This window comes from Phyllostomus discolor, chromosome 2, assembly GCF_004126475.2.
Source record: "Phyllostomus discolor isolate MPI-MPIP mPhyDis1 chromosome 2, mPhyDis1.pri.v3, whole genome shotgun sequence".
NCBI lineage: Eukaryota > Metazoa > Chordata > Mammalia > Chiroptera > Phyllostomidae > Phyllostomus > Phyllostomus discolor.
Genome location: NC_040904.2, coordinates 138,749,170 through 138,893,038, shown reverse-complemented (window position 1 = coordinate 138,893,038; position 143,869 = coordinate 138,749,170). Strand labels below are relative to the sequence as shown.

At 37.2% G+C, this 143,869-nt stretch overlaps 2 protein-coding genes across 3 annotated transcripts; one reads left to right on the top strand and one right to left on the bottom strand.

Annotated features, from left to right (window-relative positions):
* Positions 1–23,104: 23,104 nt before the first annotated feature.
* CCDC59 (coiled-coil domain containing 59) lies at positions 23,105–31,235 on the bottom strand. The gene is made up of 4 exons (XM_028532880.2): positions 30,930–31,235; positions 29,668–29,980; positions 26,305–26,404; positions 23,105–24,169 (listed from the first exon to the last, which is right to left on the bottom strand). The coding sequence occupies exons 1-4, from the start codon at positions 31,081–31,083 to the stop codon at positions 24,008–24,010; spliced, it is 729 nt and encodes a 242-aa protein (XP_028388681.1). The 5' UTR covers positions 31,084–31,235; the 3' UTR covers positions 23,105–24,007.
* METTL25 (methyltransferase like 25) lies at positions 31,235–133,991 on the top strand. Of its 2 annotated transcripts, XM_028532881.2 has the most exons (12): positions 31,235–31,518; positions 58,893–59,057; positions 59,541–59,647; positions 67,324–67,923; positions 70,316–70,463; positions 92,243–92,337; positions 95,969–95,998; positions 99,768–99,841; positions 110,746–110,839; positions 131,215–131,289; positions 131,851–131,922; positions 133,699–133,991. In XM_028532881.2, the coding sequence occupies exons 1-12, from the start codon at positions 31,260–31,262 to the stop codon at positions 133,789–133,791; spliced, it is 1,812 nt and encodes a 603-aa protein (XP_028388682.1). In that variant the 5' UTR covers positions 31,235–31,259; the 3' UTR covers positions 133,792–133,991. The 2 variants fall into 2 exon arrangements, with proteins under 2 accessions (XP_028388682.1, XP_035874507.1); XM_036018614.1 differs by lacking the exon at positions 58,893–59,057.
* Positions 133,992–143,869: the final 9,878 nt, after the last annotated feature.

Genomic DNA, 143,869 nt, shown 5'->3' with positions numbered 1-143,869 from the left:
TTTCCGCTGGGTAGTATTCCATTGTGTAAGTGTGCCTCAGTTCTTTGATCCACTGATTTGCTGATGGGCATTTAGGCTGTTTACAGCATTTAGCTATTGTAAATTTTGCTCCAATGAACATTGGTGTGCATAGGTTCTTTTGGATTGGCGATTCAGGATTCTTAGGATACAATCCCAAAAGTGAGATTGCTGGATCAAAAGGCAGTTCCATTTTTAGTCTTTTGAGGTAATTCCATACTGTTTTTCACAGTGGCTGCACCAGTCTGCATTCCCACCAACGGTGCCCTAGGGTTCCCTTTTCTCCACAACCTCACCAGCATTTGTTGTTTGTTGATTTGTAATGATGGCCATTCTGACTGGTGTGAAGTGGTAGCTCATTGTGGTTGTATTTGCATCTCTCTAATGGCTGGTGATGTTGAACATTTCTTCATGTGTTTATGGGCCTTCTGTATACCCTCCTTGGAGAAGTGTCTGTTCAGGTCCTTAGCTCATTTTCTAATTGAATTGTTTGTGTTCCTGGTATAGTCATGTGAGTGCTTTATTTTGGAGATCAAAACCTAGTCCAATGTATCATTGGCAAATATATTTTCCAATACAGTTTGTTCTCTTTCCATTTTGTTGATGTTTTCTTTAGCTGTATAGAAGGTTTTTACTTTGATGTAGTCTCATTTCTTTCTTCTTTCCTTTATATCCCTTGTCCTAAAAGATGTATTGGTGAAAATATCGCTACATGGGATATCTGAGATTTTCCTGCCTATGGTTTCCTATAATTTTTATGGTGTCATGCCTTATGTTTAAGTCTTTTATCCATCTTAAGTTTATTTTGGTGTATGGTGCAAGTTGGAGGTCTAGTTTCATTTTTTGCATGGAGCTGTCCAGTTCTCCCAACACCATTTGTTGAAGAGGCTATTTTTACTCCATCGTATGTTCCTTCCCCTTGGCTAAATGTTAACTGACCATGTGGACATGAAGTTTTTTTCTGGGCTCTCTATTCTGTTCCATTGTTCTATGTGTCTTTTCTTTTTCTTTTTTACCATTCTTTGTTGATTAATTATCATAATTGTTTTTAATATCATTATTTTATTTTAATCGTAGTTTAAGTACAGTTTTCTGCCTTTTACCCCCATTTTTTCTTATGCCAGTAGCAGACTGTTTTGATTATAGAGGCCTTGTAATATACTTTGATGTCAGGTATTGTGATCCCTCCTACTTTGTTCTTCTTTCTCAAAATTGCTGAGGCTATTTGGGGTCATATATGGTTTCATACAAATTTTTGAAATGTTTGTTCTGTAGCTGTGAAATATTTCATTGGTATTTGGATGGGAATTGCATTGAAACTTGGTTTCTAACATTGAAAACCTACTGCATGCTATGTGCTAGGATACTGCAGTGGACAACACTGGTGACCTTGCCCTCATGCAGCTGACATTCTAGTGGGGAAGGGAGGAGCAAGCCCTCCACAGGTACAGAGATGTTACGTAGGCACTATGGAGATCACTCCATAAGGCAAGGGGGGAGGAAGGGCCAGAGGGTGTTGGGGTGTCCCTTTGCTTGGGGACATAAATGAGGGAGTGAACTGTATGACTATCTGAGGAAAAAGCACTTGACATGTTCAAGGAAGGACAAGAAGATCAATGTGATTTGCATGCAGTGAGCAAAAGGAAGGGCAGGACATGATGGGATCAGAGAGAGCAGTGGGACCAGAATCATGGTGGCCTTTAGCCATGGTAAGGATTTAGGATTTTACTTGAATTTAAGGGCACACCATTCAGTACAGTTCTTGACTTTCCTAATGGGGGCCAGAAGGGGTTTAGGGTGCTTGTGATAGGTGGTGGGTGTTTCGACTGCCTGCTGCAATGAAAGCCCAACTAGTGAGACAGGTGCTGCCAAAAAAGGAAAAAAGGTTTTATTCAGGTACCAGCAGCCTGGATGATGGGGGTCTTGTCTCAAAGCCCATCTCAACATCTAAGTGCAGGCAGTGGTTTTTATAGAGAGGGAGAGGGACAAGGGGAACAAAGAGGTTGGGGGAGAGGCTGTGGACCTGCAAGCAGTGTCCTTGATGGTCCCAATATGTCTAGTTAATGGCTGCATTGTGGAGCTGGTCAGGGCAGCCTGATTCCTGTAGCTGGGTGATCTGTCATCAACTGGAGTCCCAGTCAAGGCCAATCCTTGTATGAGCAGGAATTGAAACTGTGGAGCCTACAATAGGCTTACAAAGAAACTGTGAGTTCATTGTAAGAAGAACAATATGTGAGTTCTTTTTATCAGTTTGTTAGTACATCTTATATAATCTCTCTCAGATGTACTAATTCTGTCTCATGGTAAGTCAGAGTGGTATCAAGTTTTCATTCCCTGTTAGAGGACCAAATGGCAATTATTTTTGGATGATTTACTCTTCACTGTTTTCCATGTCACAGTTTCCTTCCTTTGCTGTGGAGACAAGAAGAAGAGAGCATTTGCTTTTACAATTCCTATTGCTTTGTCTCAGTCTGTTTGTATTTAAGAGGGTTTGTGTATATTTGAACATCCTGACCTGAATGCCACAGGTTTGCTGCTAGAGTGCTGCAGATGCTTGTCCTCAGAGGGTTTGCCTCAGAGGGTGAGCCCAATTAGAGTTCCCTGGTGCCTGATTTGAGGAAATATTTTGTATATGCTGTTTTTTGAGGTAATGGTGGAGTCATATCTCAGAGGAAATCCCTGGCAGAGGATGGGAGATAAATAAGCCTTTGTTTCCCTTATGGTTCATTCACAGCTCTCTATCTAGAGGGTAAAATGGTAAATGACTTTTAAGGGTCCCGTCTTTCCTCAGAGTCAGTGCTGCAGTGGAGAACATGAGCTCCAGCATTAGCCAGACCAGTTCCACACACTGGATCTCTTGAGAAGGAGCCATATGAACTTGGGCAAGTTGCTTTGTCTCTGTGCCTCAGTTTCTTCGTGTGCATCACGAGGGTGCTGGTGTTGCTCTTAGACGTTGTTGTAAAGATTGGAAACAAAGCTCAGAAAGTACTGAGCTCTGCTGGGCACATAGAAGTCCCACAGAACCTTTTTGTGGAGTTGCCTCAGGCTTCTGGGCTGGGGCAGGGGAGGGTATCAAGAGGGAGGTGGGGAGTACACTTGGAGCTAAGGGCAAGGGAAAATCAGTTTGTTCACTGCTTCACAGAGAATGGCCATGCTACTTCTAGCACATTAATGATGAGGCAGTAGCATCTGTCCCCTGAGGGCTTGAACCCTGGCTTTGGTTCTGACTCTGACATTTTGTACCTTTGCTGCCTTGTCCTAGATTTTACAATTGAGCTCTGTCCTGTGTAGTAGACACCTATTCCCAGCCACCCCAGGGGAATTTCAGGGAAAGTACAGGTAGAATGGGAATCCTAGACTACCTAGTCTACCAGAGAATCCCCCTTGCCTTCTTCATCCCACCCAGACCCCAAGAGAGACTGTCTAAATACCTAGACAGCAGGGAAGATTTCTCCAGGAAAGTAATTCTAATTACACTTCCACCCATGGCTAGTGCCTTCCATAAACCTTGTGGTCAAGAATCGATTCTTTAAAGGATTGTATTTCTTTCTGCACAGCATAAGCCCAACTCTTTTTTTCTGTTGTAAATGAGATCAGCATGAAGCTGTAGACTTGATGGGCTTGAGGTCCCTTTGATCCTTTGCACTGAGCAATTTCCCATCTCCACATACTCTGTTCCCCCCTGAATCTAGGCTATGCACCCCCATTCCCTAACTGGACCACTTAGCCCCCAAGACCAGCTCCCTCTCTCTACACCAGGCTCCATGCAGCAGCCAGGTTCTCAGTGACACACTAGGTCATGTCACCACCCCTTTGTTTGAACTCCTCAGTGGCTTTCCACTGCCCTTTGGGTCAGTCTGGTCCTTTGCCCTGGACCACAGGCCCTGACAGATCTGGCTTCTGACTTCTCTCCACCCTTAGCCTACATCATTCCCCCTGCACTAGATGGGGGGACCACACTGGCCACTTTCTGCACCTTGCCTAGACCCCTGCTTCACACTGGCAGTGCTTTTGCCCTTGTTCTTCATGGGGCCGGCTTGGAGGCTGGCTCTCTTCCTTCTGATCTCAGCTCAGATGTTACTTCTCTGAGAGCCATTCCTTGACTGGCCTGTTTAAAGGGGCCCTTCATAGTTATTCATTCTCAGCACCCTGTTAAATTTCCTTCTTTGTACTTAGTTGATGTTGGCTTGTTTGCCTGGCCTTTCCTCCTCCAGAATGTTCCCTTCTTGACTGTGGGAAACCTGTCTTTCCCACTCACCACTGTATCCCGGACACATAGCACAGTGCTTGCTGACAGCAGATCTCAACAAATAGTTGTTGAGTGATTTCATAGTTATTGTTCATTCACAGTGAATCATCTCAAGTAACCTGATTATTCATCAGTAAGGGTTTTGTCAAAGAAATTATGATAGAATCTTGTACTTGGGTATTATGTTGTATGTAGGAATATTTTATGGGAAGAAAAAATGGTAATCCTACTTTTGTAAAATAATGTTTCTATGTTAGATATTTAAGAAATAGTACAAGGATAGGAATGAAAACACTAATTTTGTTTATTCTGGGAGTGAGTGCTTTTATTTCCTTTTTAAAAAACAATTTGTATTTATACACTTTCTAAAATAAAGCAGTATTACTTTTGCAGTGATAAAAACCTTCTAAATGAAGTTATAATCTGACATGATGGGTGGGTAATAAGGGGGTTTGGTTAAGCAGTCCTCAGAGAGTGAGGATCTGAGTCACCTCCTTTCTGGTTTCAGCTATTGAAAGTATAAGAAATGACCTCCACAGAGACACACAGGAGGCTGCCAGCACCATTCTGGCATGCTGCAATGCATCTGCCAAGAGAAGACCAAGAAAGAAGAGGTTATTTAGAAAAAAAGGACAAAATAATTGGCTCCTCGGCCTTCTAAATTCATTATGCAGCTGCTGCAAGGAAGGATAAAAAATGCAGTCACAAGCACAAAATTCCAAAAGGCCCCAGAAGAATCTGGGCCTGTCGTCCCATAACCAATTCCTGAAGAGTCACTGAGAACTGGGATGCTAGAGCCTTTCCCAGTTCTTTATCCAGATGGCAGTGCTTGACTCCACTGGATTCTCTCCCACCTTCTGTCCGATTGGATGGCAACCCACATAGGTAGTTTTTTTCCTTAAAGGTGTAGTATGTTCCTTTTCCTTATCTCCCCTAGGTTATAGATTCTTAGCGATAATCATAAGTTGTACAAATAAAATTTATTTGTACTAAAACAAGGTGGCATCTATCCTAGTTTGGGGGGCTACCGAGTAAACCTGAGTGACAGCAACCACTCTGGATGCAATTTCCTTAAATCTTCAGGCAAAGTGCCAAAAGGGAGGAGAAGGGTGGTTGAATGACACAGTACCTAGTTTTCCATCTTTTCTCCCCACCTCTGCATGGCTTGCACGGAATCCCCACGCCTCCTGACACATTTGCATGGAGTATTCAGATTTTGGTTTGGAGCCTGAAAGGCGGGCTTCAGGTTACATACAGTGAAGAAGCACTAACTTTAACCCTCTGTCACTCAAGAAGGCGCATCACATTGCCACAAAATGACATTATTGTTGAGATGACTTTGAATCCACTTTATTTTTGAAAATCATTCTAAAACTAGATTTGAATCCTGGCTGCCTCTACCACATAACAGTTACCACTGACCAGTTCTTTATACTGTACTAATTCATGTTCTATGCTTCCTTTCCCTGTGCTTGGGTTCCATCTACAAAATGGTATTAACTATCATACCTCCTATGGTATTGTCCTCCAATATCCATTCTCCCCTTTTTCTTTTTTTTAAACTGTGCAATTATTGGCCTAGAATAAAGAATATGTTTGCCATCCTCTCTTGCCACTAGCTGTGGCCATATCACTGGGTTCTGAACAAATGGGTGTAAGGGCCAGTGCACATGCCACTTCTGAGACGGGTTCTGGAAGGGCAGAGGCACATCCATGGTTGCCCCTCCTGTCTTCTTGGTGACTAGAATGTACACATGACGGTTGCAACTAAGCATCTGTCTTGGACCTTCAGAAGGAAGTGGTATGTTGAAGAGAGCAGAGCCAAAAGATAGAAAGAACCTAGATGAGTTATGAGAATAGAGTTGTTTACCAGTTTGGAGAGCTTACCATTGTGGACTTTGTTTACCTGGTGGGGGCATTGGGTAAAGATAAAATTTTATCTATCTAACCAGTGTTGCATTTTCTGTCACCGCCAAATCCACTTCTGATGGGTTTACTTAATTCCACAAAATTGCTCTAAGGACTAAAGGAGACAATGAATATAAGGTGCTTAGCTGTTTGTCTGGCATTAAGTAAGAAAGCAATAATCCTTTTTCCAAAGTCGTGAGACAGGTAGGCTATTGGAATGTGATTCTGAAACTTTGAAAAGTGTGTGGAAAGACCAGAGAAGTAGTTCACACCCTGGTCTAATTGACTAATTTTATTTATCTGAAGTTATCAATGATTAGAGTGATTTGATTGCTTCTAAATTTTATGAACTATTAGATAACATCTTTCTGAAACTTGGTTCCCTCATATACAAAATTAAGAATATTTAAACTGACTTCATAGGCTTTACAGAATTAAACAAAATAGTGTCACATACTAGGTGTATATTAGGTACTTAATAAATGGCTGTAGTTATTAACTAGGTATGATGATTAATTTTATGTGTGAATATGGCTGGTCATGGTCATATTTGATCAAATGTTATTCTAAATGTTTCTGTGATGGTGTTTTTGGATCAGTTTAACATTTAAATCAGTGGACTTTCAGTAGTAGAGCAGATTATTGTATCCAATTTGGATAGGGGAACTCAAGGTTTAAAGATTTTAGTCTTAGTTATAGCTGAGAGGCTTAAGTGATTAATGCACTTGGAAATCTGTTATACCAGGAACTGAAATGCATAACCTATGTGATTCCAGAAGGTTGACAAACAATTCAACCTCTGTGCCCAGCGGGTCTGCAAGTGATGGAGATGGTATCTGGGCATTTGCGTATCATGGAAGGAAGGCCCGAGACACAGATAAAAAAATTTGTCAATCAACAGGTAAAGAAATAATAGGAAAATTACTGGGGACTGCAACTCTTATCTGACTAACCTTTTTTTCTAAACCCCTTCCCCACCCTTTCTTCACCTTATAGAAATGCTAGCTTGAGATGCAATATTGAGATGGTTTTTAAGGGCACATAACCCTCTATCTTCTCAGATCACTGGCATCTAAATAAAGTGCTCATAAACATTCAATCCTTGTCTCCACTTAATGTTTCTGGTAGTGACAGGCAAGAATGCCAACTTCTCCAGTTTCATTTTTGGTGACTCTGGTGGGATAACTTCAGGACTCTTCAGCAAGTCAGAGTATTTGGTAGGTGTCTCATTAGCATTGTAATTCTGAGCTTCTAAATGCAGTGTCTCCCATGGGGTGGACGATTCTTCAGTTAATGACAACCTTGTGCAGGAGTGTCAGCCTTGTTCAGGATGCCCCTCATTCCCTGGGATGTCAGAGAGCATAGACATCTGTGAAAGGTGAGGCTGAGATTGCAAACAAGCAAGCTCACAGAATACCTACTGATAATCTCTTGACCTATAATGTCCCTCTGCAATAGCCCTTTGGACCAATCCAGAATTAAGCTGACACCCTTCTGTACAGTAGGGAGCACAATGTGAAAGCAAGAGATGTCCTTCCCTCCACAGTGAGCTCTCCTAGTACTTAGTGCTACAGATTTTCTTGTATGAAATTATAAGAAGAAAACACTCTGAGCAGAATTGCAGAACATAAGGGTGCAGGGCCCATGTACCCAGAGTGGAAGGACAGAAGAAAGAAGCCATTATTCTCTCTCTGGGGCAAGACTTTGCAGAAAATCTAATTAAGCAGATCAAAGAGCCCTATGTCATCATGAAGGAAATCTGGCTCAGTGGATTCGGTAACCTGGCACTGCTACCAAGAAAACTATTAGTGAGGGGACCCAATGAGAATCAAGTGTCAATGTCCTTTTAATGTACCTCCCTTGGATCTCTTAGTTACCCAGGGCTTAGCTCTGTCTCTGAGCTGAATGTAAGAGTGTTTAACTGGAGAGCACTGGCATGTGAATTAATGCATTTTCTGGAAAAGGAAACAAAGACTCATAGAGGGTAAGTAACTTGCCCAAGTTCACTGCTAACCTAGAACAAGGCCAGAACTGGAATTCAAGTTGTAAGACCGGGCCTGGGATCTGACAAAAGAGCATCCTATCGAGTTACAACTCTTAGCACCAATGAAAAGAGAAGAGAAACTTGAAGATCAGCAGACTTGCTATGCCAGAGATGGCTGTAGCCTGGCTCAGCCCCATAAATGCAAGAAAGTAAGGGAAAGGATCTTCAGGAACCTTCCAGTCTAATCTCACATGTGACAGATAAGGGAAATCTGTCCCAGAGAAGAACAGTGACTTGTTCAAGGCCACACAGCTCATCAGTGGCAACATCCAGGCTTGAGGAGAGATCACCAGAGCTTGGTTGCACTGCAGGCTCCTACCCTCCCCAGCAGCAGCTGCAGTCCTCCTTCCTGGCCACCAGGGCATGTTATTGTGCTCTGCCTGAGGCCCATCCTTTTAGAAAAGAAACTTCTGCCTACAGGGTGACTAGTTTTTCCCTTTCATCCAGGTGGAATTTCTCTCATCATATTTCATTAGTTGCAACCTCGAGATTTCTTAAGTGTATAAGGTTATATCAGCCACAGAGATGAGTTATAAAATAATTCAACTCTCCCGTGGGCATAGTCCTCACACTAAAGGGAGATGAGAAAGCAGCAAATACAACACTCGCAGGAGGGCAAGCCAAGACTGCTGTCTCCTTTTGATCCATCTCAAATCATCCTGAAAAGTGAAATTCCAACTTTCAGGGTCTATTTATAACTGGATCATCATGTTCCTCCCCTGCTAAAACCCTTTGATTATTCCCTATGCCTTCAAAATAAACCCTTAACTGATTATCCAAGGCTCCCTGTGCTCTTGTTTAAATCCACCTCTGGTGCTAGTGCCCACTCTTTCCTCCTCAGGCACTCAGTCTGCCTCCAGCTGCTCAGATCCACAGGAAATAACTGCCCCTCTTTCTGACCCCAACATGTTATCCCTCTCTTGACAAATCACTTTCAACCCAAATACATATACTGGGTCTTCTCTTCCCTCAGGGGCAAGCTGTCTATTTTTGTTATCCTCACCTAGCAGAGAGCCCAGCATATGATAGGTCTTAATACATATTGAATAAATGAATTAGTGTTTGTTTGGAAAGATTACATGTATCTTTCCCTTTTGTGTCTGGGTACACTTGACTGCCACTGAAGAGAAAGGAGATAATGTCTTGAGATTTTCTCAACAGAATGTCCGCATAAAGCTCAAATGAGATGGCAAGTTGAAGAAAGTGTGACAATGCTTTATTCATAGATTATTTTTCTCTGAAATAAGAAGTACATTACATTAGGAGTAAAGAAGATGCTATCGACTATCTTCGTGGTTTGTGTGTACTCTTTCACCAGGATTCATGGCCAGGGAAACAAAAGACCCTCTTTGCCTGCATAATTTTACTCCCTTCCTTAATTGCTTTAAATAGGCAAGATGTAGTTTGCAGTCTTTTCACCATTAATGTTTGTTTCGTGTTCCTGAACAAAAATTGCCTGTCCTCAGAGGTTGTTCCTAAAGGTTGTTAATATTGCTCTCAAAGGTGTTAAAGATCCCCTCCCCCTTACGCATTCCACTTATTTGTAGTCAGGGTCCTGAGTGTTGCTAACTGAGGCTCCCTCCATGCCCTACCTTCTCTGATAAATATCCTTAGGTGGTGGGTCTAGTTACATTAAACACCAGTAATATTGGTGTCCTTTAGCCTTACTATGAGGATCCTAAAGCTGGAAGGATTACCTGTGTGTACAATTGCTCTAGACAAGGATATGCAGCAACATCCCAGGAGTGTTAAGATCTGTCACCATCACCACTGGAAGGCAAGAATCGCTCTTATAGTTTACATGTCTTTTTCTGGCTATTCTCCCTCTTAATCAGTAAAAGCACCCAGCAGGATAGGTAACCCCCTAGAGCACAGTCAGAAATGTTAAATGGCTCTTTTTAGAGCACTCAGGCTTGGCAGAGCCAAGATTAAAATGTAAATCCAGTGCCTTTGCCTCTATGGCATGGTGAACATCCTGTAGCATTTTATGGAAGTCCAGCTTCTTGGCAATGTGGAGAAAAAGCAACGATAACCTTCCTTGATATTCTAACCTAGCTAACAATCTTCAGCCCAGAGGAAATTTTCCAACAGTCCAAGACAGATAGGTACATGTGCATACCTGTAAATGTACACATTCACCGATCAACCATAACCTTAAATCTGAAGCCAGAAACCAGAAGAAATTCTCAGGGTAACATTGTTATGATCTGGGTTTGTCTCCATCCTCCAGGTGTCCTGATTTTTCCATAAAGAAACCCTGAATCCTAGGGCCTTCCTTCTGCTAATTTCACTCTTTGCATACAGATACTCCAGGAACTTCCACCACTCACCACCTTCTGAAAGGTACTGATCTCTAAACTTCTGCAGTGATTCATGCTTTCCATGTCTTTTCCACATACACTAGCTGGGTCTCTCTAACAAATACATTTCTGTGTCTTCACTGGCTTCTACCATTTCAGCCCATAAAGTTACAGTACTTTTTGATGCTGGTTGTGGCCAAGGGCCTGTTGACCCTCCCTAAGGGCTTTAATCCCTTTGCACACCCTCTTCTTGGCTTCTACCTGACCCTGGCAGCATCTCATCACAGGCACTCATGTTGAGGCACACAGTGGGATGAGAATGAAGGACACAGCTCAACTGCCTTCTTGCTTTCAAACTTGGACAGCACATGAGTTCAGAAAACAACCTAGAAAGGGAGTAATTTTCCACTGACCACAGGGATAAGCAGAGTGCTACCCACAGCAAGGGAAATGCCCACAAAGACCATGAAAGCCATCTAAAGCAGATATTGACTTAATTATTTACCAAACAATGGGGGAGTCTAATTTCATTCAAAAGATCAGGAAGATTGTCTGAACTGAAGGACAAAGGGATGGAGATGATGTAGAAAAAGCAAGTTTTGTCTGAACTCCTGATTAGATCAGCAAGCAAATTGTAAACCCTCTCTCCGGATTGGTTGTGGTTCTAACTTTGTGTCACAGAGGCACGGCCTGGACAGAACATGGATGAATTTGTCATGTGCGGCTGGTGTACGTGTCTGATCTCATGTCAGTGAAAGTTTTCTTTGACACCTACTTTAGTGAAGAGGAGCCTTAGGGGTTCTGCCAGTTGCTGTGTGACTTGGTACCCATTTCCCTAGTTCTCTGATCCTCCCTGCTTCTATTGGATGAACATGCCTCTCTCCTTGGTAAATAGATGAGAAAACCACATGAAAGAAGTTGGATCATTCTGTTAGCAGGTAGCTATATTTTCTAAAGAGGAAAAATGAGGCACAGAAACCTACGCCCCAGTAAGTTGGGGAATATATGGTTAAAATGCTGCAGAATTGTAAGGGAAAGGCTGACTGGAATGATATAAACAAAGGCTAACATCACTTAAATCTAGGTGGTGGGATTGCATATGATTTCTGTTTCCTTCTTTTCTATATTGGCTTTCTGTTATTCTTTCCTGTAACAGTATTCTATATACATGAGGTCTGTCCAGAAAGTATCAAGCCACGTACTATGAAAAATAGAACTGTTTATTAAGGAAATTACAAGATACAAGAAATATTGTATGTAGGGCAATGATGCCTCAGTCCCCTTCAAAGTAGGCCCCTTGGGACCTCACACAGCTCTCCCAGTGTCTCTTCCACTGTTCAAAACACTCTATTAAATCCTTTGTTGGAATCTCCACCAGCAACTCCATGGTATTTTCCTAAATCTCATCGATGGTCTGAAATCTCTTCCCTTTCAAAAGTGACTTTGGTTTCAGGAAAAGCCAGAAGTTATAGGGCACTAAATCTGGGTGTTAGGGAGGATGAGTCACCTGGGTGATTTGATGTTTCACAAAAAAACTACACATGATGTGATGCACGAGCAGGCATGTTTTTGTGATACAATCACCAGTTGCCCATAGCTGTGGCCATTGTCATCATATTGCATCTCTCAACTGATGAAGACCATTGAGGTAGTACTCCTTACTAATTGTTTGGCCTGGGGGGTGTACTAGTGATAGTCAACACCTTCCCAATCAAAAAACACAGTGAACGTGGTCTTTATCTTCCACTGTCAGTCACCAGTCTTTGTTGATTGCAGCCCATATAAATTCAACATCATCAGGTGTTCTGTTTCTTGCAGGCCTTCCAGAACATGGATCACTTTCAACAAGTTCTCAACCATCTTCAAAGCATTTGTGCTACACTTTTATTTGTGCTGCACTCATTGCATTAGCCCCCAAAGCCTTCTGAATCATCCAAATAGTTTCTGTGGAAGAATGTTCAAGCTTAGTGCAAAACTGGATGCAGATTCATTGCTCTACTCCCTCAGCATTTTGAATGTGATGGCCACACAGTACACATGCTCACTCAACAGTGTCTACCATCCCCACTGATTATACAGTGAAGTGGTCACTGTTCATGCATGCACATGCATGCCTACTCTTCTTGGCTGCCAGGTTACATCGACGTCATGGGAACTGTTCTCATGATATTAACAATGGCTGGACTTTTTTTCCAGACAGACCTTGTGTTCTCTAATTCTACTGTGTGTGGTTTTGAAATATTTTTTAAAACAATTTTTTTGATGCAGCAAGGATGAGCTTAAGGTCAAGGTGGCTGTAAAGAATCAAAGGGTGTGTGCTTAGCAAAATCAGGGCTTTGAGCATTCAGAACTTTCAGCTGAGTCTGGTGCCCCCATGGGGGCTAGAGCCAGGGGCTCTATCAAAGCCAGGTAGGCCTATCTCCTTTCTCTCACAGCTCCAAAACTGTGGCAGTGCTCATGCCCCGAGCTGCCCTTGCAGAGTGCACTCAAATCCTGACCAAATGGTTTCTTGTCTACTTGAGCAACCTCCTCTGTGAAACAAAAGCTTAGAGAGGGCTACTTTGTTCTCTAAAACTGGTGGTGGCACAATCCCACCTAGACTCTATTTCTCTGGCCTTAGTGTTCCATGGCAGGTATGGTCAGCAAGGCCAGTTCCCCCACCTCCACGTCTCTAGGACCTGAGCCGCACCAAGAAAACTCAACTCTGTCCTATTTTGTGTTTTAAAGCCTTTGAGTTAAGAGAGCCTACAGCTTCTGTCATCTCGTTTGCCTACTTTCCCTGCTAAAGGAAATTGATTAACAACGATGTATATACCCACAATATTCTGTCTGATAATATTCTTTTATATATATTTTTTCTCTCCTTAATCAATCCTTAGTCAAGGGGGAGAGATTATGGCTACTTTCAGGTTTTCATCCCCTTCTCATCTGATCCTCACTGTTATCTCTCTGGCAGGCCAGGCCAACTCAACCCTATAACCCTCCATCCAAGGTCTCCTTCTCAACCTACCCCATTGGATAGATTCAGAAGGATCGTCTTGGCCATTTCATGAGGGAAAGACTGTTTGTAAATTGGGAAACTATTGGGCTATCCAACAAAACACTCATGATGTTGAATTCATGCTTGCATGTCCTGATTTTCCATGTGGTGGAGAAGTTTGCATGTGGCCCCGGAGATTCTGGGAGTCTCCTGAAATTCTATAGAATTAGCATGGATATTTATGTGGTTGTTAATTATTTTTTTTCTTGGGAGGCAGACCCATAACATTCATTAGTTTCTCAAACAGAATGTCAAGAATATGTCTTGAGACTGTCTCCCAGAAGAATGTAAAGGACACTTCATGGGATAGCTCTGCCTCTTAAGTTAGACAGTGATTAGTTTCTAGGAGAAAATATATTGTGGGCCAGAGAGAATGGTGCAGCTAGAGGCAGGACAGTCAAGAGGAGGTTGCCAGATGGCTTCAGGCCAAGATGGAGGCATAGGTAGACACACTGTGCTTCTTCATACAACCAAAAGAAGGACAACAACAAATTTAAAAACAAAAAATAACCAGTACTTCCATAAAATCAAACTGCATGGAAGTGCGACAATCAAGAAGTTAGAGAATAAACAATAATTAAGACTGGTCAGAGGGGCAGAGACAGGCAGACAGGGTGGAAAGGATGCGTGGCAAGGCAGAAGCTGGGGTATAGGAAGAGGGTGAGGTGTTGGCTGGTGGACTGGAAAGGGCAAGGCCTGGTGGATGAGACAGCCTCACATTTGCATGCAGATAACTGGGAGGAACAACTGGGGAGTGAGACAAACCATGCAACCCTGGGTTTCAACGTGGGAAAATAAAGCCTCAAAACCACTGGCTGTAAAAACCTGTGGGGGCTGTGGCAGCAGTGGGAGAAACTCTAAGCCTCACAGGAGAATTCACTGGAGAGACCCACAGGGTCCTAGAATGTACACAAACCCACCCACCTGGGAATCATCACCAAAAGCACCCAATTTGCTCTTGGGTAGTGAGGGAAATGACTAAAAATCACCAAGAGCTGAGCAAGTGGCATTGTTCCCTTTTAGAACCCTCCACTACAGACAACCCACAATGCAGTGGCATGGGTTGCCCCACCCTGTTGAATAACTAAGGCTCCACCCCTTATAACATAACAGCTGCACCAAGACAAAAAAAAAAATGATCCTAATGAAAGAACAGATCAAAACTCCAAAAATAGAACTAAGCATTGAAGAGATAGCCAACCTATCAGATGCAGAATTCAAAATACTGGTAATCAGGATGCACACAGAAATGGCTGAATATGGTTGCAAAATGAAGGAAAAAGTGAAGGCTATGCAAAGTGAAATGAACAGAAATGTTCCAGAGAAATGTCAGGGAACCAACAGTGAAAGGAAGGAAACCAGGACTCAAATCAATGATTTGGAGCAGAAGGAAGAAATAAACATTCAACCAGAACAGAATGAAAAAAACAAGAATTCGATAACATGAGGAGAGGCTTGGGAACTGAGGGATAACATTAGCTTTCTAACTTGAGGATCATAGGGGTGCCAGGAGAAGAGTGAGAGCAAGAAATTGAAAACATATTTGAAAAAACAATGGAGAACTTCTTCAATCTGGCAAAGGATATAGACTTCCAGGAAGTCCAGAAAGCTCAGAGAGTCTCAAACAAGTTGAACCCAAGGAAGTACATACCAAGACACATCCTAATGACATTACCCAAGATTAAAGATAAGGAGAGAATTTTAAAAGCAGCAAGAGAAAAGGAGACAATTACTTACAAAGCAGTTCCCATAAGAAAGCCAGCTGATTTCTCAAAAGAAATCTTGCAAGCAAGAAGGGGATGGAAAGAAGTATTCCAAGTCATGAAAGGCAAGGACCTACATCCAAAATAACTCTATCCAAGAAAGCTATCATTTAGAATGGAAGGGCAGATAAAGTGCTTCCCAGGTAAGGTCAAGTTAATGGAGGTCATCATCACTAAGCCCTTATTATATGTAATGTTAAAGGGACTTATCTAAGAAAAATAAACCGATCAAAAATATGAGCAGTAAAATGACAACAAACTCACAACTATCAACAACTGAACCTAAAAACAAAAACTAAGCAAACAACTAGAACAGGAACAGAATCACAAAAATGGAGATCACATGGAGGGTTATCAGCTAGCAAGAGGAGGAGTTGAGAATGGGGAAAAAGGTACAAGGAATAAGAAGCATAAATGGTAGGTACAAAATGGATAGGGGGAGGTTAAGAATATTATAGGAAATGGAGAAACCAAAAAACTTATATGTACGACCCATGGACATGAACTAAGTGTGGGGGGGGGGAGGTGCAGGTATTGGGCACAGCAGAATAAAAGGGGGAAAATGGGACAACTGTAAGAGCATAATCAATAAAATATATTAAAACATTTTTTTAAAGCAGGAGGTTGCCATGTCCTCTCTCCTGGCTAAGTAGATGAGATGACCACAATCTCCTCTTGAGAGGTGGTGTGCAGTGGGGCAGCCTTAGCACACTTTCAAGTGCTCGTTGGGAAATGTAATTCAAAGAAGGGAGGAGATCAACATGTATTGAGCTAAATAAATGTTTAGCTCCATGGCCAGGAGCTAAACAGTTTATATACCTTTTCTTGCTTCAACCCCAGACATTCTTTCTTAGGTGAAACTTACTATCCTCTTTTTGTAGATGAGGTAACAGACTCTGAGAAATCAAGAACCTCCCCTATGTCACATAGCTCACAAGAGACAACTGAATCCAGGACTAAAACCAGGATTTTGTGGTCAAAAGATCATACTCTTTTCACTCTATTCTGCAGCCCTGTCACATCTCCTGTGTCCCTGGTGGGGTGGGGAAGGCGCCAACAGGACACCTAACCTCCTGGAGGTTCAAGTTCTCATATCTGCACAATGGAAGTTCAGTCAGCCCTTCTTCTTGCCTGGCTCTTTGCTGGAGAGCAATTAAGAGTCAGGAGGACCTAGCTCAATTCAGTTTAGCAGTCTCCGCTCTGTTATTCCTCCCCCAACCCTCTGTTACCAGAAGAGGGACTGGAGGTTAAGGCCTTCAGCCAGATATGCCCTCAACCCAGAGAGCACAGAACCCAGAGAGCAGTGACATTGCTACCTCCTTTCTATAAATTGGGGTGGTGGTTCAGACACGAATGGGAGAAAGGCCCTGATTGCAAGGTGGATTTGTGGCACCAAAATTCCCACTGAACAGCCCTCACTAGGGGTGTGCAAAAACCTCCTTGCTGCTCAGTGAATGGCACTTTCTTTGTGGAGGGTGGCAAAGAGAGGGGAGGATGGAAGCAGGAATAAGGGGGGCACCCCACCTCTCAACCAGTTTACCCACTCCCTCTGTCTTGTTTGAGGCTCCTCATCTTCTGCATTGTTATGTTCCCTACCCCACAGGCTTGGAAGTACCTTCCCCAACTTTTATCTTCCATTTCCAATCTGCCAGCCACAAAGGCTGAGGTATAGGACCAGGAGCCCCTTATTCCTTTGAAACTTAGTTTCCCACTTGAGAAAGGTTAACAGTGGCCCCCCTCACCCACATCTTCCCTTAGCCCCTATCCTCCCCTTTCTTCAACAGCTAAGCCATGAATGACTTCCTCTGTGATGGGTTTCCCTTCCTTGCCATCTCCCTTCACCTGCAGCTCTAAGATGCCTTCACACAATGTGGGCTTTCACTAAAATTGGTGATTCATTTCCCAGAAAACTTTGAATATTCCCCTCTGAAACAATTAATTCTGACTTTGAAGTGAGCTGTGTGGTGGCATTCTCGCCTCTCTCTGGTTCCTGCTGCCTCCCACCATCCCTGTACAAGTTCTTAAAAGGCCAGTGGGAGAAGCCTTGATAAGTGAACCCACCGCTGAATCAGGAGCCTGAGCTGGGGGAGGGGCTTGATACAGGCATTTGGATCCAGGAAGTTCTGACACCCTCAGCGGGAGACAGGGTGACACTGGGGTGAATGACTGCATGTGGTTACTGACCATCTTACCCAACTCCTACTTTTTGAAATCTTTTAAGAACTTGTGGTTGGCATGTATGAGAACTCTAATAACGTGGGTGAATGTCCTGGGGGCTTTTCCACATACAAGTGGAGAGGTGTATATGGCTATACCTCAAGATTTGGTGGATATTACTACCAAGAGCTTCAGACAAGGTCTGCACCCTGGCAATTGACCTCATTGTGCCCTTGGCCCTTGGTCACAGCTCTCTCATCGTGCCTTTGGCAGCCTTTCCTTAACACCTCTCTTCCCTCTCAAGTACATGCCTAGGTCTGAAGAAAGCAGCCACGAGCCATTCCTTACCCACTCGTCATCATGCTTTGTAATGTATCCTGTGAAACCACCATCCTGGCTACAGATGTTTGGGCCTGGGATTAGTGCCTGAGCCAGTGGTGGACATCTCGAGACTAAATAGCAGGGTGGCCTTGATGGGGACCCAGCCCTGAGGAGTCTCCCTCCTAGGGGTTAGAAGACACTTAGAGATACTGACAGGAGAGCAAAGAAGTCACAAGGCACACCGGGGAGGCACTGAGCCAGATGAGACTAAAGAGATGGCAAGTGCTAGAGGCATACAGAGACCAAACTCATGGTTAGAGTTGGTGTTCAGCGACTGGGGCCCTTCAGGTTTCCCATGATGGTTCAATTTCCTATGAGGCTAAGAGATAGATTATTGCTCACATTAGTTTATTTCCTCACATTTCCTTACAATAAGCCCCCATGACCGGAGGTCACCTGACTGTATCACCGCTTCCTAATACCTGGAAAAGCCTATCATACATTTTCTGAGAAACACATGTGCTATAGAATTGTACACCTGAATCCTGTACAATGTTATTGATCAATGTTACTTCAATATAAAAAGAAAAAAGCAAAGAAAAAAGAAACGCATGAGTCAACACACATCGAGCACTGAAGACAATGCTGCTTTAGAGGCTGGGATTACATTTAATGGCCGGAGCAGGCGGATGTGAATGACCAGACTTAGGTGTTGGGCCTGAGAAACAGACTTAAGTGAACTCCAGCACAAAGGACCCAAATCACAGAGGACCTGATATGAGATGTGTGCATGGACCCACTGGAGTGGCTGATCCCCAGCACCCAGCTGAAGCTCAGGGCTCAATTCTGGGACCAGTCAGAACAGGTGCAGCAGCCTCCGGCTGAGCTGGTTTAGGCCTGGTCCTCCCTCATGGTGGAAGCTCAGAGAAGGGAGTTCATCGTCTGATGATGTCCCTTTATTCTGTGCTCCCCAGTTCTTGACCCCACTTCCAGGTCACATTGGCATGTAGCGTGCAGCCTTGAATGTCCCAGTAGAAGGAAAGGTGTTTGACTTCATAACCCCAGCAGCGGTGACCTCTAAACTAAAGCTTTGCTGGGGCTGGCCCAGGATTCTGCATTTCCAACAAGTTCCCTCACCTGCTGACCCTAGTACCCAGCCAGCATGTGCAAATGGCCACCCTTTGGGAGCTGGCACCAGGCCCTCCAACCTCAGGAGACCTAGAGATGTTCCTTGGTTGTATTAAATTATGATCCCATCCAGGAGTTTTTACTTCTTTCCCCATCAGGTTGAAACTTTGAACAAGTGGGTATGTGGTTGTTTGTTTTTTTCCCTTTTAAATAGCCAAACTAAACTGCCATTCCACAAACTGATATATGGGACTGGCTGAGCAATCCTCTGATTGACCTTTCTTATCTCCCTGCCCCCTGCCTGCCCTTTCCCCAGAGATGCTCACTACTCAGGTCTGTAGGTATTTCTATAGCATCCTCCAGGGAAGCCAGCACTTTGCCAAAGTGACCAGGGCTGTGGCTCTAACTCTCCTCTGCCCTTCATGGTCCCCAGCATTAAGTTTTACAGCCTCGGAGCTTTACCATCTTGGGAGGCCTGACCTGGGAAGCCACACCTGGTGAGGCAAGAGTCCTGGGAAGAGTCCCAGAAGCTCACAGATCCCATCCCTAAGCCTGGGGGATCTGGGACACCAGGGGAGGGGGCACTGCTGCAGGGGTGTTTGTGAAACAAGCCACTTTGGGGCCACACAGCTGCCCTTCATGTCACAATCCTCGATGTGGGCCCGCATCTGGTAGAAGGATCCGAGTGCTTGGGTGCCGGAAGAGGCCTCCCAGCCCAGCCTCTGGCCCTGGACAGGGGGACCCCAGCCCAGGGCAGCTACCGAAGAGACCACTCGGGATATTAACACTCAGATCAACACTCAGGAAAATGCAAGGAAAACATGGCTAGAAATAATTTTAAAGTTCTATTTCAGACTCTTGTAAAATTTTCTGTGCTTTTGCATTTTGCCAATACATCCTCTCTTCATGGTGCTTGAAAGCAACCAAAAGAAAGCATCCCTAGTTTTCAGCCCCATGGAGTGAAAACCAAGCAGGTCTGGCACTTTCTTCTTAAAAAAACAAAATTGCAGGTTACTGGAAAGATGTTTTCCTCTCAACTGTCATTAATAATTTGACTTGGTGTTCTGCAGCTTATTTATGTGGAGAACCACATCTACCCTATCTAATTCTAAACTGCCAGAGAAAAATGACCACAATTTTCTTCTGAAATGCCTTGAGGCACAAAATACCAGAGTGATGGCTAAGATCAAGGAAATAAGCAACCTCAAGGCACCTTACTTAAGGCAGTTCCCATGGAAAATGTTCCAGAGGTTTAAGTGAGCCAAGATGCAGGTGGAAAGGTGGAGTTCTTAAGTAATCATAAATTGTGGTATAGCCTAATTGAGTGGGAAAATCCACAGGGTTCTCTTGGTTAACCAATTCTACTGGAGGTCTAACTGTTAGAGCCCAAAGGCTTACCTAAGTAGCCAATTAAAATAATTACAGGTCAAGCAGCTTGAGAAAATAGGCCACCTCCTGAATGTTGGGGGGACAAAAGCTAGCATAAACCAACATTAAATATGCCAATAGGAAAGCCTTGTTCACTGAGTACAAGATCTTTTTGCAGGTAGATATGTGTCACACACTATACAGAGTGCCTAAGATCAGTGAAGCATGGGAGAAATAGCACCGGACTGGGAATCAGAAGACCTGGGTTCTAGGTCTGGTTGTGCCGGGACTGGCTGTGAGGCTCTGGGCGAGTTCCTTCCCCTCGCCGGGCCTACACATGCTCATTTGTACACCGAAGGGGTAGACCATCTCCAAGGGCCCTTCCAGCCCGAAACTTTGAATCCACAATGGTTTCCTTGACAGTTCATGAGCTCATTACATACATGGAGCTGCTGTTTTCTCAAGACCGATGCTTGCCACAGTTTAGTGCCGTGATGAAAGTAAAACATCACTAGCAATGTCATCTGGCTCCAAAGTCCTGTAGGGGTCAGCGAGAGCAACGCTAGCGTGTTATTTGCCTTTGTCGCTGTGCTGACACTAACGCTGACACGGGTGGCGGGGAGTGTAGGGACGGTGGACGGCTGTGCCTGAGCTCCAGACGAGGCAGGGCTGGCCACCAATGCTCCCCACACAGGGGCTTGCGGAAGGAAAAAGCCACTTTTACTTAGGACTGTCCTCGATGAAGCAGTAAACATTAATTTTGTTAAATCTGAACTCCTGAGCACACTCTTTGAAAGATTCTCGGTAACAGAAAGGGAAGCGCACATAAAGCCCTTCGGTTGCATGTCAAAGTGGTGATCTGGAGAAAAAGCCCTCATGCGGGTGTGTGCGCGCAGCGGACGCAGCCCTGGCCACTTTTACATGGGGCATTGTTCTTACTTGAAAGAATGAGTCATGGTCTATGATTATGTAGACGTCGGTATCTGGTGTCAAAAAGAAGTGGGCCAGTCACTTCAACAAATACAAATAACAGTATTTTTTGCCAGCAACAAAATTTGAGCAAATTTGAATTTTGGAAAAACTGCATTTGCCTTTGGGACCTTGATAGCTTTCCAGCACTTAATTTCTTCCTAATAAAATGAATAGTAACAAATGTATTTTCTTTTATATTGTATAATGAGATATGTCAATATGAAAAAGAGCTCCATAAACATTTCCCAAGGAATGTATATGCTACAAAAGTGGAAATGATCCCTTCAAAGTTGAAGATAAACTAACATATCTAATGTCACGGAACAGGAAAAGGTCATTAATAGGTTTCAGATTCCACATTACAACTAACCTTTAAGAAACCACTTTTTTTTTGTTGAGTTTCACTGTAGTGTCAAAGAAGACTATGCACAAGTATTTTTAAAAGCTAATAGAGTATTTTCCCCTTTTCCAACTACATAGCTGTGTACAGCCATAATTCTTCATATACATCAGTCAAAACAACACATTGCAACAGACTGAATGTGGAAGCAGAATAAAAATTGACCTGTCTCTATTAAAAACATTAAAAAGACTTGCAGAAATATAAAACACTGGTTCTTACCAGGGCGATGTTGTCCTTATCCACCCCCCAGGTGATGAGGAATCGCTTGGCCATCCTAACTGGGAGGAGGGGGTGCTACCAGCATCTACTGGGTGGAGGCCAGAGATGCTGCTAAACACCCGGCAATGCACAGCCCAGCCCACAACAAAGAATTATCTGGTCTAAGCTTTTGATAGTGCCAAGGCTGAGAAACCGTAATACAAAATAATGCCACTTAAGTTTTGTGTTTCAAAAATATTGGTATTAGCATGTAATGGGCTTGTTACTTTTAAGGGACTTTATAGTTTTCTAATTTCATAGTTTTGATTTGTAATTTAACTACTAATAGATGTAACTCACATAAACAAAAGCTTTTTGGTGTCCTCAATGACGGGTAAGATTAGAAAGTTTCTGAGACTAAAAAGTTTCAGAACTCCTGATACAGACAATAGAGTGTATAGATGACAAAACCACATTTGCTGAGCAGCCCTGCACAGCAGCCACTCTAAAGAAGAGAACATTTCATGGCAGGTGTGCCCAAGGGCATGCAGTTTCTTCTCAAGGAAGGGAGGTCTAGAGTGGGCAAAGTAAAGGGGTCAGTGTGCAGAACAAGAAATACCAGTTCAAGCCTCTTCTGTGTCAGGGTTTTTCTGATCACCGTTAGGAATGCCACCATGACTAAATGCAGTCACTATTCCCAAACAGCTTCCTGTCTAGCAGGGAAGAGAGACACAGTAACTGAAATTTTATTTGAAATATGGGTAGGAAGAAAAGAAATATATGCATGGGGTGTGTGAGATCAGTGGGGATGAGCCTTAAGTTAGGGTTGTGGGGGTGAGGGAGGTTGAGTCAGGCAGGGTTCCCTGGAGGAAGGGACATCCAAGTTGAGTTTTGAAGAATGAGTAGGAATTTGGTCACTGAGAGTGGCAGGGACACTGGAGAAGGTGGTGGTTCAGGTGGTGGGACCACCATAAGCAAAGGCACAGAGATGTGAGACAAGATGATAGATGTGGAAAGATATGAAAGGGTATAGCCAAATGTAGGTTTCCTGAATTGCTTATTTTAAATGTAGTATTACATATTGCAAATTTCTAAGCACTGTTTCTCTAGGCAATAAAGAATTACCTTTTCTTAGTACATTGCTTCCTCAGCATCTCCTCTTACACTTTTAAATGCAGAGTGATCAGCAGAATGCAAAGACTCCCTAAAACCTTAATGCAATTTCAGGCTGTATCTAATATCTTAAAAACTTTATTATGCAATGTTTTACAAGTATCATTGTACAATCAACTATCTAAAATGACAGTCAAGCCTTTCTCATTTTGTAGACTGCAAGATGGCAGGAGCAGTACTAAAGCACTTTGTCTCAGCTCACCAGTGCACTGACAGAGACCAGGAATGCTCCAGTGAGTGTTCTTACATGGTGAAGGGGTCTGGAAAGCTCAATTCTTGCTGTGACACTGCTGGGCTCTCAGCATCGGACACTAACAAACTATGTATGCACAGTTTTGGAATGTTTATAAACATCAGGCTTTCTGAGTTGTTACCCCAAACTCTGCTTTATGAAGACCCCACTGTTAAACGGCGGGGGCAGAAGGCAGTTTCAGCACTCAGGCACAGTGCTCTCAAGTTTCAAAAAGTCCATTCCCCAGTAACATGTGCTTAATTTTAAAATAAGTTAAGTCCAAGACAGTCTTTGCCTCTATTACTAAAATGAATTTTAAAACTGTTAACAGTTGATTACTAAACTGAAAACCTTCATGGTAATGCTCCATTGAAAGCTCTGCTCCCTTATTTTCAAACATTTTATTTCATCTGAATTTTATGGGGCATGAAAGTACTGAACACTTGAACCTGTAATGCAAATAGAAGGTTCTTTCAGTTATTCAGGCCACCTTTTCTTCATGGCCAAATAAGTAACAAGCAAATCATATTACGTAGAGGACATAGAGAAAATTTTCCTTTATATGAATAAAAATATTTGGATACTTTACATCTAGCATAGCATAGCACAGCACAGCAAAGCAATCCAGTTTATGTTGACAAATGTAGTGAATTGTTAGAAAGTATATTACATATACAAAGGACCTTGATAGACAGATCTTTTAACCCTTGATTTTGAGAACAAGATGTCCAATTTAATTGTGTTCTTGTATTTTTTTAAGAAGATACTCCATCTGTAAATTTAAGTTTGGTTGGCCCTTTTTAGTTTTTTTGCTCAATATTTTAAACACTTCCATTTTCTTCTTTTTGTAGAGTCTTTGAGCTTCTTCTCTCTCTTGCTTTCTCCTCTCAAATTCCTGAAATTATCAACATATATAATTTTCTTTAGTAACAAACAGTGGATATAGTCCAGAAATTGCAATGAAATAGGTATCATCATATAAGCACTTTAGGTTTGTTCCTTTAGTTTTCAAAATATTGTGTTACCCATTACTAAAAGTAGTGTACATTTTGCATTTTCACTATAATACATACTATAACATAAAGTTATTAAACAATTTCAGTTATCTGTATGCAAATAAAGTCAGAGCACAGAAGAGAGAAGACATTTTTTATGAATGATTTCATCATTTAACTAGACCCAATGAAGAATTAAAAGGGACTTTAGAGTTTTTCTAGTCCATATACAACTAAAATCTTCATTTCATGAATATATTTGGTATTTTTACTTTGCCATGTGAGAGACTTCATTACAGAAAAACTTTTGGCTACATACCATATATGTGCAAAACACTGTGCTAGGCATTATGATTTTTAACCATTTAAGAATTATCATGCTCATTTCATTTGCTGAGACAAAGACTCAAGTTCATTTGAGTTTAAGGAAAAATATTTCAAAGTTATATGGTGTACAGACCAAGAAGCACTACTTGAAATGTATGGTAATATTTTTACTAAATTGAATATAAAGTTAAGTAAAAGTCTTTAAATACTGTATTATGTGCACAGTTTTTCAATTTTCCCCTGTAATGCATATAGCCCCCAAATGACACAGCCTTAAATTTGTATGGTGACTTATTAATTAACCAAGTACTGTCATATACATCATAGTACATTTTATTTTTTAAAACTTCTATGCTAGCTTTTTATCTTCATCTTACAGACAAGGAGGTGATGGTCAGTGATATGGAAAGTGATGTGACCAAGAACTGGTACAGTTATGTCTCATATCCAGATCTTGTAAAAATTCAAAATCTGAGCAATTCTCTATCATGCTACGCCATTATCACTTAAACTTATGTTCTCATGTGGTATGGCACCTCATTTATTTTAATAAGCACACAAACAGCTGGAACTTATTTGTGAATTTAGGTATCTGGAGTGTAGTTTATCCCTATGGGGTGAGTTTCACTACACAAAGTAAAACAAAAAAAAATAGTAAATAATCTTACCATCGATTATGGGTCCTTATTTAATTAATGTTCTTAATTTTGATTTCTCATGATGGCTATTAACATTTGAAATCTAAGTGACTGTTAATTTTCATAATTACAAAGCCCTAACATTTATCTAGGAAACCTGATATAAAGGAAACCTGAGGATATTAAATTTTTTCCAGTATAGTGGTCCTTACTGTACTTCTGGTATACTATGTTCAAAGGTGGCAGAAATCAGATGGGCAGCTGAAAAAAGGCAGAAAGTAATAAGCTATGAAACAAAGGTCCACTATTTCAATGGAGAAATGTTTCTGCTTCATCTTAGCCTGCCACCAGTGTAAGAATAATCATAAAAATTTTAGATGTGAAATTTCCAGATTTCTTAATTACATAAATTCTAAAGCTAAAACATTAAAAAAAATTATGTATCAGTGCCATCTTTGGGGAATTTAAAGTGATAGATAATGATAACTTTGTTGAAGTAGATAATTTTGTTTTCCTTATTGGAAAAGTCTATTCTAATTTTGGGTTTCTTAATGATTACAGGGAGTAGTAACTTTTTTCTAAGTTAATCTAGTAGGCTTTTTAATTGGTAAGACCAACTCTTTATAGTAAAAACAAAATTTTTATTCATCTCCTGTCTGGCTTTTACTTGCTTCAATGTAAAATTATGAAAATCATCTGTAAAATTATGAAAGTCATCTGTATTTTTCTCATGTCAGTGGTTCTCAAATTTTATTACACATGAGAATTTCTTGAGTTTCTCGTTAAAAGTGCAAGCTCCTGGAACAAACCTTTAGTAACTATTATTCTAGAAGCTCATATGATTAACCTATGAGCAACATCTTTAAAATCCTATTTTTGACCACCTCTCTAGGATAATATAAGTAATCAAGGAATTTGAATATGTTGAAATTCTCCAATTCTGCTCATGCCATTCATTTACTAAACAAATATTTACAGGGGCATACTATGTGACCCATGCTCAGAAACAGTCTCTATATACGTTTTGCATAAATAGGAAAAATGAATCTAAATATTTTTAAAGATCTTACTTGTTTCTTAGCATCACGCTTAGCTTGTATTTGTTCATATTCTTCTTGTGCTTTTTGATTTGATGTTTTCTTTTTATTTTTCTTTGGAATTGTAACAAAGCTTTATAAGATAAAGAAATAAGTCACAATGATTAAAAACAATATAACTAAAATTATGACAACTTTGTCAACTATAGCACTTGTGTAGTAAAATCTAACTAATGCAATTTAATAGAAAGGAAGAGAGGAGGGGAAAGAGGACATTAATTTTATCAACAAAATACATAACATTATTAAAAGTGTAGTTACAGCTTTCAAGATAGATTACAAGGTGGTAAGTGGAGACTTTTGGAAAAATATTTTACCAGGGAATATACAGAAAGATCTGAAAGATCCTAGAATGTTAAAAAAAATTTTTTAAACAAACAACAGGAAACCAGCATATGAATGGCAGGAATAACAGCCTAAAGAAGGCATTAAATTGATGGACATAATGGAAATTGTGGGTGTACATGAATTTTAAATCCAAAGTTCTTTGACCACTTCATCTCTACTCCACTTCACACACTTAGTCAAAAGTGACCACGCTTCCACTTAGAACTGTTCTATCTTGAAGTACTTCTCACCCCTCTGAAGGTGTCCTACCCTGCAGGGAACTGATGTACCTGTCAATGGCAATTGTAGCTCAGCCCCGGGAGAAAGCCCATAAGCATGCGGTGGCATGCAGGATGCCAAACCCACAGATCAGCTTTCCAGTGGGAAGCCAGGCCTGCATTATAGCTAGCCTGCTTTGTGACTTGTTCTTGCTAAAACTCCCTCACCCTGAGTTGAGGCAGCAAATGCTTACTGCATACCTTTAAAGTAACTTCCTGAAGTCTGTGCTAATTCTCCCAAGGATTGACTGAAGTGTAACCAGACCAATTACACTTTTTGTTCCCTTGCATTTGCAACATTTTTTCCTTGTTAATCTGGAAGGAGTAACCAGTAACATCCTTTTCCCTGTTATCTGTGAAAAGTAATTACCTAAAGCAAACCTAAGCATAATGAATGAAAACCTTCTTTGATGTATGCTATTAGAAAGCCAATAAAAGCTTGTCAAGGCAAGGGTTGGCGTGCTCTCCCCTTGAAAGAGTGGCCGTGCTGTCCCTTTTCCTCCGCAGGACTTCAGTGGTCCATGTGATCTTGTCTCGTCTCATCCACAACGCCAGGGACACTGTGGGCCAGTGTCCGCATCACCACCCTGCTGCTACTAATTCAACTACTTAGGCCCAGACTCCATTCCTCAGGCTACCTGATTCATTAATAATCTTCATTTTTCCTGTCTCTCAACTTTTCACTACACCAACTCCATAACAGAGTATAAAATATTTCAGCAGTTACCTTCTTAAAGTAAACAAATATATAAATTACCCATCACCAATCTCTAGATCCTCTCTAACAATCCCCCATTCCCTACCCATTCATAGTCAAGTGTCCAGAAAGAACAGCGAATAGACTACGAAAGTCACTTCATATTCACTTCTTAACTCTGCAACCTTATTTCTGCTCTCACACTGCAATCAAAGCACCCATGCCAAAACAGTGATGACCTTCCAGCCAAACACGATGATCAACTCAACAGGCACTTTCCAGTCTCAACTGACTATTCACTACTTTTGAAAATTCCATTCCCTTAGTTCTGGTGACATTCTGTTCTCCTGATCCTAACTGCCCCTTCTCAGTGTGTCATGCTGGAGCCTCTTTCTCTTTTAACTCCAGGTTTTTCCCCAACTGTTGTTTGGTCTCCACATTCTTCTTGGATAGTCATATCCATGACCATGGCTTTGGATGATGCTACATGTAAGGGTAAAAACTTCATCAGGGTTATCTATTGAAAATCTTCTCTCCAAGGTCACTAACAACTGGTAGGACCACAAATACAAAGACCTGTTCTCAGTCTTGTTTTTCTTGGATTTGAAGTATTAGAGAGCTGACTAATCCTCTACCTTGCACAATTCTATACTGACCTAGCTGTCACTGTATTTCCCTCTTTTTCCATTTAAGGCAGTTCTACCGAACTCTAATGACAACTTTTCTCCACTTTCACTTTGAAATAAATCTTTAAAAATGTTATTTTCACCTAAGAAGATCAGAATCTTGTGTCATGATTAAACCCTCCTCACTTCAATTAACACTGGAAATGATTTATTCCTACATTTCTAGCGCTAATTTTCTGCCTGAGATTTATTATTAATTTTCTGCCATTACTCAATAATATGATGGACAAACCTACTGAAAAACTGAGTTTTTAGTGTCTCTGTCTTCATGCCCAAGTATACTTTTTCCTGGTGTCCCAGTTCCTATTACATTTAGCACAAATAGCTCACAATTTTAAAAGACAGAATTTTAGTGAAGTAAAAGGTATGGTGCCACCCTGGCTAGGTAGCTCAGTTGGTTAGAGTGTCATCCCAGTAAGCCAGGGTTGTGAGTTTGATCTCTGGTCAGGGCACATACAAGCAGTGATCAATGAGTGCATAAATAAGTGGAACAACAAATCAATGCCTCTCTGTCTTTCTTTCTCCCCCCTTTCCTGTCTCCCTCTAAAATCAATAAATACAACTTTTAAAAAAGTTATGGTCCCAAATAACACCTGGCTTCTTTGCAAGTTTGGATTTTAGCATTTTTTTTTTTAACAGTGGGATAGATGCGGAGAAAGCTTTAAAGGCAGCACTTATAAAAACAAAGCGTTAGGGAGTTATGCCATTTCTGTTTTAACTGAGACTAAGTCAACATCCTCTAGGGGAAAAAAATAACCTGGGTTGATAATAGCAGTAGCAGCAGCAGCCGCCAGCCCTCATATAGCGCTTCCCATGTACCATACACTTTTTAAAGTACCTTATAACAAATAAGCTCAGCTAGTCACGATAGGCCAGAGACACCATAGAGTCTGTGAATGATCCCCCCTGATGAGGTACAAGATGGCAACTCTGAATTACTTATTATCTTTTCCATTTTAGAGAAGAGGACAGTGGGTACCAGCATGCTAAGTCCATCTCTTGAGTCCATCCATCCACATTGTTAACCACCACACTATACCTCTAAAAAAATATTTTAAAAAACATTTATTAACAACAAGCATTAACCACAAATAGGTTAAATGTACTTGAGAGGCTAAATCTAAAACCCAGATATTTTCATTCCCATTCCATTACTTCTCCAATTAAACTAACCTAGCCTAATTTGATCATTTAAGATAAACAGAAAACCTCCACGAAAAAATTTTCACCTAATTATACTTCCAAGATGCCTCAAACGACAATTCTAATTTCTACATAAATTGCCCTATAATTTCTTTCATAAAACAGTACTTAAATTTAAAACAAAGGATTTCAAAATAATACATACTTTACCCTTTCTTCTTTACATTGTTCTTCTAGTTGAGGCTGGTCAATGCTACCATGTTCTTCTGATAAAGCCGGGTCAACGTTACACTGTTCTGCTGGCAAAGCCTGATTAATTTGTTTTAGCAAAGGCTGGTTAACTTTCCTAAGTTGCTTCCTGAGTCTTTTCTCTTCAGCTAAATAGAGATGTTTCAGATGATCTGGATATCGATCTGTGAATTGGGAATCCTGTGAAGTTTGAGCCTTCTTTTCCCTCCATAGCAATTTCTTGTAATTTTGCTGAATCTTCAATTTTCTTCGAAATGCAAAACCTTGTCCTACATTTAAGAATAACAATCAATTACCTCCTCAGAAAATAAGTTGTATGAATGTAGCTGTTAATTTTAGACGGAAAACCTTTTTCACCATCACATTCAGATGCTACAATGACTGTTTTGCTTTGAGAGATTTCTGCAAGACACAAGTTTAAGCTAACGGAGTGAACAGTAAGGTGGTTCTCTGCAAAAAGAGCAGGAAACAGTCGCACAGTCACTTCAAGTAAGAATCTCAAGTAAGGTAATATAACTACGGTGTTGCACAACTCGTTTATTGAACTCACAAATGAAAACAATTCATTAAATTATCTACAAGACTTAATCTAGGTCTTCAATCAATACTTAAGGGAAAAAAACACACATCACAGCTTTTTTCTTTATTAGAGGAACTACTACACGCCCTATTTTTAAAAGTAACTCAACACAAAAGAGAGAAGATGGTGTATGACTGTCTAAACAGCTAGCTGAACTTACTAATGTCTATACGTTCCAAACGAGATCTGAGGAAACTCACGGACAAGACAAAGTGACAAACACAAGCTAAAGCGAAGGAAAGAATGACCAATAAAGACTGGAGAGCTCTGGGTTATTTGTAATCAGCAAGGGTACAGGGCAGATTTTTGGCCCTATCCTATTCTCTATCCTTTTCCAGAATACATGCACAGATGGACCCGTAGATGCTCTCTGCTTACGGTTTCGTGAACTGTAGAGGAAGAGCCCTGATCAAGAACCGGATAAGTCGGGAAAAATGTTTAAAGATAAAACGCTAGCAAAACTACCTCGTCCTCCCACCCAGAGCCAGGACACCCACGTACTCAGCTGGTTTAGGAATGATTCCGTCTGCCCCAAACAGGGTCGGATCTAGTTCCTAAATCCTGCGTCCTGCCCCCGCACGCCTCGTATTTTAAGACTTCACAAGCCTGAAGACTTGAATGACTGCCTTCTTACATACCCTCGCGAACGCTCCCCACGAAGGGCTGCCGATGGTTAGGTCGCCACGTCTTCTGTTTCACGTTCTTATTCTTGAATCCGACCGCAGAAATTCCTTCGTCCTGCGTCCCAAAACTTCCCTTCCGCCCCCTCGCAGCAGGCCTCACTGGCGCCATTGCACACCGACGCCGTCGCCAGAAAGCCACCACGGGCGCTGTCAAAATACGTCATCAGGCCGAAGCAATCAATCGCCCAACTCCAGTGTAGATCCGAGCTCTATTTACCGGGCTTGTGTTACTTTTTCGCCTCACCACCACATTTGCGCCACCTGCAGCTCGGGAGGGTGAGCGTCATGGAGGCTTTTTGCTCTCTCCCAGTGACCCCGGACTTGTCCACGCTGCGTGCCAAGTTGCAGGGGCTGCTGCAGTTCCTGAGGAAAGCCCTGCCCATTTCCAGTGCACATACAGTGGACTTCTACACGGAGTCCGTATGGGAGAAATTGGTCGACCTGTCTCCGGAAACTGTGCTGGAAGTGCTGAAGAGGTCGACGAGGGAGGCACTGGCCCGGCCCTCGGACACGCGCCCCCTGATGGAAGCCGGGAAGGAATCAGGTGCAGGGAGGGTGGGAGGACCGACTGGGAGACGGAGGTGGTCGGGAGCCGCCAATCCTGCCCTCTAGCGGAAACCGAGCAGTACTGTGTGAGCCGCGGGGCCGGGCCGCGAGGCTAGCCCTAGCGGAAAGTGGAGACGGGGATCAGATTATCGGAGGGGTGGTGCGGACACACTGTCTGGGGATCTCAACTTTCGTTCCTGGGTGCTTGTGTATTTCCACAGTTTGAAGAGAACTGTTTGAAGAGAACTAGAAACAGACAAGGGCTTTCATTCATTTAGTAATTCAGCAATATTTTTTGACTGGGAGGAAACAAGAACAGTGTTCTCATAGTGCTTATAGGTTCCTTATGGAAATACGAACGAAGGTAAATCAACACTTAAGACATCAGGATAATTTCAAATGATGATAATGGAACAAGAAGAAAATGAAAACAGGCAAATAAGATAGCAATTGTGCGAGAAGGCTACTTTAACTTAGGTGGTCGGGAGTGTGAGAAGGCGCCAGCCCAAATTGAGCCACAGGAAGGGATTTCAGGCCCTGGGGATTGCAGAGGCCCTGAGGCTGTAAAGGGCAGGCCTGACAGGTCCTGGTAGAGGCTGGAACCAGGTGCGGAGCAGCGTCCGTGTAGAGGTCTGGGAGGTAGGCAGGGGCTGGATGCCCAGGGCTTTCTAGGTAGCCTTGGGGGGTAAAGGTGATAAACTTTGGAGCCATTTAGTCAGTATAATAACCTAACTTACATTTGAAAAGACAACTCTGATAGTTATTTGAAGAATAGACTAGTGGGGCAAAGCCGAGAGGCCAGTTAGAAGAGATTTTCAATACTATTGAATACAAGAAAGAGATGATTATATCCTGGACTAGGTTGGTGGCAGTGAAGATCTGGAATATTTTCTAGCTTATTGAACATTGTTTATAAAGTATTTACTATGTGCCTTGAACTTTTGTAGGCTATGGAGTTTCTTAACCTCAAGAAACTTAGATTCAACCAAGACTAGTATATTTCGGAAGTAGAACGTTGGGAGGACAGTAATGAGCTCCTGTTTTTTTCTCCTACTTTGCTTCCAGGTGCTTCTAACCTTGCCCTTGCTATTCATTGATCATTCTCTGAATGCAAAGCACCACTAGAGAAGTCTCCTAAAATAGGACTTGGTAAATACTGGTTTCTTTCAAGTGACAGTTTATTGTTGGAAACTTAGGCACATTTTCAGTTTTCTCTCCCAATATCCACTACTTATGATAATATGGCAACTTAAACTGCAAAAGAGCAGAGACTGTGTTTGTCCTATAAATACATGTATTCCCAGTACTTAGTAAAATAACTGGCATGCATTAAATGCTCAATGAATATTTGTTACATGAATGAATGAATAGGAGCTTCTGTAACCAGAAAAGACACCGGTGTTCGGGCTGCCTGTCACTACCAAATCCAATAAGCAATGACAGTGATTGAATCTTTTATAGGCGCTTTATTCAGATGGCCGGCAATCCGAGAAGATGGCGGGTTCATACCCTAACAAACCGTCTTACTCTCTTTCCCAGCCAGATCTTTTATAAGGGGGTTGGGGGAGGGCAAACAAGGTGTCAGCGAAAGCCTTTGAAATTCAACAGTTGCCTCCAAGGGGGAAGGGTAGTTGCTTGCTTCTTCCTGGTACAGACGTCTCCAAGAGGTCATCTGCTTACTCTTAGGCGCCAAGATAGGCCTTATCTGTAGTTACTGAAACAAAAACTTAACATACAACATTACTTGCTAGATTTATGACTATTTACTTTAAGCTAAATTTTCCCAAGTCTTAAGCCCCTATCACTTCCCCACAAAAGAAAAGAAACTACCTTTTTAAAAAATATAAAGCCCAAGACTTTCATATGGGTTTAACTTTGTCTTCATGCAATGGAAGAATTAGATTATCTTACATATTCTAAATAATAATAATAGGATTACTTGATAGTTATTATTTACTCTGCAGTATATTAAGTGTTTTCTTGCACGTTTTCTCTTTTAATATATACATCAGCCTTGCAGGATGGGTTCTGTTTCTCCCAGGTTATGAAATTGCAGCTTGAGAAGTTAATTTGCCAAGGGCACAGCTCTTCATGGAGTTTCAAACTTTGGTCATCTGGCCATAGAGTCTGAGCTCTTTGCCACCATGATAAAAGTCTACTCTGAATTATTTAGGAATGAATTCCGAAGGTCATGATTATCAAAACTGATATTTTTGTGACACTAACACATTCTTATTTTTTGTTTTATTTTTATTGTATCCCTTTCAAGAATCTAAGCATTGTTTTGTTCACTGCTGTATACCTAGTGCCTGGAATAATGCCTGGTCAGAGTAAGTGGTTAGTAAATATTTGGCAAGTGATTAAATGAATGAATGAATGATACCACTTATTTAGGCTAGAAATAAACTTCTAACATCTTTTGGGAAAACCTGTTGATCAATTTTGTATCTCTCCAACAAAGGTAGAATCTAGGCTCAATTGTTCAGCTATGAAATGTCTTTGGCCCTTCAAACTCTTTTATAGAAAATACTCATTTTTACAGACAGTCAGCTGCCTATAGTGTTAAAAAGAATATATTTTTATAATTTATGTTTATAAGGAATATTCCATCAGGGACTCACAAAGAGTAAGGTTTTGTAATAGGAGTTACAAATAAACACAATTCCCAGAGCTGCAACAAGCTAATGCACAGTGTGTGGAAGTACACTAACAGATGTTTGGCACAATTATTTGGTGTTTTATAAACCAAGTATTTTCTGAAAATCCTCAGTGTGGCTATTTCGGTAGATTTCTCTTGCCAGGTGATCTTCTGGCCCAGTCAGAGTCCCGAAAGTTGTTCTCTGTTCAACTAAAAAGATCTAGCTGAAAATAATCTTGATTCTCCAAAATAAAAAGGAAATATGTTGAAAATAATTATATTGCAAGGACATAAAGTGTGGGTGTTATGGATTGAACTGTGTCCTCCAAATTTTATACGCTGAAGCTCTAACGCCTAAATGTGACTGTCTCTGGATATGGTCTCTTTAAGGAGGTAATTAATGTTTTAACGAGGCCCCTAATCCAATAGGAGGAGGAAGAGTCACCAGGAGGGCACACATAGAGAAAAACAATGTCAGGATATAGCGAGAAGGCAGCCACTTATAAGCCCAGGAGAGAGGCTTCACCAGAGATCAACTCTGGCAGCACCTTAATGTTGGACTTTCAGGTTCTAGGACTGTGAGAAGGAAAATGTATTTGTTGTTCAAGCCACCTTGTCTGTGGTATGTTGCTAAGAGCCTGAGCAGATGGTACAATGGGCTTTGCAGACAGGCTACCTGGATTCAGGTCCTGGCTCCCCCACTTGAAAGCTTTGTTAACTTGGCCTTTAACTCTTTGGGATAATTACAGAATCTACTTGATGGGGTACTATGAAAATTAAATCAGTTAATACATAGAAAGGGTTAAGCTTGTGCCCAAGAAATAGCAGCACTTAATCCACTCATTTATTTGACTAATGTTTATTGAGCACCTTCTACCTCCCAGGCCTTGTTCTAGGCCTTACGGTTATGGTCTTGAACCCAACGAAGTCCCGTGTGGAGCTGATGTTTAGTGAGAGTATAGACTTAGTAAACTCTCTGTGTAATATTAGGTAGCATGGATACAATAAAGAAAAGCATGACATACAAGGGGTAGCAGTGCAGAGGAATGCTATTTTAGATACAGTGATCATGATCAGGAAATCTTACCTATCAAGACAAAATTTGAACAGAGACGTGAAGAAAGTGAGCAAGCCAGTCGTGCAGCCGTCTGAGGGAAGAGTGTTCAAGCTGAGGGAAGAACAGGTGCCTAAGCTGGAGCATACTGGGTATGCTGGAAGCACCGCACAGCTGTTCAGGGCAGATTGGTAATAGATAAGGTTGGAGAGGTGGCGTGAGGCAACTTCGTGTAGGACTTGTAGGCCATACCGAGGGTTGGCTTTTACTCTGAATGAAATGGCATGCACTCTAAGGATTTTGCTTGATGGTGTGATGTGATTTATGTTTCAAAGAGATGACTCTGGCTTCTGTGTGAAGAGGTTATTGAAAGGTAAGGGAGGAAGCAGAAAGACAAGATAGAAGCTATTAAAGTTGTCCATGGAGGCTTCAGATAATGGCAGATTGAAGAGGTCAGGCAATTTCTCTAGCAGATAACGATAAATCCTGGCCAGGTTCCTTTATGTGTGCATGTGTATGATTAATTTACCATATTTTACCTGAACAATACAGAAAATCTATGCCCACAATAGATTATTATTTTGTGGAGTTTTCTCTTGAATTATTTTTATTGCATTTAATAGATTAAATTTCTTTCTGGCCATCCTATGTCGTTTTTGTTGGTGACGATGATGGTGGTGACTGGTGCATTGAAATTGCTCTCACATGTAATTTGGGGCACATGGAGCTAGAAAGCGTGTTGGAAATAGAAAGTGAGAACAGAGAAAGAATGAGTGTCATCTGTTTAGCCCTATTGTATTTGACTTCTGTTTATTCACTTTCCTTATATATTTTATCCTGGGTTACTATTGCAATTATAAGTGAGGTTGAGCAAAACATGCAAATAAAATCTGTGGAAACTCAGGATAACTTGTCAACATACTTTGTTTGTTATATAGAAAGTGCTTTTATTTTTTTAGATGAGACCATTTAGATTTGGAATTTATATTCTAGTTTTTAATAGTATAAACCCACGTCTGTTCTCCACCTCACCCGATACCTTTCAAGTATTAAAAAGCTCAGCAAAACAAAGTTCATGGAGCGTACTCTTCTCTATGGCATTTTTTCCCTCATTCTACTTAAATTCCACTTCTGTTTAGCCAATCAGAACAAACTTGAATATCCATTTTATGTTGTTGTTTGTTTGTTTAAATTATGTCAAATCATTAGCCTTGCAGTTATAGTAACCTATCTTCATGGTTTATGATAATTTAGATTCTTTCCCTTATTTACCAAAAAACAAACAAACAAAAAACAGCTTGCCTACATGGCTTAATGACTACTAGGGTTTGTGTTTCTTTTATTTTTTCATCTCATCACTTCAGTAACCTCCTCCATAAACAGCTTAACAACCTTCCTGTTACTCAGGCTCATCATTTCCCAAGTCTTCTTCCAAGTGGGAGAAGGATCTGCTGTTTCTTATTCCCACAGCAAACAGATTCGCCCCCTCCTTTTTTAAACTTGCAGCAGAATTTTAGCAATAAGGCTGAGCTTTTGTTCTTGCCTTCAGACTCTATATTTCATTCAGATTAATTAATCTCCAGGTATCTGTCAAAATCATAGTTCTAGTCTTGTTATTCTTCTGTTCAAGAGCCATCACAGGTCCCCATTTTCTGAAAAACAAAGTTCTTCACCTTCTGACCTTATCTACTATCTACTGGAACCTCCACTATTAACGTAAGCAAACAGGAGGCAACACAGAAAGAATATGGGTTTTGTGGTTATCATGGATAGTTTTGAATCCTTGCTCTGATGCTTTAGTGCTGTCTCATCTTGTGTAAAGTAGTTAAGCTTTTGAGCCTCAGTTTTTTTAGTTTAAAAAAATGTAAATCATACAAGCCCAATTCTGGGTTGTATGATAGTAAATGAGATAGATGTTCAAACCTACTCAAATAAGTGAGTAGGTATAATAAATATTAGTCACCTCCACTGTATTCTGCTCCCCTTAGGTAGAGGCAGATGAAGCTAGTGTCAGAAGACCTGCTTCTCTCCGCTTCTGACTCTGACGAGCTGTCTGTCTTGCACAGGATATTTGACTGTAGTCCTCAGTTTTCTCATCTAAGAAGTAACTGCCTGGGGTGTTCCAATAACTGAGGTGGAAAAATAGCCACCTCCTAGTCTCACATGGCTTATAAGTGTGTGTTGCCTGACCAATACGTATTTACATTTTTTAATATTTTCAAGCAAACATTTCAGAATTGACACACAAATGTGGATTTGCAGCTTCTTTTGAAAAATATCAGAAAATCTGGCCATTTTGTTGTATATCTCTGTGTGGTAAATACTTCCCTTTATGGGGGTGTATCCCCTTCCCCTACCTAGCTTCGCAAACTGTAGTAATCATCCTGGCCCCCTTGAGTACTAGAGGTTATGGCTCTTGGTTTGTGGGCTTCAGTCAGTTTCCCTGTAACCCTTGAAAGTGATTTCAGGAGTTTGCTTCTCATTTTCAAAAGAGACTGAGGACTGAAAAGAGTTATGCGCCATTTGGCTCAAAGATGTCTAGGGTTGCTTCCAGTGCTCAGATCCTATGGAAATAATAATGATTTAAAGTTTTGACTCCATGCCTTAAGTGTCCCTGCTCTGAAAGCCACAATCATGTTGAGAGCTGAGATCAACCTGAATCTTGGGATGAAAAAGCCTATGGCAAGTCATTATTGGGTCAGCCAAGTTGATAAATGATTGAACTTCCTACGTGGTCTGACTCCAGATCAACTTTAGTGATGAAGGTGACTGAAATAATTTGTTGTCAGTTCTCAATTTTTAAGATATGTTTTCGACCACAGTTGAAGGGAGAGAATATGAGGGGGTGGTATAGCTTTATCAATGCTTCTTTTGCTATTCTTTCTCTACCCACATACCTTATTCTTCAGCTGCCTTGTTTCCTGATAACACCATGCATTTTCCCCCTCTCTGATTTTGTGCATGCAGTCCTCCTTGCCTGGAACTCTCCACCACATCTATTTAGTAAACATTCATTTATTTCTCACCTTCTTTCAAAGCCCAGGTCTAATTATCCTAAATTAATAACCAAAATAGTCATCTGCATATTCTTTTATTTCTACCTTTATTAGAGCACTCAGCACATTGTGTTATCATGATTAATATTGCCTTTGACTCTCTGGTCTGAGTTCTCATATCTAGTATATAATAAGTAGTAGAATCTCATTCATTAAATGTTTGTTGAATTTAATATGGCTAAATAGAGAGTATATAGGCCTTCCAGGTAAGTAGAAGAGTGTAAGCAAAAGAGCCAAAGATATTTGAGGACAGTAAGGGAAAAAGGGCAAAGTATTCATCAATTTATAAGTAGCTAAACATAAGGTTATAAAAAATGTTGTTTTGGGAGACTGGTCTGTTAACTTATTTGGAATCATCCTTCCATGGGGACCCAGGTTAGGATCTCTTAGTGTTAGTCTAGAGATGAACAATGTTCCTGCGGCAAGATGGAAATGGAGGGGGAGCGATGGTGATTACCAGAGGGAAGGGAGGTAGGGGGAGGTAGAAGAAGATAAAGGGGAATAAATGTTCATGGAAGGAGACTTGACTTGGGGTGGTGAACACACAATACAATATACAGATGATGTATCGTAGAATTGTACCCCTGAGACCTACATAGTTTAACTGATGTCACCTCAATAAATTCTATTAAATAAATAAATAAATAAAGGGGAAGTGATAGTTTTAAAAGATATTATACAAAGAAAATTGGTAGTTATTGGTAACTGATATTTATATAGAGTTCAAAGAAATGGAGGAGTTAAAGATAATGCTATGGTTTTAAATGTGGAAATGTCTTGAAGAATAACAATGAATAATTCTATTAGCAAAATTAGGAAAGTCAGCTGTTTGGGAAAATAATGCATTCTGTTGTAGAGGTTGAGTGTGCGGTGACCCACGTGGAGCACCCCTGCTCACAAACAGGCACAGAACGTTGCACACCACTTTAGGTGGTTCACAGGGCCCTTTAGGTCATACACCTTGGCGTAAGAGGTTGTGCTCATTCTTCGTGTTCTTCTGTTTGCTCCTTATTATGGTATGTTTACATATTTTCATATTTTCAAACATTTGTTTAACTAATTTTAGTCAAGTGCAGAAGTAGTTCCTCTCTTTGTGAGGGGAATCAGCACCAATTGTCAATTACTAAAGCTTAATTCTTCCTTCCTATTTGATTATTTAAATCAAAATGGCAAATTTAAACTTAAAGTTTAGGCTGACATTTGATATGTTTAGTCTCTATACAGTAACAACCTTGAATAATAGCCCCTCAAGAATAAAGCTGATTTGATTTCTATGAGTTATGTGCATCATTATGAAAATTAAGTGAAGGACAAGATCTGTTGGAAGTACAGTAGGAGCTAGATAGAGAAAAATGTGTATTTATTGCAAATTCCTTTTGCATGTGTCCTTTACTTGGAGAATGATTATAACTGAATTTAGTAATGAGACAGCAGAATAGATAGGCATGTAATTTGTATTAATGTTGAAATATAAGTAATGGAGTTTAGACTAATAAGAAGTTAAACTCGATATGCACAATGGAAAAAAAGTGCAATTTTAAGGGAGAGTTGTGACTTTATTTTATTCTCTCAAAATTCCTTTTTAGTAATTTAATTATACTTAAATTACAGTTTACCTGGGACAAAAAAAGTCTCTTATGTGTCTTGCCTCAATAATAAAAACCTGAAAAGCCTCTTTTATTCTCGAAAGCCTGAAAGTCTAGGCCCATGTCAATGTATAGAAAAAGAAATACTGGTCTTCTCAGTGAGAGGTCAGTCCCGGAGTTAGTTGCTAAGATACTGACATGGCTGAGGCACCATGCGGGCAGAGCCTACAGTGGTGTTCAGAAACTACAATGAAGGAGCAAAGCTGTCTGTGGTAGGAGCAAGCAAAGAACAAGGGATTGCCTTCAGAGCACTTACTGCACTGAAATAGATCACTTTTAAACTATCCTTCACAATTGTAGCATCAGCTTTTGAAGTTTTACAATCTAGAGTTTATTTTGTTTTGTTTTTTTACTAACACATTGATTTATTAACTTTAAATTTATTTTTTGGAAAATAGTTACTTAATTCTTAAATACTTCTAATTTAAATTGAGTTTGAAGTTGTTGAATTTCTGACAATCTACTACCTCTTGGTTTTGGTTCTTTTCCTGAAAATAGACTCTCGATCATAGGAAACTAAAACATTGTAGTAATGCAAACTTGAAACTCTGCATCAGGTCTTTAAGGTGTAGTGAAGATTATAACCTACCTGCCAATTTTCACATCAGAATCAGCAAGAAACATCATTAGTACTAAAATTCTCTCCTGTACTTTAACGCTGATTCTATTCCGGAGCCCAGTGCTGCCCACCACTGGGCTCCGGAACACTAAGTCGTTCTTGCTTTCATTCTGCCTAGAACAGAGTGCTCGGTGTTGACCATTGGGCATCTCTGTTGTATCTCAAGCTGCAGTCGTGCCTTCATCCTAATGATGGAGGTCTTCCAAACTGCCTTTCTCCTGGCAGGCCTTCCCTTTGGAAACTGAGTATCTGTATTGGTCTTGGTGTCAAGGCCTTCTCTAGTAGCCTCTATGATGTTTTGGGCTTAAATATTTCAGTATGTTCTACCTCATAAGCCAATGAAATCCTAAGGGTTAGGAGACTCAGTTACTTTGTCTGGACATCATGATTTGGGGGTTGCCACTTGTTTGGGATTCTGTGTTACGACAGAGGTTGTTTATGTGTGCATGCGTGCACGCACACAGTCACATCTGCGTGTATCATTAGATGTGTGCATGCATCTGTATGTGTGTATATGTGTGCAAGTATGTGTATGTTCTTTAAAACAGCATTATAAAATAGGCATTTCCTCCTATTTTATAGACAAATCAAGTATTGAAGCAAATAAAAAAGTTGCTCATGGCCACAGAGGAATAAGCAGTCTAAAAACCAGAATTCAAACCAAGCTCTTGTTGATTCATTTACTCATTCCCTCAGTGAGTACTTCCTGAGAACCAGGCATTGTTCTCTGTTCTGGAAGTATGGCAATAAAGAAAAACCTGTGTGCTTTTGGATTTTACTTGCTATGTCAGATGGTGTAAGTGCTAAAAAATTTACAAAGGATCAAAGAGGGATAAGAGTTGAGTGGGGTTGCAGTTTGAAATAGGATTGTCAGAGAAGTTTTTACTGAAATGGTGACATTTGAGCAAAGACCTGAAGGAAGTGAGAGAGTGAGCCATGGAAATGTGTGCTAGAAGATGGTCTCAGACAGAGTTAAAAACAAGGGCAAAGGCCTGAGTAAGCACATCCTATGTGGCTTCTCAGTACAGTTCTAACTGGGAATTGCCGATTCTCCTGGAATCCACACTGAACTCTAGCTGTCCTCATGCTTTGTAAATGATAAGACAGGATGTCCAATAGACAGGTCACAAGTTGTAACAAATTAACCTTATTCAGATTCAGTTTTTACCTTGTGAATAATGGGTGTCTCTGAATTGTTTCTTTTTACAAGTTTATATTTCATTTAGCAAATCAATTTCCAAATTGCTGGGATTTTTGTATGATTTATTTGTCTTCAAATTAAATGATGGAAAGGGTCTCTGGAGTTAAAACACTGTGGTTAGATTTCCCATTTTTATATTTAATTTTATTTTTACAAATAACAGTTAAATGTGAAACTGCTTTTGAAGTGTTTACATGTACTTTATTCAGTCCAATGTTAATATTGGCACAATAAGGACACGTGTCAATTCTTTGTTAATTATACCTTATTCTTACTAAGAGCATGGTTTACATGTTGAAATAACATTTTTTTTCATTTTATATGCAACCATAAATTAACATAATGTAGCTTTGACAAAAAGTTTCATAGCACATAATGGGGTGATATAAATTGATTTATTTAATTATTTTTTTAAAAGAAACAGTATGCTATTTTATTTCTCACATAAATGATATGATTATAGGTAGATTAAGCATTCATAAAATTCAACACATCCCACCTATAATTTTCATAGTTCAGCAAGTCAGACCCTCACTTTGCATTTACGTCTACAAAGCAAGTATAAAGACTTGAAGCCTAAAGTCAACAGAATCCAAAGCTTTAAACTGTTATTAAATTTGCACTGAATATAAGTAAATTGCTATTTTAGAAAACATGTCTAATTCAACTCAGCCAACACTTACTGAGCATTATGTTATAAGAGTGTATTTTAATTCTATTTTATTGTTTATGCTATTACAGTTGTCCCTACTTTTTCCCTGCTTTGCCTGCCTCTACCTGCTACCCCCTCCCGCAGGCATTCCCCACACTGTTGTCTGTGTCCATGGGTCATGCGTATATGAGGTTGGTCTGGAAAAAGTCCAGCCAGTGTTAATATAATGAGAAAGTTTTGGACAATATTGAGGTAACCTGGCAGCCAAGGAGAGAGGACTGGAATGTGCATGAGTGAACAATGACAATTTCACTGCACTAGTCAGTGGGGGTGGTAGATGCTGAGTGAGTATGTGTACTGCGTGGCTGTGACATTCAAAATGACTGAGTGAGTAGAGCAATGAATGTGCATCAAATTTTGTGCTAAGCTCCAGCATTCCTCCACAGACACTATTTGGATGATTCAGGAGGTAGCAGATGGGCAACTGTTGATTGGCTGCTTCATCATGACAACGCATCCCCTCATGCATCACATCTCATGCAGGGTTTTTTGGCGAAACATCAAATCACCCAAGTGACTCAGTTCTGCCTCTTCCAGCCCAGATTTGACACCCTGTCACTTCTGGCTTTTCCCAAAACTAAAGTCACCTGTGAAAGGGAAGAAATTTCAGACCATCGATGAAATTCAGGAAAATACTACTGCAGCTGATGGCGATTGGGAGAACTGTATGCGGTCCCAAGGTGCCTACTTTAAAGGGGACTGAGGTGCCATTGTCCTGTGTACAGTGTTTCTTGTATTTATATCTTCTTCAATAAATGTCTCTCTTTTTTTCATAGTACTGGATACCTTCTGGACAGACCTTGTTTGTTCTCTTGCTACTCCCTTCACCTTCTTTCATCCAATCCCCCATCACCCCTCCCCTCTGACAGCCATAAGTCTGTCCATGTATCTATGCCTCCGTTTCTATTTTCTTTTTTAGTTTTTTTGTTCATTAGATTTCACATATAAGTGAGATTATATGGTGTTTGTCTTTCATTGACTGGCTTATTTCATTTAGCCAAGTACTCTAGGTTCATCCATGCTGTAGCAAAAGGTAAGAGTTCTTTAATTTTTGCTGCCATGTCGTGTCCATCCTGTAAATGTACAGTTTTTTATCTACTCATCTCGTGGTGGATATTTAGGCTGTTTCCAGATTTTGATATTATAAATAATGCTGCTATGAACATAGTGGCACATATATTCTTTTGAATTGCTTGTTTTGGTATTCTTAGGATATATTCCAGAAGTGGAATCACTGGATCAAAAGGCAGCTCCATTTTCAATTTTTTGAGGAAATTCCATGCTGTTTTCTACAATGGCTACACCAGTCTGCGTTCTCACCAACAGTGCCTCAGGGTTCCCTTTTCTCCACATCCCCACTGACACTTGTTGTTTGTTGACCTATTAATGATGGTCATTCTGGCTAGCGTGAGGTGAAGTCTCATTATGGTTTTAATTTACGTATCTGATGATTAGTGATGTTGAGCATTTTTTCATATGTCCTCCTTGGAGAAGTGTCTACTCAGGTCCTTTGCCCATTTTTTAATTGGATTGTTTGTCTTCCTGGTGTTGAGTTATATAAGTTCTTCATGTATTTTGGAAATTAAACCTTTATTAGATTGACCAGTGGCAAATATGTTCTCCCATACAGTGGGCTCTCTTTTCATTTTGATGATGGTTTCTTTAGCTGTATTTGATATAGTCCCATTTGTTTATCTTTTCCTTTTCTTCCCTTACCCTAGGAGATATATCAGCAAAAATATCTCTATGCAAGATAATCCGAAATTTTACTGCCTATGTTTTCTTCCAGAATTTTTATGATTTCACGACTTAAAGTCTTTCATCCACTTTCAATTGATTCTTTTGTATGGTGTAAGTTGAGGTCTGGCTTTATTTTTTTGCATGTACCAGTCCAGTTTTCCCAATACTATTTATTGAAGAGACTGTCTTTATTCCATTGTATGCTGGTGCCTCCTTTGTCAAATATTAATTGTGGGTTAATTTCTGGGCTCTCTGTTCTTTTCCATTGACATATATGCCTGGTCTTATGCCAGCACCAGGCTGTTTTGATTACAGGGCCTTATCTCAATAGTTTGACATTAGATATTGTGATACCTCCAATTTTTTTTTTATTTCTCAAGATTACTGAGGCTATTCGGGGTCTTTTTTGGTTCCATATAAATTTTTGGAATGTTTGTTCTAGATCTGTGAAATATGCCATTGGTATTTTAATAGGAAGTGCATTGAATCTATAGATTGCTCTGGGTAGTGTGGACATTTTAATGTCAATTCTTCCAGTATATGAACATGGTATATTATTCCATTTGTGTGTGTCTTCCTTAGTATCTTTCTTCAGTGTCTTATAGTTTTCAAGTACAGGTCTTTTACCTCCTTGGTTAAATTTATTTCTAGGTATCTTTTTTTGTTGTTGTTGTTTCATTTTAAATGGAATTTTTTGTTTCTTTTTTTATTTTATCATTTTTTATTGATTATGCTATTACAGTTGTCCCATTTTCCCCCTTTTATTCCCTTCCACCCTAAACACCCCCTCCCTCCCGCATTCCCCTCCTTTAGTTCATGTCCATGGGTCATACATATAAGTTCTTTGGCTTCTACATTTCCTATACTATTCTTAACCTCCCCCTGTCTATTTTCTGCCTACCATTTATGCTACTTATTCTCTGTACCTTTTCCTCTTCTCCCTCCCTCCCACTCCCCCACTGATAAGCCACCATGTGATCTCCATTTCTGTGATTCCTTTCCTGTTCTAGTTGTTTGCTTAGTTTGTTTTTTTAAATATAGTTTATTGATTATGCTATTACAGTTGTCCCATTTTCCCCCCTTCACTCCCCTCCACCCTGCACACCCTCTCCCACCCACATTCCCCCATTTTAATTCATGTCCATGTGTCATACTTAAAAGTTCTTTAGCTTCTACATTTCCCATACTATTCTTACCCTCCCCCTATCTATTTTCTACCTACCATCTATGCTACTTATTCTCTGAACCCCTCTCTCCTCCTCCCACTCCCCTGTTGATAACCCTCCATGTGTTCTCCATTTCTGGGTTCTGTTCCTGTTCTAGTTGTTTGCTTAGTTTGTTTTTCTTTTTGTTTTAGGTGTTGTTGTTAATAATTGTGAGTTTGTTATCATTTTACTGTTATACCTTTTATCTTCTTTTTCTTAGATAAGTCTCTTTAATATTTCATATAATAAAGGCTTGGTGATGATGAACTCCTTTAACTTGATCTTATCTGGGAAGCACTTTATCTGTCCTTCCATTCTAAATGAAAGCTTTGCTAGATAGAGCAATCTTGGATGTAGGTCCTTGCCTTTCATGACTTGGAATACACTTTTCCAGCCCCTTCTTGTCTGCAAGGTTTCTTTTGAGAAATCGGCTGATAGTGTGATGGGAACTCCTTTGTAGGTAACTGTCTCCTTTTCTCTTGCTGCTTTTAAGATTCTCTCCTTATCTTTAATCTTGGTTAATGTAATTATGTGCCTTGGTGTGTACTTCCTTGGGTCCAACTTCTTTGGGATTCTCCGAATTTCCTGGACTTCCTAGAAGTCTATTTTCTTTGTCAGATTGGGAAAGTTCTCCATTATTTTTACAAGTAAGTTTTCAATTTCTTGCTCTCCCTCTTCTCATTCTGGCACCCCTATGATTCAGATGTTGGAGTGCTTAAAGATGCCCTGGAGGTTTCTAAGCCTCTCATTTATTTGAATTCTTGTTTCTTCATTCTGTTCTGGTTGACTGTTTCTTTCTTCCTTCTGGTCCACACCGTTGATCTGAGTCCCGGTTTTCTTCCCGTCACTGTTGGTTCCTTGTACATTTTTCTTTATTTCACTTTTCATAGCCTTCACTTTTTCTTGTATTTTGTGTCCATGCTCAGCCATTTTTGTGGGCATCCTGATTACCAGTGTTTTGAACTGTGTATCTGATAGGTTGGCTATCTCTTTGTCACTTAGTTGTATTTTTTCTGGAGCTTTGATTTGTTCTTTCATTTGGGCCTTTTTTTTTTTTTTTTGGTCTCAGCACACCTGTTATGTAGTAAGGGGTAGATCCTTAGGCATTTACCAGCGTGGAGCAACCCACATTGCTGCGTTGTGACATTGTATGTGGGAGAGGGGTCTGAGAGAGAACAATGGCGCTTGCTCCGCTCTCTGCCAGTTTTCAGTCACTCCCCTGTTACCCACCAGCAAATTGGGTTCTTCTGGTGCTGATTCCTGGGTAGGTGGGTTTGTGTATGTTCTAGGACCCTGTGGGTGTCTCCTGTGAGGCTGGGGGTCTCTCCTGCTGTCTCATCCCCCACAGGTGTTTTCAGTCAGAGGTTTTGAGGCATTATTTCCCCGAGCTGGAGCCCTGGGTGGTGAGGACTGTCTCACTCCAAGTTGTTCCTCATGGTTTTTCCGCACACAAATGTGGGACTGCCTGATCCGCCAGCTGCCACCTTGCCCACCCGTCTACCAGCCACCGCCTTGCTGTGAGTCCTCTCTGCCCGGCTGCCAGTCTCCGACCCTCCTACTGGTCTGGATGAATGTTTCTTCTTTAACTCCTTGGTTGCCAGACTTCCATACAATTTGATTTTCTGTCAGTTCTGGTTGTTTTTGTTTTTAAATTTGTTGTTGTCCTTCTTTTGGTTGTGTGAGGAGGCACAGTTTGTCTACCCATGCCTCCATCTTAGAAGTCTAGTTTCTCTTTCTGATAGTTTATTATTGGTGTATAAAAATACCATCAATTTTTGAGTATTGATTTTGTATCCTGCTACTTTGCTGAGATTCATTTATTAGGTCTAGTACAGTAGTAACCAGCCTTTTTGGCACCAGGAACCGGTTTTGTGGAAGACAGTTTTTTCACAGACCTAGGGTGAGGGCAGGATGGCTTGATAGCCTGCTATCAGACGCAGCTTTATTGTCACTCGCCACTCACTCATAGGGTTTTTATATGAGTTTGCAAGCAACTGGCTTATGGTCTCTGTGCAGTCACACCTCTCTGCTCATGATAATCTTATTTGTAGTCGCTCCCCAGCACTTGCATCACCACCTCGGATCATTAGGCATTAGATTCTTGTAAGGAGTGAGCAGCCTAGACCCCTTGCACACACAGTTCACAGTAGGGTTCGTGCTCCTATAAGAATCTAATGCCACTGCTGATCTGACAGGAGGTGGAGCTCAGGTGGTAATGTGAGTGATGGGGAGTGGCTGTAAATACAGATGAAGCTTCACTTGCTCTCCCACCATTCTCCTTCTACTATGACCCAGTTCCTTACAGGCCATGGACCAGTACCAGTCCATGTACTGAGGCTTGGGGATCCTGGTTGAATAGTTTTTTGGTGGAGTATTTAGGGTTTTCTATGTACAATATGTCATTTGTGAATAATGACAGTTTTACTTTTTTTGTTTCAACTTGGATGCTTTTTATCTCTCCTTCTTTTCTGATTGCTGTGGCTAGAAGTTCTAGTACTATGTTGAAAAGAGTGGTGAAAGCTAACATTCCTGTCTTGCTCCCATTCTTAAGGGAAATGCTTTCAGTTTTTCCCCTTGGGTATGATGTCGGCTATAAGTTTTTCATATTGGTCTTTATTACGTTGAGGTATGATCCCTGAACTCCTCCCCACTTTGTTGAGAGTTTTTATCATAAATGAGGGCTGGATATTATTGAATGCTTTTCCCGCATCGATTGATATAATCATATGTTTTTTATCTTTCATTTTGTTTATGTGATGTATCATATTTATTGATTTTTGAATATTTTACCAGTCTTGCATCCATGGAATAAATTCCACGTGATCGTGGTGTATGATTTTTTTTAATGTATTGCTGGATCAGATTTGCTAACATTTTTGGGGGGATTTTAGCATCTTTGTATAACATTGGCCTATAATTTTCTTTCTTTGTTATGTCTTTATCTGGTTTTGGAATTAGGGTAATACTAGCCTCATAAAAAAATACTAGCCCCTTCTCTTAAATTTTTTGCAGTAGTTTGAGAAGGATAAGTGTTAGTTCTTCTTTAAATTATTTGCAAAATCAATTGTGAAGCCATCTAGTACAGGGCTTTTGTTTGCTGTGAGGTTTTTTTTTTATTATTACTGCTTTGGTTTCATTAGTGGTTATCCGTCTATTTGGGTTTTCTGATTCTTCCTGATTCAGTTTGTGAAGATTGTATATTTCTAGAAATTTATCTGTTTCACCCAGGCTGTCCATTTTCTTGACATATAGTTGTTCATAGTATTTTCTTACAATCCTTTGTATTTCTATAATATCACCTGTTATTTCTCTTTCATTTTTTATTTGAGTCCTCTTTTTCTTGATGAGTCTCATTAAAGGTTCATCAATCTTGTTTATCTTTTCATGGAACCAGCTTCTGGTTTCATTGGTGTTTTGAATTGTTTTTTTAGTCTTTATGACTAAAAGTCTTTATATCTTTATGACTGCTCTGATCTTGATTATTTCCTTTATTATATTTACTCTGGGCTTTGGTTTTGTTATTTTTCTAGTTCTTTTAGATGAAGGGTTAGATTGTACATTTGGGATTTTTCTTGCTTCTTGAGCTAGGTCTGTAGTGCTATGAACTTCTCTCTCAGGAATGCTTTTGCTGTGTCCCATAGGTTTCCAGTTGTTTGTTTATTTTTATTTGTTTCCAGGTAATTTTTTCTTTCCTGATTTCATTGATAACCCACTTATTTTCCTATAATGTGCCCCATGTATCTGAATGTTTTTGAGTTTTTTTTTAATGAGGTTGATTTCTAGTTTCATGCCATTGTAATCCAAGAAAGTGCTTGATGATTTCAATCTTGAATTTGTTAAAACTTATTTTGTGTCCTAACATGTAGTCTGTCTTTGAGAATGTCCCATGTGCACTTGAGAAGAATGTGTATTCTGCTGCATTGGGATGAAATGTTCTGTAAATATCAATTAAATCCATTCACTCTAGTATGTCATTTAAGGTCACTGTTTCCTTGTTGATTGATTTTTTTTTTTTTTTTTGGTCTGTAAGGGACTGTGATGACTGACAGTGGGGTGTTAAAATCCCCTATTGTTACTGTTGCTGTAGATCTCTTCCTTAAAGTCCACCAAATTTTTTTTTTTTTTTTTGGATATTTAGGTGCTCCTATATCCTATTGAGTGCATATATGTTTACAAGGGTTATATGTCCTCTTCTTGGATCAATCCCTTAGTATTATGTAGTGGCCTTCTTGTCTTGTTATGGCCTTTGTTTTGATGTCTACTTTGTCAGACGTAAGCATTGCTAATTTTTTCATACTCATTCACATGGAATATTTTCACCTTAAGCCTATGTCTTTTGTTTTGAGATGGGTTTCTTTTTTTTGTTTGTTTTTAAGTAACAGGTTTTTAAAAAGATTTTATTTATTTATTTATTTTTAGAGAGAGGGGAAGGGAGGAAGAAAGAGGGAGAGAAACATCAATGTCTGGTTGCCTCTTACATGCCCTGCACTGGGGACCTGGCCCACAACCTGGGCACATCTGCATCCCATGCATGTGCCCTGAATGGGAATTGAACCAGCGATCCTTTACTTCACAGGCTAGCACTCAATCCACTGAGCCACACCAGCCAGGAATGAGGTGGGTTTCTTGTATACAGCATATATAAAGGTCGTGTTTTCTTATCTGTTCTGTTACCCTATGTCTTTTGTTTGGAGCACTTAATCCATTTACATTTAAGGTTATTATGGATAGATACTTATTTATTGCCATTTTTCACTGTACCTACATTCCTTTCTCTATTTCTTCTTCTTAGAACAGGCCCTTTAATATTTTTTTGCAATGCTGGCTTGGTAGTAATGAACTCCTTAAGTTTAGTTTTGTTTGTTTTACTTTGTTTTTGTCTGGGAGGCTCTTTATTTTACCTTTGTAAAAATGATAACCTTGCTGGGTATTCTTGGTCATATGTCTTTGTTTGTTTGTTTGTTTGTTTGTTTGTTTTATAAATCACATTGAGTACTTTAAACTAATCCCTTCTGGCCTGAAGTGTTTCTATTAAGAAATCAGATGGCAGCCTTATAGGAGCTCCCTTATAAGTAACTGTTTTTCTCTTACTGCCTCTAAGATCCTCTTTTTGTCTTTACCCTTTGATATTTTAAGTGTGATGTGTCTTGGTGTGGGTCTCTTGGGGGTCATCTTGGTTGGGACTCTGTGCTTCTGAACTTGGGTGGCTTTTTCCTTCACCAGGTTAGGGAAGTTTTTGCCATTATTTTTTCAGAGAGTTTCTCTGTCCCTTGCTTGCTTCTTTCTGGTTCCTCTATGATGTGGATTTTATTACTTTTTGATGTTATCTCAACGATTCCATAAACTAGCCTCCTGCTTTTTAATCCTGCAGAGGTCACAGTAAAAAAAAAAAATTACAGTGTAGGTCATGTGTATCCAAGAGATAACTTCATTATTTGTATGTGCTGAAATGTAGGAAAAATATGCATTCATTATGTTTATATCATTTAATACATGGTTATTTATTTTTAGTTACAATCTAGAAATTATTAACAAAGAAATATAAAAACATGAAGAATAAAAATTATTTTTTTCAAATAATGAAAACATGAATATCGCTAAAAAATACAACCAAAAATATCTTTAACATTAATTAATCAGAATCTTCAATAGTTGGCTCTGCAAAATGTTTGTCACAGCTACCACAAACAATATGGTATGCTGAAGGCATAAATACTTTTCACAACAGTTACAAAAATATTTTGATAAGTGACTCATTTTGGATGCATTGCACCTAACACATCTTTTTCTGCATGTTGAGAGAGCCATATTTATGTTGTTATGGCTTAACATGAGTCAAGTACAGACACATAGCTAGTTATGACTTTGAACCTATGCAGCTAATACATGTAACATTATTTAAGAAAAGAGTTTGTTTGTATCTCTCAGATCAGCGTGACATCTGCAGCTCTCTTTTTCCCTTTTGCTGCTCTGATTGAGTGATTCTTTTTCTACTTTGTCTTCTAATTCACTCATATGATCCCCAGCCTCATCCAACATATAGATTTTTCCTTCCAGTGTTTTCTTCACTTCAGATATGTTATTCTTCATTTCTGTCTGGTTATTTTTCATGGTTTCTATATGTCCTTTCTCATGCTGTTGAGCATCCTTATAACCATTACTTTGAACTCTTACCTGATAAGTTGTTTGCATCCATTTCATTTGGCTTTTCTTCCAGAGATTCCTCCTAGTCTTTCATTTGGGTCCTGCTTCTTTGTCTCCCCATTTTGGCTGCCTCTTTCTGTTAGTTTTTATGTATTAAATGTAATTGCCGTGACTTCCAGGCTTGGTGGGGTGGGCTTCTGTAGTAGTTGTCCTGTGGGGCCCAGTGGTGCATTCTCCTTGATCACCGGAGCTGGGTGCTCTAGGAATGACCCTTATGTGAGTTGTGTGGGCCCTCCTGTTGTAACTGAGTCTTGATTGTTGTGCCATTTGTGGGCTAGCTTGACTTTGGGCTGGTCGACTGTGAGGCTCAACTCTGACTATGTCCTGCAAATTGTTGTACTGGAGGTGACCAAACTACACAAGACAAAACCAAATGAACCACAACTCAACATAAAAAGAAACAGACACCAACCACAGAAACAAAATAAAAAACATCAGAAAAGGCACAAAAAAATCACAGAATGAAAACAAAAAAAAAGAAAGAAAAAAGAATAATGAGAGACAAGAAAAGAGGTTAGATAAAGAAAAAAGAAACAGAAAAGGGAATATGAAAGGAAAGAAGGAAGAGAAAAGTTATAGTAGAAAAATAAAAATGTAGAGAAAAATAAAAAAAATTAACTAAAAGGAAAGGAAAAATGGGAAGAAAAAATAATAAAAATAGAAAAGAGAAAAGATAGAGTGAGAATAGGAAAGAGAGTGAAATGAAAGTGAAAATAAGAAGAAGAGAACAAAAATGAAGTAGAAGAGTGAAAATAAAAGATTAACAAAGAAAAAAGTATGGCTTACCTCAGGAGTTCACTGTGATCAGTCTCTGGATATGCTGAATGTGGAGCTCTTTGAGTCCTGTCCCACTGTTTTCCAAAGCTGGCCACTTGTGCTGGTCTAGGTCTAGGGCCTCCCAAGAGGTTCTCTGTTGCATGCCAATGTCAGATGCTGTCCCCACCCGGCCCTCACCAATTTTTCAGGTTCGAGTTTATTGTAGACCTGAGGTTGGGGCCTCCAGAACCCTGAGTCAGTCTGCCTGGGTTTCACCCTTTGAGTGTTCCTGCTCTGAGTTGCTGTCCCTTCCCCCACAGAAGTGTGCTTAGTGAGGGTAACTGGGATCTAGCAGTGGTGATTCAAACAGACTTGGGAGTGGTGCCCTCACTCTGTAGGAGGTGGAGGTGGACAACTCCTCTCCTCCACGTGTCTGTCTAGGTTGAACTTGCTGGGCAGCTTGGCTGTACTTTCCCATATTGCAGCTGCTGATCCCAGCCCCTGCCTGACTCCCAGGTAGAATCCTGCCAGATGCAGGTTTGGGGGTGAAGTCGGTGCCCAAGAGCTGTGAGCCAGAGCAGTCCTCTTCCTCAAGCCGCATCACCCAGATTCCAAAAGAGCTCACCTCATCCTTGTCTCTTTCTGTCTTCTGTGCTCCTGATTATAAATTTCCAGATGACCTACACTTCAACTGGTTTTTCAAGACGAATACGCTGCAATTTAGCTGCAAGTCTGATCTAGCTCTGGGAGCAAGGGGACAGAGCATCAGGCTACTCTCCAGACATTGTGGAACCCCTGTGCTATAGTTTTATCATAAGGGGAAAATCACCTATGAAACTATTGCAGTGGCACTGGTGAGACTTAAGAGAGTTGGAACCATGGCAGTGATAGTTTGGGGGGTTCCCCATATGAAAGACTCTTACATTAGAATTGATGGGTGGCTGAATATGTGGATTGAAGGCACAATGAACTTTTACAGTAATGTAAATACTTTTAACTTTAGCCCTGGGTGAGGGATGCCGCTATTAAACAAGATAGGAAATAGAAAGGAAAAATGTGGCGAGCCTGAGAATGTTCAGTTCAGTTTTGAACTTTTTGAATTGCAGGTATCTGTAGGACATTTATGCAGAAATGAATACAGAACATTTTTATGTCCTTGCAAAGATTGTTATTAAGAGGGTGCTATTGATTTCTTCTTGAAATTCTGGACATGGGACTGTGCTAGGCTGTATTATAATAGCAATAGTGACTTTTGCTTTTAAACACAGTTAAGCTTCAGAATCAATACATAATTGCATTTTACATTGCATCACATTCTAAAATATTCTAAGTCACTTGTTTCTTCATGTTGCAATTACAAACATTAGGGCTGAGATGAGGTTTTATGCTGTTCTAATAGGCTCAGCAGTGCTACAGAAGTCCTTCTAGTGACCTCAGTGATCACTGCCACTACAGAACTTGTTTCTCCTAGTGTAGCTGGTAATGCTACAATAGTAAGTGAGTTGAATTGTTTTCATTCATTCATTCATTCCTCCATCCATCCAGTCATTTTCTACTAACTGAGTATCTGATACATGCAAGGTGTTGTTACTTCTCAGCTGGGCATGAAACAGTACCATTGTTTTGTTTCTAGAAGTGGATACCACAATAAAAACCTTTATTTTCTTTTCCGAGGCTTATCAGTTTGTTTAAATGTAGAAATTACTTTTTAAAAATTTATTGAAACCTTACGATCACTTCTGGTAGAGAGGAAAGTGTTGAGAGGAGTAAAGAAAATGAAAGAATTAAGAAGATAAAGTGAATATGAACTAGCTTAAGATATTACATGTATTGATCTCTGACAAAGGCAGATTTTGCCAAACCTGATTCTGACAGTTCTGCCTAGCACTTCTCTTAAGTTCTGTCTTGCCTGATTTCATTTTTTGTCCACTGAACCTACTGTTGTGACATGCTAGTCAAATATGGGAATTAAGAGCAAGGTTGAACATTGCCTTGGTTCACACCTTGCCACCTAGTGGGAATCTGGATAAATTGCAGCCTTTCTGTGCAAATCTGGATAAATTGCAGCCTTTCTAAGTCTCAATTTCCTTCTCTATTAATAAGGATAAGAGCACTGTATAACTAGCTTATAAGACTATCCCATTTAATATAAGCTGTTTGTCACAGTGCCTAGCACACAGTATATGTTCGATAAATGTAGCAATTAAGCAATAATAGTGATAAGTTTTTGTGACTCCTAATAGTACTCCTGACTTCCTTAAAGTGCTAGATAACATTCAAATAAAATAACACAGTTTCAAAAAATTTAAAAAAGATTTTATCTAATGTTTAGAGTGGGGAAGGGAGGGAGAGAAGAAGAGAAACATCAATGTGTTGTTACCTCTCATGCACCCCCCCACTGGGGACCTGGCCCACAACCCAGGCACATGCCCTGGCTGGGAATCAAACCGGTGACCCTTTGCTTCATGCGCTGGCACTCAGTCCACTGAGCCACACCAGCCAGGGCTAGTTTTGAAACTTAATGAATATATTCATTGATTATATTTTATTTTTTTTTGAAACATTATTATTCATTTTTTACCTTGACATTTTTGTAATCCAACGTGTATATATAACTTTTTGATCTTTCCTTGTACATTGATCTCTGCTATTAAAAAAAAAGAAAACAGCGATTTCCTGATTTCATATTAAAGAAAATAACTTCTCTACTGGCTGTTTGGGCATCAGGAAGCAATAGGAACAAGTAACCTATCTTATCAGAAACCTCTGTGGAATAGTGATATAGGTGTACAAAAACTAAGAGTAAATAAAAACAAAGCATGTAATAAAGAACAGGTATTTCCAGTAGAGGGAGATGTTGGCAAAATAATCAAGCCACATAATATTCAGGTGCAGTGAGCATCAAATTTAAAAAACAAAGCTTTCCTTGTGTAAAAACATCTAACTTATTAATAATTAATTAATATAAGCTCAGTAGCACCATGGATTCTGTTTTGCCATTTGCCAAACCCAAATTCATTACACAAGTACTTAGAGAAGCACTATGAGGAGTATACACACTGTTCCCTTTCCACATAGCTTTGCTCACACTCTGTTTCAGAGATGGAAGTATAGATAAGATCATTGACACCTCCCCCCACCCATAGAAGTTATAGGCTGGATTACTTGAAAACAAAGAAAGTGTAGAAACTCTATACATACTTCCATAATTCAAAAAGATTTTTTTCACAGTTACAGATTTTCTGAATAAACTAGTGTAGCTCTTAAGTGACATAAACTAATGGATTGAATAAGAACACTATCCCTTTTATGAAAGTAAGCATTATTAAAAAGATAAATCTTTTTAATTTAGATCCCCAGAATTCTGAGGTTACTGGAAGGGCTATAATTAGCAAATTAACAATGTTTAATTAAGCTTGAATTGGACATTTTTCAAGTATTTGAGTAAGATAGTTAAATTGATTTGAAACTTTTCCAACAGAAACATTGCATTTCTTTCTGTTGGCAACACTGTCCAATAACTGACTACTATAATAGTCTCTCTGCACTTTGAGATTTAATGCTCTTGTTCTATCACACCCTAAAAATTGCCGTCCTGGAACTTGGGGATGTTGAGACTGCCCTTAAACCTGAGAGTCGCACTTAAGAGTTGACTGAGTTTTCCCTCTGTATCATGCCTAAATATTTTGATGTAGATTTTATTACTCTTGGCTACATTATTAAATTCAGTTTGTAAAATATCCAAAGAACTTTATATTATATACAAAATACATCTTAACAAATCACTGTAGTAATTTTGCCATTTAAATTTCTGAATCATTTAGTTGATTCAGAAATGGAAGTTATAGATCTCTGCCAATTTTATTCTTATTAAATAAATTTGTAAATATTACCATCAGCAACTTAGTAGATATACATACTAGCTTTAAAAAGATACTATCTTAAACATAAAATTTTTATTTAGGATCCTGCATGCTTTCATCAGTTTCCTTTTAACTTTTACTAAGGAGCATCATTATTCTTTGTGTTTAAGTGGATTTTTATAATTTTATAACTAACTATGGAGGATCATCTATCATAGAATAAACATCACAGCGTATGGTATGGTTTTCTTGTAGCACCAAAGTTGTTCCCTAGTTGTACATGCTTTTGTATAGTGAAGATTTTAAATACTTTATTTAACTACAAGATGTGTAGCTTTTTTGAATTATTTAAAAATAATTTTCAGTGAATAGACTTCATTGGACTATCCTATTCAAAGAATGTCTTTGAACCACTGTAGAAATATTGGAGTGCCTTTTTTTCACCTTTGCTAATAAGTTAACATGTATTAAAAATGGCTATAGGAAAATGATATTGAAAAAATAAAAAGTAAATTATCAGTGTGCTTTTGTATGTTCATTAGAATAGACAACGTTATGCTGCATGAGTAAGCCTAAAATCTCAGTGACTAAAAACAAGAAAGTTTACATTTCATATATGCTAGATGTCCGTTATACTTTGAGAGCAGTGATGTCTTGGTTGTAGTCACTTGGGGACTTGGGCTGAGGCAGGTTCCATCTTGACACATACTGCAGCTATTACAGTTCTGGGGAAAGGATGTGTAGTGAATCTTTGCGTTCAACAGTCTGTATTACTCTCACACCGAATGGGGCACTGGGTTGCAGATACTACAGCAGTTCACCAGACTCTTCTAAATGAGTGAGCATTTGGGGAACTAGCAGTAACCACATAGAGTGTGTGGTTTAAAACTGACCATGGGAAGAAAATCAAATGTTTTCACCTGATCATCATCTGATTAGTTTTAGAGCTTGTATTGGGTTCAGTGCACAAAACACGTATACACACCCCCACACACAATTCTGCATGGTTCAAATAATACAGGAACTGTTTCACAGAAACATTTATACCTTTTACGATATGAGCATTGTTCCACTTGCAGTGTGTATAGGGAGCACCGGTATTGTAGGGCCTGACCTGCTGTGAATTTGTATTCGTAGGTTAGCTAAGACCATTCATAAATTTCATGTCCACAATGCAGTTTAGCAGGGTTGTAAACCTTTTTTTTTTTAGTCTCATGGGGAAAAAAATGGCCAAATTTTAGTTTGGAGTTTAAACACATTAATTGTGTAGTGTGTTAGGAAAACACTGAGCGCTACAAATAGCTAACAGTTTAAATAACAACTATAATTGAACCATTAGAGATATTGCCAAAATTCACACTAAAATGAAAATGTTGTAATTTAGAGGAGAACGTAGGTAGGAAAATCTCAGATATTTCACGAAGAAATTTTTTTATTGACGTGTCCCCTAGAGCAAGGGACGTAAAGGAAAGAATAAACAAATGGGACCTCATCAAAATTAAAAGCTTCTGCACAGTTAAAGACAACAGTATCAAAATTAAAGGAGAACCAACTGTATGGGAAAACATATTTGCCAATGATACCTCAGACAAGGGTTTAATCTCCAAAATAGATAAAGAACTTACATGACTGCACACTAAGAAGACAAGGAATCCAATTAAAAAGTGGTCAAAGGACTTGAACAGACACTTCTCCAAGGAGGACATACAGAAAATCCAAAGACACATGAAATGATGTTCAATATCGCTAGCTATCAGAGAGATGCAAATTAAAACCACAATGAGATACCACTTCACACCAGTCAGAATGGCCATCATAAACAAAGCAACAAACAACAAGTGTTGGAGAGGCTGTGGAGAAAAGGGGACCCTAGTGTAGTCCCCTTCTGCTGGTGGGACTGCAGGCTGGTACAACCACTATGGAAAGCAGTATGGAACTTCCTCAGGAAACTAAAAATGGATCTGCCTTTTGACCCAGAAATTCTACTGCTGGGACTCTATCCTAAGAATACTAAAACACCAATTCAAAAGAACCTATGCATCCCAATGTTCATAGCAGCACAATTTACAATAGCTAGATGCTGGAAGCAACCAAGATGCCCATCAGTAAATGAATGGATCAAAAAACTATGGTACATTTACACAATGGAATTCTATGCAGCAGAAAGAAAGAAGGAGCTCGTACCCTTTCAACAGCGTGGATGGAGCTGGAAAACATTATGCTTAGCGAAACAAGCCAGGCAGTGAAAGACAAATACCATATGATCTCACCTTTAACAGGAACCTAAATAACAAAACAAAGAAACAAGCAGAATATAACCAAAGGCACTGAAATAGAGGACAGGCTGACGGTGACCGGAGGGGAGAGAAGAGGGAATTTAAGGGGACAGTGGGCAGGGTTCACAGGAACAAACTTAAAGGACACATAGTCATAAACTAAGGGGAGGGTGGTAATGGGAGCAAAGTGGGGAGGGTGGGAGGGGGGACTGGATTGGGAGTAAAAAGGAGAAAACTGTATTTGAACAATGATTAAAATAAAATTAAAAAAAAAAGAAAATGTTGCAATTTGTTGTAAAGGTCTGGTGTTTTTCATTTATTTTTTTAATCTCACATAATTACTATTATTTAACCATTGCTCACATTTTCTGGTTTTTATTTTTTGTTTGTTTGTTTGTTTAGGTATTACTGATTTTCCTAAAATATTTTGTGAAACTTCTCAGAAGCTGGTTAGTGTGGAAGCCTTTGCTCTGGCTGCAAAGTATTATTCTGTACAAAACTTGGGAATATGTATTCCTTTTGAACAGTTACTTATAGCCCTTCAAGGAAATCAGAAACAGAAAACTGGTAGGTGTGTTTGTTTGTATGTGGGTATGTATGTTTTTAGGCACTTGGAAGTAGTATATTGTTCATATATGTGTATCTTTGCAACATGTTTTTAATTTAGTGTCGGACCTTGTATCAGGAGCCCAAATAGATTGGCTTCTGCTGACTGGGTTCTCTCAGGCACCATGTTCAACACAACAGCTTCATGATGGATCTCCACATTTTTTGTTTTTTACATTATAGTTCAGTGATCAGTGTTTTTCTTTATAGTTCATTGTTTTATGTATCAGGTAACATTTTAATAATGTTGTGTGGGTCTTATTTATTTTATGAGTTCAAATTTGATTCATAGCAGCTAAATGAATAAAGATCTATTATACAGACACCACATTAAACTACATTATTTTCATATTTGGTTAAGAAAACCTGACTATCCACCAGTGGTTCTTATAAACTTTTGTTTCTTTAATAGCAATATTTTCATTTTGTGTTATGTTTACTTAGGTGAGAATGTGAAGCTAGATGAGTTTATGAACTTGAAAAAGTCTCATGAAGTTCAGGCAATGTCAGAGCTGATCTGCAGTATTGCTGATTACTATGGAATAAAGCAGGTAAGAGTATTTTCCTAGATTTTCAGATGTTAAGATTATTGTCATTTTTTGGTATCATTCAAATTCCCTTTCCTACTATCACTGTCTAACCTTTAAAATGTCATTAAATAATAGCTGACATGACATATGTCAGAGCCTTTAAAAATGTGCTCTCATTTCCCAAATACACTCTAATTATAACAAATCTATACTAAAAGTAAGACATCACTATTAACATTTTGCCACAAATTTCATTCTTTTCAGACTGGATAGAAGTTAAGAGTAACTCTCTTTGATATGTTGTAACTCCAAGCAGAGGCAGCATTATTATGATGGCATTTTGTAAAACTGCTTGGCATGAGGTGCTGTTAAAACCTGGCTCAAGCTGTGATATGGGGCCACTACCTCATTATAGTAACATGAAGAAACTGTTTTAGAACTTGGATTTTTATACTGTCAGAATTACAATACATTCCTGTTGTGAAAAATAACTTTTGCATAAGGTAGTGATGTCTGAAAACAGATGTTAAGATAAAATCAAAGATTGCCTGGGCCTATAAAAATAGTAAGTTATTTTTTCCCCTGGCTTATAAAAATAGTAAGTTATTTTTCTTATCCCTATGAGAATATCTGTGGGGCTAATGGGAGATTTTCCCTCCTTCAATTTTTATTAGGTGTGAGAATCTTTTCCATGGATTCTTCCAGACTTGAGGAGAGTTTGAGGATGATTAGAAAATTATCACAGTGTGGGTTAGGTGTGCAGAGCCCCTTGTGACATCCTAGATCTCTAGGGTAGGGGATAGAGGCAAGAGCTAAGGCAACAGCTCCCAGCCCTTTCTCCAGTGTATCATACTCCAGTGTGTCATACATCCAGTGCAAGCAATACCTTTCAGAATTGGTAACAGGCTCACCATGGCCATGATACTTATCTGGATCAGGAGACAAATATTAGAAACATAAAATTGAATTGGGAAAAACAAGCAGTTTGCAGAAGACTACATATTTTATGGTGACATTAAAAAAAAATCCCTGTGGGTTTTCTCTGGCTGCTGAAACAAGGTGCTGCCTGCATACAAGTTCTGGGGATTGACTCCTCTCTGTGAGCAGCCTTGATACAAGTTGATAGACAAACACACCAACTCCCTGACACTTCGGGTAGATGGTACTGAAATGTGTCTTCTACACTAGCTCTAGGAGTTTCCTAGCACAGTTAAACCCAAGATCCCCTAAAGTGGTATCTTAATTAATAATGCACCTTTTATTGGGCTGCCTTCCTTTTTTTTCTCTTCTCTACTTCTCTGCCCTTCTTTTGTCTCCCAATAAATGACTCAAATCTCTGGAGAATCTGTTCTGTTGTAACACAAAAACTAAGATAAGGGGTATTCATTGTGCTTTATAATTTTACATTTTGACTATATTTATTCTTTTATCTATATGAAATTTACCTAATAATAAGTAACTTTAATAAAGCAGGTTTATTTCTAAAGAGCAGAGAAAAACATTTTGAAATTGCTTAATATATCATGTTAGGCCTGCTTTAAGGGAACTTTTTCAAAGCAAAAGATATTGTTCTTAGTGAATGAAATCACCTAAAATAAAGACTTTCATGTGATCTTTTTAAAAAGATTTTATTTATTTATTTTTAGAGAGAAGGGAAGGGAGGGAGAAAAAGAGGGAGAGAAACATCAATGTGTGGTTACCTTCCACGTTCCCCATACTAGGGACCTGTCCCGAAACCCAGGCATGTGCCATAGATTGAGAATCGAACCAGCAACCCTTTGGTTTCCAGCCTGGTGCTCAGTCCACTGAGCCACACCAGCCAGGGCACATGGTCTTTCTTTTAAATCAATAGAAATCTTTGATTCTCACAGTAGTTCAGTTAAAAATGTTTTATTTATGTACTGCCTTTACTTTTAAAATGCAGATTTAATAAATAAAGATTTCATGATGATAGATGGAAACCCAGAATTTGGAATACTTGACTTTACTAGTGACCCTAGAGAGTTAATTGTGATGGAGAAGATTTTGGGAGGGGCAGGATTTACAGAGAATATAAAGAACTTAGTTTGGAACATGTTAAATTTGAGATGTCTATTAGACATTTAAGTGGAGACTTAAATGTCTAATAGACAGACTGTTGAATATATGAATGTGAAGTTCATGGGAGAATTCCATACTAGGGTTATAAATGTGAAAGTCATTAGCCTGGAATGCTAATTAGATCTCTAGGTCAGTCAACAAAGTATAATTCCTCTGTCTGCAGTATAGTACCATACTATTAAGAAATGTAACCACTTTGTGTAACAAGTTTCTATGAGAAAGTGTTCTAAACAGAATTAGGAGACTAGGAAGGTAAGTCACACCAGGCATTGTACTAGAGACTCTATGTTCTAACCTATAAGATGATCCAGGATGGAAAAGGCCATTGTGAGGAAAGGATAGGGGATCTGAGTAGTGGAAATTTTGAAATTTAGACTAGATAGTTTGAAGGCAAAATATTTTAGGGCTTATATAACGTTTAATTGTTGTACAGAGTTTTCCATTCTATTGCTACCACTACATATGTTACTAAAAAGCCAATTTGGAAAGGGATAAAAGCCAACTTGGGTAAATAAGATATAAATATAAGTTGACTGACAAATTTTCTAGGAAAAGTTGCTCATCACTGAAAATGTTTTTAGATATTATAGCATGAAAACATGATCCTGAGAGTTTCTCCAGCCATCTTGCAACCAAATGAATAACAAGATAGCCCAAAAGTTTATTTTTCTGTTTAGTTTCCACATACAAGTGAAATAACATAGTATTTGTCTTTCTCTGACTTATTTCTCTCAGTCCATTCATGCTGTCACAAATGGTAAGATTTCATCCTTTTTTATGGCTGGCTAATATTCCGTTGTATAACTGTACTACATTTTTTTTATCCATTTGTCTATTGATAGGCATTTGGGTTGCTTTTTTTTAACTATATTTTATTGATTATGCTATGACAGTTGTCCCAGTTTTCCTCCCTTTTATCCACCTCTGCCCTGCACCCTGCCTTCCATCAGCATTCCCCCCACTTAGTTCATGTCCATGGGTCATACATATAAGTTCTTTGGCTTCTCTGTTTCCCATACTATTCTTAACCTCCCCTGTCTGTTTTGACCTCCACTGATGCTCCTATTCCCTGTACCTTTACTCCCATCCTTCCCCTTCCCAGCTGATAACCCTCCACGTAATCTCCATTTCTGTGATTCTGTTCTTATTTCTACTTGTTTGCTTTGTTTTGTTTTGGTTTTGATTTTTGGTTCAGTAGTTGATATTATGAGTTTGTTGTCATTTTACTGTTCATATTTTTGATCATCTTTTTATTAGATAAGTTCTTTAACATTTCATTTAGTAAGGTCTTAGTAATAATGAACTCATTTAGATTTACTGTATCTGGGAAGCACTTTATCTGCCCTTCCATTCTAAATGATAGCTTTGCTGGATAGAGTAATCTTGTATGTAGGTCCTTGCCTTTCATGATTTCAAATACTTCTTTCCATCCTCTTCTTGCCTGTAAAGTTTCTTTTGAGAAATCAGCTGATAGCCTTATGGGAACACCTTTGTAGGTCACTGTCTGCTTTTGTCTTGCTGCTTTTAAGATTCTCTCCTTATCTTTAATTTTGACTAATTTAATTATGATGTGTCTTGGTGTGTTCCTCCTTGACTCCAACTTGTTTGGGACTCTCTGGACTTCCTGGAAGTCTCTTTCCTTTGCCAGATTAGGGAAGTTTTCCTTCGTTATTTGTTCAAATAAGTTTTTAATTTTTTGTTCTCCCTCTTCTCCTTCTGGCACCCTGTGATTCAGATGTTGGAGTGCTTAAAGATGTCCTGGAGGTTCCTAAGCCTCTCCTCGTTTTTTGAATTCTTATTTCTTCATTCTGTTCTGGTTGACTGTTTATTTCTTCCTTCTGCTCCAAATCATTGATTTGAGTCCCAGTTTCCTTCCCTTCACTGTTGGTTCCCTGGACATATTCCTTTATTTCATTTTTCATAGCCTTTGTTTTTTCCTCTATTTTTCAGCCATACTCAACCATTTCTGTGAGCATCCTGATTACCAGTGTTTTGAACTCTGCATCTGATAGGTTGGCTTACCTCTTCAATGCTTAGTTCTATTTTTGGAGTTTTGATCTGTTCTTTCATTAGGGCCATACTTTTTTGTCTCAGCACAGCTGTTGTGTTGTAAGGGGCAGAGCTTAGATATTCACCAGTGCAGGGCAACCACTTGGCTGTGTTGTGGTGCTGTCTGTGGGGGAGGATTCCAAGGGGAAACAGTGCCACTTGCTTGGCTCTCTGCCAGCTTTCAGTCACTTCCCCCACTACCCCAAAGCAAATTGGGCCCTTCTGGTACTGATTCCCAGGTGGGTGGGTTTGTATATGTTCTAGGACCCCATGGGTCTCTCCAGCAAAGTCTCCTATGAGGCTGGGAGTTTCTCCTGCTGCTGCCACAACCCCCACAGGCTTTTACAGTCAGTGGTTTTGAGGCTTTATTTTCCCACTCTGGAACCTTGGGTTGCATGGTCTGTCTCGCTCCCCAGTTGTTCTTCCTGGTTTATCTGCATCCAAATATGGGATTGTCTGGTCTACCACTGCCTCACCTACTCTGTCCTCCATCTGCCATCTAGCTGTGTGTCCACTCCACCTAGCTGCCCATTTCTGTCCTTCCTAGCAGTCTGGATGAATGTATCTTCTCTTAACTCCTTGGTTGTCAGACTTCCATACAGTTCGATTTTCTGGCAGTTCTGGTTGTTTTTTGTTTTTAAATTTGTTGTTGTCCTCCTTTTGGTTGTATGTGTGAGAAGACAAAGTGTATCTACCTATGCCTCCATCTTGGCTGGAAGTCCTGGGTTGCTTTCATATACTGGCTATTTTAAGTAGTGCCGCAGTGAACATAGGGGTGCATCTTCTAAGGTGGTCTGTCATCAAAGCTCTGAATGGTTCAGCCATTCTACTGACAGATTTCCTAAGTGAAATGAATTTTCTTCATTGTTCAAAACTTGGTGTTCTGTTACTTGTCACCAGAATTTTCCTGATTCACAAGTGGAATTGTCATAAATATATCTGGAAATAAAGTCAATTACTTGTTGGTAAGAAAATATCTAAATTGGTAGGAATAAGTATGATGATGTATATCAACCCAATAGCTGCTAACATTAAGTTTGTCATTGACATTAGTGAGTGTGTTTTGTGGAAGCATGTGGAAGCAAAGGAACATTTCTTTTATCTGGAGATCCAGTTATACAGGAATTCATGAATAGGTTTTCTACTGCCTAGCCCTTACATTCATGAGTATGGGTATGATAACTTCAATTAGATTGTACTTCCTTAAAATCAAAATATACTGTGCATCTGTGTTTCCCACAATAGCTAGTCCAGAGAATAACATAAAAAGAGAGTATAGGGGATTATTTGTAAGCTAGTTGTTTATTTAGGGGGCATTATTTATTGGAGTCTTACCTATGAACTACTGGAATTACAGGACCCCTGAAATTTTTGAGGATTTAATTAATGATATGTATTACTTCAAATAAGGATGCTTCCTTGAGTGACTCATACTTATGACAGGGTTTAATTTATTTTAGAAATTAGAGGTAGATATAATAATATTGGATGATAATATCTGGTAATAGTATTCCTATAATTGTCTATTACAAAGAGACATGCCAGTGAAATAATAATTGTGGTAATTTTTCTCATCATTTTTAGTTTTATTCATATATTTTTCAACTCTAGGTGTTCATTTTGCTAAATTTGGTAATTGTATGCAGTTGTGTAGCCACCATCATAATAAAAAATATTTGTCATGATTTAAAGTTTTCTTATGCCCTTGTGCAAATTATTTTCTCCTCCATTCTCAGGGAACTACTGATTTGCTTACAGTTTGACTGTTCTAGAACATTGTATAAATGATGTTTTCTGTTTGACTTCTTTCCTTAACTGCATAGCTTTTGAGTGTCATCAATGTTGTGTGTATTTACTCTTTGTTCCTCTTTCTTGCTGAATAGTGTGACATAGTATGGTTAGGCCACAATTTTTTTTTGCACTTACCAGTTCATGGCCATTTGAATTGTTACCATAATTTGGTTGCTGTGACTATTCACATACAAAACTTTATGTGGGCATGTTTTTATTTCTCTTGGATAATTAGCCCAGAGTGGAATATGTAGATTACATAGTAAGTGTATGTTTTCACTTTATGGCAAACTGCCAGTGTTATCCAAAGTGCCTATAACATTTTATATTTGTGCGTATCTCATTATGATTTTAGTTTGCATTTCCATGATGACTAATGATGTTGAGCATCTTTTAATATTGGCCATTTATATGACATTTTGTGAAGTATGTGTTCAAATAATTTGCCTATTTTTTAATTGATGGCTTGTCTTATTATTGAATTATAAGAGTTCTTTATTCTGGATGCAAACTATGTGTTATTTAAATGATTTACAAATACAGTATTCAGAAGTTCTCTTCCTTTTTAACTATATATTTTGAATAGCAAAAGTTTTAACTTTTAAAGAAGTCTGTTTTTTCTATTATTTCTTTTATAGTTATGCTTTTTATGTCCCATGTGAGAAATCTTTGTCTTTCCCAATGTTACAAAACTTGTCTTATGTTTTCTTTGAGTAATGAATAGTTTTTACTCTTACATGTAGATCCTTGATCCACTTTTAATTAATTTTGTATTTGTATGTGACAAAGTTCATTTTTCCACACAGACATCCAGCTATGCCAACACCATTTATTGAAAAGACTATCTTCTTTATTGAATCACCTTAGCAGTTTTTTCAAAAATCAATTGTCTATAAAAGTGTGGGTCTATTTCTGAACTGTATTTTTTTATTGATTTATATGTCTATTTTTATATAGTACAACACTATTTTGATTACTGTAGTTTTATATTGATTCCCAAATTGTGTAAGTCTTCCAACCTTATTCTTTTCAAAAGTGTTTTGGTTATTCCAGGAACTTCCCTTTTCAGTAAAAATTATAATACCTGCTTGTCAGTTTCTTTAAAAAGCTCTGCTGCAATTTTGTTAGGATTGAATTGAACATGTCAGTTTGGGAGAATTGCCATCTTAATTGAGTGATGTTTTGTGAATATTGTATATCTTTATTTAGATCTTTTAAATTTTTCTATGCAGTTTTATAGTTTTCAGTGTATAAGGATCTTACACAACCATTGTTACGTATATTCCTAGATATGCTCTCCTTGTGCTGTTTTAATTCAGTTGGTTTTAAATTTTATTTTCTAATTGTCCTTTGCTACTGTTTTGTATATGTTCTGATGGTTCATTATTAATTTCTAATAATCCTGTATTCTGAGATATTGCTAAATTCACTTGTTATATTAGCTTTTTTTGTGTATTCCTCAGGATTTTCTGAGACACAATCATGTTATCTGTGACGAAAGATTTTTATTTCCAGTATTTGTGACTTTCACATCTTTTCCTTGACTTATTAAACTGATTACACTGTCTAAAACCTCTTTTTAAAAGTAAATGAAAATTATTAGAGTAGTTGGTTTTTGATAGGAATCAAAAATTAAAGTAAAAAATATAACGGGTTGTATAAACTATACAATCTTTGTTTACTTGCTTTTTAAAAATATATCAAGAATGCTTTTTATTATTGATGAAAATTCTTTAATTCATTCTGTTTTTCTTTAGATAATTGACCTGGGTTCTGGAAAAGGCTACTTAAGTTCCTATTTATCCTTGAAGTATGGCTTAAAAGTTTATGGAATCGATTCTTCAAATACCAATACTCATGGAGCTCAGGAGAGAAACAGGAAGTTGAAGAAACACTGGAGCGTCTATTATACTCGGTCAAAATTAGGTGTGAATGAATTGGCATTAAAAATGGCAAAGGAAAAGAAAGTGCAAGATCAAATAAAAAATAAAGGTGACATTGAGAGAGTATGTAACAACAGTCCTGCAAATCAAGAAATGATGTTTACATCAGCATTTCTGCCAGATTTTTCAAGCTCTGTAATTTCTAACATCAGAAAACAAATGGAAAACCTACATGTTTATTCACATCGAGAAGAAAATTTATGTTTTGAAAATGCCTTTTCTCTTATTGACCTTTTGCCTATTAATGCCATAGAACCTACTTCTTCATCCCAAATACCCAAGAGAAAAATGTCTGAAGCAAATAAAGAGAGAAGAGAAACAACATCAAAGTCAAATGAAACATATATATATTCACCTTTAACATCTTTTATCACTGCTGATTCAGAACTACATGATATTATTAAAGATCTGGAGGTGACTTCACTTTTGAATTCCTTAAGTTGATTTGTTAAATTGCTCTGAGACATAGAATTAAATGTTAATAGTAGCTTGTTTAACTTACATATCTTATTTGGTTACATTAATATAAAGGACTAAGAAAATATAGTATATATAGACTCTTATGATTCTCACAGCTTGCAAAATCTGAGAAGGCTACAAAATCTGACAATTACAGTTTGCCAGAATACAGTGCCTACCACTGATTTCAAGCCTCCTAAATCAAACAAGCCCTAACACAGAAGCTAGTAAGCTAAGTTTTCATTATGTGATTTAGGGACTGTTAAAATTCCAATCCAAGAAAACTTGTACATTTTCATTTTTATGTAAAGTAAAGACATACCTAGGGCAATGTTATATTTAATGTTAGCTTTGGTAACCAAATATGCAACTTTTGGAGCAAGTGTAGCTTCTGAATATTCATGAAGAAGTTCAACTTTTTCTAAACTACAAGTATATCAAATTGTGTAATGGAAAGGGAATAATCTTAAACAAAGGCAACATTGTATATTAAAACAGTATTGCAGAGGAACCTCTATAAATCATTTGGCCTAACACATTGTCCTAAAAAACAAGGTAGCCTTTGAATTTGTAATATTCTATTCATTAAATTTTTCTGAAATTCTTTTTTTTAAATTAAATGTATTGAGGTGATATCAGTTAATAAGATTATATAGGTTTAAAGCATACAGTTCTATAATACATCATCTGTATATTGCATTATATGCCCACCAACCAAAGTCAAATCTTTTTTGTCATCATATATTTGACCCCCTTCACCTTTACTACTTACTAACCTCCTTTCCTCTGGTAACCACCCTACGGTTGTCTGTGTCTATGAGTTTTTGTTTGTTTTCTTATTTTTTTATTTGTTGTTTTCAATTTTGTGTTCCATATGTAAGTAAAATCATATGATTCTTGACTTTTTCTGTCTGACTTATTTTGCTTAGCATTTTACTCTCAAGATCCATCTATGCTGTCACTAATGGCAATACTTTATCTTTTCTTATGACTGTGTAGTATTTCATCGTGTGTGTGTGTGTGTGTGTGTGTGTGTGTGTATCACATCTCCTTTTTCCAATTATCTATTGAAGGACATATTAGTTTCCATGGCTTGGCCACTGTGAATAATGGTACAATGAACATAGGGGTGCATATATCTTTGCAAATAAATGTTTTCAAGTTTTTCAGGTAGATATCCAGAAGAGAGGCTACTGGATAATATGGTAACTGTAGTCTTAATTTTTGAAGAGCCTCCATACTATTTTCCATAGTAGTTGTCCCAGTTTACATTCCCACCAGCTGTGAATAAGGGCTTCTTTTTCTCCACAACTTCTCCAGCCCTTATTATTACTTGTCTTGTTAACAATAGCAATTCTAACAGGTGTAGAGTGGTATGTCATTGTAGTTTTGATTTGCAATTCCTAAGTAGCTACTGAAGTTGAGCATCTTTTCCTATATCTGTTGGCCATTTGTATGTCACCTTGGGAGAAGTGTCTGTTTAGGTCCTCTGCCCTTTTTTTAAATCATGTGGACATGTTTTCATTTCTCTTGGATAATTAGCCTGGAGTAGGGTTTATAGGTCATGTAGTAACTGTACACTTTAAGTTTATGATAAAGTGTCAATGGAAAGTGTTTGTACCATTATTATCCTCATTTTACAGATGAGGAAATTAAGGTACTGAGTAATTAAAACAAACTTGGTATATTAAGTAAGATTCCATGAGTATGTACAGCTGTGCCCATTCAGTATGTGTATACATTAAAATTAGGCTTTGAAATAGTTTGTAGGAGAATGTTTACATAAAGTTGATACTATAAAATTTAAGACAATTTTTATAGAATTTAAAATTGATATTTGATGCAAGGAATGAACTAAGTAAACTTTTCTGGTGTTGGAGTAGAAATGTTAATTTGGCACCACTTATTTGTTTTTATGACAGATTTTTAAATAAGTTTTGATGGGCAATTTGTGAAGAAATAAATTTTAAAAATTGACTAGTGAGTCAAGGCATACATTTGTCATAATAATGATGCTACCTTTGATTAGTCCAGTCTTACTTTGGCTAATTGTTAAGTAAATATTAGTTATAAAACAGAAAAGAGAAAATTCAAATGGGTGAGTAACCAAAAACAGTAGAAAAATGAACTCAAAAGGATGTCAGTTGTGATAAATGATCACTGTCATTTTGTCCATAAAAGGAATGATTATTTGTTATGAAAATAAAAAACATAATATTTTCTAGGTAGAATTTGGTCATTTTTAAAAGCTCCTCATATTCTAATGAGCATTTAAAATCTTCACCTGAAGGGTCTGTTTAGCCCTCCTTTTAATTGCCAATATTTTTGTTTCTTTTCATTTGTAAAGGATTGCTTGATGGTAGGTCTACATACTTGTGGTGATCTTGCTCCAAATACTCTGCGAATATTTACTTCCAATTCTGAAATCAAGGGAGTTTGCAGTGTGGGTTGTTGCTACCACCTCTTATCTGAAGAATTTGAAAACCCACATAAAGGTACAAAGTTCACCTTATCTCAAAATTTCATTTATTTCAGCATGTTGGCTGCTTTCTATCTCTCCATCTTTTGTTGACATTATTGTTATTTTGAATTAACATTGAAAATAATATCTGGTATTCTTACAATTTTAATATTATATCAATTGAAATTTGATGCATATCACCTTATGCATTTTATTGTAGTTTCTTTGGTCATTAAATGATTTTCGTGAATGCTGAAAACTGCAAATTTTGAAAATTTTATGTGGTTTATCTTTTAGAGAACTGTTTAAAAATATTCATGAGATATGCACTTACTAAAATAGTAAAACTTATTTTGTTATTAATATAGAGTTACAAGGTTTGCTTTCATTTTCAAAACCTTTTCCATTTTGTAAGGAATAGTGATATTTCTCAAATAACAGTTCCTACTATATTTTGAAGAGTCAACATACTGTGATTTTACAAAGGTGCAGAACTGTGCAATTGTGTTAAAGTAATAGTATCCAAACTGTGCTCCCTGGACTGAGATGGTGCCTGAAGAACAAAGCACATGGGAGGATTTAAACCACCCCACGTACCTTCACTCAGAGCAGCTCTTTTTATATGTTATATCTCTTAATAAGATATGATTTCAAAACTGCTGGTTCAGATTAGATGGTTATTTGTCTATTTAATATTAGTGGTTCTCTTTTCTATTAGTTGAGTGATGTCTTTATCAATGTCCATTGTCCCTTGCTGAAGATTTTTTTAAGCCAGGAAGTTGTGTGCATATGAATGGTATTGTTTGTTCTTTTCTCATTTTAAAAATCCAGATGAATGAAATTTATATTTTTTATTTAGTTGTATATAAGAGGTAAAAATTATGATTATATAATTCTACTGAAATTTGGGTGAAACAGATGTCATCATTAGAACTGGCAAAGGCTTTTATTAAAAAAGTAGTCTATCGAATTTGATTTTTTAATGTCAGGGTTTTAAAAGTATCCTTTAGGAAAGATGCACAAAAGAAAAATTTTGAATATATAGAGATATACAGAGTGAGAGAAAGAAAATTGGCAAAATGTTAACAGTAGTTTAATTGGGAGATGGAGAATATATATATTTTTCGACATTATTTATAACTGTATTCAGAGTACAAAAATCCTAAAGATAAAAATTTGGAGAAAATAGTGAACGTAAAAATAGAAAAAAGCATTTATACTAAAGTACATATCCAAATATTTATACTATATTACAATCTTTTTGTGCATCTGTTCAAAAAGAATGAAACCTTTAATACGATCACAGTTTTACAGCTTTTAATGTATGAAATGTGTAGTGTTTTCCTGGACCAACAATAACATAAGATTCTGTGTAGGGGAGGCGTGATTCTTCGTTCAAGAGCTTTCTCTTCTGTAGGTGCAATGAAATGTTTTTTCTTTTTTTAGTAATGGCCCTTCTTTCCTCTTTATCATCATGCTCCCAAAGATGACTTCTCCTTCCAAAAGGCGTCTTGTCTTAGACAGTGCCTTCTTAAGATTCTCATCTGTGGCCCTGCTGGGCCCTTGCAGCCATTGAACTGTTGTCAGGTCTCAGACTTAATGTCAGTATTTCCCACTATGGGGCAAATACTCTCTCTTGAACAAGTGACTAGAAATTTTTTTAAAAAATCACTGTTGCTGCCTTGGCAGCTGCATTTCATACCTGTAGAAGATAGTAAGACACTGTGCTTGGCATGTTATGTACAATAAAGGGAGATGGGGGAGGGGCTCATAGAAAGTCAATAATTTGGGGAAGAAGAAACTCGAACAGATGAAAAGCAAAGTTCAGTTCAGTTCAACAAACATTCATTGAATGTCATTTATGTCCCACACTATGCTTAAATAAGCAGGGTAATATAAAAATGTATGATATCTCATCTTCACCCTCAAGAAATGTAAAAATAGTCCTTAATTCCAGGAATCAGATAATCCCTGTTACTAACATAACATTTTTCATTTGTAAGAAATCATTTAGAATAGAAAATTCAAATAATATAAGAAGATTTTTAAAAGGAAAGTAAAAAGTAAGTTCCCAGACCCATATTTTTGGTTTCTTGTATATCTTTCCAGAAAAGAAAATACATACATATCCACTATATTCTTATATGGTGTCTTGGGAAGTCAGTAGAAGTTAACAGACAAAGTAGGAAGGTTGTTACAGACAGAATAAACAAAGGTGTGAGGTGATAAGTGTTCAAAATCAAGTTTCTTTCTCTTTGCCCTCCATAGTCACTGCTTCTCTTTGAGTCTTCTGGGAAAACAGAGTTGAACAAAATTACTCCAAATTTTTACACTTGAAATGGAAGCCTCTCAGTTGACAGATTCTCAAGTATCAATCTGGGCTCCAGCTTGGGTACAAGCAGTTCCCCTTCTCTAGAGCAGAGGTTGCCGCTGTTCCCTGAGTTGACAGGACATTTTTAGTCCCAGGATTCAGATAAGAAAGGTGTTGGAAGGTGGTGTTACAGCAGTGCCTGGCAGCTACAAACACTCATTTTCCCTTCTGTAGGCATAGTCAGTTCATGCAAAGGCTGTCTTAACTAACGAGAATCATTGAGATTATTGGGTAAAACAATACTAGGCTTAAGTAGCAAAAGTTATTATCCTAATGTTACTTGCTTTCCTCATACATACCTGAAATGAACAGAAAGTTGGGAGGAAAACAAAAACTGGAAAGAAACGGGACTGATGATATGATGAACTAGGTGTAGATATATGAAACACAAGTATCTTCAGATATTTTGGAGGTTGAGAAAAGAGTTGGAAAGCTAAAAGATAAGAGAAAAACGTGTAGAGAAATAGGTCATAGGAATAACAAAAGCAATCTCTATTTATGCTGCAGTTTTGCCTTTGGTCTGCCACATTGTTTCATCTCAAAAAGCAGAAAGGGAAGGTAACTTACTCGCTTTTACTCCATCTCCATTTACTTGGCTATGCTGAAAGAGAGGAGATATGAACCATCCCTTGCAATTTTGTCAACGGTGTTTCTCAACTCTGGTTGCCCAGCTGAATCAAAGATATTAGTTTTGGTATGTAGGACCTGCTTCTGACCTCGTCAAGTATATAATATTTTCAATATAAGAATTTTTAGGAAACTCTCTAGGTAATTCTTATGAACAACATGGCTAAAAACAAGGCATTTATTATGGTTCAATAAGAAGACTTACCGAATTCTAGATGTTTTGTAGAAAGATATTCAAGATTATTTACAGTCATTTCAACTTCTCCCATGCAGAGACTTAGGTGGACTCTAGTTATGTATTAGTTTGCAGATCAGAGCCAAAGTCTAAACCCAAAAGGGTTTAGGTATAATCAAAGTCCAGGGCTAGAATAAACAAACCTACCCCCTCAAAATCTTTGAAGTATAGAGCTCAGAGTGAAAACCTGGGGAAACCAAACATAGAGTGTCAGAAACCAGGTCATAAGTGCACAATGAAGTTAAGAGATACAAATTAGACAAATCAAGGAGGAAGAAAATCTAGAACAGCAAGCGATATCTAAGATAATTATGAGTATCACTAGCATTTTGCTAGCTTAACTGTACTGATGAGCAGGGGTATGTATGTAGGCAGATGGTGGCAGAGTTTTTCTGTACTGTTTACCATGACTATTTTGGATGGATGGAATATGGATGTAGTCTAGTTTTGTATATACAACACATAGGGATGGACAGAAGTAGGTTTACAGTTGTTCATATGGGAAATAACATAATAATAATACAAGAATAAATTTTCACATACAAACAATTGTAAACCTCCTTTTGCCCATCCCTATATACTATACAGTACTAGCATCCCTTATTAAAATAGAAATCCACCACTGTTCACTTTTATCATTACAAGGCAGGTGTTTGCATGCACAGGCTTAGCATATTTCCTGTCATGTATTCAGTACTAGGTACCAGAGTTATATCCCTGAATGATCAAGTATGTCATGTGTCTCTCTCCTCTCATCTTACACAGCTACCTCTTACCCTCACTTTGTTTGCACAGCTGTTTTTGAGTTTGATTTGGGGCATTGTTGCCCTTTGGGATGTAAATTTGAGTTATTAATAGTCTAACATAGTATGCTAGAAAAGTCTGGTATGTACACTGCAACTTTTTATGATGATATGTACTGTGTAAACATTATGTGTTTTACAGGAATATGTTACTCAGTACACTGTGGTAGACCATAGAGGTGGTCTTTCATGAATGTCAATTTTCAAAAGCACCTCAAAGCTCTCTGAGCCATTATGAATACCGGAGTTATACCATATGTTTTAAAAACTGCTTTTAAATATTTATATATGAGCCAGTAGTTCCTAGGAGAATGCTGAATACCAGAAACAGTTTTACTGCAGTGCTTTAGAGAATGAATATATTTTCCAGGCTTGACATGTTTAATTGTTTTGCCCTAATATTGATTATCATTATAATTAATTTTTCAATACTTTTATTATTTCTTCCCCTAGAACTTGGAGAGAGAATTTTTTTTGTTGGTTTTTCCCAGAAAGGTAGAAACATGCTATAGGAAACATGACTGGTTACCTGTCCAGGTCTACACACCACTTGTAACTAACTGAACTATAGTTTTGTTTAAGCACCACTTATTGGGAAGCTGGAGTCCTCCTGTAGCCTCAGATGTAGGTGAATCAGAATCTAAATTAGTTATGGTAATTTCATTTACATAGTAATGGATATGAGACATAATTCTTAACAATGAGGCATAAGGAGCATGTTTCCTAGGGGATTTCCTGGAAGTTTTTGTTTTGTTGTTCTTAAAACTGAACAAAAGACAAGAATGTCACTTTTTTTCTCTGCCTCTGGTCTTAGTCATCTGTATGTGTTTGTTCATTCTACTGTGTATTCTGTCAGAAATTGGTGTTAGTGCTCTGAGTCCTGCAGGTCCAGTCTGAGGGATGAAAAGTGATTTTACTTTTCCTGTAAGTTTATCTGATCAATTTCAGAGGCTTAGGAGTGCAAGAGGAGTAGGGGAAAAGCTGGGGCCCTATAGAGTCCCATCAGATGATATCATAGAGCTTCTCCCCTGGTCTTAATAGGAGCCCCTTCTAGGAGCAACCCTTGTCATGAAAGAGATTTGTCCTTGGTCTTTGGCTGCCTCTTCTCAGCCTAATGCCAGAGAATTTTCTTATATTACTAGTGCCCTCCAAAATACTGCAGATAATCAGAGTCAATATCAATGGTATAATCCTTGAAAGCCTTTAGCTTACCTTCATGTTCATTGTTCATTCCCAGCTTTAATGTGTTATAGGGCATTAAGGTGATTCTCCCAAAGATCCCTCCATTTACTTTTTTTTAAACCAGGGAAGGGCTGCAGATCATCTTTTAATGGCACCTTTCAGTCTGGTCTTGCCATCTTTGTATCCAGCAAATTTGTCAAGAGCATATATGTATCCTACTGTAGATTGTATCTCAATTTCTGTCACCAGTAGGAATTTTGAAGGGGAAACTAGATACTTTGTAGCCATCTTTGTTGTCTTTGAGGATCAGGAGTTGGTTTCATTGCTTTAAATTTAGAGGCACTTCACCTGGAAAGGTGTTTGGAGGTTGATATGTTGAGTATATTATTTGAAAATTTAAGATACTATTTAAAAATAAGCTTATCTTGTATTTTGAAATCTTTCAGATATCCAGTATGTTGTATTAAAAAGCCTTAAAACAACATTAGGTAGTTAATATTATCATTAACTCATGTGTCATACAGAAAAATATGACTTATTTCTTAGTTAATAGGAGTTAACTAAGAAATGTTATTTCTATCATTGCAACAGTGCAATTGCTGCTTTTTAGTAAATACTTGACAGCATTTTCTATATCATATATATTTCATTAAATCTTTCTGTCCTCTGTGGGCTTACAATGCTGGAAGTTTGGAGGATATGGAGGAATAAAGCATGATATTGCTTTTCAAAAAAGCATGTATTTAACTTCCATTTTCAGCACTTTGGGACATGTGATTTTTTTTTCCCCTGAGGAACCCTCCTCCTACAGTTCAGCTAGATCCTGGATAAATTAAAACGAGTATTTTTCAAGCATTGCAGAGTCCACAAATAAAAGGGAGAGGGAGAGTCTCTGTAGATCATGAAAAATCAAAGCCTAAGAGTTAAAAGGAGAGAAGGGGAAGAGGGAAGATGAGGAGTTGAAATCAGAGCACAGAACTGGGAGCCATAAGGTTACAGACAGTCACACTGGTTTTAGAGAGTAATATTGGGCTTTTGCATGGTGAGGGAGCTGAACCTGAAAAGTCTATACTAATCCATGTCCCTGAGTGAGTTAAAGCAGCCTTCATTTAGCTCCATGTAGAAGCAAACTCAAATCCTGTGGCGGAATACTCCCAAATTCAGTCCCCTGGAATTTCTATAGATTAGAATCTAACAAATATAAGTTCAAAACTAAATATAAAGGGTCAGACAAAAGTAAGCTTAAAGTTGTTCATATGGAAAATAATACAATAATTAATAAATAATGTAAGAATAAAACTGTTACATGTACTTGCAACTGTAAACTGACTTTTGCCCCACCCTGTATGTATGCACTGTATGTACTATGTGTACTATAATATATGTACAGACATATGTGTATATATTATGTACATATAGATCCTGTCTGCCTTCTTTTCAACAAAAATACTGAATTTTATTAAATTTTCTTTCTTAAAAGCATTGAAATACTGCAAAGATTTATGCTACTTATTAAAAGTATGTAAAAGAATGCAGGAGCCCGCAGAGGTGATGGAAACACCAAAGCTACGAGGGGCATTTGTGCACCATGGCAAACCTGAGCTGTGTTTTTACAGCCCTCCAAGGGGCAGGACATGGGTGATAAAATCTGTCCTTAGGCACACAGAAGGGGTCTAATAGGACTCATAGGACATAATCTCATAAATTGAGACCACAAAGGTGAAGACTGAAGTTAGGATAGCAGTAGTAGAAAGAGTAAATTAGAAAAATTACAGAAACTCTTAACATTTTTTAGAGGAGTGGAAGATAAAGGAGAAGGAATTATCAAGGATTATCAGTTTTTTGTTTTGGGTTGTTTTTTTTTTGATGGGGGGGCACTGAATAGGCGATCATGCAACATACATGAAAGGAAACGTTAAGGAAAGATCAAGTGTTCAGCCAAAGTTTCAAACACGTTTAATATTTTTAATTGCTTTATGTATGAGCAATCACATTTTAGGTAAGTTTTATAGATACAGACTTCTAAATACATGGAGATGGAACTATTGTAGCATAACTATGTAGGACTTATTTTCTCTATTTTCCAGAAAAGTCTATAAGGTACATTAGTAGCTGACATTTGTTCATAAGGTTTCAGAGTGTGATGGGCAAGGTCTTTGCGGTTTTTTGGCCCTTTTACTTACGGTTACATAACGGTTACTGTTTCAGCCATTGCAATCTAAATGGAAAGAAATATGAAGATGGAAAAGCTTCTCTCATCTGAGACAGTGTCCTTTAAAGAGTGCATTATAGCTTCTAATGATAGTGTGAGCTCTGGATAACATGCTCTATATTGCCTGCCCTTCCTCTGGACAAGAGGGAAGCAGACTTCTGTCTAACTTATGGACCTAATGTTCTGAGATCCTTGGTGACATCCTGTCTACCACAGGTGAATCTGAGGTCTTGTCCTGAATGCTTCTCCTTTGTGTGAAACTTTTACCTTAGAACTGTAACTGTATTTATGCACAATGAATGTATTATACAACAAGCCTATACTAATAGCAACAACTATCAATAACAAATTATATATGACTTATAAATTCTGTATGAATATGTTATGAATTATATACGACTGTATATGATTTATAAATTATATGTGATTATATGTGATTTCTAAGTGATTTCTTAGAGATAAGGAAAAAGAAAACATGATAAGTGTTAAAAGAGCCATTCCAGCTAGAAGGTAAAGATTATTTCCTGTTACAGGGGTGTCAAACTCATTTTCACCAGGGGCCTTATCAGCCTTTTGGTTGCCTTCAAAGGGCCGAATGTAATTTTAGGACTGTATAAATGCAACTACTCCTTAACTAGGGGCAAGGAGCTCGGTGCTGCTGCCGGGTAGAAACAAGGTGCCAGGCTGGATAAAACAATGTGGAGGACAGGAATTGGCTCGTGGGCCTTGTGTTTGCCACCTATGCGTTAGGAGATCAAGAAAGGCTTTATGAAGGTAGTAACTTTCAAATTGAGCTTTGTAGGGTAGGATAGATAAGCAAAAATGTGGAGAGGAGCATTCTAAGTGTAACAAACATGGTGAACTAAGTAGCTGCAGGTCACTCAAAGATGATGAATACTCTAGTTAGGTAGTAACCTAATTCACTTGAGGTACAGAAATGTGACCTAAGATGGAAAATGAGAGCAGGAGTCAATCCATACATCCCTCATATGAAAAGTCCTTGGAAATGAGAACTTTTGAGCAGAACAGTAACATGACCAAGAAAACAGACATTGTCAGAACCTGTGATTCTCAACCATGAGACTGGGACCCTAACAGTGGAACAGTGGAGAAAGGAAAGTGAACCAGAAATCGTGGGGCCAGGCAAGGGAAACTAACCTAACAGAAGTGTCTACCCCAAAGAAGGTAGCCAGTTGCTTACATTGGTATTGAAAAGGTAAACGCTGGTCAGATATGAGCTGGCATCTATTTTCAAAGGGTCTTAGTGGAAATGTTGAGCACATGCAGAAAGTTTCTGGTCAGGTGCAAGCTACCCATGTTGGTTAATAAATGTTAATCTTAAAATGAGCACTTACTGTGAATGAAGCACTATTCCAAACACTTTACTTGTATTAACTCCTTTATTTTTCATTAATATCCTGTAAAGTAGTACAGTTTTTATTTTGTCCATGTTCACATGAGAAACTGAATCACAGAGAGATTGAGTAACCTGACGAGGATCACAGTTAATACGGGAAGGAGTTAGCATTTTGGCCCAGCCAGTGTGGCTGTAGAGTCACACTCTTAACATTCAGGTTCCTGTGGAGAGTCTGTTAAATTTTAAAATATCAGAGCTACATGCCATTGTGTTAGCATTCTGGAACGAGTTCTAGTCTTATCAGAGGACTAAAATCTAAACCAAAACCTGGGACAAAAGCATAGCAGACTCTGTGAATAGCAAAGTCTGCACCTTGGGGATACACAGATGCTTGCTTTTCCTGGATATAGAGTAGAGGCCAAGCACGGAACAGAAGACTAATTGTAGCCCTCACCTATTTTTAAGAGTAGTGCTTCTTAAATATAAACATCTTAATTAGTTTGAGTTTGGAAACTGGATAGGGACCTTGACTTTGGCAGAGACTGAGACAGCTTTGAGATTGGTAAATTGATCCTCACTAACACTGGGTTAAGACAATTTTCTCTGCTCCCTCTCTTCACTTTTGTGCCCTATAACTTGTTTAAAGTTAAAGTGATCTGGCACTTTCTTCTTTCTCTGGAATACATTAAGGGTGAAGTGTCTGTCTGAGTGTCCCAGTGTGTATGGAAGTACTCATCTTTTGTCTTTGAGGCAGCCCTATCCTTAAAAGCCTCTCTTCATGTTAAGGTGTAATAAATATATGTACTCATTATAAGAAGTGTGGCATCTCCCATGTTCTATAAACTAACTTTTTATATAGGTAGCAGCTCTTTTCTTCCCTGGGATTAAGAATTTATTAAACTGGCATGATTTTAATAGCCGTATCCTGCTTTAATATCTCTTTCACTTTTATGATCTGTTCCATATAATTAACTTCTTAATTTTTTGTATTCATTCTCTATTTGTATGGGCCACACAGACCTTGAGGGAAATGAGATTGTGAGAGTTTCAGGGCAAATTCTGCCTATGTTGTAGGAGGCATTTCTGAAGAGCCACATCTTGGGAAGAAAAAAGAGTGGTTAACCATACCTTGCATGTAAACCACAATCTGAATTTTAATACTTTCGACTATAAGTAATAGCAAGTTCATCTAAACAGAATTAAATAATGGCAGTGAAGCCATTAATTTCCTCGTGTAACCAAAAGTTAGAAGATAGCAGTTCTAGGGTTGGTTCACTAACATGGTGACATCGAAACCATGTGTTCACATCCAGACATCGCTCTCAGGGCTGTGCGGTGACTGCTGCAGTTGTCAGCATCCTCTCTTCCTGAGAAGATGGAAGGTGGACATGTGTGGGAAGCTTCCTCCTCACTCCTTGTCTTGTCAAGGAGAGGAAAAAAATCTGTCCAGCAATTTCTTAACAGAATTGTTTCAAGTCTCATTGTCCAGATATGGTTCACTATATAACTTCTAGCTGCAAGGGAGTCTGGAAAAGTAAGTATTTGACTTTTTAAGTCTCTGTGGTGAGACAGGCAATGTAGACAGGTGCTAAGAATGACTGACTAACTATCGAATAGTTTACTAACAACATCCATTTTATTCTTTTCACTGGTCCATCCGCTTCCTCCTTTCTTCTGTGTCTTCTCTCTCTCATGTCCTGAATTTGGGGGTTGAGAAAAGTAATGTAACAACACTCTCAAAAAGGAAAGGGACAATGATTTCTTCATATGTTTTTGTTTTGTTTTATTTTTGCTTTGGCACCCACCACATTATTTAATTAAGACTAGTTTAGTATTTATCTCTCACAATAGACTCTGAGCAACTTTAAGACAAAAAGCTTATCTTTGACATTTTTTTGAATGCCATTTTCACCATATTATGTGATATGTAGTGAGTGCCCAATAAAGGAGTAACACAAAATAAAATTATAAATTATGGAAAAACTGATTAAGCACTGGTTAAAACTAAGGAAAAAACAAAGGTATTTGATAAGACATCTTGAGATGAAATAATTATGTTGACATAAGTAGTTGGGGAATTCTCAGGGTCCTGGGCTGGCTATGCTCTTCTTAGCAAAGATAGGAAATAGAAGGTTGGCAAGAAGGTTTACAGGCCAGAGACTACTGGAGCAAACTGGTGAACACACACTATTCTGGTGAGACAGAGGTCTTATTTAATTTTAAATCTACACAAACCCAGATTCCTTTGTGATCATAAATTATAATTCCTCTCATTGGTATTTCTTGAGAAGAAACATAAAGCTTCCAAATATTCACCTATTAACTATGACAATTTTTTTTCTTCCAAGCAGGTAATTTTTTAACCACAAAACATATAATTACCACAAGATTGTAAAATATGTTCGTGTAAGAAAATTGCATTTGTTCTTTTGAATATAGTAGTAGTTTTATATTTTTTAAACTTAGATCTACATTATGAAAAACATTTTACATCACTACCTACTATGTATATAGATAGATAACTAAAACTGGTACTGAAATTTTACCAAAAAGTACCTAATTTTTTTTTGTTGTTAATATTTGTTCTTTGAAAGGTACTGGCTTTTACAATATACAATGCATGCCGATGTTTTTATTCTGTTTTTTCTATAAAATTTTATAAAATATTGGTCACAATCCACTGAATTGATTTTGTGACCCATTAATGGGTTATAGCCACTGGTGTGATGGTTAATATTTAATGATTGGCCCTGCCCCAGAATAAAAGTCCTAATCAGCATTTCCTGTGTTCCATGGTGTAAATACACTCAGCTTGGCCAATTTTAAGCTACCAACCTGATGTCACTGAATGCTGCCCTGGGAAAAGATGACATAGTCAGATTTCTCTGGAGCCCCTGCAAGCCAGCTTCATCACACCACTGGCATTAACCAGCCCACAGTTTAAACTAAATTAAATTTATGTTTGTTGTAAGTAAGTGAATATGCTCACTTAAACTGTAAATCACCTTACCTGTTAAATGTCCCAGACAGTGTCTAGTATGTAGCAGATGCTGAATACATTTTTGTTAAAAGAATTAGTTGCCTTATTTTGACAAATAAAAAAGAATGTTTATGTCTCTCTAAATTAGTTTCTTTTTCAGTAAAGTTTTTCACATAAGAACTTCAATTTCTCAACTGATTATCACAGGGATTTTTTCAGATTCATAAACTTCAGAGTTAGAAAAGGAAATATTTTCTTCATTTATACATATTATAATGCCTACTACATCACCTGTATCACTTGAATTTTTCCTAAGAATTATAGTACACAATCTGAGCAAATAAAAAACTAACAATAAATTATGTCATTATATTTCAAAATAATTCTGAATAAAAGAAACCATTAAAACCAAACACATTGTAAATGATTGATTATATTTGAAATTAATTCTTTTCAGTGAACTTCCATTTAGTCTTTACATAAATCATTTATATTTGATTGAGAATCTGGATATGGGGGCCTAGAAACTCCATAGCAGCTCCTACTAGTTTGAAACCAACCTGAAGTTAAAATGAAGACTCTAAAATTATGAGAACAGAATAGCTGATTTAGTTACAGCAGCTTTGGCCATTGAGACTATCAACAAACATTTATTCAACATAAAATGTACTGAAATTTGAGAGACACTCAAGAAACTGTGTACCCACCAATTGCTCACTTTGCTAGAAAACAGGGATTTCTGGATAAAATGATTTAAAGAGAATTGTAACCCAAAGGAAGAAAGCTAACAAAAGACAGTTGTCATATGTATGAAACTTCTGTGTAAGTTCCTTTGGAAGCATAGAGATAGTGATATCTAAATGCCTAAGAGAGTCTAAGAACACAGCACAGAAGAGGAGATGGCTTTAACTAAAGCTTTACTTCTGTCTCTGCAGTACTGTAGCCTTGGATAAATTAGTTAATTTTTGTAGATCATCTGTAAGTTAGTGAAAAAAAGGGTTAAATTAGATGATCTTGGAGGTCTCTTATGACTAATATGATTCTGTGACTTGAATGTAGCTTCTGAAATGTACCTTTTATTTCAGCTGAACATCACCTGTGTTTCTCATGACATTTAGGTTTAGTTTTAGTGTCTTTTTTCCTTTATTATATTGAGTTTGCATAAATAAATACTCTGCTTTCCTGTTGTGATTCTGCATTTAAATGATAAAGTTTTTGAAAATCATTCTTTTAAATGTATACCAGTATAATAATGGTTATAAATGTTGTTTTTCCCAAAGTTTTATAGGTTTAGTTTTTAAGAAGTAAAATTACATAATAATAATTTATAGTAAACGTATATTTAAGTTTTCATTTACTTAACCATCAATATTAACACTTTATGAGTTGGTTCAGTAACTCAGTCAGAGACTATCAAGAGCTATCTCACCTTGACTAAGGTATTGTAATTTTAGAGCAGATAAGTAGACTCTCCTGTTAGCATTGTAGATTCAGCTGTTTATAAGCTTTTGATACAATACCACATTACTTCTCTCCATTCAGCTGGGCATATGTCTCAGAACACTTCTTGCCAATTAATATGGGATGACTACAGATTTCTAGATGCACTGGCAGTCTGCACAATTACCTCACACAGGCCGCTGTGTCTTATCTTCAGTCAGTTGTATGCTTCCTAGAGTTTCCTGGCACAGATTTTACGTACATCATAGAGCATCTTCCTGCTGCCTAGAAGTAATTAGAAATAGAGTTTTTAATACATTTTCCCCTTGCTTTAATTTGCACCTCATTATTTTTCATGACTAATATAAAGTGGGTTTTGAAGCTCACACAGGTTGCATGTATTCAGTGTTCAAGAAGTTCTCTCTGTGCTTATAAATAAATGAAGTCAAGAAAGTAATTAAATCCAAAATAGAAATTAATATATCCACTTGAAAAGTAGTAGAAAGAAATAATTTATGTATCAAATATAAATTAATATAAAATCAAAGCTGATAGAAATTCTTACCAGAAAGTTGACTATCAAATGAATATAAAATAGGCTTTTTAAAAAATTGAGTTCACTCGAGAAAGGGAATAATAGGCACCATTCTTGTCCTTAAGAAAAAATAAAAATGAATAAAAATTTAAAAATTAATTTACTGATCTTTTATTTAAGTATAGTTGGTATACAATATTGTATTACTTTCAGATGTATAATGCAAGATGGGGCTAAAGGAGGTTTATAGTTGTGAGTATGAAAAACTCAGAGTTTATTCTTGTATTATTATTTACTAGTTATTATATTATTTTCCTTATGAACAACTGTAAACCTCCTTTTGCTCCATCCTCTATAGTGATTTGATTTGTATGTACATTGAAATGTGATCACCACACTAAGTCTAGTAATCATCTGTGACCATGCAGTATTACTGACTATAGTACCTTTCACCTTTTTTTTTTAAGGGGATGATCGAACTCTCCCCTTTCTTTTTATTTATTTATTTGTTTGTTTGTTTGTTTGTTTGTTTTTAGAGAGGGAAGGGAGGGAGAAAAAGAGAGAGAGAGAGAGAGAAACATCAATGTGCGGTTGCTGGGGGCCATGGCCTGCAACCCAGGCATGTGCCCTGACTGGGAATTGAACCTGTGATGCTTTGGTTCGCAGCCCAAATCCACTGAGCTACGCCAGCAAGGGCACCTTTCACCTTTTTACCACCCCCCAACTCTCCTCCCCTCTGGCAGCCGTCATTTGATTTCTGTTTCTATAAGTCTTTTTTTTTTATTTGCTTCACTTTTTTAAAGATTTCACATATAAGTGAAACCATACAGTGTTTGTCTTTCTCTGATTTATTTCATTTAATACCTGCAAGGTCTACCCATGTTGTCACAAATGGCACAATTCCATTCTTTTTTATTGCTGAGGAATGGTTCATTGTATATGTATGCTGTATTTTCTTCATCTGTTCCTCTACCAATGGACACCTAAGTTCCTTATCTTGGCAATTGTAAATAACGCTACAATGAACATAGGAGTACATAAATCTTTTCATATTAGTGTTTTTGGGTTTTTTTTGGATAAACACTCAATCATATGGTGTATCTATTTTAGTTTTTTGAGGAATTTCCTTACTGTTTTCCATAGTGGCTGTACAAGTTTGTATTCCCACCAACAGTGCATAAGTATTCCCTTTCTCCATATCCTCACCAACACATGTTATTTGTTGACTTTTGATAATAGCCATTCTGGCTGGTGTGAGGTTGCATCTCAGTATGGTTTTGATTTGCATTTCCCTGGTGCTTAGTGATGTTTAGCATCTTTTCATATGTCTGTTGTCCATCTGTATGTCTTCTTTGGAGAAATGTCTCTTCAGGTCCTCTGCCCATTTTTTGAAAACAGTATTTAAAAAACTAATTTATATTTTACTAGTTTTATATACAGATTAGGATTTGTATACTTTGTAGCAAATGATCTTGAAAAATATTTTGCTATAAATAAGTGTTCTCACATTTTTTCCCCCTGTTAAAGAAATTTTAAGCAAGTTGTCAAACATTTTTTCATCATCAGTCTGGCACAGTGAACAAAATTTTCATAGGAAACAACATGGTTTATACAATAGTAATATAAAGACTGTCTCATTGACTTAATGTTTCAGATGGTCCATATCAAGACTAGAATCTTGATAAAAGACTGTAAGGAATCTGCAAGAGCAAGCAGAGGAAACTTGTCATGGAGTGAGAAACACCATTGGGAAGCTGCTGTCACAGTGTAGGGCTAACAGTGTTTCCTCTCAGCACTGGACTTTGCCATTCCTGTAGCCATGCATGAAAATACCAAGACAGTGGTATCTAGACTGATTGGGTTAAGAAACAGTGTTTTAATACAGATGTGATTATTAAAGTAATATATATTTTTAACTGGGTGTTTCATTTATTTTATATACATGATACTTTACATATTCCCTTGATATTACATAGCTGTACTTTTAACAAAAGGTAAGTGAAATACTGTTGATTATATAACAGAACAAGAAGTGTAAGATAAGTGAGATGCTCTCTAATTCCATTAGGAAGTACGTGATCTAGTGAGGAATTCAGAAGGATTTACATAGAACTTTCATGTATGTCTGAGAGATTTATTCTTGGCCTCATAGATCTTAATCATCTATGAACATGACTTTGAAAAAAATGAATGAAAAAAGTAATTAATGATGTACGTCTAAACCAAGTGCTATTAAGACTAGAAGAGGGAATAATTTTTCATGAATGAAAACTGTTTTAAAAAGGTGACATGTAGTCTTCATTTAGAAAGATGAATGAGAATGAGATAGGAAAAGGTGTTTTTAGAACTTTGTGGAGAAAAGGCATAGAAACAGAAACTGTTTTGTATGTTCTTAGTAAGGCAAGTCCATGTGGATATGTGACAGAGAGTAAGGTGATAGTAAGGGCAAGGATATGATAATATGAAAAATAAATAATAAGAATAAATAATAACTTTTCTTTAAAAATGAAATATAGCTGGAAAAAAACTTAGAGCCATATTGTTAGAGCCATGAGTGGTATGCTGAGGTCTTAGAATATTATTCAGTGGGAGACAAAATATACTTTGTTCTATAAGAATATTTTTGTGTTTGCTTAATGCAAAAGGGTTGCATAAATTCATCTATATTTTGAAAAGTAGTATTTTTTTATTATTATAGAAAATAAATTGAACATGAAGCTAGATTAGAGACAGGGAGACTGGAAGCAGCTATGAAAGTCCAAAGCCAGGATACATTAGATAAGAATAGTAGGAGGAGACAACAATGTACCAGGACTTTTCAAAGACAAACCAGCTGACGTGGTGACCAGTGGTGGGGAAATGGGTGGGCAGAGGGGCAGTGAGGGCTAAAGGTGATGGCAAAGTTTTACCTTGTTTGATTATGTAGACATATTATTATTGAGGCAAGATCAGATTCATGGGCTCAGGAAATGAGTTTGGTTTTGCATGTTTTTAATTTTAGAAGTATTAAGCAAACAGTTTAAAATTCTTCTCTAGAAATTCAGAAAGAAGTTGATACTGGAGATACATAGGGATTAAATTTAAAGAAGTAGATGTTAATGGCCAAAAAAAGAACTTGAAGAGTAGAAACAGAAAACTTGCCATAATGTAATTTGGAGCACACTAACATTTGAAGAGTGGTGGAAGAAAGGGCCTTTGAAAAGAAGAACCTGTTACAAAACCAAAAGAGAAGCAAGTTTTAACAGAGAATGTCAATACTATGAAATTTATGGAATAGTCACATAAAATGATCAGACTGGTTATTTTTGTTAACTTCAAAGATGGCATTCTAAACAGTACAGAATCATTAAGTAAACGTTTTCTTGTGTGTCCTCCTAACTACCAGGCAATGTAAAGCACACAGAGAAGTAACTGGGTAGTGCAGAAATGGAAGGAAATGTTAATCAATTTTTTAGAATCACAGTCATTATAATATTATTCAAGAGTTTATTATGTACTTAGCACTGTGTTAAGCCCTTAGCTGTATTCTTATTTAATATTCAAAACTGTTGCAGTAGCTTTCTGCTCTGCAGATGAGGAAACTGAGGTATAAAGAAAGTAATTTTCCCAAGATAACACAAAACTGGTAAGTCGGGTAGCCAATTAAAATAATAATACATTGATCAAAGCTTCTACCAAGCAGTGCTAATGAATAGGCAGACAACATAGTATAGCATAGTAATGCTAATTAAGGAAAAGCTTGAGGGGGAGTGAAGTTAAAAATTAAATGTGAAATTATCATGAGAATATTGGATATAAGTTTTGCTAGTTTGCTATGACAAGTAATTCTTGAGGTTAAGCTACTTGTTTTGTAAACATCTAGACTCATTATCACCTGTTTTAGCACATCTTTTTTCTGTAATGGTAGAGGTTCATTCATTCATTCAGCAAATATATATATTGAGTTTGAGATAATGTCAGTGAACAAAAGAAACAAAAATCTCTGTGTATAGGGAGCTTACCTTCTATTGTAGTGGAAACCAGGGCAAGGATATGGGTGGGGGTGGACAGACAATAAACAATAAAAAGCTTAAGTAAATAAATTAAATAGGGAGTCAAGGGTTAGCCTCATTAAATGGTGAGATTTCAGCAAAGACTTGAAAAAGGTAATTGAGTTACCAAGTGGATAGCTGGGGGAAAATTATTCCATGCAAGAGGACAATCTGGTATATTTGAGGAACAGCAGGAAGCCAGAGTGGAGGTGAGGGAGCAAAGTGGAGAGGAGATGAGATCAGAGAGGCAATAGCTTTGGGCAGAGGGTACTGATCCTGTAGAGCTGTGTAGGATATTACAAGTCTTTTACTGTAAGAGAAATGGGAATCAGGGAGCTAAACAGTAAGCAAATGGTATGCATCGATCAGGATAATTTGAAGTTTATTTACAGTTGGATTATTTCCAAAGATATGGGTAAAGAGAAATCATGGGAGATAGTGTAGAAATTGGAGCCTACCACTCCTATGTTCAAAGAGATAAGGGGAGGAAGAAGTAACAGGAACCTTAAAGGAGAATGACTTAAGGGTTGACTGACTTCAGAGGTGACTTTTGGTCAGTAGGAGGCTGCCTCCAAGGGAGGCAGTCAGGAGTATAAATATTCTAACCTGTCTTTTATCTTTCCAGTCTCCTGCCTAGACTCAACATTGGTCACACAGTCAACAGCTAGATGGTATAGGAACGAATTGATGTAGTTCATCTGGGTCAGCATCCATACACTCTAAATGAATGTGTCTCTGTATGTCCTTTGTTGTGACTAGTCTTCCACCTTTCGTCATATTCCAAAGTTTTCCAGACTTCGGTTAGTCATTACCGAAATTGGCTATATGCTTCAACCTCTTCTCTGAAATTTCCTTTATTTTCTTTCCAATCAAAACTGAACTCTTTCCTAAGGAAGCATACTTCATACACCTCAGGCAGTGGATTTTTCTGTCTCACATCCCTTGTAGTTAGCCTCCTCATTGCTACTTTTTAGACTGTGTGTCTTCTAATGCTATTTGAGAAATCACCCCAAAATTGAATGGCTTAAAGCCATAATAGTTTTTTTTTTATTATTTCTTAGTTTCTGTGGGTCAAGAATTTAGGAATAACTTGGGTGTGGGTCTCTCATATTAGATTTTTCTCCCTCTGGAAATAATATATCCTTTTCAATGGACTGTATTTTCTATAAATGCTGTTGTACTTTTTAAAAAAATGTATTTTAATTGTTGTTCAAGTACAGTTTTCTGTCTTTTGCTCCCATCCCAGCCCACCCTGCACTTTTAATCTAATGTTAAGTAGTAATTTTTTTCAAAGTTTCCTTTAGATTATTACTGAGGTAGGATCTTTCTACTTTTTTCAGGCAAGCAGACATGCTTTTTTTTTTTCCTGGCTACATAAGGTGAATTGCAGAACAGCGATGGTATACTAATTATATATTTTATTACAAATCCACTGTGTATTTTTTAAGTGGGATTTGTTTCACATTTTTTTGCAATAAGTTGACTTTCATCTCCTCTTTCCCAGTGTTACAAGTTTGTTTTTTAGGTGTTTGGTTGGGATATTACAAGTTGGGACATTGCTAGTTAATTATCGTTTCAAATTGTCAGATACTATGGTATTGTGTCTTTAGAGATTAACTATATCCTGTTGAAAGTCTAGTTTGCTTCTTTGTTTGTTTGTTTTTTTCTTTCTTTAAATCTCCTAATCACATGACTTGCTTCCTCATTTTAAGTTTCTGCTCAGGTATCTCATCCTCACAGAAGACTTCTGTAGTAATTAGGACAGAACAAGTTAACTTAGTGGACCATGGATGTTTTCTGAGCGTTCCTGAGATACTGCTCCTGCATCTCCTGGGTTTTACCTCAACACTAGCATCATACTCTGTTTATGCCAGGTTGACACACAAATTTTGCCGTATTCTGAGAGTGCTGAACTATAAAAAGTTTGGGAAGCATTAGATTAAGATAAAGATTTAAATGTGAAATGGTTCAGATTCAAAGTAACAGTGAGAGGCGGGTATTTCTCTTTCAATCCAGAGGTAGGTGATTAGAGCTGTTACGGGAGCTCTGTACCAGAAAGTCTTCCAGGAACCCAGAAACCTTCTATTTTGTTGCTGCACCCTGTGCTGCTGTTGTTTACATGGTCCTAGTTGGCTTGCCACCGTGACAGAGGAAAGATGAAGGGGTGTGGAAAGTGTGCTGGATAGATCATGCCCCCCTTCCCTTTGAACATGCGACTTGGAATTTGCACACATCATTCCTGCCCACATTCAATTTGCCAAAACTTAGTCTTGCAGCTATCCTAGTGGCTGCTTGAGAGTCTGAGAATAGCAATCTTTAATCTAAACAAGGGAATGCCTTGCTAAAAATTCAGCTATGTTATTACAAGGAATAAGGAGAGAATGGATGGAGAGGAGGAATAACTCTGTTTTATTGGTTAGCACTATTCCTAAACACCCTGAATAAATAGCACAACCCATCTCTCTAACTGTTTACAGTAAGATCTAGGTGTTTCTCTTTAGTTGTGAGAAGAGAATTGAATTATTTATAGTAGACCTTTCATTTAGAAGTAATCATGTCTCAGTTAAACCATAAAGCCTTGAGTAAAATTGAAGCCATTGTTGGAAGTCATCTTGGAAATAGACAGAAGTGATTCAGAGTCCCTAGGACCTGGATAAGCTTCAAGGGCTTCATGACTCCCGGACATCTGTAAGTGAAATTGTTTATATACTTGATGATTAAGAGCATGGTCTCTGGCATTAGACTGCCTGGATTTAAACTCAAGCTGGGCCATATGCTAGATTTTCAGCTTAGGCAAGCAATTTACTTAACCTCCCTGTGCCCAGTTTCCCTGTCTGAAACAGAGAATAATAATATACCTACTTCAATGAATTGCTGTGGGGACTAGGTAATACATTTAAAGCACTTAGAATAGTGTTAACAATGTTAAATGCTATGTAAATAGCAGCATTGCTATTATTTCTTTTCTTGGAAGAAGGTTGGTATCTTCCATCTGATTAGTAGGATCTATTATAAATCTTTAATACCTGACAGAAACCATTTTCACAAGCTTATGATCTCCATAAAATTTAAAATTTCTCTATTGTAATCTAAAGTCATCTGACTTTTCATAGCACAAAAGTTTACTTAGTGGAATTTACCTCACTATTTCCTTTTAGAGGGGTTGGGTTTTTTTTGTGTGTGTTATTTTCAAGTTTTTAGTTCTATTTTACTTTTTAACCTAATAGAAAATCTGTATTTGTTGCAATTTTCTTTTAATTGTCACAGTTTGAAAAATTTAAGCCCCTATTATCCAGGCAGGCTTTAATTTAAAATACAAATTAGTTTGTTTGCCTTTTCAGAAACTCTGTAAGTAATAGTGTGACATAAGGGGTTTAAACGTCAGCAGGTTATATACGTAACTCTGTATGTTCAGTTGGGCAGTGTGATTAGACACTGAATGTTGATTTTTGTTGTTATTTGAACCATAAATGCAATTGAGCTGAACCAAATCACAGTTGAAAATATTGCACCCTCTTAATATAATGAAAAAGAAAAGCCTGTAATCTGCTCTTTTTTTGAAAAGTGAACAGTGGCGGAAAAAGAATTGATGCTTCAACATTGTTAAGAGTGAATTAATATTGTTCTATACAAAATTGCTAAACGTCATATTTGATAAATCATTTTTCTAGAAAGTCAGGTGAGCAATAAATGTCCAGAATCTCATTACTTAACCTGCTATACACCGAATGTGAAAACTATTCACATTTCTATTTTAAATTACATTTGCTAAATCTTACAGAAATAATTTTTATGAATTGGTTTGTTTCAAATTGTTGGAGTTTAAATACAAACAGCTGTTGTTGAGAAAATACCATTTCCATAACATTAATATGCTTCCAATTAACAAGCGAATGAACTGTTAAACACTACCACTTCCTTGTTGAACTACTTACTGTTTGACTTTCACAGTGACTGATTTGCTTTCTCAATAGATTATTTACTTTAACTGAAAGAGGAAGAATTTTATTTAAATAATCCATATTTTTTCCCATCTACAGAATGTACCCAAGAAAAGTGGGGATTTCCAATGTGCCACTATTTAAAGGAGGAGAAGTGGTGTTGTGGTCGTAATGCCAGAATGTCAGCATGTTTGGTATGATTGTATTTTTTTCTGAACTAAGAAACTTTATACAGATGTTGCAGAATTATTATTTTTGGCTAATACTATGCATTAAACACCAACTTTGCAGAGTGTCATCATTGACGTTTTTGTGCATTGCAAATTATGAAAAAAAGGACTTTCCCTTCCAATATTATCCACTCTACATGCAATTTGGTAACAACTTATAATTATACTATAATTACATATTATAGTACTTAATTTTTACATACAGTTACTTCCATCATCATATAAAATGCATCAACTACCAAGTCTTAAGCAGAGAACTAGTTCAGTGTTTTATCCACAGCTCTGTGCTATGTTTGTAGCAGATCATTTAGCCTCCTGATTTTTATAGAATGGGAAAAATATTATTAAGTTACCTGGATTATGAAGTAACCATACAGTTAAATAAAACCTTTTTTGTGCCTGATTTGTCTAGAGTCCTTAGATGTAGAAATTTGATCCCATGGTCTTCTCTGTTTTGGGAACTATATTGGTTTACAAAAGAACAGACATAAATTAAACAGTGTACGTTTTTGTCATCAGAAATTTAAAATATGGTTGATTAAATAATATGTTTAATGTTCAACACCAAGGTAAGTAAATATTATAGGTCCATTATATCTACATTAGCAACGTGGCAATAGTGTACCATTGTTCTAGGTCAGTGTATCCTAGAATTATCTAAGAAATCTATTTATGCTCAAATAATTTATTTTTATAATTCTTCTTAAAATATTTTTCTGTGAATTTGTCTTGTTCTTTCATTATATCTATAAATGACAATTGTTCAAGGTCTTGTTAGAATGGCAGGTCATTCTTGGAACAGCTCGGTTCCCAGAATGCCTGCAGCCAGGACTAGACCTTACATCCTCGGCAGGACGCTGAAGTAGTCTTCCAGTATAGGGAGTCTGACTGTCTGAAGAGAAAAGCCTTAAAGATATTTCATCAAGGATTTTGCAATGAAACAGGACCTTTATGGTGAGGCCCACAATTAATATTCCTCACTCCTAAGCATGTGCTTCTAATCAGGTTTGTGGTGCCCCTATTTTAATTATCCACAGAGAGCTAAGAATCACTAGATGTCTAAGAAAGCCTAACGTGAAAGATTAAAGATCCAATAAACAAATAGAAAAAAAAGCAACTTGGAGGTAATGAACACTATCCAAAAGAAAATATTAATATCCCAAAGAGATAAAAGAATATACATATCCACAAAAAAGAATGTTTGCTATAAACAAATATTCAAAGAACCAAAGAGGGAAAAGGGTAAGGGTTTGCAGGAACAAGTGTAAAGAACACAAGGACAAAAACAAGGTGGTATAGAAATGGGAGGGAGGTGGGGAGGGTTGGAGGGGTGGGCTGGGATGGGAGTGAAAGGCAGAAAATTGTATTTGAACAACAATTAAAAAAAAGAAAATACTGAAGTAAAATGACAATAGTTGGGGGGGGAGTTTTTGAAAAATACATTCCAAAATACAGAATTTGTAGACCATGCTGCATCCCATGAAATGCTCTGTCCTTAGCTTCCTTCGAGTTCCTGCCCACCTTGACTTCTTATTTTGATGTTAGAGTAATCCTGGAAGGTGTAAGGAGCATTTCTTTTGATGCATCTTGTTTTCTTGCCTTTTGCTCTACAGCTAATTGGTTCCACAAATATTCAAAGTGTAAGGGTTTAAAAAAAAAGATTCCTTTCCAGTGTTGCTTTCAGATAAATTAAGGGTACTAACTAGAAATAAAATTTTAATTAGATTAATGAAATCTTGTCAGCATACTTTAAGCCTAACAAAACTGCAAAATATTTTAGGTTAATATGCTCTGAATACTTGGTATGGTTTCTTCATTATCTTTATTCATTGGCCAAGCAAAATTAATGTTTATAAGAAACTTTATCACCTATGTGATTATCTTTTGTTATGTAATTTCTAAAATAAACTCATCAGCAACACATACCAAAAGTAGCCTTGTGTGTTATATGATATTTTTATTGACATCAAATAACTTATTATTAAAAACTCTCTTGTTTTTTTATTCAGTTCAGCTTTCTGCAAAAGCCTTAGAAAAATCTTATCAGAAATTAGCACAAGTACTGTAAATGAAAACTCGTTGTTTTCTTCAATAATAAACCTGTTTGGGGGCTATTTTTTTGTTTATTATAGACATTATATGACCATCTCCTGTATTCATAAAACTCTGGCACTAGATGTTCAGTGATTGTAACCTTCAAGTCAGTAGGAAAATTGCATATTTTCTATAATCGTTTCTGTGAAGCAAATTTTTATACAATGAACTCATCTTCCCATGGAATCTACATAGTATGAAGCCTGAGAAGTAAATCAAAGAGCAAGTTTTATGTCCCTGCTTAGCTGCTAACTACTGTGTTACATTTACCTTATCAGTGACCTTGTGCTTCTGCAAAAATTGTACTTAAGAAAATATTTTGTAAATTATCCTTCAGTTTTAAAAAGATATGATTCAGCTATATCTAAAAAGCATTATTTATAAAAACAGATCTGAAGCAAATATGGGTATTTTAAAAGTTGAATAGGAAGTATATGCAGATCCATTGTTTTTGGTACTTTTCTTTATATTTAAAACTAAAAATATAAAATGACAGCTAAAATATTTTAATCTAATTTAGTTGTAAATCTGTGTGAGTGTGGAACTGTATATCTAAAAAACCAAAGTTTCAGAAGGCTCTAAAAATTTTTAAAAATAAAAATAAAATTAATTTTTAAAGTAAAAAAATAAAAAATGAGAGTTTCAGAAGGCTCTATTCCATATTTAAATCTTTCATATATATCTTATATATACTGGGTTAAGAAAATACAAATGTGCCCTGGCTGGCGTAGCTCAATAGATTGAGTGTGGGCTGCGAACCAAAGTGTCACAGGTTCGATTCCCAGTCAGGGCACCTGCCTGGGTTGCAGGCCATGGCCCCCAGCAACTGCACATTGATGTTTCTCTCTCTCTTTCTCCCTCCCTTCCCTCTCTAAAAATAAATAATAAAAAAGAAAATACAAATGTAAAATCAGCTACATATAAAATTGTAAAAATGTGTATTATTTTCTCTTTTACCTGACACTTGATTATATATGAATTTGAGTTGAATTTGCAGACCATGCAGAGCAAAAACATACATAGTTTTCTAAACTAAATTTTCACCTATAATCTGTGTGTGTCTTTTCATTTAATGAAAGTATATATTTATTAAAAAATGGAATAGAACAGGTTAAAAGTAGTATATAAATATGTCTCTATATATGCATAGTAATAGCTTTGGATTTATCTGATTGTTTTAGCTACCCTAAAAGTGTGCCAAGAATATGTCATTTCATTTTTTTCTTGTTTTCTAATGCCTTCTACAATGTGAGGAGTGCATACAATTGGGGGTGTGTTGTGTATATGACACACATACATTATAAATCGACCCTGAATTATATGAGTATGCCGATCAACATTCCTTAATGATATTAACACTTTTAAATGTATAAACATACGTGTTATCACTTAATTAATCTTTTTAAATGTCACTTTTACAAGCCCTTATACAGTGTGTTTACAAGTCTTGTATGATAAAAGTAATATATCAGCAGTCTTTGTGTGTTTTTTCCTGCTAAAGGCGCTGGAGCGGGTAGCAGTTGGCCAAGGGGTAAGTTAAGTGTATATCTGATTCAGCTGATCAAGATGATAATTTTCTTTCAAATACTCCTCGTATTTGACCTGCTGATGAACTTAAAACCTGATGGATTTTAATAAATATCACCTCTTTTTGTCACCTCTTCAAATTTAAACTTATACTTTTACTGTATGTTTACTCTAAAACATAAGTAAGCTTTCAGAAAGTATAAATTGAACTTTTAGGAAAATTTCTACTCTGTACTCTTATACTAATGTCTCATTTCATATTGTATTGAACAGTCTGTAAATAGTTCTATAGAATTCTGTTACTATCAGCCTTTTAATGGGCTTTGTTAAACCAAGATAACCACCGTATAGTATTCAATTTATTTTTAACTATAATCCAAAAACTTGTATTTAATTGTTAACTTGTTTCTTTATTGATTTGATTAGTTATTAGTTGCAACAGCCAAATAGGTTTACACATAGAAACATAAGTTAAATGTATCCCCAAAATATCCACCTTATGATTCATGAAACATGCTAAGAACTTGTAAAGTTAATTTTAAGAGTTCTTTTTAAACTTTTCACAAGAATTTTCTTGTTGACTTAAATTTTAGAATCCTTTTGCTTCTCTGCAAGTGTCATTAATATGTCAATTTGAATTTTTAAAATAATTTTAAAATAACAATAGTAACAAGTACCATTTACTAAGAGCTTACTCTGGACCAGGCACGATACTAAGAACTTTGTTTTTAAATATCTTTATCTAAAAATTAATAAAAACTGATTTTTTAAATGCATATTGTTTGGGCTTGGGCATCAGTCTCAAACTGCTGGTTTTCATTTTGTCATCATCAGTAGCTTGTTTAGTGACCTTGGACATGTGCCATAATTTCTCTGTGGCTTAGTTTTCTTAACTGTAAAATAGGAATGATAACAATAATAGGAAAAACAATAACACCTTCCTTGTAGAGTTGTGAGAATTAAATGAATGAAAAATGTAAAATGCTCAAAACAACATCTAGTAGATGGTAAATGCTCAATAAATGTTAACTGTTGTTGCTCTTACAGGTAATTAATAATTATGATTATGAAAATCATAGTTAAATCTAACACAGAGGCTACCGAAGTACTGTTCAAAATTTTCTTCATCAGCTGAAGCATACTACATACATAGTGCTGTGGGACAGATACTATTACTGTCCTGTGATACACATGAGGAAACTGTTAAGTAGCAAACACTGAGATTTGAATCTGGTTCTGGAGCCAAAGCCTCCAACTCCCATACTGCACATCAGCTCAGTGGTTTGCTAGGAGCCTGAAAGAAGAAAGTGCCTTTCATAATAATGCCCCAGTGCACTTGTGTGGTGGTTTTCAGTTTCCCAAGTGCTTGCTCAGAGTTCACCGTCAGTCTTAGGAGTTGGTTATTATACCAAACTTACATAACATGGTACACAGCAGAATTTTAATAATGCATTCCAGTTCCCTTAGTTAGAGTCCTGACTTCCACTTTAGTGTCCTTTCCATAAGACCTGTAAAATGCATATCTAATGTGTGTGTGTATATACACACATCCTCGTATGTATATGTATATCCTCATATATATGTGTGTATGTGTATATATACTTTAATAATGTACTCTTTCTGCACCCCCCCATTTTAACATGTGTAAAAATGTTAAGTTGATTTCTCACTTGTGAAGGAAAGAAAGTAAACTCTGAGCCACATCCAGTTTATTCCTGGAATAGCCAGGCTCAGGCTGCTCAAATGTTGACTCCCTTCCCACTTACCACCATCTGTATTTACCAGGATAGATAGTCTTAGTTATTCCAGGAATGCACGTTTGAAGACACTTCATTATGCTCCTTCCTTCCTCTTAGGAAGCAGCCATAAAGCTCATATTTACTCATGGTAACTCAGGAATGATTTATTCTATCCGTTTGTAATTTTCCATGTTACATTTCTTTATGTTTTCTTCTTAAAATGCATTTCTTGTGTTTTTTTATTTATGGGTTTTCTACAATTGGTTTTAATAACTATAAGTATATATTTTTAAAATATTTATTATATTTATAAATATACCTTTACTTCTAAATTACCCTGTTATAACTTTATATAATTTTCAAAAGCATGGGAAAGGAGGGCTTTTAACTATTTTAGGAAAAAGTCAAGCTTATATTTTATATAAAAGTCAAATAAATTAAAGTTTCCATTTCTTATAGCTAATAAAAATTTTAAAGCTTTGTAAGCCACTTGTAAAACTTATACTAATATTTCACTTCATGTAATAATATATTTCCCAAAATACCTTGAATTTTAAAAAGAACAATTTAAGAGTAGGTGTTAATATATCAAAAGGATTTCAGCTTTTTTTGTGAGAAAATTGGAAGGATTTGGTGGGAAGTGGGGGACAGATGGTAGAGATTTTGGGTACTGTAGAAATGAATTACTCAAAATGAAAAGAATGTCAAGTGGAAGTATATACAGAGATGGGAAATTTTGAATGAAACATTCTAGAGCATGAATGTTTGGAATATGAAATGTTTCAAGAAAGGAAAGTTGAAAAATCAAGGATTGTTGTCTTGAGGCAAGGAGTTGTATTTGGAAAAAGATTTTATATAAGAAGTGTGCCTTTTAAAGCTTATAAATTTCAGTGTGGGCACTCAACTGTGTGGGTATGTTGGCTCTCAGTGAGTTATTTTAGGAATTAAGATGGGGATTTGGTATTACCAACACCATTTCCTACTAGAATCACCTTCCCCATTATCCCCACCATTCGGAATAGATATGTGTGTTCATTCAAAGTGTCTGTCAGGATCATACAAGATGGACATTCTTCAGTGACTTAAGAAGGTAGTAACATCTGGTGGAGATCTAAGAAATAATGGTTGACCCTCAACTCCCAGTTTGGGGTGTTTTGAGGCTCAGCATCTGGGGTCTGTGCGTAGGAACTGGATATTAGATGGGGATAGAGGGACAATAAGTATGTTTGTTTTTTCTTGTGTGTGTGTGTGTGTGTTTTTGCCTGAGCACACAGGCAAAATTTATTTTGTACTAAACTCCATCTGAATCCAAACATTCTAGTCGAAAACAGATTAAAATAACAATTTTGGGCTTTGAGGAAAAATAATAATTACAAAAGGAAAACTCAGTGAATATATACATTTCACTAAACTCGTATCTTTGAAATTTTACCAGCCATTGAACAGTTTTTACATATTACCTTATTCGGTTTCTCAGAACTATTTAATGTTGTTTTCCATTCTTGCTTCTTTTTCTTTTTCTTTTTTTCCAATAATAACTTTATTTGGAAGCAGATCATTGTTGCTGATATTATTTTGAGTTTGATTTCCTGTACCCTTTGTCTCGCTATGATCTGTTATGCCTCAGACATATTTTTAGTGTGTCCTTGCTTAGAGTAGTACTGTCTCTTTCTAGCTTTGAATCTTAGAAGATAACATTATCTCTATTTCACCACCATTAGGACAACCTAATCTCTTCTCTTTTGCACATCTCTTACCCAGCTGCTTTCTTATACAGAGCTGGCTTGGCTGGTTGTGAAAGTTTATGTGTACATTTTTCACTGATAAGCACTTCATTTGGGATGTTAGTTTGTTTTTCTCTTATAACATTTTAACTTGGAGTGGAAAAATTATAAAATTGTCTCTTAGATTTCACAACGAAGTCAGGTTTCTAACATTCACTTATGGTCCCAACTATCTTGTACTGATTTGATTACTGTTATTTGTTTCTTGTGCTTATATATATATATATATATATGTCTATATTTTTTTCAGCTGCCTACTGAATCACTCTTCTATCGTGCCGTCCTTCAGGATATTATTAAAGATTGTTACGGCATCACAAAATGGTATGAGGATTTTTTTAAAAGATTTTACTTATTTACTTTTAGACAGAGGGGAGGGGAAGGAAAAAGAGAGGGAGAGAAACATCAATGTGTGGTTGCCTCTTGCACACCTCTTACGAGGGACCTGGCTGGCAACCCATGCATGTGCCCTGATTGGGAATCGAACTAGTGACCCTTTGGTTTGCAGGCCAGCACTCAATCCACTGAGCCGCACCAGCCAGGGTATGAAGATTTTATTTTAACAAGAACAACTGTGCTATATTGTTTACAAAGTGGCTTTTAGTCTTCAGGTGATGCAGTTACTCTATCTTAGGTTAATCATTATTAAAGTGTGGAAGTTCTAGTGATTCCTTTCTACTATGAAAGGAATGGTTGTTGTAATGGTAAAGTAATATATGTAAAATGTATTTAGAATATTAGAAGTATTGAAATGTTATATATAACTAATTAAGTGACTATAATATTGTCATTTGAAGACGTAAAATGTTTCACGGTGAGTACCATATACACAGTTAACTAACTAGTGCAGATATTGATCATAAACAACGTTTTGGCCATTTGGATCTCTTATGGTTGAATAGAAGTTCTACATATGTTTTTGTTGATGTTATTTCTATTTTCCCAAAATAATGCCTTGCTTATACAGAGAGACAAGGGGTAGGAGAATGTTTTCATAATATCAGTTCAATAACTGTTGTACTCAAGAATACATTTGCAATACCAGCAATTTTTATGAATATATTCTTTCTAATAACAATTTTAGGATTTTTATAACTATCTGGTTGTAATAGGATTATTCTTCAAATTAAAAAAATAGATGCTATGTTAGATTAGCTATTATTCTCTATATAAGAAAATCAATTTTTTATTGAAAGTATTTATGACACACAAGTATCTTTTGCATATATTGTTGGTTTCTACTGTCATTCTATGTAGATGACTCCCAAACCTGTATCTCAATCTCCATTCTCTTTTCCATGTATTTACCAGTCTTTGAAATGTTTGCAAGCTAATTTCTTAGTCTTCCTGAAAACTAGTTCCTTTTCTTGAACTCACATCAAGATGCAAATCTTGTTGAAAAAGTCACAAAAATTTGCAAATCATGTCCACTCAAATATTGATAACCTGCCTTCTTTTAAGACTTCAAATCTGTTCATAAATTTATTTATTAATGACTACTTAAAATCATCTATATTCTTTTATAAACCTTTATTCTCACTTAAAAATTTAAATCTCTGGGGGGAAATGTGGGTAGAGGTGCAAGAGGGTGTAGGGAGGATAAAAGGTAATGGGAAAACAGTCTGGTGATGGCATAAGAACAGATGCATAGACCAATGGAACAGAATAGAGAGCCCAGAAATAAACCCTTATCTCTATGGTCAATTAATATTTGACAAAGGGGGCAGAAGCATAACATGGAGTAAAAATAGCGTCTTCAACAAATGGTATTGGGAGAGCTGGACAGCTACATGCAAAAAAAATGGAACTCGATCATTAATGTACCCATACACAAAAGTAAATTCAGGGTGGATAAAAGGCTTAAATATAAGTCATGACACGATAAAAATCCTAGAGGAGAACGTAGGCAGGAAAATCTCAGATATTCACGCAGCAGTATTTTCACTGGTATGTCCCCTGGAGCAAGGGACATAAAGGAAAGAATAAACAAACGGGACTTCTTCAAAGTAGAAAGCTTCTTCATGGCTAAAGAAAACATCAACAAAATAAAAAGGGAACAACTGTATGGGAAAATATATTTGCAAATTTAACCTCAGACAATGGTTTGATCTCCAAAATATATAAAGTACTCACACAACTCCACTCCAGGAAGATAGACAACCCAATTAAAAAATGGGAAAGGACCTGAACAGACACTTCTCCAAGGAGGACATACAGGCAGCCCAGAGGCATGTGAAAAGATGCTCAACATCGCTAGCCATCAGAGAGATATAAATTAAAACCGCAATGAGATACCTCTTCACACCAGTCACAATGGCCATCATAAATCAACAACCCACAAGTGCCGGCGAGGTTGATGAGAAAAGAGAACCCTGGTGCACTGTTGGTAGGAATGCAGACTGGTGCAGCCACTGTGGAAAACAGTATGACATTTCCTCAAAAAAACTAAAAATGGAACTGAAATTTGACCGATCAATTCTACTGTGCTGGGATTATACCCTAAGAATCCTGAAACACCAACTCAAAGAACCTATGCATCCCAATGTTCATAGCAGCAAATTTACAATTCCCATCAATAAATAAGTGGGTCAGAAAGCTGTAGTACATTTACACAGTGAAATACTATGCAGCAGAAAGAAAGAAGGAGCTCCTACCCTTCACAACAGCATGGATGGAACTGGAGAGCTTTATGCTAAGTGAAATAAGCCAGGCAGTGAAAGACAAATACCATATGATCTCACCTGTATGTAGACAGCCGCTCTTTAAGTACCTCACAACCTAATCAACAAAACAAGCAAGCAAACAAAATAGAACCAGAGACATTGAAATAAAAAATAAACTGACAGTAACCAGTGGAGAGGTGGGAGGGGAGAATGGAGGGAAAAGGGGGAAGGATCATCAAGGAACATGTATAAATTACACATGGACAAAGCCAAAGGAGGGTAGGATCAAGGGTGGGAGCTGGAGATGGATGGGGCAGGGTGTAATGGTAGGGAGGAAATGGAAACAACTGTACTGGAACAACATTTAAAAAATTTTTAAAATATGTAAATAATAAAAAAGCTATTAAAAAAGAAAAAATACTCAAATTCTCCAACCTTCCGCATTCCTGCCTTCCTTTACCACTCAGTAGATAGATCGTATTTGTTATAACACTGCTTTCATTCCATAACTTCATTGAGCTTTCATCCACATTTGGCCCTGTTAATAATTGTTTTTTTCTACAAACTCTCTTCTTCATTACCTTCCACTAAGCTGCATTCCTCTAAGTTTATTTTTTTTATGCTCAACACGTATCTGTTTTCTTTAGGAGTTTTTCTTTGTAATCATCCTCTAAGTGTACCTAGGCATTCTCTAATGTTTTATAGTCACCCCTCATTTCTTATCTCTATATTTCCTCTTTCCTTGGCAATTACACTCACAGCAAATAACTTGAATCTTGTATTTTGGCTCCACCTCTTCTGAGAAGTTCAAATCTACATTTCTCTATTTCATCTAGACAGCTGCTCTTTACCTCACAAATACACCAGATTCAGCCACGTCCAAACAACCAAAGTCAGCTTTCAATTCTATTCCCCTTGTTTCTGCTGTCTTAACTTTTGCCATTTCTGGGAATAGCATGACCATTATTATCAACCTTTAGAAATCTTAAAAGCATATTTGATTCTATTCTTTCCTCATCATCAAACCCCACATTCTAATTACTTGCTGAGACTTGCATGTTATTTTTTTTTTAACCTAGTAGTAGTTTATTTTGTGACAGACAGCCTATTAGGTTCTGGATGCATAGGGTATAGTGTCCACACAGCAGTATTTCATATTCTAGGTAGAATGACATGTACAAAACTAAAGAAAATGATAGGGACCCACTTCCCGTAACAGCAGGCTAGATTGTGCTCACAATATTCCCATGGTTTCTCATTCACTTGGAGGCTAGTATATTCACTATGATCTATAAAACCTTACATGGTGTGGCTCCTCATTATCCCCCTCGTTTCATTTCTACTATTTTTCCCTTTATGTCTGTACTGATTTTCTCACTAGTCCTTAAAAATGCCAGAAGCATTTCTACCTCAGGGCCTTTGCATGGGATGTACCTCACCAGGTGTCCCCATGGCTGGTATACTTTTCTTCTTCAGCTTTTTACTTGTACTATCTATGATATTCACCATCCCCATCACACCTTATTTCATATCTGCACTCTCTCCTCCACCGTCACTGTCTCATCGACTCTCTTTATTGATACACTGCATATTTTACTTTTTTGTTCCATTGATCATGCTCCAACACAAATGACATTTTGTTTTGTTCACTGCAAGTGTTAGAACCAAAATGTGGCTCTAGAGTACTTTAGAAATGCTTCTGAAAGAGGATAAATCAGATTTTGATTAATCTATAATAGTGTGCTCCAGATGGTTATCCTGAAGAGCAGTAATTCTGTAAAAATACTTTAAGAAAAGAATTTATTAATCAAGTAAATGCCTTATGTAATATCACCCTCTTTAAGAATCCTAGTGCCCATTCATGTTTTAGAGACACCAAATACCTTGGTGAAAAATGGCAAAATGTCACAGTTAAGTGCATACACAGTAGCTCTACTGCCTGGTGTTAAGTCCCAGGCCTTACTGGATAATAACACTATGAGCTTGGGACAGCACTTACCATCTTTTTGCCTCAGTTTTCCCATCTTTAAATTGGGGTTAATGATAGTATCTACCTCACAGAATGTTGTGAAAAATAAGTTAATATCTTCAGGTTCTTAAAATAATCCCTGGGATATAGCAAGTGAATTCTATTATTATTTAAAAAATCAATTTAACTTTGCTGAGGCAAACCAGTATTCATAGTACCTTTCTTTTCCCAAAACTCTGCACACAATATTTGTAGCACTAAGTGTTGTATGGGGCATACTTTTAAGAAATACAGAAATATCTTGAAAGTAATTCTTTTAACTTCTTCTAAGACCTAATTTGTGATTTATGTGATGATTTGTCAACCTCAAATGAAATGACAATAACAAAACAAAGTTCTTGTGAATATTTTCTTTAATATTACATATATTATTGACAGTCAAGTATAAAATACTATGGAAGATACTTATGAAATATGAATATTTTCTAAAATTTAACATTTTCTGTTAGGCATAGTCTGGTCATTCTTTAAATCCACGACAGGAACATGGTGCGACATCCTTTCCCTTTGCTGACTAGTCTTTGCTCTCCTTTTACTTTTTCATATAATGTCTAGCTGACAACAAAGTTTCCTCTACTTAGTGGTTTTTAATTATTCTAAGTTGAATTATTATTAAGTAAATACACACGTAGATAGCATAAATTATAATAAGTTTTTCTTTTAAATTCTTAAATATGAGGGGTTAAACTTGAATGGAATGCATCTCCTATGGAGATGGATAGAGATGGCCTTTATAATGCCTGTAGTAAAGGAATTATTTTGTCTGTGATGCTGTGGAGGGTCTTCTGAGCCCTACCTCTTCGCAATGCAAGATAGTAAGATGGGTGAGAGGTGTGCCTTTCCTTTGTCAAGCTAAAGCAGGAGAAGAGCTATTTGTGAAAGGGCATGTATAACACAGAATCTAGACCACAGGCACCTATCCCCACATATGAGTTTTAGGAATATGCATGTAAGAAAATAGAGGATCTGGAAATTAATTTCCTTAAAATCAATTAATCAATCAATAGATGTATTGCAACAAGGAGAGTACTTTGAAGGTCACTAAAGTTTGAACATGTAAGAATAAGTACACAATTTTTTATAAATAAATTCTGGGGCTTTGGGAGGTCGCTAGTGTATAGTAGATAGTTTTATTGTATGAGATAGGGGGTATGTTGTTTTGGGGTATTTTGTTGCTTTTTTTCAGACAGAAAAGCTTGAGCATTTTCATATAAGAAAATAACATTCAGTAAAAAAGAAATGAAAATACATGAGGAGAAAGAAAGAGCGGGCATCTGGATTCCTGACCTTTATCATTTTCTGACAGAAAACAATTATATTAACTGTTAATTATTAGCAAATTAATGGATGGCATGACTTCTATTTATCATCACACACTTCAGCAAAGACTAAGACGACAGTGAATCTGTAGTGTAATATACACTACAATTAGGGTCCAGCACTAATGCCCCTTTTTAATTATATGAAAATATTTTATTACAAAATCATAAGCATGTAATTCTGTTAACATAATGATATCACACTCATGCACACCATATGTCTTTTTAGGTAAAATGTTCAAATGCTGTCCATCATGTGAGACATTCACGTACCCTACCAACCACACTCATTGGCGTTACTTCTGCCAAACCCTGTAAAATTATCGAAGTCTGACTTTAAATCTGTAATGTTCTATAATAGGAGAAATCAGATTAGCACTTACTACAAATGAAAAATAGGATGCCTCATATTCCATTTGTGAATCATCCTATTTTGCCCTTTTGCTTTCCGTATTGTAAGTTTTGGCCTGCTTTTTTCCATTGTTTTTTAATTAATAGAATTGCAGTATTTATTCTAAAAACTGGTAGACCCTTCCTTTCTTGCACCTGCAAAAGAGCAGATTGCATTTTGCATCATAAACTGTCTGTGGGTATTATTTTTAAGAAGATTGATTTAAAAACACCCAGACTTTAGAGATTGGTGCCATGTTCTGCAAAAGTAATCTTTTTCCTCCAAAAGGTCTAAAAGTCTGATTCATTGTATTTAATAACATGTTGCTTTGGTAATATATAAATTGGCATTCTGCTTCCTGTAAAATATATGTATTTATTTTTGTTTATTTTTAAAATTTTTATTTATTTATTTATTTTTAGAGAGGGAACAGAGGGAGAAAGAGAGAGAAACATCAATGTGTGGTTGCTGGGGGCCATGGCCTGCAACCCAGGCATGTGCCCTGACTGGGAATCGAACCTGCGATGCTTTGGTTCGCAGCTTGCGCTCAATCCACTGAGCTACACCAGCCAGGCAAATATATGTATTTAAACCAAAATGGGATCACTGGTACTTCCCTCTTCTTCCATATCCATGATGTTAATAAAGCCAGTTTGGTTTTTCAGCCTTTCTTAGCAGTAGCACTCTATTTTCCTCAAAGAATCAAGTAAATTCAACATATTTTTGAAAAGGACTTATTTCTTATATAATTATACTTTCATGTTTTATGGAAAATTGTAAATTTAAAATACCTTTTTGGAATTTTTAAGGAGCACAGTTTTAAACCAATTATTGAAAAATACATATAAAAACAAGTTTTAATTTTATGTGTTTGCCATACTAATTTTAGTATGATAATATTTATTCATTTCATTTCTTAATATTGCTGTTCACAGTACTGTGGGAAACAGACATCAAGAACTGCAGTTCCTCTAAGTAGTTAAAGCACTCCCTCCTCTATGCTGCCCTTTGCTTGCCATCATTACTTAGCAAGTTGATTATAACATTTGTTCACCTCTCTTCCTTTGTAAGTGGTGAATGATTTCTCATGAACTGCAGATGATTTGGAAAGAAGACACATACTTCTAATTGGCCCTCACTGCTGATAAGTTTAAGCAATAAGTTTGGCAGTACATGATTAGGAAAGAAAAAAGTGGCCTCCCACCACATATCCACCTCTCTCATAGTTGTTTAATTATTAGAATTATTTAGCATCACATAATTGCATTAAAGCACTAAATTCCTTGTCCTTGAGTATAGCAAGAGGGCCTACATAGCTTTTCTGTAAGAATATATATGTATGCATACACTCTTGTAGGATGCCATGGAATCTCCCTAGCTCTCTTTGCCTGTAATACACAGGTACCATTCTTCATCTGCAATTTAACAACATCGAGTATGAATCCTACTGAAGTACTATGCTGGAGGTAATATTGAATAGTAGTTAATGTCCCAGATTCTGAGGCCAAACTTCCTTGATTCAACCTTTGGCTCATTTACTTAACCTCTGTGTGTGTGTCACCATCTTTACAATGGGGATGATAATTAACTTACCACATGGGGTTGTTGCAAGGATTAAATGACTAAATGTAGTAAAGGACTTAAAGAGACCCTGACATATAGTATACATGGAGTAAATATTAGCTATTGTTAGTTTTATTTATATTTCATTTTTTCTTATATATTTTTTCAGTAGTTCTCTCTATATTTTAAGTTACCTTAGTTTATTTGTGTTGCTCAGCTTGCCTATACTTTTGTCTACTTAATTAAGAAGTAGATATGGTATTAGTGCCTTTTCCTCTTATAGTTTAAATAGATGTCTTTGTTTCTGTAAAACATCTTAAAACCCTTTTAAAGATGATGAGCAGGATGTTAATATTAAATGGCATCTTTTTCGGGCCACACAGTTAATCAGTTCAAAATTGTGTGATATATAAGATATACATAGCTATTATATGATATCTGTTGTACATTAAAAAGCATACATATGTGTATGCTTTGAGAAATATATAAAAACTTATACAGTATATAATTTCTGCTTCCTGGAACTTAAACCTGTTTAAATGACTATTATTTCAAAGCAGTTTGGAGCAGGTAAGTAGTAAATGAAAAATTTTCCTCGAAAAACTAACATGGCAATACAGGCAGGAATGAATGGGACAGACTTCAGTTTTAATTAGGAAGTAGCTGTAACGATCTGGAGATGAGATAATAATAAGTGGAATTGAGGTGGCTATCTAGAATCAAAGCTGAAGTTACATATTTATGGTGTATTTCAATGGAGGATTTGATAGAGTTTCATGTTTAATTAATCATAGGGATTAATATTTAAACCGCCAAGTATAGATGAGCTTTTATTCATTGTTTTTGATATTTGGAGGTGGTGAATTTTTTATTCCCTTGCTTTTTACATTATACCTAAATTGCAACCAAAATTGTGAGATGTAATAATCTAGCATTGCATTATTGAAATTTAAAGTCATCTCATGGTATTTTATTTAAACTATAATGAAATTCTCCTGGGCATAAATGAGATCAAGTGAAACCCAGCTCAGTGTTAATGATGCTTGATCAATGACTGGCACTGAAGATTTCTCTGCATGACTGTTGAATTATCACCACTATGAGCAGATGTTGCAATGAAATGTGCACTGTAGGTTCTGGCCAAGATGGAGGTGTAGGTAGAAATGGTTCACTTCCTTGCACAACCAAAAGAGGGGTAACAGCCAACCTAAAAACAATAAACAACCAGAACTGCCAGAAAATCAAACTTCATGGAACTCTGACAATGAAGGAGTTAAAAAAAATATTCATCCAGATGTGTAGGAGGGGTGGAGATGTGTAGCCAATTGGAAGGTGGTGGACCATGTGGGTAAAAGAGTGCAGCTGCCTGACTGGGAAGCTAAAGACTCAAAACCTCTGGCTGTAAAAACGTGTGGGTTGCAAAGGTGGGAGAAACTCCAAGTCTCACAGGAAAGTTTGTTGGGGAGACCCACAGGGTCCTAGAATGTACACAAACCTACCTACCGGGGAATCAGCACCTGAAAGGGCACAATCTGCTTATGGGAAGCAAGGGAAGTGAAGGAAAGTGGGGCTAGAGCACAGTGAACCAGCGGCATTGTTCCCTCTCTGACCCCTCCCCACAGACAGCATCACAACGCAGCAAAGGGCTTTGTCCCACCCTGGGGAATACCTAAGGCTCTGCCCCTTACAACATAACAGGTGCACCGAGACAAAGAAATATGGCCCACATGAAAGAACAGATCAAAACTCCAGAAAAAGAGCAAAGCGATGAGTAGACAACTTATCAGATGCAGAGTTCAAAATACTGGTAATCAGGATGCTCATACAAATGATTGAGTTCAGTGACAAAATGAAGGAAGAAATGAAGGCTATACAAAGTGAAATAAAGTAAAATATACAGGGCACCAACAGTGAAGGGAAGGAAACTGGGACTCATATCAATGATATGGAACAAAAGGAAGAAATAAACATCCAACCAGAACAGAATGAAGAAATAAGAATTCAGAAAAAAATGAGAGGTTTAGGAACCTCTGGGACAACTTTAAACTTTCCAACATCAGAATCATAGGGGTGCCAGAAGTAGAAGAGGAAGAGCAAGAAATTGAAAACTTACTTGAACAAATAATGAGGAAATACTTCCCCAATCTGGTGAGGGAAATAGACTTCCAGGAAGCCCAGAGAGTTCCAAAGAAATTGCACTCAAGGAGGAACACACCAAGGCACATCATAATTACATTAGCCAAGATTAAAGAGAAGGAGCGAATCTTAAAAGCAGCCAAAGGAAAGGAGACAGTTACCTTAAAATGAGTGCCCATAAGTCTGTCGGCAGATTTCTCACAAGAAACCTTATAGGCAAGAAGGAGCTGGAAAGAAGTATGTGAAGTCATGAAAAGCAAGGACCTACATCCAAGATGACTAACTCTATCCAGCAAAGCTCTCATTTAGAATGGAAGGGCAGATAAAGTGCTTTCCAGATAAGGTCAAGTTGGAGTTCATCATTACCAAGACCTTATTATATGAAATGTTAAAGGGACTTATCTAAGAAATAGAAGAAGATAAAAAACTATGAACAGTGAAATGACAGTAAACTCAACTATCAACAACTGAATTGAAAACAAAAACAAAACTAAACAAACAACTAGAACAGGAACAGGATTAGAGAAATGGAGATCACGTGGAGGATTATCAGTGGGGAGAGGCAGGGAGAGAATAAGGGGGAAGATCCAGGGAATAAGAAGCATAATTGGTAGCCATAAAATAGACAGGGGGAAGTTAGAATGGCATGGGAAATATAGAAGCCAAAGAACTTATATGTACCCATGGATATGAACTAATGCTGAAGGGTAGGGGGTTTGCATGATGGAGGGGGGATAAAAGGAAAAAAAAAAATTGGGACAACTGTAATAGCATAATCAATAAAATATACTTAATAAAAGAAATGTGCATTATAATATTGAGCCCGTAAAATTAAAATGTGTCTTGTAACAGAAAGGAAACTTTTGAAAGACCTATAGTTTACTTTAAAATTGAAGCTTTTTAATACTATAAATTTACATACATCTTTCTCATAGTATTGTCTCCATAACATGGTTTTTCTGTATGTTGAAGGAATTCTCAAAAGTGAATTTCAAATACTTTGTAATATGTAAGTTAAAAATATTCACAAAATTATTATTACACTTTTGTCACAACTGGATATTGCACCATAAACACAAACACAAATGATATTTAAAAATATTTTGTGATTTAATTTTATTTTACAGCGATCAGCATGTTGGTAAAATTTATTCCAAATCCTTGTCCTTTCTGGATTATGTCAGAAAGTCTCTCAAGAAGCTTGGATTAGACGAGTCCAAGGTCAGTATGTGATTACTCATTATTTTCATAAGAACAGGATAATTTCTGTGGTGTAATGAATTGAATTAATACAGAATCATTTGCCTTCTATTTTTCTCTTATTTGTTGAAAACATTGTAAATTATATTGATACCAAACTTCCATTACCTTTGTTTCAGTTGACATCTGTCAGTGTGGATAGTCTGCTACTTTACACCCTCAGGGAGTCCTCTTGTAGGTTTTTTTCAGGAAAAAAAATGCCAATTCTCAAATCAAAATACAGTTAAAAACAAAATAACAGAAAAATGGGAATTTTAAGTAAAACACAACTGCTTTTAGTTTTGAACTGCTTATATTTAAAGATTATATAACTAATTAAAATTAAAATTCTTAAATTCAAAAAGCCTTTGAATGGGAGAACCCTTGAAAGTGGTAACATCATTAGTCCAAGCTAATAATTGGAAACATATTGTTGGGAACACAGAGATAAGCTAATTGACAAGTATCCCTCACCCTTCTCCCCTCTGGTTACTATCAGTTTGTTATTTCTTTCAATGTCTCTGGTTCTATTTCACTTGCTTGTTTGTTTTGTTGATTAGGTTCCACTTATAGGTGAGATCATACGGTATTTGTCTTTCAACGCCTGGCTTATTTCACTTAGCATAATGCTCTCCAGTTCCATCCATGCTGTTGCGAAGGGTAGGGGTTCCTTCTTTCTTTCTGCTGTGTAGTATGTGGAAAAAAGTAATAAATATTCTAACATTGAGAAAATAAATAAATTCTCAATATGATTTAAATGAGTTGTCTGAAATACTAAGTTTAGCTTGGATCATTCTGGTATTTTTTATTATAAATTGAAATAAAGAATAAAATATGATTATAGGAATGAACTGTATTTCTTGAAAGAGAAAACTTACCCAGATGTGGTTATTACAAAGCTAAAAGGTATTATGGTGTTAATTATCATACCAATTATCCGTTTACTCCCCAGTTGCTTTAGTGCTTAAGGCAAATGGACTGGTACTAATCAGTTTCCTCCCACTATAAAATGGCTGTTTAGAAAAGCATTTTTTTTCCTTTTTTTTTTAATTTTTAGATAGATTTTATTTATTTATTTTTTAGAAAGAAGAAGGGAAAGAGAAAGAGGAGGAGAGAAATATGAGTGTGTGGTTGCCTCATGTGCTCCCTACTGGGGACCTGGCCTGCAACCCAGACAATGTGCCCTGACTCGGAATCTAACCAGCCACCCTTTCATTCTCAGGCCGGCGCTCAGCCTCTGAGCCACACCAGCCCAGGCTAGGAAAGCATTTCTAATTCATAGGATTTAAAAAAGATTAAATGAGGTAATACAAGTAAAAGGCTGAATGAACACAATGTTTATACATAGTAAATACTAAATAGTACTAGTTTTTATTCTGATCTTTGTATACTTACTAATAGCACCATTGATATGACTCCTGTAAGTATTTTTATTCAGTCACCAAAATGAAGATCCTTCTATTCTTGAATAAATTAGCAAGAATAGATACTTTTATTGAAGTTATTTTATTTCTAGGTTTTTTAAAAAATATTTTTAATCAGACTGGTCTTCCTTTCACTTAGTCTAAATTAGTGCTTATTTTATTGCATGTCTCAGTTTCATGCCTTGAATTTAATACCAAGAACACAAACATATACATTATTTTCACAAAGAGTTATCTGTGTTTTTTTGGACCATAAGATGCACCTAGGTTTTAGAGGAGGAAAATAAGAAAACAATTTTTGAAACAAAAAATATGGTAAAATATTTAATAACATAAGTAACATAACATTTCGCCAGTGTAAATATAAAAAGAACTCAGCAGCACTATTAACAACCATTATTCCTCCCAAATTTTTTTTTGGAGGGAGTGCCTTTTATAGTCCAAAAAATACGGTAAGTTTTTCTTAAACTAAAAATGTATTTAGTAAATGTATTTAGTAAAAATGGTTTTTTCCAAAAACCAAATGGTAAAAATCCAGAAAAATTGTTATTTACCCTTTCTCATGGCTTTCTCTTCCCAAATTTGTCTTTAATAATAATCATAGTAAGTGTTCCTGAATATGCTCATTTTGTTCCTGATAAGAATATTAACAGTCGTTAATGTTTACTAAGTACTTACTATGTGATAGTTACTATACTTAGGACATTACAACATTATCTTATTTGTTCTTCAGAAAACACGATCGATACTATTATAAATTTCCCAATGTAGTGATATAGAAAGAGAGGCTCAGAAATGGCCAACTCATTTTCCCAGGATCACAGACTAGCAAGGGATAGAGCAGAACTTGAACACAGACTCAACTAACATTAAAACCTCTGCTGTGAACCACCACTGTGTGGAGAGTGAAATTAGAAAGACAAAAAGAAAAGACTAATATAGATACATAGCACGTCAAATCAGTCTAAAATGATTACCTTTATTAGTTAATAAAGGCAATAACAGTGCCCCTCTGATTTTCCCATAATACTGTTGACACTCATTAAAAACAAACATTGAATAAAATTCGTTAGAAAAAGAAAAGGAAGTTACAGAACAACATGAGGTGTTTAAAAGGATGTTCTGGTGAGAGGAAGCAAATAAAGGAGTATGTGTAATTTGGGTGTTTTTGTTTGTTTGGGTTTTTTTTTTTTTTTTTTGCCTGTTTGTTCATTTTAATGTTAAACAAGAGGAATTAAGAGAGTTGTGTTTATCAGGCCAAAGTGGTTGGAAATAGGATAAGTTATTAAAACCAAACTTATATTTCCAATTCAATACAAAATCTTATTATTTTTATCCCACATCATGAAGTATCAGTACTAAAATAAAAGTTTTGGCCACAAGCTAATAAAAAGGCATTTATGTATAGTTTTGTTTATTTATTTTACTAATTGATCTTTTAGAAAGATCTGGGGGGAAAGAGAGAAAAACATTGATTTGTCCCACTTATTTATGCATTGTTGGGGGAAAGCCCCAAAAGTCTAAATTCAGGATCAGTTCAGAAGAACTGACACACAGCCATATTCAAATTCATAAGAGCTTTAATAGGAGAAACTTACAAACATGGGCAAAGCAGCTCTTCCCAGTGGTGGCCAGCTGGGACAAAGATCCACACCCCTCCCAGGACAGGGTCTCTTTATTGTAGGGGGTTAGTAGTAAAGCCATGTAGTGGGCAGTCACGTTGACAACCACAAAGAACAACGCCTTTCTAAGTTAACAGGTAACATCAGGCAGTTATCACACTCCACACAGTCATTAGTGGCCCTCCTGGGGACATGACGTTTCTCTTTGGGTGGCATTCCAGTTTTCTGGGTAGTCAGCCAAGCCTGAGGCTACAGAAAGTTAAAAATGCAACATTTCCAGACACCTTTGCTGCTGGAGCCACATTGCATCTCAGTGAGTTCCCCATAGCATTCATTGGTCATTTCTTCTATGTGCTCTGACCAGCAATCCATCCTGCATCCTTGGCATACCGGGATAATGCTCTAGCCAACTGAGCTATCTGACCACGGCTAGTTTTACTTTTTAAATGAATTAATTTTCACCTGGGATTCTGACTACTAAAAAGTATCTAAATCATTTAATTTTAAAATATCAAATATACCAAAATATTTAAAGAATATTTGACTGAATTTATAAGCATTTGTTAACAAATTATATATAATTGAAAGTGTAGTGATTCATTGATAATGTTTCTGATCTTTTAAAGCACATCTCTTCATATTTAAAACTGGAAGCAAATGAAATTCCCAAAAAATCTCCTAACATGCTCTGGATACATTTTCAGTCGAAGAAATCATGCTAAACACGTGGAAGTAAAAAGAGACTATTCATAGACAAATCATCATTCCAGAGGAGACCTGAGCTACATGTGCCAGATGCTTGAGTGTCCCACACACACACAGCCTAGAGAATTAAGTCCTGTAGTCAGTCGTGAGAGACAGCATAGGACATTTTCTCTTAGAGCAGGATTTCCGAATCTCAGGAGTACTGACATTTGGGTAATTCTTTGCTGTGGGGCTCCCTGGTGCATTGCGGGATGTTTGGCAGCATCCCTGGCCTCTACCCATTGGATGTCAGCCATAGTAACCTAGTGATAACAATCCAAAAAAATTAATCTAAAAAAGCCTCCAGACATTTCCAAAACTTCCCTGAGTGGGAAAAGAATTGCCCTAGTTGAGATCCACTGTGTTTCAGCTCTTGTCATCTGGGTAATTCAATTTGTAGTCATCTGACATTCCCATTATAAACTCCATGTTTAACAAGAAAATGCCACCTAACACCAAGAAGCTTTGAGAGGAAGGAGGAAAGAATCAGTAATTCTGTTTTTACATTTTTTAAAGACTTTTTATTCAAAGTGATACTTTCTTTGATCTTTGTGTTTAGCTCTAACCACCTAAGGGCGATACTGTTTCAGCCCTGCATAAAATATAGGTCTGTTTAAGAAGAGAGTTTATTTAGATTTTACGGTAAAATTAAGTCCAACTTTATACTACCAAAAACAATAAGTTATGACAGAACATTGGCCTCCTTCTATCAGCAAGTATACTGTTTATATTCAATGGATTTCTAGGATGAAATGTTACAGTAAAATTCTTGTAAAGCTCAATTACATCTTTGTAAAACATTTCAATGAAACTTTTAAAAAGCCTCAAAATAACAAAATCCTAGTGATTAGCTTTACCTAGACCATAAATAAATTAGGTATTCTCACTTTATCTTCTGCCCCAAACTTCATCTCGCCAAATTTCAGAAAACCTCCAAAATTGTGTTTAAGCTGTCATGTTTTTATCTTCTTTTGTATTACTTTTCTTTCTGTCTCCTTATCTTGCATATGCTGCACACACACATTGTTGGATTTTAAAAGTGTCAGAATGGATATTGTTTGCTAGACAAAGAATGAGCTGTAGCATTTGTCCATATAAGAAGAGGAGAATAAAATTAGCTTATGTTCTCTAAGAGCTTGTCTGTGTGCGTGTATGTGAGAGAGAGGGAGGGAGAGGGAGAGATACACAGATAGTAAATATGCAAATGAAGAAGTAATTTCAGATATTGATTTGATGGAAGAGGGGTTATACTCTTGGATGGACAAAGCTGAAAACTACTGAGCTAGAAACTTAATGGAAGTAGATAAAGGATAATTCAGAAAAAATATCATTAGCTATTTTCCAAAACAGGCCAGCAAAAGCAAAACTTTTGAGAGCAAAATCATTTAGTTATTCATTAACAGACATCTCTTTTGAAGAATTTCTCATATGTGAGGAACAGTGAAAACTGGAGCTGTAAAGATAATTAAGGCATAACCTGTGAAAAAAGAAAATGCATAACTGTAGCGTGAACTTGCAATCAAGTACAGTGGAGGCATAGGAGCAAGGAGTGACTCGCTCTGCCTGTGAAGATTTTACAAACCATATTGGTTCCTTAGCTTGGTCTTGAAGAATGGGTAGGAGTTGTTTAAGCAAACAAGGTGGGAAGGTAGGGAGCAAGAAATTCGTTTAGGTGTGTGGGGGAGGGAAAGAGCTGGTGCAAAACCACAGAGATGTAGGAAACATGGCTCTGGACTTGGCATTGCCGAAGCATAAAGCAAGCAGGGAGGCAGTGGTGAGAGATGAGGTTAAAGGAGGGGCACACGTGGTGAGGCCAAATAAACTGATCTTTGGACGTTAAATCAGAGATTGATCAGGACTAATCTTAGTAGTTTAAATACAGATGGGAAGGCAGGAATCATTCCATAGAATGGCCAACAACTGATGTAAGGAGCTCATAAACTTTTCTGTGTGGTATGTATTCATTAGTGATCTAGACTGAATGAGTCCCTCTAACCCTAAAGAAACAATGAATTCCTATTACAGATTAAATATATAGAAAACTTGTCATCTTTGCTGATATGAGACAAACGTGCATTTTTCCTATAAATAAGTTCCTGCTGCCTCTTTCAACCACCAAAGTAATAATTGACTCACAGAAGAATCATTAATGGAGCAGTGTCAAACTCATTTTCACCAGGGGCCCCATCAGCCTGGTGGTTGCCTTCAAAGGACCAAATGTAATTTTAGAACTGTATAAATGTAACTACTCCTTAACAGTTCTGGGAGCTTGGTACTGCTGCCAGGTAGAAACAAGGTGGAGGGCCTGATTCAGCCTATGGGCCTTGTGTTTGCCACCTGTGCATTAATGGATGTTGAGAACATTGGGTAAAAGATCAGATGGAACAATGTATTTAGTCTCAAAGCACCCTCCACAGATTATTAATTACAAAAGTGGATAAACCTGGTCAACACCCTATACCAAGTGATCAAAGTTAGCATCACCATTAATGAGACAAAAGGGCATCATCTGCCTCTGTCTTTTATAGCATGATTTTAAAAGCATTCAATCCCAGATGTTGCATTGCATTTGGTTGTCATGTCTCTAGTTGCATTTAATCTGGAACAGTTCAAGTCTTTTTTTGTCTTTCATGACACTGACATATTTTGAAAGGTCTGTTTCTTCATGAGTAGGTTAAAGTTACGTGTTTTTGGCAGGAATATTACATAATGGACATTGTCCATCCCAATGCATCTCTATGTCAAATATTAAAGCCTCATCTCTATATCAAATCACATCTTTGAAGAAGTATATTCACCTGTTTAAGGCCCTATAGCTACAGTAGCTCATCCCTGTAGTGATGCATTATCAGAACTATGATTAAATAGCTTGTGTTTATCAAGGTTTTAAGAAGAAAGAAATATGGCTATTTTATTGCAAGAAAAAAAAATTACCCAGGTTTTTTTTTTTTTCTCAGAAATTTGTGGTAGGTATTCCAGGAATACATATACTTATAAGAAAAACTAGGATCTCTCCTCTTCACAAGAACTCAGAAAGACATATACAGCCTCACCTCATCAGGGTATAGTTTTAATAAGATCTGGATTCAAAACAGTGACTGAGTTACTGTTACTTTCTTAGCAGGAATTCATGTTTTCTAATTTTTTGCCATTATGTGATTGGCTCCTGAACTACCAAATAATTCACTCATTCTCCTAGATCATTTTTCTCCCCAGGTTTTTGCTTAGTGATAGGTTATTTATTTGTGACTATTTGTCTCACCTTCAGCTAACTTCATACATCACCTTCAGTAACTTTATCCTCCCTCCAGAAAAAAAATTCTAGTTGATTAGTTTGATATCTTTCATACCTGTTTGGATAGACTTTTTATTCCACACCATTTCATCAGCAAGGCCACTACATTAGATTATTGCAATTTTTGCTCTGCAGAAAGGCATCCAGCTAAGGACACAAGTAGAATTGAACTTCCAGTCCATGTGCCATTTACAACAGGTGCCGTGGCACTGGACTGCCTCACCCAAGGGAAGATGAGGGAGTGTTTTTTTTTTTTAATTTGTTGATTATGCTATTACAGTTGTCCCAATTTTTTGTCTCCTTTATTCCCTTCTGTCCTGCACCCCACTCCTACCAGCTTTTTACCCCCTATCCCCCCACCCCTAGGTCATGTCCATAGGTCATGCATATAAGTTCTTTGGCTTCTACATTCCCTATACTATTCTTAACCTCCCCCTGTCTATTTTGTGCCTACCATTTATGCTTCTTATATTCCCTGTACCCTTTCCCCCATTCTACTCCCACCGCCTCCCCACTGATAATCCTCCATGTGATCTCCATTTCTGTGATTCTGTTCCTGTTCTAGCTGTTTGCTAATTCATTTTTGTTTTTGTTTTTGTTTTTAGGTTCAGTTGTTGATAGTTGTGAGTTTGTTGTAATTTTACTGTTTATAGTTTTAATCTTCTTTTTCTTAAGTAAGTTCCTTTAACATTTCATATAACAAGGGCTGGGTGATGATGAACTTTAACTTGGCCTTATCTGGGAAGCACTTTATCTGCCCTTCTATTCTAAATGATAGCTTTGCTAGATAGAGTAATCTTGGATGTAGGTCTTTGCCTTTCATGACTTGGAATACTTCTTTCCAGCCCCTTCTTGCCTGCAAGGTTTCTTTTGAGAAATCAGCTGATAGTCTGATGGGAACTCCTTTGTAGGTCAGTCTTCTTTTTCTCTTGCTGCTTTTAAGATTCTCTCCTTATCTTTAATCTTGCTGTGCTCTCTGCCAGCTTTCAGTCACTTCCCCTGCTACCCACAAGCAAATTGGGCCCTTCTGGTGCTGATTCCAGGGTGAGTGGTTTTGTGTATATTCTGGGACCTTTTGAGTCTCTACAACAAACTCTTCCTGTGAGGCTAGGAGTTTCTCCTGCCACCTCAACCCCCACAGGTTTTTACAGCCAGAGGTTTTGAGGCTTTATTTCCCCACACTGGAATCTTGGGTTGCAGGGTCTGTCTCCCTCCCCAGTTCCTCCTGGTTTATCCTCATGCAAATGTGGGACCACCTAGTCCACTAACCACTGCCTTGCTGCGCATCCTCTCTGCCCCAACTGCCCATCTCCGCCCCTCCTGCTGGTCTGAATGAATGTTTCTTCTTTAACTCCTTGTTGTTGGGCTTCCATACAGTTCAGTTTTCTGGCAGTTCTGGTTATTTTTTGTTTTTAATTTTTTGTATTATATTTTATTCATTGTTCAAATACAGTTTTCTCCTTTTTAATCCCAATCCTTTCCCCCCTCCCACCCTCCCCACTTCCCTCCCATTACCACCCTCCCCTTAGTTTATGACCATGTGCCCTTTAAGTTTGTTCCTGTGAGCCCTTCCCACTTACCCCTTAAATTCCCTCTTCTCTCCCCTCCCGTCACCGTGAGCCTGTCCTCTATTTCAGTGTCTTTGGTTATATTTTGCTTGCTTCTTTGTTTTGTTATTTAGGTTCCTGTTAAAGGTGAGATCATACGGTATTTGTCTTTCACTGCCTGGCTTGTTTCGCTAAGCATAATGTTTTCCAGCTCCATCCGCACTGTTGCAAAGGGTAGGAGCTCCTTCTTTCTTTCTGCTGCATAGAATTCCATTGTGTAAATGTACCATAGTTTTTTGATCCATTCATTTAGTGATGGGCAACTTGGTTGCTTCCAGCATCTAGCTATTGTAAATTGTGCTGCTATAAACATTGGGATGCATAGGTTCTTTTGAATTGGTGTTTTAGTATTCTTAGGATAGAGTCCCAGCAGTGGAATTTCTGGGTCAAAAGGCAGATCCATTTTTAGTTTCCTGAGGAAGTTCCATACTGCTTTCCATAGTGGTTGTACCAGTCTGCAGTCCCACCAGCAGTGCACTATGGTCCCCTTTTCTCCACAACCTCTCCAACACTTGTTGTTTGTTGCTTTGTTTATGATGGCCATTCTGACTGGTGTGAAGTGGTATCTCATTGTGGTTTTAATTTGCATCTCTCTGATAGCTAGCGATATTGAACATCGTTTCATGTGTCTTTGGATTTTCTGTATGTCCTCCTTGGAGAAGTGTCTGTTCAAGTCCTTTGACCACTTTTTAATTGGATTTCTTGTCTTCTTAGAGTGCAGTTGTGTAAGTTCTTTATATATTTTGGAGATTAAACCCTTGTCTGAGGTATCATTGGCAAATATGTTTTCCCATACAGTTGGTTCTCTTTTAATTTTGATACTGTTTTCTTTAGCTGTGCGGAAGCTTTTAATTTTGATGAGGTTCCATTTGTTTATTCTTTCCTTTATGTCCCTTGCTCTAGGGGACAGGTCAGTAAAAAAGTTTCTGCGTGAAATATCTGAGATTTTCCTACCTACGTTCTCCTCTAGGACTTTAATGGTGTCACGTTTTATATTTAAGTCTTTTATCCACCTTGAATTTATTTTTGTATATGGTGTAAGTTGGTGCTCAAGTTTCATTTTTTTGCACGTGGCTGTCCAGTTCTCCCAACACCATTTGTTGAAGAGGCTATTTTTATCCCATTTAATGTTGCTGCCTCCTTTGTCAAATATTAATTGACCATAGAGACTTGGGTTTATTTCTGGGCTCTCTGTTCTGTTCCATTGGTCTATGTGCCTGTTTTTATGCCAGTACCAGGCTGTTTTGATTACAGTGGCCTTGCAGTATAGTTTAGTGTTGGGTATTGTGACCCCTCCTACTTTACTCTTCTTTCTCAAAATTGCAGCAGCTATTTGGGGTCGTTTATAATTCCATATAAATTTTTGAAGTGTTTGTTCTATGTCTGTGAAATATGCCATTGGTACTTTAATAGGAATTGCATTGAATGTGTAAATTGCTTTGGGTAGTATGGACATTTTAATGATATTAATTCTTCCAATCCATGAACATGGTATACGTTTCCATTTGTTTGTGTCTTCCTTGATTTCTTTCTTCAGTGTTATGTAGTTTTCTGAATACAGGTCTTTTACCTCTTTGGTTAGGTTTATTCCTAGGTATTTTATTTTTCTTTTTGCTATTTCAAATGGGATTTTTTCCTTGATTTCTGTTTCTGCTGTTTCATTGTTGGTGTACAGAAATGCCTTTGATTTCTGGATATTGACTTTGTACCCCGCTGTTTTGCCAAATTCATTTATTAGGTCAAGCAGTTTTTTGGTAGAGTCTATAGAATTTTCTATGTATACTATCATGTCATCTGCAAACAGTGACAGTTTTGTTTCCTCCTTTCTGATTTGAATGCCTTTTATTTCTTTTTCTTGTCTGATTGCTGTGGCTAAAACTTCCAGTACTATATTGAACAGAAGTGGTGAAAGTGGACAGCCTTGCCTTATTCCTGATCTTAGTGGAAAAGATTTTAATTTTTGCCCATTGAGTATGATGTTGGCTGTAGGTCTCTCATATATGGCCTTTATTATGTTGAGGAATGCTCCCTCTATTCCCACTTTGCTGAGTGTTTTTATCATGAATGGGTGCTGTATCTTGTCAAATGCTTTTTCTGCATCAATTGATATGATCATGTGGTTTTTGTCTTTGCTTTTGTTTATGTGATGTATTACATTCACTGACTTGCGAATATTGAACCATCCTTGCATCCCTGGGATGAATCCCACTTGGTCATGGTGTATGATCTTTTTAATGTATTGTTGGATGCGGTTTGCCAGGATTTTGTTGAGGATTTTAGCGTCAATGTTCATCAGTGATATTGGCCTGAAGTTTTCTTTCTTTGTTGTGTCTTTATCTGGTTTTGGAATTAGGATGATGTTGGCCTCATAAAGAGTTTGGGAGACTCCCATCTTTTGGGATTTTTTGGAATAGTCTGTGAAGGATAGGGGTTAGCTCTTCCTTAAATGCTTTGTAGAATTCTCCTGTGAAACCATCTGGTCCCGGGCTTTTGTGTGTTGGGAGTTTTTTGATTACTGCTTCAGTTTCTTTTGTTGTTATTGGTCTGTTCAGGCTTTCTGCTTCTTTTTCATTGAGTTTTGGAAGATTATATTTTTCTAGAAAGTTGTCCATTTCACCTAGGTTTTCAAATTTCTTGGCATACAGTTCTTTGTAGTAATTTCTTACAATCCTTTGTATTTCTGTGGTATCTGTTGTAATCTCTCCTCTTTCATTTCTGATTGTGTTTATTTGGGTCTTCTCTCTTTTTTTCTTGATGAGTCTGCTTAAAGGCTTGTCAATTTTGTTTATCTTTTCAAAGATCCAGCTCTTGGATTCACTGATCCTTAGAATTGTGCTTTTAGTCTCTATGTCATTTAATTCTGCTCTGATCTTGGTTATTTCCTTCCTTCTGCTTGCTCTGGGCTGCCTTTGTTGTTGTTCCTCGAGTTCTTGTAGACGCAGGGTTAGGTTGTTTGTTTGGAATGTTTCTAACCTTTTTAGGTGGGCCTGTATCGCTATGAACTTCCCTCTCAGGACTGCCTTGGCTGTGTCCCATAAGTTTTGGGTTGTTGTGAGTTCATTTTCATTTGTTTCCAGAAACCTTTTGATTACTTCCCTAATATCATTCTTGACCCATTCATTGTTTAATAGCATGCTATTTAATCTCCATGATTTTGAGTGTTTTTGGTTTTTTTCTTTGGGATTGGTTTCTAGCTTCAGTCCCTTGTGGTCTGAGAAAATGCTTGGTATGATTTCAATTTTCTTGAAATTCTTGAGGCTTGTTTTGTGACCTATCATGTGGTCTATCTTTGAGAATGTTCCGTGTACATTTGAAAAGAATGTATATTTAGCTTCTTTTGGATAGAGGGCTCTGTATATATCAGTAAAGTCCATTTCATCAAGGGTATTGTTCAATGCCACAATATCTTTGTTGATATTTTGTTTAGAAGATCTGTCCATTTTTGATAGTGGGGTGTTAAAATCTCCCACTATAATTGTGTTGCTGTCCATTTCTTTCTTGAAGTCCTCTAAGATTTTCTTTATGTATTTGGGTGCTCCTATGTTGGGTGCATATATATTTACAATATTTATGTCTCCTTGATGTATTCTTCCCTTGAGTATTATGAAGTGACCTTCTGGGTCTCTCTTTATGGACTTTTTTTGGAAATCTATTTTGTCTGATATGAGTATTGCTACCCCGGCTTTTTTTTCCTGTCCATTTGCTTGGAAGATTTGTTTCCAGCCCTTCACTTTCAGCCTGTGTAGGTCTTTTATCCTGAGGTGGGTCTCTTGTAGACAGCAGATATGTGGGTCATTTTTTCTTATCCAATCAGCTATTCTAGACTTCATTTGTCTGGGAAGCTTCTTATTTGGCCTTCTATCTTGATCGAGAGCCTTGCTGGATATAGTAGCCTTGGTTGCAGCCCTCTGGTTCTCATTACCTGGAGTATTTCTTGCCATTCTCTTCTGGCTTGAAGTGTTTCCATTGAGAAGTCAGCTGTTAGCCTTATTGGGGCTCCCTTGTATGTTACTTCCTTTTTCTCCCATGCTGCCTTTAATATTCTCTCTTTGTCTTGAAATTTTGTCATTTTAATTATGATGTGCCTTGGGGTGGGTCTCTTTGGGTTCCTCTTGATTGGGACTCTCTGTGTTTCCTGGATTTGTGTGACTTTTTCTCTCATCAAATTAGGGAAGTTCTCCTTCATTACTTGTTCAACTAGGTTTTCGATCCCTTGCTCTTCTTCTCCTCCTTCTGGTATTCCTATTATACGGATATTATTACGTTTCATATTGTCTTGCATTTCTCTTAATCCCTCTTCATCTTTCTGAGCCTCTTTTCCTTTTCTTGCTCTTTCTGGATGCTGTTTTCTACTTTGTCCTCCAGCTCGCTAATCCAATCTTCTGCTTCATCAAGGCTGCTTTTCACTCCTTCTACTGTGTTCTTCAGTTCAGAAATTGTATTCTTCATTTCCTCTTGACCTTTGTTGAGAGTTTCTATTTCCTTTTTCATGTTTATATAGTTTTCAGTGAGATTGATGTAGTTTCCCTCTAATTTCTGAAAGCTCATTGTGAGTTCATTGAACTTCCTGGTAATCATTGTTTTGAACTCACTATCTGATAGTTGAGTTGCCTGTATTTCATTTAGCATTTTTCCTGAGGCTTCCTCCTTTCCCTTCAATTGGGGGTTGTTTCTTTGCTTCCTCATTGTTCGTGGGTTTCTTCTTTTTTCTTCTTGTTTGTTAATTTGATCTGTTCTAATTCCCTTTAATTATGGTGTGAACTTCTGTGGTAGAATATTTGTGAGATTAAGTGGTACAATCTCCTTCACGTATCCTGGTGCTCACAGCTTCCCCCTATTCAGTTTTTCTGATTTTGCTGGCTTCCACTGGCTGAAGGACCTTTGAAATCCTTCTCTCTCTCCCAGCCAGACCTCAGCTGGTTTGTCAGGAAGCCTGGGCGCTGCCGCACACACCGGCTCTCTGGATCTCACTCCCACGTTCTTCCGGACTCCGAGGTCCTGCAGGTTTCCAGCTCTATGATCCCAGGAGGCACCCGCAACGTTTTTGGATTCACTGCGCCCTCCCTGGGGATCGTAAAAGGGCGCTCCCCTCCCCCAAACTTTTGAAATTGGGGTCTAGGATCGCCCTAAGCGCCTCGCTGCGTCCCTTCTGGCATCAAAGCGCCCGAGAGTCAGCCATCCTGTCGGGGTGCGCGCCAAGCCGTTTTCATCTCCGTGTTCCCCGCCGAACCGCACTGCGTCCGGGTGTGGGCGCCTTTCCCTGCTCCCTGGTCGGGCTGGCTGGAGTCTGAACCACCACTGTAGAAACGCACCAAGTGCCACGTCCCTCCCGGGATCGGGATCGCAGCGCGAGATTCAGGCCTCCCTATGGGGCGCGAGTGGAGTGGAGAGTGGCCCGGCTCTGTGCTCTCCACCAATTTGCACTTCCACCGGGCTAGGGTTACAGGCACCCTTTCAGGCTGCCCCGGGCCCTGTCAGCTAGTGTCCCTCACTCCTCCCAGGCCTCTGGGCGGGTATTCACCGTCCTTGGGATCTTTCTTCCCAGTCCACTGTCCAATCTGTTCCTTTTAGCAACGTTCTCCCCTGGAGTTGCTCACCCCCAGTATTCCGGGGAGGGAGCAGCGACTTCTCTCTCCCGGGCTCCCTGGGGCAGACCCCGGAGCACCCCGGGTGGGCCTGGGGTCTGCACACCCCTAGACCCCGTGCTGATCCCTTAGGCCCCCTCCGTCCTGTAGTAGACCTGTTTTTAATTTTTTTGTTGTCCTCCTTTTGGTTGTCCAAGGAGGCACAGTGTGCCTGCCTATGCCTCCATCTTGGCCAGAAGTCTGAGAGTATTTTCTCTAATTCTCACAGAGACACCATATCAGCTACTAGTAATAGCCCTGTCATAAGTCACAGATACCCTAAATCCAGTAAGATGAGAGAGGAAGAAGAGAGGAAATACGTACCTGTGGAAAGATTTGTGCAAAAGTTGCCCCATGACCCTTTGCTGAAGCAGTGATTCAACAGGAACACATTAAATAGGGCTTAGTGTTCAGAGGCACTCTGAGTATTAACTTATTTGGTATGAGGCTATTTTGGGATATTAAATAAGACAATATTAAGAAGCTTTTTCATGTTATACAACAGTCTACATAATTTTTGTTCAATTTTTCATGACAGGATGATCTTCAAAGAACATTCACTTCTTTTTTTGCCTTAGCTATTAGGAGGCTCAAAGTTCAATTTATGTTCGATTTCAGCAGTTGTCCTTAGTTAGGTTATTTTGGTATTTTGTTCTCCCTTGAATTTTATACCCTTGAGAATTTATTCTTTAATTAATTGTCCCACCCTTGATACATTTTTGTGCTTCCTATTAGAAAACACCTCAAATTATTCTTGAAAAGAAAAGCATATTATCAATGATAAAGTTTCCTTTAATTTATGGTTGTATAGATTTGGAGCAAATACATTTAGGTGAAAAAAACAACAATTAATAATTAAACATCTTTGAGATGGTGATCAAAAACAGTATGTCAAAGTTATATGCAAAGACCAAGTCTAATAACATTTTAATGCCAAGTTCACAGAAGATAAAAGGATATTTCCATTAAGCAATAGAACATTCTTATGTAATATAAATCTAATTCTATGTAAGAATAGCCACATTGCCTATAAAATTATCTTTCTTCTCCCAGCTAACCACAGAGAATCATTAGTTATAGAAATGTCTCCCTGCCAACCAGTAGCCCTAGGGAATAGAAGATACAATCATTGAAAGAATAGGAAAACCCATTACACTTTTTACTTTTTATTTAAGGAAGAAAAATAAGAGCCGCTTAATTATTTTATTAATATTATTAATATACCTGGAGATTACTATGCTAAGTGAAATAAGCCAGTCAGTGAAAGACAAATACCATATGATCTGACTTATATGTGGAATCTAACGAACAAAATAAACTCACAAATAAAATAGAAACAGAGGCACAGATATGGGAACAGACTGACAGCTGTCAGAGGGGAGAGGGGAGGGTGGACTGCATGAAGGACAGTGAGGTGATTAGCCAAAGAGCATATATTCATAACACATGGACATGGACAGTGGTGTGGAGATGACCTGGGGGGTGGGACTGGGTTGAGGTGGGCGAAGAGGCGAAAGGGGGACAACTGTAATAGTGTAAACAATAAAAATAAAGGAAAAATTCATCCAAAAATACTGTTAATGTAGGAAAAAACATTAATTTCAAAGTCACATTATTATAGATTGTTAGAATTATTGGTGTACAAAATCTGCAAATGACTAATGAAAAAATATATGTAATTTATGATATATCATAGATGATATAGGATATTATATATGATATGATATATCAATAATCAATTTTAAAATGAAAATTAGTTGAACTTGGTTTTTATATAGATTGTGCTAGTCAGATAGTAGTAAGTTCAAATTTTATTTCCATTAGCTAGTAATTCAACAGATATATATTAGAAAATATAGAAAGAACTTTATACATTTTCCTTTCTTTTTAAGAAAGCCTGTATCTTATTTATTGTGCATAAATTTCAAGCTTAAGGAGATTAGTCACATACATAATTACATTATTTCTAAGAGTCACTTTTTCATGTGTGCTCCAGAAGATTCTTATTGACACTGATCTTTTGAGTGATCGCATAGATAGCTTCCTCTGTTAGCCAACCTAAGACTATCAGACTCATGTCAGCCTCATTTTTACTCCCTGGACAAGATTAGCTAATAGACTTTATCTTTACATTCACTGACCTTAGTTCTTGAGCCAGTCATATCCTCTCCAAAGGTACGTCAGCACTTTCAACCCCCACATCTAATGGTGAGAACTAAGTCAGTTCTTAACTCATTTTCTGACCACGTAGGGTATTGGAGGGTTCTCTGAACAACTGTATGTCTCTCATCTCTTCAGCCCATTCCCCATTAAGTTGAAGAATGGTCCACTTTTGTTTATCTGGACCCTTTTATATAGAGCTATAAGAAGACAACTTTAATTAATAAATACCTGGAGGAGAAAGTCAAGTCTCCCACGGAAAATAATTCCAAATAATTTATTTAGATATTCCACCCTCAAGGAGATGTAGCATAACTCCCCATTCTGTAAGTATGGGCTATACACAGTGACTTTCTTTTGAAGCATACAGTATGGAAAGAGGGGGGGGGTGGAGAGGAATTTAACAGTGAAGAAGTGTGACAGACATTATCTCATCCAGGCAATCAAGGTCAACATCAACAGAGATAGGTTATACTCATAGTGTGTGCCTTTGATATAATGTGAGGAGCGTGGCACTTCTGTGGTCTTTTTCTCAAAAATCCATAGCCCTAGTCTAATGATGGGCAAAACATCTGACAAATCCCAGTGAAGGAACATTCTGCAAAATGCCTGACTAGCACCCCAAAACTGACCAGGTCATCAAAATCAAGGCAAGTCTGGGAAGCCATCACTACCAGTAGGACTAAATGCAGTGCGGTATCCTGGAACAGAAAGAGGACATGAGCTAAAAACTAAGGAAATCTGAATAAAATATAAACTTTAGTTAATAATGTATCAATATGGGATCATTAATTATAACAAATAACCATATTATAATATATTAAGAATAGGGAAAAGTGGGTATATGGAAACTTCAAAATTAATGTTTATTTTTTAAAAATGAGAAAAGCTTGTTTTTTGAACGTTTGCTTTATGTCAGACATTGTGCTAAAAAGCTTTGTTTGTGTTAGCTCCCTGAATACTAAGGATGACCTTACGAAAGAAGTAGTTACCCTCATTTTATAGGTAAGGAGGTTGAGACATAGGTTGAATAGGGTTTTACAGGCCCAAATCTAAGAAATTGGGAAGGAGGGATTCCAATTTAGACTATCACTCCAGACCTCGTGCCCTTCTTTGTCATTTTGATTTCTCTTATTAACAGATGTTTAGCACAAGAAAAACATATGGCATTTTTCCAAAGGTAGTGGTCATCAGACAAATAATCCTATGATGAGGAAGAGCAAAGAGAAAATTTGTGCTTACCAACAGACAAAATAAATGCACATCTAAACTAGGCTGACAAATTTAGGTTTCAAATAAAAGTAGAAGAATTTAAGGAATGTTGAATTTTATTGAAGCTTTAAAGAAAAGATGCTTATATCCAGAACGTTGACTCTTGAAACTTACGTAGACAGGATGAAATTGGTTAAGCATTTTAAATGTATTGAATAATAGCACATATACTTTTTAACATGTAAGGTACATTGAAATTAAAGTCACTGTAAAATTATAAGAATTGTGCAGGGGAATCTAAAACACCTGAATATGGCTGCTCATTTACTGTATCACCCCACTTCTTGAGGACCGGATATCTCCCCTAACCCAAACCCACTGAGTCTAGGGGATAGGTAGCAGGGAACCATAGATGTCATGACCAACAGTCCCAATGCCATTCAATGTGCACTTTAAGTTTTAACTTTCTGTGTATGTCTTTACCTCAGTATGCCTAATACTTTAGTATGCCTATACTTTACATACTTTAGTAAGACATACCTCAGTATGCCTGTAATTAGGCTGCCTATACCAGGCAGCACCTCAATTATGTCTTCCTTTATCTCTAGGATGTTGGTCCTACCTAGGCTCTCACTGGCTTTAACCCTCAGTAATGTCATCTATAAAATGAGGCCATAAATACATGTGTGTTACAGATATTAGAATTAAATGAGATAGCATCTTTGTTTTTAAATTTTCATATAATCTCTGTGATCTGATCAGCACTTGATTGAAAAAGTTGATTAAAGCATGAAGTCATACCTTAAACATTGAATGTTTTACTTAAAAACATATTAATATACTTTTACTCAGAAATTTTCTTGTAAGAACAAGGCCATTTGTTTTGCTTTTTGAACACAGATTTGCATATTCACTATTTGAAGTTTTGCCTTAGCTGTTTTGCATCAAACATATCTTTAATGTATAACCTACAGTGTCCAGCTTTGTTTCACTTAAAGTGAAGCAACAGGCTTCCTTTTTTTTTTTTTCTTTTCTTGAGAGTTAAGTTGATGTTCTCACCTTTTTAAAATCCACAGAAGCAACTAGTAGAGTGAGAAACAGAGTGAGAAACAGAAGCACAAACTTCTTTGGCAAAATCAGGAAACATATTAAATCTCAAACCATGGGTGTTGTGAAGTACAGTGTAAGAAAAGGGGTGCAGAAAGGTGACAGGAGAGCATGCCCAGGGTTACAGATCAACAAGAAGACCAACAGATCACAGTCCTCTGAAGCAGCATACTCTGAGCAACAAAACCAACAGCTTCTAGTTTAGGTGGGGCTTCCAGTTTGGCATGAATGAGAAACAGAATATTGGAGAGCCCAAATAATCACATTGAAAACCCGCTTTATAGGAAGTGGTATGCTGTTGATTCAGGATTGAAACAAATTGTGTTTTGAGTGCTGATCTCAGATGGTCAGAGATATAAAAACTAAAGACTAACTTGAACACATAAAATTTTGTGAGATGAGGATTTTTTATGGCTTGAAGTGCAGGCCTGGATCCATTTCAATATACTCTACTGCAGAAATTTGGCCCAGGGGGTATTCATTTGAATCAAAGATGGGCAAAGTTTAAAAAAGATTGTGGAGGGGTGGCATAATCATTTTGAGTTCTGTCCCGGGAGGGAGGCGGGTGGAGATCTTATTGGAAGGTAACACTAGAAATTGGATGAGACAAAGCCTTACTTTTCAAAGTTACACTTCTGTACCTCTTAAATTCAAAAGAAACTTAGCGCTGTAAGAAAAAGAATAGGGGCTTAGAAAAAATAGTAGATTTATTTATACATTTGCTAGAATATCTACGTTCACATCCTTTCAGATATTCTATTCTTTTTCCAGTCTGTCATTAGTTCTGAACACATGTAATTCGACAACAGTTTCTTCTGGTGACTTTCCTTTATCAAGCCTTTCACAGAGGGTCTCAACTTACAGAAACAGGTTTTCCTTTGGCATTCGTATTTTATTGATTATGTACATATACTATTTTATTATAACAATGTAACTAGCATAACAAGCTTAGAAACAAATACAGTTGACGCAGAATTCATGAAAGCTCAATTGGTGGTAACAGAAACACATAGGTGATCCAGAAGGGGCCTGCTGACCATGAGGGTTCACTGCACTGTGCGCACCATACTTTTTAGAGGAAAAAAAATCAGAAAGTAGTGCTAGTTGATGCATTTACTTAGTTAATGTTAAGGGAAATTATCTTAAATATGAACATATGACATTATTGTGTTCCTGTTGTCTTTGAGTCATTTTGTCTAGGTTATATAGTTTTAGATATATTGTTTTAAATCTTAATTCTATTCAAAAATTGTTTATTGAGCTCTTATTATGTATCTTTATCATAGAAACAAGTGAAAGTATTTTATCACTACTGATTGAAATTAAACATTGTTAATAGGATGTTATTGGTAATTTCATTTGTGATATACTGAAAAACCTATATCGGTACAACAGATATAAGTAAAAGAAATTTACATTTATATTGAATTGCTTTATGAATTTGGAGCTCTTTAGACACCTAGCTTGTTTTACATTTATTATGTTTACTTTAGGGTGTGGCTGATAAGAAAAAGTTTAACTACTGTTAAATTTATTGTTATTATTTTTGTTTTATCTTGAAGGTGCCAGAAAAAGTTATAACAGATTACTACGAGAAGTATAAGCCTAGGATGAATGAGCTGGAAGCTTTTAATATGGTAAGTCTTGGCATTGAACATATTAAATTGGGTTTGTTGCTTGACTTGAACAGGATCCTATTAAATTTTATTGTGGGGCCAACCAACCTATATTGTTTTTCTCTTATTGTAGAAATACCATTTAGGATCACTTCCTATTTCAGAGCTATATTAGGTGTCAGTAATATAATAAAGAGAACACATGGTAGATTTCTCCTAACATATATTTTAAATGCACAAAAAGAAGTTGCAGAGTTCTTTGAACACATATTGGTCTCAGTTCTGTTATTTCACAAGCATTCCTTTTAATGAATTTCGTTTTGGTATCCCTTTAAAAGCTTTCTATCACACATGCATGATGGCTTTTGGAGTCTACCTCAAAGCCACTTAAAGGACATTCTTTTCCTATTATTATTAAAGAAAAACTTTTGATCTCCGCAGTCTTTATTTTTTGTAGATGTATGATTGGTATTGAAGATTTGATCATATACAAACTCCTTTAGATATATTTTTTAAAAATGTAATTGTTAAGCTAGTTTTTTTCCTTTTTGTAACGCCTTCCAATCTTATTCTTTCCTTTAGTTGAAAGTTGTCCTGGCTCCTTGTATAGAGACATTAATTCTTCTAGATCGACTTTGCTACCTGAAAGAGCAGGTAAATTATGTTATTTTTAAATACATAACAAACATCTTTATTAACTTGAGTAATATGGATCCACTTATATGTAGAATAAGTTTCTTTCGCATAAAATTTAAGATTAGGACATAAGATAATTTTCTCATTATAAATATTTTCAAAGTTTAAATATTCATTTCATCTCTTTTAAAACAAACATGTGTATAACAGATGTTTTCAGCAGTACTGCCATAATAAAGCTTACATTCTTTTAATTGTATGGTAATTACTATACAGTAGGCAGTGAACACAGATTATCATATATGCCATATTGTGTAGCTAAAAGTAATGAAGACCAGACAGAAAAGATAATGTATATATGTTACATTTTGTAAGAATTTGCCTTTTATTTCACTTTTGAATTTTTGGACATATGCACTCTGCAGTTAGAAACTTCTTTCTGATCAAGGAAGATGGCATCTGTTTTTTTATTTTCAATCTTATTTATCTATGTTGAATGACTAAAAATATTGTGCTTTTGGTTATATTTAGGGAAAATGTTTTTTGCAGATTTTTCTCAGCTTTGATCAAAATAAAGTTTTGTGAACTTTTTAAATTAAACCCACTTGTGGATTCAGGTTATGTTTCCATTGTATAAACTCTTTACTTGAACAATTTCATTTTATCATATGTGGAGCTTTTCTTTCTTCTTTTCAACAGGCTACTCAGAACAAATGGATTTTAATAAATGTTTGCTTTTGTTCTAATTAGTATTTATATGGAGACAGGTGATTTTTAAATATTTAGAAAATGGTGTGTTTTCCTAAGCTACTGACTCAAAAAGGACTGCAAAGCTTTGGTTGTGAAGTTGGTGCGTGACAGAATCACTCCTGTTTTACTAGGTGTTCAGCGTTCCCGTTTCCAAAACAATTTTTCTTGTCCTAAGTATTATAGGTAATAAAAATGCTATGCACAAAAATTAGTAGATTGGTAATAAGATGATAGAAATCATATAAATATTAACTTCTTAATATTTTAAATAACATCTTATAAAATTAATTCATGTTTCTTTTAGAATGTAAAATTAAGACTATAAAAAAGAAATTAAAAGTAACAAAAATGCCACCTTTCAGCACTATTACATTTTTTGGTTTGTTTTCTAGTGCTTTGCTCTGATTAATCTATATATGGCAGATATGCATGCACATATTTAATACTTAAAACTGGAATCAAATTATAAATGCTCTTTGCCTCTAATTTGTTTTATTTTATTTAGAATTAAATCTACTACAGACACTGAATAATGTTTTATCATGTAATAATTTAATGCCCTGGCTGGTGTGGCCCAGTGCACCAAGTGCCACACTGCCAACCAAAGGGTTGCTGTTTGATTCCCACTGAGAGAGCACATGCCTGAGTTGCAGGCCAGGTCCCCAGTAGAGGGCATGTGAGAGGCAACCACATATTGATATTTCCCTCCCTCTCTTTCTCCTTCCCTTCCCCTCTATCTAAAAATAAATCAAAACCTTTCAAAAATATTTTAATAATACCCAATTGTTATGGCAGATTCCAGTTTTTTACAGTCAGAGCAAAGAATAAACTTGTAGTTCACTCTCTAGGTACATTTACTTATTTTCTCAGCATAAGTTCATGAAGGTGAAATTATAAATGTTAATTTTATTCAACAAAGAATATTTTTCTTTTATATGGCTTGTTTTTTATGTAGTTTTTAATATTAAAATATATAGCTGGACTTATCTCTCATTTATATCTTCAACAAATGGTCTTACTGCCAAATCACTTATCAATTTGCAGGAAGACACTGCATGGTCTGCACTTGTGAAGTTGTTTGATCCTGTGAAATCTCCCAGATGTTATGCTGTTATTGCTCTGAAGCAGCAGCACTGATTTCAGTTGAAGCAGGGTATCTGTTTGTGGAATCTATTGCTGATTTTGGTTTTCTAAACATTTATGTCATGTTATGTAAATATTTTTAAAACATTGCCTTACATTTGAAATAAGCAATAAAGTAATAGCTAACAACAGAAGGCTACCATCCATTTTTTCATTGTCATAGCATTCATTTAATAAAATAACATGTGAAAATACTATGAAAGGATTGACCTAAATTCCTGATTTAGAATGTCAGTAGGACATTGTGTTCTGAGCCTTGTTTCCTGTTCAGTACTTGAGACCCTTGATATTTGCTACATATCACATTTTGCCTTTAACTGATTTTTAAAGAGAGGGAAGGTATAGATATAGGTGTAGTAAAATTAGTTGTACTGAGCATTGTTTGCATTTTTCTCCACATTTTGGAAAGATTTTCCATATTATCTGGAAGTAAAAAATCCACATTTAAAGGAAAGAAATACCCAGAAACCAGGCCAGACATAAAAAATTACCTAATATGAAACATATTTTACACTGTGTTAATGCCCTTAAAGGAATAAGCATTTTATAGTGAGATACTTACTTTAAGGATTCGTGAGGTTTTTCTTTTTTTCTTAAAAGGATGGGTTGGCACTTAATGAAATTACTTTGTGCTCTTTAAAAAGCCACTGAGTAAAGCAAGAGTGATGAGAGAAGGCCAGCCTCTGCCCATGTGGTACAGGTTCATTTCATTAACAGGAAACCAGAGGTTTCTAATAGACTCCAAAGAGATGAACAGCTGGGAAAAGTCTTCCTTGATGCTCAGCTAGAGACTGTATAAAATTCTCCTAAGCAGAAAAAGTAATTGCTTTCTTAAACTTTGCAGTCTATCCACAGAGAAGAATAATTTTTTGCTTTGACATTAATATTGAGTTTGCAAAAAAAAAAAAAATACTGAGTTTGCAGATTATATATGTGTGAATGATCAGGAACTTTGTATCTACTACAATACTGGTAAAATTAACCATTTTTAAGCTTTTTATTCCAGGAAATTTCAAATATCTAGAAATGGAGAGTAGAATATAATGAATCCTCATGTACTTAATCATGAACTTCAACAGTGTCCGCATTTTACCAATCTTGTTTCATCTGTATGCACATGGGCATGCACACAAACACGCCCACCACCACAACACTCCCTCCCTGAGAATTTTAAAGCAAATCTCAAAAGCAGCTTATTATTTCATACCAATACTTCAGTATATATTTCTAAGTTAAGGATTTTTTTCCATAATATCTGTTGTCCTTATTCACATATCTGTGATTGGCTCAAAAAGTACTTTATATCAGTTTGTTCAATTCAGAAGCAAAATGGGTTCATGCATTTGCATTGACTCTATATGTCTCTGTAGGTTGTTTATTTTATTTGCTCATATTGTTTACTACACTAGTAGCTATCCCAGAATGAGCAAAAAACCTTTCCAGACTTTCTTCTTTCCTTTCATAATTTTATCATGTATGTAAAATTTTAAATGTTTCCCTGATGCCCAATATTTCTATAACATTCACTTCTCTTTATAATAAAGAAAAAAAGAATTTTATATGTGTAAAGCACAGTTTAGAATAGAGAATTGCAACTGTTTCAATATCAAGGAAACTATGTAGAACTCCGTATGTTGTAAAACTGTCAGAAATCGTAATTTTCAATTAATATTTTCAATTTTTATTAATCAGAGACAAACATAACATTCAAGCGTCTAACCAGCATGAGATGGCCCATACAGTCACACTGAGATGGTAATATTACAGCAAAAAGAAAGAAATGCATTTTGGTAGGATTGCAGTATTTGTAGACTTCCACAAAAACTGCTCTTTCGGAACTCATTTACAGTTGAGCTCAAGAATGTAGTGCATTGGTGGGAGCATCACTTCTGAGCTACTTTCTGGATGAGCTAAAACCAGGCTGTTACTCTCTCAGAACCTCTTTTATAAAATAGAGTTTCAGATACCATTTATTTTGTGAACATTTATGGAATGCCTACCATGTATCGGAGTTTATGGGAAGCACTGTCAGTACAGAGACAAACAAGTTATGTCCCTGTCCTTAAAGATCTCATAGTACAGGGAGGAAGACAGACCATAAAACTACTAACTCTGAAGTTAGGGCCTCAGGGCTGATAAAGTCAGAGCATGGAATTCCCCAGGGATTCTTCAAATTGATTGACTTAGGGGAAGACTCAGTAATACTAGTACCGTAGTTTATATTCATGTGAATTAAATTGATTTGTTGCCTTGGGTAAGTCACTTTATTCAGTGTGCCTCAGTTTTCTCATCTCACCATTAACAAGGGTGTTACGAGGATTAAAGGAATAAAAAACTATGTTATTGAACTCCCTTAAAATATTGTCAGACAACCGGTTAATGAACAAAGCTATAGTTTTATTAGAACTGCAATAATAGAGGACTCTGCCTTGAGAGACTCTGGACACTCTGCAGGGAGTACATTGATGGAACTCGGGAGTCTGGGCTCCAGGGGTCTGGGCAGAGAACTCTGGAACTTGGAAGAGTTCATGACACAATGGTTTCACGATTGGTGTCATAGCAAGGCGTGAGTCTTGGTGAGTAAACTGTTGCTTGATAAGTGAGCTCTTTGCCAGGGTGAGCAGATTGTTTTTCTGAGACAAATGAATATGTGGGAATTTCCTGAAACAAACAATGAAGTTATTCATTGGTTTACAGGTTTATCTTTTCTGGGCAAAGTTTTCCTGTAACAAATAAATAAATCATGCGGACACATGTGGTCTCAGTTCTTCGACCCGTTGCTTTCACATATTGATGCAGGTGGTTGCAGCTCTCAATGTAAAAAAGCACATAATTTCAGACATATAGCGCATCATATAAAACCAATAGTTGCATTTGTTAAGTGCCCCAGAAGGATAGAAATGGAAACTTCATCATATTTACAACATTGACATTGTACGAAAGAAGTTGTTCTAAGTTCCAATCAGATAATTTACAAATGGATTTTGGTATCCCCTTTCAAATCTAGGGAACTGTCCACATACAAAATTGATTTGATTATTGGATGAAAAGCATTGCCTTATATATAGTCGTTAAATTTCACAGTCATTTTACTCACTGAAATAATCTGTTATGTTAATATTTATTTTTAGGTAATTTCTAACCATGTATAATGGTTAGAGTACATATATATGTGTTCTGTATCTATAGATATTAATGCAGAGACTGAAACAAAAGGCTTATCCACATTATATGCATCTGAAAATTGTTCTTTGATTCGTGGTTTTAGCCATTGTGCATAATAATAATTATTATTTTATTATTACCCCCTTTCAACAGGCATAATTATTCCAGAATATTTGTCATGAGGTATGAAGTTCTTTCCTGGCTGGTTATGAGCTAAATTTGTTTTGTTTTATTTTGTTTTATTTTGTCTTTTCTCTGGCATTCTGCTGCTCTTCTACTTTCTTTAAAGTTGTTTTTCAGAATACGTCCAAACATTTTGTTTGAATCTCTTCTACTTTAGCTCATTGTTCTAAAGCTATTTAAGAATACCATTGCCATTAATTTGTTATAAATGTGCATAATCCAGAGATGTGTTAAAGTAGACACAGGTAGATGTCTTTACTATGGGGAATCCTGACTTAATTAGTATTTAAGAGGACTAGAATAAACAGAAATTGTCAAGAAATGCAGATAAGTCTCCTGAAACACCTCTGTATTCCACAAAAGGGCTCTCTCTGTAACCATGGCAGATTGCAACTCCCAGCAACTATCAGGCATATTTCTAGACCCAGTACCCAAGACAGTGCCTGTAACATAACATATTCATGATGAGTATTTCTTACTCAATGTACAAATTCTATCTTAAATCACTTACCAAAATGTCCTATAGAATAGTATCTGATGGATCTCTGTCTTCATGTATTATAAAACTTTGATTTTTACTTAGACACTATCCTAAGCACTTTACTAGTATTATTTAATCCTAAGAACACATCATGAAGTAGATATATTGTTATTCCCATTTTATAGATTAGGAAACTGGCAGAAGTAAATATTGACCTCTTTTAACATCATTCTTGGCCTCATATTATTTCTACACACCATTTTGCAAGTAAAAAAACTGACCTGATATACAGTGAAGCTGAAAAACAAGATAAACTATGGAATAGAAGCAAACCTACAGAGCTCCCATATATTTCAGTTATGAGCATCTTTAAAGTAATTATTCTTACTAAATTGACTATTGATAGATATGTATTTATTGCCATTTTATTTTTAAACTATCTCTGTTTCTCTTCTTCTTGAAGCAAACCTTTTAACATTTGCTGCAGTCCTAGTTTGGTGCTAACAAAGTCCTTTAGCTTTTTCTTGTCTGGGAAGCTCTTTATTTCTCTTTCAAATTTAAATGATAGCCTTCCAAAGTAGCCCTGGTTGTAGATCCTTGCTTCTCATCACCTTGACTATTTCAAGCCACTGCCTTCTGGCCTGAAATGTTTCTGTTGAGAAATCAGATGACAGTGTAATTGCAGCTCCCTTGTAGGTAACTACCTGCTTTTCTCTTGGAGTTTTTAGGATTCTGTCCTTGTCGTTAGGCTCTAACATTTAAATTATGATGTGTTCTGGTGTAGCCTCTTTGGGTCCATCTTGTTTGGAACTCTCTGCGCTTCTTGGGCTTTTGTATCTTTTTCTTTCACCAGAATAAAGTTTTTAGTCATTATTTCTTCAAATAGGTTCTTGATCCCTTGCTCACTATCTTTTCTACTGGTGTTCCCATGATGTGGATGTCGTTACACTTCATGTTGTCCCAAAGGTTTCTTAAGCTCTCCTCCATTTTTTGAAATTCTTTTTGCTGCTCTGCTTGGGTGTTTTTTTCTACCTTGTTTCCCACATCACTGATTTGATCCTCCACTTCCTCTAACCTACTGTTTATTCCTTCCAGTGTATTATTTATTTCAGATATTGTATTCTTTATTTCTGACTGGTCCTGTTTTGTGGTTTCTATGTCTTTTTTCTTGCTGTTGAGGATCCTTATAATCATCACTCTAAACTCTATCTGATAAATTGCTTGCCTCCCTTTCATTTAGTTTTTCGTCTGGAGGATTCTCTTGTTCTTTCATTCAGGGCCTGTTACTTCTGTTACTATTTTGGCTGCCTCTGTGTTTGTTTCTGTGTATTAGGTAGATCTGTAAGACTCTGGTATAGGCCTATGTCAGATGCTGACTGTGACTCGCCCTGTTAGGAACTATGAGCAATTCACAGCCTGCGGCTCTCTCTTCTAAGCCTATTTGTGTGCAGAAAGAACCAAGCCGAGCACCAAGGCCAGCTTTTATTAGCACCAGGCCAAGTGGAGGGTCACCTAAATTCCAAGAGCTCCCAGAGATCTGCTTAGTTGTTAAACTCAGTCAGTGATATAGCCTTCTGCTGTACTGAACAGCCCAGCTAAGCTCAAGAGCGTGGGGTAGAGTAATTCCAGTGGGTGCAGCTATTGCTTCCCTTCAGGCCATTGAGACTTGGAAAGGAATGTTCTGCCTGAGAAAGATGGCTTCTAAGTGTGGGGAATGACTCAGCACAGGGATCCTGGTGGCTGTTCCTTCAGTTCTCTCCCCAGAGCCACTAGCCCCAGACTTTCTTCCTGCATTTCTCCTTTATTCTGCCTTCCCTCTGCCAGAGCCCAGGGTAAGTGAATGCAAACAGTATGTTGTGTGTTGGCCCTTTAAGAAGCTCTCTACATCTCCAGTTGTCTCTCTCTGGTGGACAGAAACCCCATTTCTTTTCACAGCTGGATGTTATCTGTGTTCCTTTCCTGGCTCTAGTGCTATAGGCTGGGGAGCCCAGCCTGGGGTGTAGGTGCCACACTTCTCAGGGGGTCTGTACCAGCTGTTGAAATATCCCCCTAGAACTTCAGCTGCTGCTGGCCATGGAAGCCTAGCCAGCCCTCTCGTGCCTCCTCTGTTCTCCCTACCAGTCATGTTGTGGTGAAGCGGTTTCTTCTGTCTGTCTGTGGTCATAAGGCTTCTTTCCAGCTAGTGTTCAGTTCATTATTCAGGATGATTTCTCTATGATTTAGTTGTAATTCCAATTTGGTCCTGGGAGGAGGTTTGTGCAGCTTCCACCTATACCTTTACCACCTTGGATCCTTGGAATTCTCTTACTAAGTTGAAAGAGATAAAAGACTGATTTTAACCACAGAATTAAAAACTATACAGAAATATAAAATGGAAATTCTAGAAGTGAAAAAAATAGTCAAAATTCATATTTTAATGGATTGGTTTAATGGAGATTAGACACAACTGAAGTATGAATTAGTGAACTATAAAAAAATTCTGAAATAAATATTGAGAATGAAGCACAAACAATGAATTTTAGAAAAAGTAATGAGAAGACAGGCTGAGAAAAGGGAATACATTGAAAAAAGTCTGGCATACATATAATTGGAGTTTCAGAAAACAAGAATATAGAGAATGGGGAACTAATGGAGATAATTGGCTAAAAATAACCTTAAACTCTAAGCCACAGATTCAGGAGGGAAATTTTTATTTTATTTATTTTTAATTTTTTTCAATTACAATTTACATTCAATAATATTTTGTATTATTCCTAAGAGGGAAATTCTTATCATTACAAGTCTACCTCAAGAAACTAGAAAAATCTCAAACAATCTTACCTTACACTTAAAGGAATGAGAAAAAGAACAACAAACTAAGTCCAAAGTGTGTAAAGGAAAGGAAATAATAAAGATCAGAGAATAAATTTAAAAATGCAAAAATCAATGAAATCAAGAGCTGATTTTTGAAATGATAAACAAAATTGATAAACCTTTAACCAGAGTCATCAAGAAAAGGAAGAAAAGTTTTAAGAAAAGAAAAACTATCTAGGCCTATGTGAAAACTGGGATAACGGAGAAAACAAAGTCTAAAAATATCCAGAAGAAAAAAACCCTCATTACCTACAAAGACATACTCATGGAATGACAGTGGCCTTCTCCACAGAAACAATAGATGCTGGAAGATAAATTGAACAATACCTCCAAATGGTATTTGGAATAAACAACTGCTAAGATAGATTTCTATGCCCAACAAAAATATCCTTCAAGAATTAAAGTGAAAGACAGCTTCAGACAAATAAAAAAAAACAATTTTAACAGCAATTTTCCACTAAAGTTATTAATTCTAAAGGGTATTCTTTGTGCACAATGAAAATTATCTCAGAGAAGGGCTAGAAATAAAAGAAGAAAGGAAGACCAACAAAAAAGTTATATAAGTAAATTCAGGTAAATATTGACTATATAAAACAATAATAGTAATGTCTCTTGGGAGTTAAAATGTACATACAGCTGAAATGATCAAAGCTAGTAGCATATAAGAGAAAGTAGTAAACAAAGTTAAAATGTCCTAGCAGAGTTCCAATGAAGATGGTGGCATGAGTAAACGCAATACTCAGAACCTTCCACTACCACATCATAATTACAACTAAACTACAGAAGAAACAATTCAGAACCACTTGAAATCTAGCTGAATGGAAGTCCTATAACTAAGGCTACACTGAGACTGGTAGGAGAGGAGGAAATGCAGAATGGCCCTGTCCCACACTCTCACATGGCAGTTAAAAATTGGGACCTCCTACTCTGCTGTGGAGGTCCTGCATAAGGAGCAATGGGTCCTGACCCAACATCAGAACCCTCCAGCCCAGGGTTCCGTTGCTGGGAGGAGCAGTCTCTATAGCTTTTGGTTATAAAAACCAGTGGATATTGTGGCTGACTGGAGAAGAGCTCCTGGAGTCCCAAGCATACCTCTTAAGGAGCCCACATATGGACTTGCACTCACTCCCTCTGAGCTTCAATGATGGGGCAGCAGCTCCAAAGGCACCAGGGACTTACAGGAATGAACTGAATTATCTGGCTACTGGGCAAGAGCTAGAGGGGCAGCTTTCTCCCAGACAGAAGTGCTAGCAGAGGCCATTGTTCGTTTTCTGAGCCCACCCCAAACAGGCTGGCAGGCAAATGCCATATCTGAGTTTCCATCAACCTGGTTCACCCTGTTAGCCCTGCCTTGGTGATTCCATGAGACCCTACCTCACCCAACCTGTGGGCCTACCCAAGCCATTTCCAGTGGCTTTTCCATATAAATGGCCTCTCTTGGCTCATGCTATAGACTTCTAAAATCTCTGAAACAAGAAGCATCTGGCTTCTGTGAACCCTCTACTTCTTGCTAAGTGGCCCTACAGCTGGCAATGGTGGCAACCAGGCTCAATTGGCCTCTTCTGTGCACCTCTAAGCCTAGCACAAGTAGCAGCCATCTGCAGATGCTCTTTAACTCATGATGGGTGGACCTGGGCAGGGTGCAGGCAGTGGCTGACCTTGGACCACCCAGGAGGCCTCAGAACTGGTGCATGGAAAACATTGGATTACAACCTTACCATCTCCATTAGTGACACACTCAATGGACAGATTCAGGGCACCAAAACCCCACTGAAGCAAGTCCTACTCCATGGAATATACCCCTGAACAGCAGCTCCTTTACTGTAGTCACAGCTGGTCCTCAAAGCTGAATGGACTGGGGATCAATTTTTCCCAGTGGTGTGCCAACAGTAATCAAGGCTCAATTACAACAGGGCAGTGCACACAGCACACACAGGGTGCACCTGGATCACCCAGCTCAGGTGACCAGGGGAGGCTGTGCCACTGGGTGTTACAAGAGGACTACTATACTACAAGACAACTCTACCAAGTCAGGGAGACAAAGCAGCTTTTCCTAATACATAGAAACAAACATAGGGAAACAGTCAAAATGAGAAGACAAAGAAATAGGCCCCAAATAAAAGAGCAGGAGAAATCTCCAGAAAAAGAACCAAATGAAATGGAGGCAAGCAAACTACAAGATACAGAAATCAAAACAATGGTTAGAAGGATTTTCAAGGAAATTAAAGAACTTCAACACCATAAAAGGACATGGAAACCATAAAAAAGAACAAGACAGAAATTAAGGATACACTAACTGAAATGAAGAATAAATTACAGGGTATCAAAAGTAGTGTAGATGAAACAGATAATCAAACCAGTGATTTGGAATATAAGAGAGCAGATAACACCCAATGAGAACAGCAAGAAGAAAAAACAATACAAAAGCATGAGGATAGTGTAAGGAACCTCTGGGACAACTTCAAGTGTACCAACATTTGCATCATGGGGGTACCAGCAGAGAGGAGAGGAGAGAGAGCAATGAATTGAAAACCTATGTAAAAATATAATGGAAAAATTCTAACCTGGAGAAGGAAACAGACATACAACCCAGGATGCACAGAGTCCTGAATGAGATGAAACTAAAGAGGCCAACATCAAAACATATAACTGAAATTCTAAAGGTTAAAGACAAAGAGAGAATCTTGAAACCAACAAGAGAAAAGCAGATAGTTACCAACAAGGCAGCTCCCATAAGACTGTTGCTGATTTCTCAACAGAAAGTTTGCAGGCTAGAAGGGGTTGGCACAAAACATTGAAAGGGATGAAAAGCAAGGACCTACAGCCAAGATTACTCTACACAACAAAGCTATCCTTTAGAATTGAAGGGCAAATGAAGAGCTTCACAGACAGGAAAAAGCTAAAGCAGTTCATCACAACTAACCAGTATACGAGAAATGTTAAATGATCTTCTTTAAAAAGAATAATATATAAAAATATGAATAATAAAATGGCAATAAATACATATCCATCAACAACTTAAATGCAATTGATTAAATGCTCCAGTCAAAAGAAGTATGATAACTGAATAGATAACAAAACAAGACACATATGCTGTCTACAAGAAACTCACTTCAGAACAAATGACACACATAGACTGAAAGTAAAGGCTATAATGAGACAATGAAGGACCCAGCAGCTCCACTTCTGAGTATTTATCTAAAGAAATCCAAAACATGAATTGAAAAGACATATATTTATATGTTTATTGCAGCATTATTTACAATAGCCAAGATATGGAAGCAACCTAAGTGTCCATCAATAGATAAATGTATAAAGAAGTAGAAAATGACCCAGCTGTAAAAAGGAATGAAACCTTAAAAAGAAGGAACTCTTGCATTTTGTGACAGC

Coding starts and splice junctions, on each gene's coding strand:
- METTL25 (XM_028532881.2), top strand. CDS start 31,260: ATGGAGGCTTTTTGCTCTCTCCCAGTGACCCCGGACTTGTCCACGCTG. Junction 95,999..99,767: donor GGGTAGCAGTTGGCCAAGGG/GTAAGTTAAGTG, acceptor TATTTTTTTCAG/CTGCCTACTGAATCACTCTT. Junction 110,840..131,214: donor TTGGATTAGACGAGTCCAAG/GTCAGTATGTGA, acceptor TTTATCTTGAAG/GTGCCAGAAAAAGTTATAAC.
- CCDC59 (XM_028532880.2), bottom strand. CDS start 31,083: ATGGCGCCAGTGAGGCCTGCTGCGAGGGGGCGGAAGGGAAGTTTTGGG. Junction 26,405..29,667: donor TGTAAAGAAGAAAGGGTAAA/GTATGTATTATT, acceptor TATCTTATAAAG/CTTTGTTACAATTCCAAAGA. Junction 24,170..26,304: donor AGCGTGATGCTAAGAAACAA/GTAAGATCTTTA, acceptor TGATAATTTCAG/GAATTTGAGAGGAGAAAGCA.